Source organism: Triturus cristatus, chromosome 6, assembly GCF_964204655.1.
Source record: "Triturus cristatus chromosome 6, aTriCri1.1, whole genome shotgun sequence".
NCBI classification, from domain to species: domain Eukaryota; kingdom Metazoa; phylum Chordata; class Amphibia; order Caudata; family Salamandridae; genus Triturus; species Triturus cristatus.
Window position 1 is genome coordinate 1,377,692,329 of NC_140589.1, and position 144,179 is coordinate 1,377,836,507.

Below are 144,179 nucleotides of genomic sequence, written 5' to 3' on the forward strand. Positions count from 1 at the left end.
CAAAAAGGGTTATTTGAACAGGACACACTGCAGATTTTCCACTGCAGCAGTCAGGCTACAATGATAGGACCGAAGCCATGTTTTCTTTTGTAACGCTAGTGGTTGGCACAATAGAGCTGCAGTGCACAGCTGACTGTTAACTTTTAATGCATTGGGTGTATTGCCACAACACTTGCTGGGGCATTACGACAATCAGGGATTAGCCGATTTCTAAATGTTTTAGGGGTCAGCGCACATACACAGGGTACTGGACAGCAATGGCCAGGTGTGCAGTGTCTAAAAACCAGTAATAAAATTGTGTCTAGCAAAAAAACGGGGGTGACCACAAAGGAAAACAGATTTTCTACAGTTGCCATGTTATGTTATGTTATGTTATGAAATGTGTATTTGTAAAGAGCACTGCCACCTGTAAGGTTATCCTGGTGCAGAGCAGGTGTGTGTGCCTAGCCATGCCTGTGGGAAGTCGGTTAATTGAAAAGCCAGATCATAAGCCTCCTGCGGATCTCAAGAAGAGAGGAGGAGGCTGTGATGTAGAGTGAGAGGTCGTTCTAAGCTTTTGAAGCAATGTAAGAGAAAGCCTGTCCTCTTGATCTGGCTCTGTGTATGCATCGGATGTGTGCAAGTATGTGATGCTATTTATCCCCACTTTGGGGGCTTGAGGAGTGGCAGAGAAGTCGACCAAGATTGTAGCTAGATTCCAGAGGGCTGGAATGATGCCTATGCTCCTTTTGCCTCTTGGTGTGGCTTGCATGAAATGCTGACACAATCCTAAAACAACACCATGTGTCACAGGAGCATAAATGAGAACTACCAGTTTTCAAAATACGGGATTTATTCATGGAACGGTTTCACACAACTAAGTATCTTCTTAAATGATGTATTAATGAAGGATGATGGAACTAATTTGGTGAACATTAACATAGTATTGCCCAATACTGTGGCCACCTCTACAACTTTTGTTAGCCCCAGAGATATTGGGGCAGTAGGGAACCAACGAGAAATCCAGGTTGATGCTATTGAATTATTGGGGCCTACATTCCCTAACAATCTTGGAGGGGCGAGTTCAGCACTTGATGTATTAGTAAATGTCGCACCAGGTACTTTAAGCTCTACTATTGACTGTCTGGGTAGGACAACTGATGAAACACAAGGCATATTGACTAACAACCTTCCTTGCCCTCCTGCAATTGATCCAGGATTGACTATCCTGTCCTGGAATCTTGCAGGTATAATCAATAAGCTACATTCTGGCGTATGGTGCAGCTTTGTTGACCAATTTGATATAATTTTATTCCAAGAATCATGGTCTCTGGTCCCAGTCTTTCGTACTGGATTTCTCAATTTCCATATACCTGCTACTAAAAAAGCAAAAGGCCGACCATCGGGTGGCTTAATAATATGGATACGTCAATCATTATGTTGTAAAATCACCCAACCCAACCTTCCATCCAAAGATATTTTGTCTTTAAACCTCATTTGGCCCAACGACCAGGGTATGGCTATTTTTAACACCTATGCTCGAGGGATGGTTGGAGGAACTTTGTCTGATGTGACAACTATTTTGGATTACCAGCTTGCAGCGCTCCCTCCTGAAATGATAAAAATCGTAGGAGGAGATTTTAACACGACTTTTGAGCCTCTTGGCCCTGAGGAACAATTTCTTGCTGTCGAAGAGGACAATAGGTGGGGTATTCCCCAGCTGGATCTTCCCCCAGTCAAGAGATGGTCCGCTGCTGCCATCCAACTTAAAGCTCTTTGTCTAGAAAGAGGGCTTAGAGCTGCCAATGGGCGCACTAAGTCAGATCGCCTGGGCGTAAACACGTTTGACAATGGCAGGTTTGCTAGTCGTATTGATTATTTCCTGGTGGATGTTAGAGCTTGGAACAGACTGAATGATATGTCCATAATCCCACGGGATGAAAGTGACCATAATCCCCTGTGTTTGGAATTACAATTGTCAAATACCCCTAGAGAATCCAAAACTGAGGGGGGGGAAATTACCCTGGACATTGTCGTATCGAACAACATGCGACATGTTAAATGGGGTAGATTTATAGAGAAGTTGGGAAACTTAGAGGACCTAAAGAAAGCGACTATTTGTGAGGTGGCCGATTTAAGTTCCAAATCAACTAATACCAATTTCCATCTAACTATGCTTGAGGCTCATAACATCTTTTTCTCAAAACTCCAAGGGTTCTTTATGAAGCCCTCTAGTATTGGAAAAGCTATTAGGGGATGTCCACCAGAGGAGGGATGGTTCAACAAAACCTGCAAAATAGCTCGTCAGAATTTGAGTGTTGCTCTGAGATCAAGAGATGCGGAAGATGTGAGATTAGCCAGGAAGCTATATAGACAAGCCCAGCTAGTAGTTAAGAAAGACTGGGATGAGAAACAGTGGCAGGATTTGAAACACGCATGCTTGGCCAAAGACCAAAAACGATTTTGGGCTACAGTAAAGTGGGATAGAGGTGGGTCTGCACCTTCCCCTCAAAATAATGTGGCAAAAAACCAATGGGTAGACTTCTTCAAACCACAGTACGCTTCTGCCTCATCCGTAGGAGAGCATCCACTTCCCCCTACCATCTATTTCCAAACGCAGGTGTTTTCAATCAAAGAAGTCAACTTAGCTTTGGATAGTATAACAGTGGGCCGAGCACCGGGAATGGATGGGATACCCGCGGATGTGTTTTTAACAGACAAACTATCTTGGTGCCAATATTTTCAATGGCTAGCCAACTCAGTAGCCATGGGTGCACCCATTCCTTCTTCATGGAAAGGGGCGGAAATAATTCCGGTCTTTAAAAAAGGGGACAAATCACTCCCAAGCAACTATAGACCTATTAGTCTCATAGATTCAGCACAAAAACTAATAGGTCGACTAGTGCAAAATAAGCTACAATCTTGGGTTGAAGACAATAATATTTTATCACCATATCAAGCTGGGTTTAGACCTTGCACCAGCTCTATCGACCAAGTCTTTTACTTCTTAGCTCTTTACTGGAGGAATGTGAAGCTGTCCAAAGGGACCCTTTACGCGGTCTTTATAGATTTGAGATCAGCTTTCGACCTGGTGCCTCGTTCTAAACTTTGGAGGGTCCTCGCCCAAGCAGGTATGGCCCCGGAACTGCTAACCTTACTCGTCCGCTTACATCAGAACAATTATGCACAAATTAGATGGGGAAGCCAGGGTGAGGTGACTGACCCATTTCCTGTCGAACGTGGTGTTCGACAGGGTTGCGTCTTGGCGCCCACGTTGTTTTCCTTGTACATCAATGGGATAGTTGATCACCTTAGACATTCCCCCACGGATGCCCCTATACTGGCAGGATCCAGAGTGCCTGTTCTCATGTTCGCGGACGACACGCTGTTGGTTTCGCGAACTCCAAGTGGATTACAGAAAGCGCTAAATATATTTGCTGACTTCTTCCAAGAACGGGGCCTTGAGATAAACACCTCCAAAACTAAATTTATGTGTTTAAACCAGCGACAAAATTTTAGAGGAGTGATTAAATTTAATGGTATTCCGCTGGAGCAGGTTGAGGCTTTCACTTATCTAGGAATATCCCTTCAGAATAACATGAAATGGTCAAACCATATTGACATGACTGTCTTAAAGTTTCATCAGCTAGCAGGTGCAATCATCTCTAAGCATAAATCCTCTTTGACTAAACCAATTAGACCCGCCCTGGAAATTTACAACATGAAAGTCATTAGTGCGTCCCTGTATGGCTCGGAACTATGGGGCTTCGCCAACCTGAATTGCTTAAAGTTGGCTGAAAACAAGTTCCTACGTAGCCTAACAGGTGTTCCCCAAAGCACTCCAATGATTCCGTTAAAATATGATCTAGGAAGGAAAAAAGTTGAGGACCTGGCGCGATTACGTCCACTTTTGTATTGGCGGCGGATCTTGGCAACGCCAGAACTTGCACACTACGCTATTGCCCTGAAAGATATAATTAGGGCTGACCGCTTTCACTCCATCTTATGGCTCAAAGAAATTAAGAATTTGCTTATAAAACTGGAGCTAGGGCACCTATGGAATGATCCAAACGGCTGAAATCTTCCATCAAAGCCAATCCTCAAGAAATTGTACTGGGATATGACCTTGACATCTGCCTCGCGTGCTGGCCAAGACTCCAACTTGACTGGTCGTTTTTTTTATATTAAATCCTTACCATCTTGTGAGGCTTTTTGGGACATTATAGAGAGGCCCATGGATAGGAAACTGTATTTCCAGTTCAGAATTGGGTCTCTCCCTGTAAAAGCTTTTACCCATAAATGGTCATCTTCCCAGGATGACAAATGTCATCATTGTTTAGACTTGATTGAGGATATTGGTCACTTATTGTTTGTGTGTCCGTTGTATACTGCTCCTCGCCTTAGGTGGTCAAAGCCAGTATGTCTAAATCTGGGTACACATAGCTACAAGGAAGCCCTAAGAATTCTAGAATCTGATTGCACCCCCTGCTTGGCTATTGCTGTTGCAAAATTTCTGGGGTGGGCATGGATATTACGTCTTCGTGCCCTGAAATCCCTCGGAACTGATCAATGAATGTTTTGCCACCAAGAAATGTCTAATTAACTTTTTATTTAGTATTTAATCTTTTTTAAATTCTTATCTTTTGATGTCGTTCTTATCTGATGTTATTCGCCAGCATTACGATTTAATGTATTTTTATATTATATTTTAGCTTAGTATTTATGAAATTGTCAGGATGTATTTGCTTTTATGACATGCTGTCGAATAAAGCTTTTGAAACTTGAACTTGTAACTAGTTTTGTTGGGCCTTGTCACTGTGGGAACAATGTAACATGAATTCCCATAGTTAATACCATTACATACCTTACACCCTACATTGTGGGTTGCAAGGCCTTCTTAGGGATGACCTAATAATATTAAAAAAAGGAGTTTTTTCCCTGCCAAAAAGGGTTATTTGAACAGGACACACTGCAGATTTTCCACTGCAGCAGTCAGGCTACAATGATAGGACCGAAGCCATGTTTTCTTTTGTAACGCTAGTGGTTGGCACAATAGAGCTGCAGTGCACAGCTGACTGTTAACTTTTAATGCATTGGGTGTATTGCCACAACACTTGCTGGGGCCTTATAAATAAAAGAAATTACGACAATCAGGGATTAGCCGATTTCTAAATGTTTTAGGGGTCAGCGCACATACACAGGGTACTGGACAGCAATGGCCAGGTGTGCAGTGTCTAAAAACCAGTAATAAAATTGTGTCTAGCAAAAAAACGGGGGTGACCACAAAGGAAAACAGATTTTCTACAGTTGCCATGTTATGTTATGTTATGTTATGAAATGTGTATTTGTAAAGAGCACTGCCACCTGTAAGGTTATCCTGGTGCAGAGCAGGTGTGTGTGCCTAGCCATGCCTGTGGGAAGTCGGTTAATTGAAAAGCCAGATCATAAGCCTCCTGCGGATCTCAAGAAGAGAGGAGGAGGCTGTGATGTAGAGTGAGAGGTCGTTCTAAGCTTTTGAAGCAATGTAAGAGAAAGCCTGTCCTCTTGATCTGGCTCTGTGTATGCATCGGATGTGTGCAAGTATGTGATGCTATTTATCCCCACTTTGGGGGCTTGAGGAGTGGCAGAGAAGTCGACCAAGATTGTAGCTAGATTCCAGAGGGCTGGAATGATGCCTATGCTCCTTTTGCCTCTTGGTGTGGCTTGCATGAAATGCTGACACAATCCTAAAACAACACCATGTGTCACAGGAGCATAAATGAGAACTACCAGTTTTCAAAATACGGGATTTATTCATGGAACGGTTTCACACAACTAAGTATCTTCTTAAATGATGTATTAATGAAGGATGGTGATTTAGGTACAACGGCGGGAAGCTAGTTCACTCTGGTGGGACTACATGTCCCAGAGTGTTGAGGGGCAAGGAAGTGGCCTCTGTCATCGCCGCACCTGTGAGTACTTTGAGAGGTGCCATAAAGCGAGCTTCGGTTACCCGCAGCACAGGTTGCTTGTTTATTCTGGTGGGACTACTTGTCCCAGAGTGCTGAGGGGCAAGGAAGAGCCCCTGTTATCACCACACCTGTGAGGACTTTGAGAGTTGCCATAAAGCAAGCTGCAGTTACCTGCATCGTGGGGAACCGGCGGAACACACCTGGGCTATGCCCGGGCCAAGGGCGGCCTGTCCGCGCCCGTCAGTGCCCAGATGAGGTAGGGCTGGGCCACCCCTCTTAGTGCTGACTTTTCTGAACAAGAATCTGCTTGCAGCATGTAACCATCACTTTCCTCCAACCATGGGTAAGAGAAAAGCAAGTTCTCTGGCAGCTCCTGTTACTCATCGGTTATTTCTGTGCGTTCACGGACGGCGTTATCGAGTGGCTACCCCCTGGATCTTTACGCTTATGGCCTCCTGGAGCCTCTAATTCGAATCCAGATACCAGCCTCCACCCGGTAGGTCGCGATTCACAGAACCCTCAATTTATACAATGAGCATCAAAACTGATTTCTACCTATAAGCCAAACGACGCCACCCAGTGAATGGATGCAGCGCTTGGAACATCACCTGTGCTTATTTTAATCTACGAACTGTCGCAAGCAATAGAGTTATCTGTCTCACCACCAGTCTGTAGGCAAACACATTGGACCCATTATTTCGGATTTAACCATCTATGCGGACTCATCCATCTTGGCTGGTGTTCAATCTTTATTAGGCCCCATGGACTCCTGAAACGAATGTGCTTTACGCCCTGAAGAAGGTGATACACCGGATAGGGGGTGATAACACCGAAACGAGCGTCGGCGTGTCTCTCTCTTCTTGTCGCTTAGATCTGTTAAACAAATTTGTGCTAATTTAGCCCATGTTCTCAAATCAGTTTCACTAAGATATATTACTTTTGCCCTGATATTCAATCCACCAAATAGTGGACCGGATATGACTAATTAGATTGCCGTTCAAAGAGATATTAGCTCTGTCATTGTACATGTTTTTGGGATGATTTTTTTGACCCAGACAGAACTATTGGTGATGAATGTTTAGTGTGGATTCACGGTTTGAATGGGTTTTTGAATGTTTGATTGTATGAATGTGGTATGTTAGGTTGTCCATGGAAAGTGTTACTATTTTGGGCCAATGTTGGTATATATTTTATTATGTAACAAGAATTGACTTTGGTATTGAGCTGCTGTTTCTGAATGTCAATAAGACAAGAATAAAATGTCGTAATAATTGATTCATTCATTCTTTAGTTGTAAATACATGCTCTAGCCTGAGTGATTTATTGATGTAACGACTTAATAGCGTTCATATAACTCAGATAGGTAGAGTAGCTTGTTAGACTTTTTGATATTTTGACTTTCCCCTATTGCTCTACCTCCATCGCTCCAGGGGTTCCCCTCTTACTTAGTGGTTAGCTTCTGTTACTGACCATTGGGGGCTCTGGTCAATTACCAATTATCTCACCACTGCCATGTCAGTCATTAACTAGAATAAAGGTTGGGGAAAACTAGGAGCTCACTGTTACTTATTAGCAATGCTGAGTCTATCCATAAAGCTGCTGATGTAGACAGAAGCATTCGATCTGTGGAAGAGGGTGCATGTGTACAAGAGACAGGCACAAGTAACGCCTGTGTGTATACGGGGGGTCTTGGTCTCGTGACCACGTCTTGCAAACAGCCTACCTCTATAGGAGAATCTTCTGTAACTGATGCTGTAGCAGCCCTACCCAATAAAAGAAAGCAAAGTAATTCACGCCTAGCCCCTGAATCTAAGTCCAAGTACAGTGAGCTAAAAAGTTCCACCATGGAGGCAGCTGTGAGCAAGGGTGGAACTGCCATGAAAGAATGTTCTCTACCCCTACCTAAGCCTCTGGACAAAGGATATATAGCCAATATTTTAGGGCTTTTAGAAGGAGTTCTCGACAAACTATTGACCCCTGTTTTATTTGTGGTTCAGAGCATTGATAATTCCCTGAAAGAACTGCTCAAACAGGCTCGAAATAGCTCACTTCTTCCATCTGAGACTATTACTCATCAATATCTTCGCCATCAGGAGGCGGCCACTCATCCTCCAATCTGTCCTGTAAGTTCCAAAGTGTCTGGGGCAGATAATAGTGGACCCCCCCCAGGCCATATGACTCATAATGGTACTGACAACACTGAAAGGTGCCACAACATAAGGAAAGTCACTGCTGTCTCAGCCCATGAGGAGCAGGACAGCAGAAGCAAGAACTTTCTGTCGTTACACTTGCCCCCGGCCTGCACTCCATACGTTGTGGTACTATAGAACACTCCGCCTCTGTGACCCACAGAATCTGAAATGGATGACCAGCTGAAGTATAAAGTGATACACTGGTTTAGTTCCACTCTGGTGTGTGGTATCAGCAACATCCTTTCAAATGAAATGATAGGAGTTCGAAGGGCATAGTGGGTTGGCAAAAATCCAAAGAAAGACACAGGTGAACGAATTCTCTAATGTCCAAAGGCTCTCACAAGGACTTGCACCAGTTCCCTTTGGCTTTTCCTACAGGCCCAGCACTGAAAACTATACTAGATCTGGTTGGCACCAAGAAATTAGTAGTAATTTCCATATTCAAACTTCAAACCTTTACAGTGTTCTTGAATAGGTTGATTGAATGCTCAATCCCAAGAGTGTTACCATTTCTAACGAGGCATCTGCTGGTAGCATTGACTTAGGCCACCCCACAACTATTGTCTCCGTGCCGGCTAACTTCGCTGAGTTCCTTGAGGACACTGACATGTATCCTGGTTGCCACTATCACTCCCCTCAACTTCAATTGAGGGTGCAAATTATGGACACTATTATTCCACCAAATGCAACCAATAGTGACAATGGGTTTGGCCTTGCTTCTCCTTATAAAGTTGCTATGCCTAGCCCGTCTAATCCCCCTCACAATGGCCTGGCTCTATAGATGGCAGCAGATTTTAGCATACTTTACTGGAACATTGCTTGTTTGCCAACAGATTATTTGCTTACAGGAAACGTGGTCCCAGGTTAATGTGAATATTACTGGTTTGTATCCAGTGTTTACCCCTGCAGTCATGTCCGCTATCAGGTCATCACAGTGGAGGCCTTTTAACGCTACTAAAGACTACAGCTGGAGTTAAAATAGTTAAAACTCATGCTGACTCTGACTTTTTTCAGATTATCTGTTTGTAATTGATAGGGGCTGCCTTAGTGGTGTTTATTAATTTTTAACATAATAACTTCTTCAGCCAAAATGTATTAATTATTGAATCACTCTCTCGTGCTTTGGAAATGCTGCTACCTGAAAAACGATGTAATTATTGTGTGGGGTGGGGATTTTAATCTAAGAATATGCCCTGTTGCTGATTAACTTGTATGTGGGGAGGGAGGGACTATATGTTTGCAACTTCTCTCACTTCATTCACAATCCCTGCGGCAATAAACTAAATAGGCTACTGAAGATCTATGACCTGATTCTCAGTGTGGACTTGGCAGTCATAGACGTCTATAAGCAGCCCATATTGATAGGTAGAGGAAAAGGGTCCATGATAGACTTTATAACATTATCCAACTCCTGGGCCAGGAGGATCTGCAAATTCCAGATTTTGCAAACCCTATCAGTGACCATCATCCGTTTGCTTTAAGCATTATCTGAGGATTGACTGTAACGGCACACAAAGTGGTTGGTAAGATTGAGTATACTATAAATGGGGGAGCACGACGGAAATGGCAGGATGTGGAAAACTTAGACTCTGATCCTGAGAAGGTATTGGGGGCTTTTGACACAATCTGCAAGAAAATATCCGCACAGTTAACAGTATTAAAACGCACAAATGCTCCCAAACCCCATAAATGGTTCAATAAATATGCTCACAAGCACATAGAAATCTTATAAACACAGTAAAAAACCATCTGAGGGATCATGTAGGAATCAGCACATGCAGAAAGCACTACAAAGAGGCAACCAAGATGAGAAAAGAGGAGATTTGAACAGAGGACTGAAAACAATTTATCGCTGCAAGCAAAAAGAATGAGGCATCACAATTTTGGAGGGTAGTAAACGCACCCTTCTTTTCAAACTGCTCCTCTACTCCTACTGGTGTAAACATTCCTGAACACTTATTGGTTAGTTACTTTACTAGCCTTTACAATTTAAAAGAATCAATCTACAGGGAGAGTAACAGCATAGGTGGCATAGCCAACTTGGAGACTTTCGAACAGCTAGGGATCACTGTTAAGGATGTTACATCAGCCGTCAGCATGTGCTCGGACAGGAAGACACTGTAGATCTCTTGCAGGACAATTTTACATTCTAGACCCCCTCTTGGCAAGTGTAATTTGCTGCGCATGTGCCCATGGCCCCCCAATATCATGGTCCAGGACGACAATTGTGCCAATTTTTAAGACGGGGATAGGAGTGAGCCCCCCATTGCTATCGGCCTATATCTCTAATCGATTCGACAGCCAAGGCACTGGATAGAATACTATTGGACCAGCTTGAAGTATGAATTTAGACAGGGTATTGGGCCAGTTGATCAATGTTTAAATCATCATTTAATAACATGCATATATGTGCTTGCAAAGGAAGGATGCCTCTACTTGGCGTTTATGGAACTGAGTGCAGCATTTGGTGACGTTATAAGATTAAATTGTGGAATATGCTAGTAAGTAAGTGTGTCACGTATTGTGCACCTTCTTGCCCAGCTACACACTGATTTTGACGGCTGCATTAGATGTGGGCCAGGTGGGGAGTGTACCTCCTATATTAAGATCAGAAAAGGGGTTAGACAGGGATGGGAATTAGCAACATTTCTTTTCAGCATTTATGATCAATGATGATCACTTGGTGGGGGCTGCAGCCGATCCACCTAGGGCAGTAAATTACTCGATACCTGTCCTTATGTATACAGATGACTGCGTTCTTATGTCTAAAACGTGCCCGGGACTCCAAAAACTCCTATACACTTTTGTAAATTTTATGTCTGGCCTAGGCCTAACAGCAAACACATCTAAATCATATGCCATGGTCTGTGGTCTGTAGATGCCCCCAGAGTAGGTTGACCAGTTTTCAAGTTAGCTGGAACACACTTAAGTGTGTGACCTCCTTTACCTATTCGGGTATTCCGTTCGACAATAAGATAGCATGGGGGAAATTGAGCAGTGTGAGAGTAACCCAGTAAGAACAAGCCATAGCCTCCCTGTTTAAATTTGCTGCTAGGTTAGGGTCTATGCCCCTTAAAGCTGCCATTAGAATATATAAAGCTAGACCAGTGCTGACTGTCACCTATGGCACAGGGGTGTAGGGTTTTATTGATCATTCCCAAATGCACACTCCATCCCAGCCATTTCAGTCCATGAAGAACTAGTTCTCCAATATCTGTTGGATATATTGAGGTTGGCACCCACCTTGGTATGGCTGTCAGTATGGGGCACGCCAAAAGCAGTCATGACTCAAGCTATAATTACTGACTGTTTTAAATTGGACAGGGCTAACAAAATTAACTGGCTAACACATATTAGAGAAGATCCTCACGTAATCGGCAGTAGGGATTTGAATGACAATCCATCAGCAATCAATCATACCCACATATCCATGGTAAAAAAAAAGAACTACTAAAATTGATAGTAGGAAAGATATGGGAGGCTGAAATTAAGAAAAAGTCTGTTGAGTTATATTTTTCACTAATTGCAACCCCAGCCATTGAGCTATACTTGCTCAAATGTCCACGCAACCAAAGGTTCTACCTTATTAGATTTAGGCTGGGATTGGTTAATTTTTTAGTATCATATCCTTCAAACGTATATAACAGTACCGATTTTCTTCCTTGTCCATGTAACTCAATGGCACTCCAGTCACAACTCCATTTGTTCATTTTCTGTGACCTATATAAAGAACAACAAGCCCATATATTGATACCTTTGCTGAGAAGTTTAAATATACAGAAATGTAAAGAGGCATTAGAGCATTTACGGTTGCTGCAGACTGACATTTTGTGTTATACTATGTACAGATTCCTTGTCTCTGTAGTTAAATGCAGGAGAATTGTCGAGAAGTGAATGTACCTATATGTATAAATATCTAGTATATTTTCCTAGCTAAGCCCAAATCTATGCTTTTGAACAAGAGGAAATGGACTGCACTGCCTGATTTAACACACTTATATGTTTTATACATTTTTTCAGATTTTATCTGTTTGTTGTGTTTTTATCTTAAGGTAATTACTTTTATCTTTGTTTTATTATTTAATGTCTGTACTTTTATGTATGCTTTTATGATTTGATATGAACCGAATAAAGCGTCACTGAACTGAATTGAGGTCACTCAGCTCTATTAAAGTAAAGACAATAACATGCAGTTACTTTAAAATATGGATTAGGGTGTGCTATTAAGACCTGGAAAACGTCCTTATCATATACATACACTGAACACTGACGTCAAACATTTACATGGCCATGGCTTATGCCCAAAACCTCTCCAACCACACATTTCCCCTTTCAATTTCCAAACACTCTTCCAACATTACAACGACATTACAGTAACACTAGTCCTGAAAATGGCAAGAGAAAGCAGTGTCTGTAACCTACCTTAGGAAAACTGTCCAATGTCTTACCTGAACTAATAATTCATTATTATAAATCAGAATTTTGGATTTATGCATTATCTATGCTTACAATGTCATTGGAAACTACGTTTCTAACCCTGTTGACTTTACGCAAGGAGTCCACTAAGGCTCCAGTAGGGCTTTGCCTCTCTAATCTCTATATTGATCCATCTTAACTCTGGAAAACAGAGCTGTGGCCATTTCAGAAATAATCATGCAGGATTGGATTATTGTAAAAGCCTTTACCTCAATATAAAAACGGCCCTTTTACACTGTTTACAATAAAGCCAAAACCAAGCCTGACCAGAGGTAGGAGCTCTTGGGTTCAACTCCATCCCCTCTAGTTGTAAGGCACTTAACTGTTTTCAATTTCAACAGTACTCTTTAAAGACCTTTGCATACTTCTCTGTGCTTTTATGGCACGAACATATCATAACATATATTTTATTTCACTTATCTGCTGAATTTTAATATGGCTGACTTAGTCTTCCATCCTTCCGAGGTCAGAAAATGTACCGCCATAGATTGGTTATTAGTAACCTATTTTATTTACGGTATTTAAATTGAGAATTGAGAGTTGAGAATTGGCATAATTGGGGTAAGAAGATCTATATATAAAAGTAGTTACATAAGGTATAACAGCACTTTGGCCAAAAATGCCCAATTTCAAGTGAGACGGCTGTAGATGATAAAATGTTTTACCCATAATCTGACTTTGATGATTTAGCATAGGCTGTAGTCTTATCTAGAGTTCACAATGGGTAATCTTTGTCTAGATTTCTCACAGCAATTAGATCTGTTGGACATATCATTCTACCATTCTTCTTACCAGTCAATTGCTTCTTCTTGAAGCAAAGATTGTCTACAAATTAGCATGTATAGTACACAATGCCTTATACTCTAACACTCCTAGATCTCATGGGTTTAAATATCTGATTTCAGGCAGAGTACATTCATTGAGAAACTCTGAAAGTGTTATCCTGGATTTGCCATCCTTCAAAAAGTAACATATTATAACTCATTCATTTTAGGGAAATGCTACATTAATGTAGAAATGTTAGCCTCTAGCTATCTAGATTAATCCCTCCAGCTTGGTTTTAAAAAAAGACCTGAGTAATATTTGCGTTCAAAGAAGTTTCTTCTTCTAGGAATGTTCATGTTTTTTGCTGAACCCCAAAGTTCATGGTCTGACAGACTGATTTGTTTCTTACCACTTGTAAAAGCTGTTCATACAGTTATTCTCATTGTACAATTAGCTTTTTTCTGTTTCTTTCTCTGCATTGTGTGTCTTTTAATGATCAGATATGTTTTAACTTCTGTTCTTACTATAGCTGTATGAATTTCCACTTGATGTCAAACAATACAGCTCTAATTGCAAACTGGGTCTGGCTCACACTATATAACACTCTAAATGTTGTTTTATGGTGTTTGCCCTGATGTAATTTTTTACTTTTCATGCACTGTTTTGATTATTTAGGACATGAATAAATACATTTGAGATATTTGAACCACAAATAAATGTATCAGCATTGCTTCACCCCTAAAAAACTCTGAATCCCACACCATTCGTGTATCCAATGCTCTCCTCTCTGTTGAAGAAACCTAAAACAGAATGCACTGACTCATCCAAATATCATTTCGTCTCCAACCTGTTGTACTCTAAAAAATGGTGGAAAGAAATGTCATCAACATTCACCAACATAAAGAATCCAATCATTTTCTACCTGATCATCAGTCAGCATTGGGACCTGTTTGTTATACAGGATTGGCTCAAAAAGTAAAATATAATTGCCCTCTAGATGACAGTTTCTTTAAAATAAGGATTTCTTTAGATCTGTTTCCAGAATTTGATGTGTTTTAGCTTGATAAATTATTATACAGCGGGATACATTTTGTATGGACTCCTGTCAATGCCATAAACTGGATCTGATAATTCCTCTGCCAGAAGAGCAAGAGGATAAGAAGATGATGAACATTTTCTCACTGAAACACAAAAAGAGGGCCAGAGCAGGTTTATAGATCAAAGGGGTGCATGAATAAAGTTGTTCACGTACCCTGTAGAAAGATTTACTTGCCTCACTTTTTTGTCAAACGCTCTGCTTACCTCACTACCACCAGCTCATTAAAGGGTATTTATTATACCCCTGAAAACTTCCACTGTGCTCTTCTCTCTCAGTGAGTGGGCTGTAGCCTGCACCCTGACTAGGGATCACAGTGTGAGGAAGTAACAGTTGAGGAGGCATGCCACTTATAGTGGGTTAGGGAAATCCTGCTTTAAAGGAATACTCCATTTCAGCTAGGCTTATGTGTTTCTTGTCTTACTTTTTCAGACCCAGTGGTTCATTTGTGTTTTATAGAACATTTTCTTACCACAGAAAAGATCACAAGAGTGCTTTCATGGATTTTAATTTTCCCATTAATGTTCAAATTCTATCTCCGTCCCCTTATCAAATTGTTTGACTGCAATTACAGATGTACTCAAATGGTTAACAGATGTTGTTGTACCTCGTTTATCCCTGAGTGCCTGAGCCAAAAATACCTTTGGATGAACTAGAGTTACCAATGAGACTGGTGCCAAAATTTAAATCTTGGTGTTAATTAGTGACATCAGTCACACTTTGAGCTTCAACTTGATTCAATCCCCAGGAACCACATCATCTTTGAAACCAAAAGTAATTAATGTGAGATTTGTGTTTGACTCAGAGCACTCTCTGAAATGACAAAGATAGCGATCAACAACACAAATGGTTTTGCATGGATAGTGAGCTGGTTATAATTATGGTACTGATTGTTCATTGGTATTCATAAAACTTGTTATGAAATCTCTTGTTTGCTTTAATTTCATTTATGAGGTTTTCTTTTTATGGCACCCATTTTTGTTGAGTGCTTCTGTTTAAATAAAACCCCTCTTTTTTATAAACCCTAGATTGTTCCTACCGTTATCTTGCACACTTCTTCCTCCATCACCAACTCAGTCTCTCCCATCTAGCCACCCTTGTTACTTTCAGCCATACCCATTGAGCTCTCCTGTCTTTCCATGATATTTCTCTCGAACCTCTCGTCCTCTGATGACTTGCTCCAAACCTTCATGCAATCCTTGTAATATAAATATCTAATAGAGAATATCATAATTAGAGTTCCGTACTGCTGTTGTAGGAATATTTTATATTTTTGTCCCATCTTTCGTTGTATTGGTTAATTTGGCAATTTAAATTCATGTAAAATCAGGTTTTTTTTTTCTGGATTCACTATTTTCATTCATTCACGCTAACTCTATCTTCTATTTTTTGAAGAAAGGCTTCCAAATTACTTTATTTAATGTGGCAATTCCTCCTGAATTTTGGCCATGCCTCCCATCACTTGCAAGGATCAAAACATTAAGTCTACTCAAGTGACACAATGATACATTTAGGATCTGAGTCAAGACCTACAATTTAATTTTGTTGCACCTTTTTATCAATATAGCTTACCATCACACAACTGTGTTACCTATTCTCATCGAGCACCAGGCTACCCATTCTTATGATCACCTACTGGCTACAACATGCAATTTGTTGATTCCATTTGATGTCTTCCTTATCTATACCTTTATACACATTACTCTTGATACTATTTGAAAAGATTACTTTGATAACTTTGTGTCAATTGAATGATTCAGTGGAACCATTGTTATTTCTGTATCACCCACATACACACACACAAGTCCTGGTAGCACACTGGTCCTCAAGGAGATGGTGGTCATATGGTTTTGCCATGGTTTACCAATACTGTGAGGACTGGTCTGATTCTTACAGTGTGGGTTAAGCATGCACTCACACACATATATATATATATTTATATATATATACATTAAGTAGTACTTTCCACTGTCTAGTTATATTTCAGTCACAATTTCTTTAGAAAAAGTATATTTTCATTTGCAGATAATTTTTGATGCAATGGGTGGATTTACACTAATCTCGGCAAAATATTAACTCAGTCAGTAAGGTTTTGCCATGGCATGTTTTGTGAAGCTCTGTCTATGGGGAAAAAGTAAAAGGGGGCAAAAAATGTCTATAATTTCCCATTTTAGCTCCTATATCAGAATTGGAATGAACTTTACTCAGAAATCATGCTTTTTTATTTGGTGCAAATCTGTTCAGTCGTTTTAGATATATTCACATTTTAAAAGGTGCTGGGTGGGATTTAAAGGGTTAACACTTTTATATATCTCTGCTGTTTAACTTACAAGTCAATTCTGCAAATCACATTTTTGATTTTTTTACTCAATGTGATTGATTGAATTAGGGCAACATTTTTTTCCGACCATGTTGAAAATTGTGGGTCAACTCTGACTTTAGAGTTTTGTGCTGTGAAAAAACTAAAATCCACAGCCGTAGGCGGCCAACCCCAAAGGTGACTGAGCCTATGGCACTGGTGAGTGGGTACTTAGACGCATGGAAAATATAAGGCAATCCTTAGAAAAAAACACAGTTTTTGGTGCAACACTCTTGAGTCAGAGCTGACTCGCAAGCTCACCAGTGGCCATTTTAAGTGCTGCATTTGAACACCATTTTGTCACTTCTATATTTTGAGTTGTTACTGACTCATGACTTTCATGCAGTATAAAAAAGTACAAACAATGCCAAACACTACAATGAGTGTCTGTCTTTGCTTGTAATGCAGGAGGTAATGTGCAGGATTTGATCACAGGCCTGACCCTGTGCCTATTCACTGATGCGCAGCGCCCTTGCTAGTTACATGCAAGGTCTGACTACAGGAACCCAATCTCTACTGGGAAAGACTGAAGGCCATACACAGAGGAGGATGGGCAGCCATGGCAGGTTGGATGCAGGACCTGGCCACTGACCAGGTCCATGCCCATGCTCAACTCACACTACACACAGCCAGAGGCGTACGCAGCTAGGGTTGAGAATTATGCAAATCATATTAAACAAATCAATGCAATTCATCGAAAAACACAGTTAAAAAAGTGAGTTATGGCTCTTGCTCATACATGTCAAACCACTGAATTTCACCAGTTATGGTTAGCAACACGCATCATAACTCATGCCACCCGCTATTGCACCATGTTGATATCTTTTGTTTGTTTCTGTACTTTTGCCAAATTGGTGTGGAGAGCATAGCAGGCGATGCACGTTCTGACATGTGTTGTGTGTGTTGCCAGCAATAAGTGGCGCATTTCAGTGGTTATAACTGTGATTTTTGGGCGATGAACTGAAATATGTTAATGTTTCCTGTCGATAAATTGTTTACAACACATTACACTACATTCCATAACAATAAATGCTCTTAATGGAGAATCATATTTGCTGTTATAATATGTATACAACAATTACATTACTACAATTGTTGTTCTGCTCAGTTTATTGAATACCTGCGCATTTGATATTGTCAGTGTAATTAAACCACATGAGCAATCGTTAAACAAATTATGTGAATGTGTGATAAGTGGATACACAGTGGGTTTTGTTCCTAATCAAACAATAACATGTTTTTCCCTTTCCCATAGTCAAAACTCTCATTTAGAAATCACTGACATGTGAACGACACTGCCAGCGACCATTGTATTCTGTAGGATCCTATTCATGTGAAACAACTGCTACAAATGATGATTTGTTGTCTTCAGAACAGCATAATCTGTTTTGTGACGCAATAAGGTCATAAGACTTCCAGCAATAGTTAACATTTTATCTGAAGTCTGACATCCACTGTCTCTAAAAGGGAGTTGTTTACAAATATGGTTTTGACAAGAGATTTGGTTCAGCTAGAGCTTCTGGTTAAATCTGTCTTGATAAATAGCATCACTATACACACCGCATTGAATGAACTACTGTGAGAAAAAGCCCACGCACAAATATAAGACAGCGTACAATACTAGTCTTTCTAGAAATCATTGCATCTAAAAATTGTTTCAGGAGCAGGGGCTACATTAAGGGATAACTGTTGTCTAAAGATTTATCTCCACATAGTTTTTTAGGTCTCGCCTAACCCAGCGCATACGCTGGTCTGGCGAGACATTTAGTAGGTGGGTTTTGAAAGTGCTACCGACATTTTTGTGCTGGCTACAAGCTTCAGTGCACGATGGCGTGCACGTGCACAGCTGCTCCCTGCATTCCCCCCTCCCTTCTCGCCCAGCCATCTGCCTTTCCTGCGCCAGCCTTCAGCACCATACCCCTCCCCCCGCTGCTGCGCGCGCATCCCTAGCGTGCTTTAGCGCTCCATCGCTATCACTTTCGCTTTCAGAGTGATCGCGATCACTTTCGCTTTTACGGCCGCGCGGTGTTACTTTTACTGCCGCGCGGCCAATGCTTGTTTGTTATGTTGACCTTATGTATGGTTAACATCATTAAATGAATATCTATTCTTGCTTCAGGCACTTACTAGATGTATGGCAAAACAGCAATGCACAATAGGTTTCATTACAATGTAAGCTAGTGGAGTCCGCGTGTTGTGCACTTTCTTAAGGAAAGAACAAACTGCTGGTGCTCCGTTGCTTGCTCTTCCCTCCCCAAGGCATTGCCTTTCAGTAACATTTAAGTTGTAGCTTGTTTCGGGCAATTGCTCTAAAACTTTTTTTTTCTTCTCCATTTGTAACATTGTTAAATGAATTGGGAGTCTGTGTGTCTACTCTTGTATGCCAACGGTTGGAATCTAACCTCTAATGCCCAGTGTATTTGCCTTTGTAGGGAATAAAGGTGACACGGTTATTCAGAACACTACGTTTTCACATTTTGGGTGACGTGATGAATCGGCTTTTTTTCAGATTTGTCTTTTTATGAAGTCACTTATTTTAGGCAAAAATGCATTTGTGAGACATGTCTTGGCTTATATTTGTACTGTGAATATTTTGCCATTTTTATAGTACTGTAGCTCTAACGACAGCAGAGAACCTTCTATCGAGTTGCATAAATTCGATCATAGACATAAATCTAGTTTGTCTTTAGAATGACATCCCCAGTGATGGATATTTGTTTCTGTTTTCAGTGAGTACCTTCATTAGTTTCCACCGTTCTTTTTAGTTGGTACTTACCCTGTTTCTTTGTTCTTTATTGGGCATTCCTTTCCCATGGGTTCCAAATCAGTGCGAGATTACAAAAATATAATTTGCGGCTGAAGCGCTTAATTATCCCTTTTGAGATGATTATATTTAAATCTGTTATTCTTACTGTTATTCTGTGTTTTATGACTTGGAGAAGTAAAATATTAACTGTGAAGCAGTAAGCCTCTCACTGAGGATATGATTCAATTAAAAGTTTAAACAGATTGAAGTCATTTTGTTTAACCGTATAATTGAAAAGGCCTCGGTGATATTAACAAATATATAGCAATTGTGTGAAACTGTATTCAGTAGGTTGAACTTTATTGTAAAGCAGACTTAATTTATTTTATATCTACAATTGCCTGTTTGGTTGGTTATTTAAGCTGCCAACAAAGAAATGGGAGTACATTACAAACATAACATTTGAATAATTTACCAATATCCTTTCTGAATGTATTCAGGATCCTGCAGAAATAAATCCACATTCCTACTTGACTGTTTTTATATCCTGTTTGCTTATAATTTTTACAAAGCGCTCCATATGTTGCATTCCTGTTGCTTCAGAGTTGTTCAATTCACAAATCTATTGTGTTTTGGTAAGAGTTGAATCCGACCTCCCACCAGATCCTAGCGTGCCATTTGATGGCTTCTTAAGAGAAGCATTGGCATAGCAAATAGTTCTCGCCTTTGGGGCCTTATAAGTGTTTAGCCATGCAACAGTTAATGTTGTTGCACCAAGGATATTGTGCTTATAAGGTCTCAAAAGCGAGACCTATTGGCTATGCCAATGCTTGTTTTTGTGGAGTTCTATATAACGCGAACTACACCCGAAGGTATCAGAGCGTTTACATAAGCACCAGTTATGTTACAGACAGGCACATTCATTTATGTTAGGCAGGGGGAGATTAAGTGATTTGCTAAGAATCACAGAATGTTGCGCGTCCCTGCGGAGACTCGAACTCGGTTCCCCCGCTCTAACCGTTAGACCACATTCTCTACCCTTACCTCTACTGCCCTATTTATTTGTTTAGAATGGTGTATCGTATTGTGTTACCGATAATTTTACTGCTTCTCTTAATTCCCTTAGCTGATGGCAAAGTATGGCCTTTTAGGCATCCTGATTAAAAACGTCAATGAGGAATGAAAAAAACATATAACTGCTTTAGTTTAGGCCTGGGCCAAATTTTATTTACTGCAGAGTAATCGGAGTAATTTCAGAGTATTTGTGCTACTCTTCTGATGTAAAATTGCAGAAAATTGCACGAATATGCCCACTTGTATAATTCAGAGTAATTAGGAGCAAAAACGCCTACCGCAAGAGCACAGAAACAGTGAGTAAGCGTCTGATGGCTGTTGCTGTTCGAGTAGATTTTTTCAATAAATATTAAAAATAGTTTTTGAATGACTTTTGCAGAAATTTCCAGTTAAAACTTACAAATTACAGTTTATAATTTGTTCTTTGTCATTTTCTAGTCTTCAGTTACAGCCCTGTCAGTGAAAACACCTTCTCAGGGATAATCACTGGGGGAACATGCCAACTTTACTTGGCACATGTTCCACTGCTAAATATCATACACCCAACCTTTTAGGCAACAAGGTGTACTTAGGGGGGACTCATTTACTTTAAGAGCAGGGTTTCATGTCTGTCAAAAAGGGCTATTTTTGAAGGATTGACAGAAGGCTTTTAGGCTGCAACAGTCAGGTTACACATTGCAGGCCTGAAGCCATGTTTTACAGGCTCACTCTGGATGGCTCAAAAAGTCTTGCACTCCACAGATGGTTTTTAATGCCCAGGCGCTAGGTGCATTTTCTACACCATAGGCAAGGGACTTGTAGGCAAGTAAAATATGTCAATCAGCAAAAGCGAATTTAACCATGTTTAAACAAGAAGCTTATGCCCTTTATGCCTGGTTACCAGGGTAACAAAATGCACAGAGTTGTGGCAATAAATACTTTCCTGAAAAAGGCAAAAAAATCAGGGGTGACCATGCGGATAAGGCAGATTTGATACAGTATATTATGCATAAAAGGCGACATTCTTCTACAAATGACAGCGAGTGTCAAAACAAATTAAGTAATTTCATAGACAAGATGTCTGACATGAACGTGACTCAGATTGTATGTTTTTGTTTTTTAATAGCAGGAGTCAACACATTCTTGTCCATAAGTAAGTAGGTGGGCGTACAGACTATGGTGATAACATGCAGTCATTTAAAGACACTTGGAAGTTTCTTTCCTTTACTTAATTAACTTACTTAATTAACTAAGATTTCCAATTTGCTTCTAACACTTATAGGCGCATGCTTCTTTTTTTTGCTTTTTTTCCCCAAGGCCAAAACTAATATTTTGATCTGTTCTTCCTTTTTTTTTTAAACGTTTGGTATTTACTTGCATAAACACGAATTTTTTTATCTGTTAATTTTTGCTGAACATTTTGAATTTCTTTTTTTCACACAGAGATGTCTGGGTGACTACGTACCTCCCCTGACTGGCACCTTAGTTACTGAAAGCAGGAAGGGGACAGCTTGGTTAAACCCATGCTCCAAGACTTGTTTGGCGCTTTTGAAGCGTGTCGCCTCTTCCTCTCCTGGGCCCGCCTTTCACACAGAGGTGTCTGAGAAATGTAGTCACACCCCAGACTGGCGCCAGAGGTAGTAAAGGCAAGCAAGATACTGCTCTGTTAAACCCCATTTTGAATTGACTTGGACACCAAATAATTTGTTTTAATGCCTTTATTCTCAGTAAAGAACCATGGGCCAGTGCCCTCAGAGAATTGTGGTTCATGGTTGGGATTGACTAGCTGCGTCCTGTTCCTGTGGTTTGTTGGTGAATGGGGTCCTTTTTCTCCCCACCCACATGCTTACCTTATTTCTGTAGTGTCCTGCTGGACACCTAATGAAGCAGCCTCTCCCCTGAGGCTGTATTAATCCCACCAGCCAGGTGACTCTATTAATAAAGGGGCCTCACGCACGGGCTCATATATATAACTATACCAGTGGTATCTGTGTCATCATTTGTTTCAGTATGTGGGCTTAGGGCCCACTACATTACATTGGTGAAGAGGACAGTTGCCCACATTTTGGCTTGACACAGTACCTATGACCCACTTCTGCTCCTGTGGCTGAGGGTGAGCTCTGCGGCATCCCACTGGGGGTAGACCGCTACTGCAACTGGTGCCACCATGAGACACTGCGCAGTTATTTGCCCCTGTGAGATAGTGACTTGGCAGGCCTGGATGGAGGCCCTGCAAGGTTTGAAAGTGTGCGCCGCAGCTGAAGGAGGTGCCCGGCGTGAGTGAGACCTAGCAGAGCTGCTGACAGCAGCCTTCTCACAGGCAGGAGATTTTGGGAGGTTGCGGGGTACTGCAGCGACCGCAGGGTCTCTTCAGTACACGAAGTGCCGGGGCACTACCAGCCACTGCTGTATGAGGAAGCCCTGTGGAGTAGTTAACCAGAAAAATACTAGCCACCTTGCCAGGCTGAAGAGCCAGCATAAGCGACTCCCGCCTCCCTTGTAGCTACTGGAGCCGGCCACCAAGCCAATCACGGGCAAGAGGAGTTCTGCACTCTCCTTGGTGACAATCTGCCACCACTACAGGAGAGGAGAAGACTATTTTGGCTTCCTGCGGCAACCCCACACCACCACTGTTCCCTGGAACACACTGACATGGCAGCCTGTGGAGATACAGGGCACCGGTACTCCCAGAGAGAGACAGAAAGAGAGGGGCCCGCTGTGCCCACACAACTCACCTAGTGCATGCAGTTGCAGTTGCAGGTTCAGCTCCCCACCCCCCACACTGCAATGGAGAAAAGTTGAAATGGGTGCGGAGAGCACAGCTCTCTGCCTGGTGGGGGCACACAGTGATTGAAGACACAGGTGAGAGGCTGTACCAGGTCTGCTGCACACCACGCGGCCCCTGGTTAACACCTGTTAGTCCTGCAGGGAGATGAAAAGACTGTTTCCCTCTCTCTGCAACAGCATTCAGTTACTACCATGTAAGGGAAGGCAGAGCACCACATCCAAAGAGAGCCACACTGTGGGCACTGCCCAGCCAGAGAAGTGACTCACCAAAAAGAGAGAGAGAGAGTAAGAGGGTAAGCACCCTGAGCCCTGCTGACCAGTCCAGGAGCTCCCCCAAGGAACTGACCAAAGCTCACACCCCAAGAGATACTACACCAGTGTCTCATTGCTTGCCAAAGAAACACATAAAAGGAGGACAGGTGGACAGCTCCTGCGGTACTATAAAAAAGGGAAGAAGGCACAAGGTATTTGCCCCAGTAACCAGCCCATCCCTAGTGACAATGTTAGCCAAAAAGAGGAATAGAGGAAACCAGGATGAGGCAAGCATTCCACAGAGCAAATGAGAGACATGAGATATATTGCCAAGGGAAGACACCAACAGGTCGGCGAAAGTCAGCCAGGACATATAGGTGAACCAGAGAAGCCAAGTCTACAATACCACCCCACTCAAGAACAGACTGCAGCATCTGGTCACAGAAACATCTGCCTTACCCCCCGGAAAATAAGCCCTGTATCACACTGCCGCCAGAGCACCTCCACAGAGCTCAAAAACAGTGTTTGGATGCATGGCATCGATGCTGGCCAGTGGGATGCCGCAGTACCAGACAACCCTGCCACCAGCCTGCCTGAAAGCTGTTTATCCCTAAAGTGAGAAGTTGATTGAAGGAGAGCACAGTGACCCTGTCTCCGATCATAAAGAAGAGCAGAGACACCCAGATCATGAGGTACAACCAAGCAAATGCCCACCTACCAAGCTTAACAGTACAGCCTCAAGATGTGAGCACTGCACAGTTAAGAGCAAGTGAGGTAGAACCACAGCTCTCTACTGCCCATGGAGTGGGAGCTCCAAAAAGATTACAGAAAAGGGAATATGGGACATGTGGCCAGAAGCCACACAGCCCTAGAGAATACGAGGAGAATTGGATCAACAACCACCCTGATCATCACCAAACTGGAGCCCAAACTCAGAGGCTGGTGGCTGGTCTACTGAGACAGTTGATTACCGAGAGGCCTGTTGGCCAGTCCAGAAAAAGGTAAATACCACTGCACCTAGAAGGAGAAGAGACTCGAGCAATGAGAAGTCTCGACAGCATAATTGGAAAGAAGGAAAAAGAAGTGTGACCTGCTGGTTCACACTGGGAAACCGGATGACCGACTAAGCCCAGAAGGAGGTAATATCGCTAGTACCCAGGCCTACAAGGTGAGCTCAAGAGGACTCGAGACACTGACGAAGGCCATCTATCCACACTAGCAAGCCACCAAGGTGAAACAATGACGACCTGGGGACGGCACAGCGGGAGAACAAAGAGTAAGCCACAAGCAAGCACAAACTGAGCCTCTGCCCCACGCTTTCTGGCGTAGATGTCCAGACACAGTAACCGACAGCTCAGCAACCCAGAGCATACAGACTGAAGGATACAGATGCCTCCATAAAGAAAGAATGTAAGCACTCCAAGTTGTTGACGGCCCAAGAAGGAATGACTGCAACCATCAAAGCAAGTCCACACCATCGATAGTAGAGGTTCACCATATAGCTGGCAACTCTATCATGCCAGTCCCTGTCTACTAGCTCCCATAAAAAGGATGATAAAATGCAGCTATGATCCTCTCTATAGGATTACAAAGATACATCATTCTGCTACTGCCATCCTAATTGCACCTAATAATACCAAAAAGGTATTTGACATTATGCGGGAGGGATCAACCCTGATTGTCTGAAAAGGGACATTTCACCATCCCAAGATCTCTGTGATAGCCTTTTTCTGTTCTTTGAGGAAAAGATTGATAAGATTCCAGATGACATCAGGGACACCTTCCAGTTTAGATGTCCAACTGCAGCCACGGTACTCCAAAAGAAATACCATAACTAGGGAGCCCCTCTCTCACCCCTTTTACATTCCACCCACGATAACTATGAGGCACGACAACTCAAAGCATAATCTATATTATTTTGAACTCATCTCCGATTACTGCTTCCTCTCTTTAGCCAGATCTACCTCTTCTGGCTCTCCTCTAGAACTTCTGCCACATATGATCTGGAAATGCTTGGCAGAAGAGTCCTTCCTGCTGCTATGGCAGATTTGCAGTCAGTTGCTGGACTCTGGTATGGTGCTACAAAAATGGAAAAAAGCCATTGTCTCTCCCATCTTTAAAAAATCCTCCTTGGACCCGTTAGTCTTCAGTAATTTTAGATCAATATCATTACTGCCTTTACCCATAAAACTTCTGAAATGCTATGTCAGCAAAAAACTCTCCTGTCATCTTGATCAACACAAGCTACTAGAACAGGAGTAGTTTGGTTTCAGAATGGACTTGGGACTGAGTCTGCCCTACTTACTGCCATGGAAGAACTCTGGATGCTAGTTGATCGCAGCCAGTCTGTAATCCAGATTTTCTTTTTTTTTTTTTTTTTTTTTATTTAAAAAAAATTTATACCAGATATAACAATACAGCACAGCATAAGGTTCAACAATTAATAATCAGAGAAAATATACAATTCAATTATTATAAACAATATATAGCTTCAATAAAGCCATTATCACAATTTCCTTTTGATAATATAGTCCAAGCAATCAAATCATAACAGGCCAACATATTTATACCACTTGATCTTTCCATCTCCGTATTGGATCCCAGATTCTCAGACCCAGTTGCTTCCCCCTTCGGCCTTTTCGTTCATAAATCCCTTTTTCTAAGTTATAGGCAAACAAAAGATTGGCCAGCCATTGATTCCTAGTGGGAGCAGCTTTGTCAAGCCAGGCTCTTGCTATTACCAACCGAAATACTGCCATAGCAACAAAGACAAACTCTTGACTAGTAGCCTCACCCTCTGTTATTATTCCCAAAAGAACCACCGTGGGTGTAATTTTAATTTGAATACCTACTTGTCTTACCAGAAATCCCTCTACTTCCCTAATCAGTGTAGCAAGTTGAGGACAAGTAGCAAAAATGTGGATTAAATCCGCCTGTGAGTGATTACACCGTGGGCAGGCTGTCCCTAGGGTGCCGCCCCATTGTGCAATTCTGGCTGGTGTATAATACAAACAATAAATAGTTTTATAATGCTGTGATTGTAATGGTGCCGAACATAAAACCGTATGACCCAGGGCCAGTGATTCCTGAAACCAAGCAGCTTCAATGCCCAACTTCGTAGCCCACTTAATACCATATTTAACAAGATCATCTTTCTTAGCAGTGAGAAGGCATGCATAGAAGCTACGTATAATACAGTCTCCCCCCTTCTCAATCATATCCAGTATTTCATTATTTTTAAACCCTATAAACCCTCCTCGCTTGGTATTCAAAAAACTTCTGACCTGTAGATATTTGAAAAAGCTCCTACTGTCTATTTGAAATTTGGTTACTAAATCCGCAAATTGCACAATTCCCTCCAGCCCAACTATATCCCCTATCCTTCTGATCCCCTTGTGTTCCCAAGATGCAAAGATCGAATCTCCGAATATATCTCCTGGCCAGGATTTATTCTTAAACAAACGAGTATATCTGTTATATCTGCCCATCCCAGATCTTTTCAAAAAAGCTATCCAGATATTAACAGCAGCAATGACTGTCTTGAACCTTGTTCTTTTAAAGTATGCGAAATCCGTACAATTTAAAAAACAGTTCTCCGCCTCCGCCCCCAAAACTATAGAATAAACCTCAGTTGACATTTTGGAGATTCTAGGATGCTCCCCGCCGCCAATTAATCCCTGCATATATTGCAGTGCAGTAGCTAGATAGTATAGCCTAAAGTCGGGGGCACCCCACCCACCTCTAGCCCTTGGAAGAGTCATAAATCTGTACGCTCTCCTAGTTTTTCCATGGGCCCAAATAAATCTATTTAATACCAGTTCCAAAGCCTGAAACCATTTTGCACCAAAAAACAGGGGTATTGCACGAAATAGGTATAAAAATTTGGGCAGTACAATCATTTTGATAACATTTGTGCATCCTAATAAAGAAAGATGCATATTATTCATTCTACCTAGGTCTAGTTTTACTCTCGCCATTAAAGGAGTTATATTCTGCTCAACTACCTTCTCCAGATCTGCCGATACTTCTATACCTAGATAAGCTGCCGAGCTAATTACCCTGTTATCATTACATATGACATATGAGTTTTTTACTATCTGTGTTTTTGTTTTATTGAGGCTATACCCTGACACCTGACCAAAATCCCGGGCTTCTGATTCTACTGCACTCATAGCAAGAGTAGGGTTAGTTGTAATAATTGCGACGTCATCCGCGTATGCCTGTGCCTTAATATGCAAATTATTAACTGTTACCGGTGGAATATTAACATTGGCATCAAGTCTGCGCAGAAGGGGATCCATATACAACGCAAATAAGAGGGGGGAAGATGGGCACCCTTGTCTAGTCCCCCTTTCTATTTGCACTATAGCTGAGTAGCCGCTGTTAACTCTAATTCTGGCCGAGGGTTTATTATATAAGGTCTGGATGGCTCTAATGTATTTCTCGCCAAACCCAAACCACCTCAAGACAGACCATAAGAACTCCCAAGAGACCCTATCAAATGCTTTTTCGGCGTCCAAAAGCAGCACTGCCATAGGGTCTCCTGGGATCTCCACGGCGTCAAAGAGCGTAAGTACCTGCCTAATATGCTGAGTCGTACCCTTTCCCGGAATGAAGCCATGCTGTATAGGGCTAACGAGGGACTCAATTATGGTTGCCAATCTCTTTGCCAACACTTTAGAATAGATTTTAACGTCTGAATTCATTAGAGTAATAGGTCTATATGATGAAGCTGCCGAAGGGTTTTTGCCTTTTTTCAACAACTTTTTTTTAACAATAATATCGGCTCCTCCCCATGAATTAGGAATAGAGGCCCCTTTCTGCGCCTGAAGCATAGTAAATAGAAGTATATCGCCTAATATGTCCTTAAATACTCTATAAAATTCGACTGGGATCATATCCGGGCCCGTGGCTTTACCAGGAGGAAGATCATTGAGTGCACCCACCATTTCTTCCAAATTGGTTGGTCCTTCTAGCTGCTCCCTATCTTCCTCAGATAGAAGCGTTGGCTGAATATTATCAAGATAATTTGAAATCTGGCCCGAATCTAAATCCTTATCTAATCTGTATAGATCTACGTAAAACTGCCTAAACACTTCTCTTACCCCATCAGGGTCCGTAATCGTATTACACTGAGCATCTGTAATCTTTTTAATCTCAGCCGCTGAAGCTTTTTGTCTAGAGCGAATAGCCAAGAGGTGCCCCACTCTTTCGCTCATCTCGTAAGCGTCCTCTCTCTTTATTAAATATCTAGCAGCTGCCTTGCTAGCAATACTCTCACTGACCCTCGCCTTTAAACTGATTATTTTTAAACTCTGCTGCTCGACAGACCTTTGAGCCTGTATTGCTAAATGTAATTCTTCTTCCGCTTTGGTTATTTCCATTATTAATTCATTATACCTTGCCCTCTCCTTTTTCTGTTTGTGCAATGAGTAGCTCAACGTCTCTCCCCGTATGCCCGCCTTAAAGGTGTCCCATTCAATCCCAGAGTCTACCGTCCCCCTATTAAATTCCCAGAAATTCTTAATCCAAGATTTCATATGAAGAATGTAGGCTTCCTCCCTTAGAAGAGTCCTTTCGAAAGTCCAAGCGGAGAACTTCCCCCGCTGACAACCCATTTTAATAATTAGGATTAGGGGGTTATGGTCGGATACGATCCGAGGATGCTTCTCTATTTGTGACCTGTTAAGCAATGAGTTAGATATAAAAAAATAATCTAATCTAACCAAAACCCTATGAGGAGCAGAAAAAAAAGTACTGCCGTCTATAAAGGGATAAGCAGCGGCCCACAGGTCAATCAATGAGTTGTGCTCTAAAAGATCCTCTAATGCCCTATAAGATTTTTTCTTTCTGCCAGTGTATCCCGTAGCCCCAACCTGAGAGTGAATATTAAAATCCCCACAGCAAATGATCGGTTCAGGCCACAGAGCCAATTCTGTATCCAAGAACTGGAGCATTTCAGGATCATCTTCAGTGGAACCATAAACTGAAGCCAACGTGAACTTCTCCCCTCTGAATATAATTTCCAATAACACCCACCTACCCCACTGATCTTCTTTTTTTCTAACTAATATCGTGTCCCTAATTCTGCCCAGAACCGCTACTCCCCTAGTTTTAGTCCCCTGTTTAGTATTAGCCAGTAGAGAGAACCCCAGTTGTTCAAGCAGAAATCCCCTAGCCCCCTCTATATGCGTCTCCTGGAGACACACTAGGTCCAAGTTCATTGCTTTCAATAAAGACGATACTCGTAATCTTTTTTGAGCATCATTGAGGCCACATATGTTAATTGAAGCTATTTTACACGTCATTAGCGTACTCCATAAGTTACTTTTATCAATTCAACTAACAAGATAGATACACCAAAGATATAACAACCTATACTGTGCTCAATAAATCCAAAAATGCTGTATTTTACATGTCCCCCCCCTCCCGAGCCCCTGCCCCCGCCCTCCATCCTGTGCCCCCCCTCTCCCCCCTCCCCCCCTTACAGGCAAATAGGTCAACCATGACCTATGTGTGATCGCTTAGGTGTGCAGTTGTCGCCTCCTCCTCCCAATATGGCAATCCTGACTTCCCAATCCATTTTTCTCCCCTCCTTTAGTGATCCCCCCTGTCTTTGTACCCCAGCACCTCAACCATATACTCTTTTGCTTTTATTTCCGAAAAAAACATTTTGATCTGGCCTTTGGTGATTATTTTTAATTTAGCTGGATACAGCAGGAAAGCTTCTGAGCCTAAGGCTTGTATTGGTGTTATCAATTGCCTCAGCCTCCATCTTCTTTCTACGGTGACATGACAAAAATCAGGCCTTGCGAAAAAAGTAATCCCATTAAAGGTACGCTTAGAATCCGGTTTAGCTCTGTCCAATATCTGTTGTCTTAGTAGGAAGTTACCCACAAATAACAGAATGGCTCTAGGTCTCGTGTCCTGTAGCGAGTTACGCCTGGGAGCCAAGGGAAATCGATGGGCTCTCTGGATTTCTGTCTCCCATTGCCATGCAGAGAGCTCTGGAAATGCCCCCTTAAGCAGATTGACAACAAACATCCTTACATCTTGGCCTTCAATCCCCTCTTCAACCCCCAGAAGTCTTATATTATTACGGCGCTGCCTATTTTCATAGTCCTCCAGCTTCCACTGCATGTCTTCGGATACCTTACTTTGCTCTTCCTTCATTTTCCGTAAACTGCTTAACTCGTCTTCAAGCCTCCCCGTTCTTTCTTCCACCTGCGTAATTCTCTCAGAGGCCTCCTCATACAACTTATTCATTTTCCTTAGTGAATTATGAATTTTGTTCAGCCCTTGCCTCGATCTCCGAGCTTCGGCCCTTGCCTCAATCTGCATACTTTTGAGGGTACTGAGTAGTAGATCCATTGAGGTTTCTTGAGTTTTAGATTGAGGTAATTCGTCCCCTCCAGAGGGAGAAGTCATATTATTAACCTCCTGGTATGGCTGTGAGGTAGCTGAGTAGTCCCATGATAGTCTCTTCGTAGGGTTAGGTGGGCTTTCTAGGGAGTTCGGCTTCCTACGAGATCTACGTTTCTTTAGAGTACATTTTTGAGGGGCAGAACTAGCTTCTGAGGCAGAAGACTCATCAAAGCTGTCGTCGCTATGAGTTAAGGGCTCTGAATCCTCATTAAGCGAAAAAAAATAGTCAGGTGAAGCACACCCACCGGCTGGCTCCGAAATCAGCGAGAATGCTGAAGTATTCTCTTCCAGGGAGTTCTCAGATTCAGTGCCTGCCTCCTGTCTATTAACTTGTTTAGCCCCCGACTCACCGTGACTTTTTCCGCGAGCCTCATCCTTCTCTGGAGGCTGCTTCCCTTTAGGATTATCCTCCGCCACTAGCGCTTCTGAGCCCGGGTTGAAAGTTTCCGAGCATTGAGGCTGCCTCCCTTTAGGATTATCCCCCGCCACTAGCGCTTCTGAGCCCGAGTTGAAAGTTTCCCAGCATTGAGGCTCTGCCGGCTCGTCCCCGACTAGGCTGCACACAGCCAAAGGCGCCTGTTCCAATGCCGGCGCTTGGTCTAGTCGCCTAGCAACCCCCGTTTCGCGGGGATTCTGCGCCTCAGCACTGCTCGCTTTGGCTTTGGCTTGCTTACCGGCGTTCCCTCTTTCCAGGCGGCCTGTACTCTTCACCGGAAAGCTCTCGGATACAGTTGCATTCCTCTTCCACCTGCATTATCGGATCGCAGATTTCTTGACTCTCGTGGATCGAACTGGTCAGTCGTCCCATTGGGATTCTCTTGGAGCCCGCCAGCGCCTTGGGCCCCACCAGCTTTCTTCCCAGTAGATTTCATTGAGGTAAGTGCGTTGCTGGGTCGTGAAGATGCAGTCTTTGGCTCCTGTTTATCCCGGTTAGGCAGTTCTTTCAAATTAGTATCTTTAGTGTCTTTAACATCTTTAGCTACCTCACTCCCTTTAGTGATGCGTGGAGGCATATTATACCGCCCCAAGGCAAAAGCTGCCGCTTTCGAAGATCCCGCCCAAAAAAATCGAATTATCCTCCGCGGAAGATCGGCAAACATTGTATAGAAAGCCCAAGTGGGATCAGTTCCTACTAGGCAATGCTCAGTTTTCATCCCGTAGTCTGAGAGGAATCACCACATCTTCTGCTGTTATCAGGAGGAGGAGTGGGGTGCGACCGCTCACTGCATACCACCAGCGGCCATCTTGCTCCTCCCTGTAATCCAGATTTTCTTGATTTATCTGCCACTTTCGACAATGTAAACCATAGCATCCTTTTAAACAGACTTGCCCTGGCTGGAGTAAGAGGAACAGCATGAAATGGATGTGTTCTTATGTATCTGAACACAGCAAGGTTGTTGCTCTTCTTCCTTTTAGTAAATCATGGAGTTCCCCAAGAGTCTGCCCTCAGTCCTATCTTGTTCAACCTCTAGATGGGACCACTTGTGACCCTCATTAAATCACACAACCTTAGACTAGTTAATTACGCAGATGACACTAAGCTGATCCTGTCACTAGACAGAGACCATCAGGCAGCAGCTAACGTCTTCCATAATTGTGTAAAGGAGATTGCCTTGTGGGTGAGCTCCAATGCCCTTAAGTTCAATGGTGACAAAGCAGAGTTCCTATGTTGTTCTGCAAATAAAGCCTCACTGAATCTCACCACAAACTTCTGGATCTTCCAGTAAAGAATGAGCCTAGCTACTCTGTCTCGGTCTGCAATTTGGGAGTCATTTTTGATAATAAACTACACCTTGAAGATCATACTACTAAAGAAGCCAAGACATGTCTCTGACTTTTTCAAGACCTGCAGAAACTGTTTCCCATGTTGCCGCCCTATGCCAAAACTTTGATCAACTGAAGCATGATCCTGAGCAGGCTTGATTATTGCAACTTTCTTCTTCTAGGCGACTCAGATTTTTTAATAAATGGATTGTATAGAATGCAAGCTGCTGCGGCTAAACTGGCTTTGTACCGGACTGGAAGGTTGTCTGCATCGACGCCATCAAGGAGCTATACTGATTACCAGTCAAGCAGAGTATAGCTGTTAAATCCCTATGCATTGTCTTCAAGGCTGTCCACGGATTTGGCCAAATCCCTCTGCAGAACTGTTTTCAAAGGTACTTTCCAAAGAGATGTCTGTGCTCTTCATCGGCCAATCTAGTCTGCGTTACGAAATGTATTAAAACGATACCAGGAGGGCAGACTTTGCAGTGAGAGCAGCTGAACTACAGAATCAGCTTTTTGCGTCCCTTGGACTCTCAGGATACGTGCTGCTTTTCTGAAAAGCCCTGAAAACGTGGCTCTTTCATCAATCCAGGATGTAGTAGGGCCCTAGAGGCAGCAGTTTGCAGCATGTCCCAACGGTCTTCAGTAACTCAAACAACACTACCAAAGGAAGTGTTGCGACGGACTCCAGCAATGCTTCTGATGCACACTGTTTTGCATTGTTGACATCAACCACACATCACCCTGTGCAGAGTGGACCAACTCAATATTATGGACATCATTCCAACTGGTATGCTGCCAGAAGGTCCTGGACCTTTCTGAATCAGTGTTCGTATCGTGCCTGACTTCAGGTTAAACTATGAATTAGTACATAAATGTCCAGGTCCATCCTGTGCCCCCCCTCTCCCCCTCCCCCCCTTACAGGCAAATAGGTCAACCATGGCCTATGTGTGATCGCTTAGGTGTGCAGTTGTCGCCTCCTCCTCCCAATATGGCAATCCTGACTTCCCAATCCATTTTTCTCCCCTCCTTTAGTGATCCCCCCTGTCTTTGCACCCCAGCACCTCAACCATATACTCTTTTGCTTTTATTTCCGAAAAAAACATTTTGATCTGGCCTTTGGTGATTATTTTTAATTTAGCTGGATACAGCAGGAAAGCTTCTGAGCCTAAGGCTTGTATTGGTGTTATCAATTGCCTCAGCCTCCATCTTCTTTCTACGGTGACATGACAAAAATCAGGCCTTGCGAAAAAAGTAATCCCATTAAAGGTACGCTTAGAATCCGGTTTAGCTCTGTACAATATCTGTTGTCTTAGTAGGAAGTTACCCACAAATAACAGAATGGCTCTAGGTCTCGTGTCCTGTAGCGAGTTACGCCTGGGAGCCAAAGGAAATCGATGGGCTCTCTGGATTTCTGTCTCCCATTGCCATGCAGAGAGCTCTGGAAATGCCCCCTTAAGCAGATTGACAACAAACATCCTTACATCTTGGCCTTCAATCCCCTCTTCAACCCCCAGAAGTCTTATATTATTACGGCGCTGCCTATTTTCATAGTCCTCCAGCTTCCACTGCATGTCTTCGGATACCTTACTTTGCTCTTCCTTCATTTTCCGTAAACTGCTTAACTCGTCTTCAAGCCTCCCCGTTCTTTCTTCCACCTGCGTAATTCTCTCAGAGGCCTCCTCATACAACTTATTCATTTTCCCTAGTGAATTATGAATTTTGTTCAGCCCTTGCCTCGATCTCCGAGCTTCGGCCCTTGCCTCAATCTGCATACTTTTGAGGGTACTGAGTAGTAGATCCATTGAGGTTTCTTGAGTTTTAGATTGAGGTAATTCGTCCCCTCCAGAGGGAGAAGTCATATTATTAACCTCCTGGTATAGCTGTGAGGTAGCTGAGTAGTCCCATGATAGTCTCTTCGTAGGGTTAGGTGGGCTTTCTAGGGAGTTCGGCTTCCTACGAGATCTACGTTTCTTTAGAGTACATTTTTGAGGGGCAGAACTAGCTTCTGAGGCAGAAGACTCATCAAAGCTGTCGTCGCTATGAGTTAAGGGCTCTGAATCCTCATTAAGCGAAAAAAAATAGTCAGGTGAAGCACACCCACCGGCTGGCTCCGAAATCAGCGAGAATGCTGAAGTATTCTCTTCCAGGGAGTTCTCAGATTCAGTGCCTGCCTCCTGTCTATTAACTTGTTTAGCCCCCGACTCACCGTGACTTTTTCCGCGAGCCTCATCCTTCTCTGGAGGCTGCTTCCCTTTAGGATTATCCTCCGCCACTAGCGCTTCTGAGCCCGGGTTGAAAGTTTCCGAGGATTGAGGCTGCCTCCCTTTAGGATTATCCCCCGCCACTAGCGCTTCTGAGCCCGAGTTGAAAGTTTCCGAGCATTGAGGCTCTGCCGGCTCGTCCCCGACTAGGCTGCACACAGCCGAAGGCGCCTGTTCCAATGCCGGCGCTTGGTCTAGTCGCCTAGCAACCCCCGTTTCGCGGGGATTCTGCGCCTCAGCACTGCTCGCTTTGGCTTTGGCTTGCTTACCGGCGTTCCCTCTTTCCAGGCGGCCTGTACTCTTCACCGGAAAGCTCTCGGATACAGTTGCATTCCTCTTCCACCTGCATTATCGGATCGCAGATTTCTTGACTCTCGTGGATCGAACTGGTCAGTCGTCCCATTGGGATTCTCTTGGAGCCCGCCAGCGCCTTGGGCCCCACCAGCTTTCTTCCCAGTAGATTTCTTTGAGGTAAGTGCGTTGCTGGGTCGTGAAGATGCAGTCTTTGGCTCCTGTTTATCCCGGTTAGGCAGTTCTTTCAAATTAGTATCTTTAGTGTCTTTAACATCTTTAGCTACCTCACTCCCTTTAGTGATGCGTGGAGGCATATTATACCGCCCCAAGGCAAAAGCTGCCGCTTTCGAAGATCCCGCCAAAAAAAATCGAATTATCCTCCGCGGAAGATCGGCAAACCTTGTATAGAAAGCCCAAGTGGGATCAGTTCCTACTAGGCAATGCTCAGTTTTCATCCCGTAGTCTGAGAGGAATCACCACATCTTCTGCTGTTATCAGGAGGAGGAGTGGGGTGCGACCGCTCACTGCATACCACCAGCGGCCATCTTGCCCCTCCCTGTAATCCAGATTTTCTTGATTTATCTGCCACTTTCGACAATGTAAACCATAGCATCCTTTTAAACAGACTTGCCCTGGCTGGAGTAAGAGGAACAGCATGAAATGGATGTGTTCTTATGTATCTGAACACAGCAAGGTTGTTGCTCTTTTTCCTTTTAGTAAATCATGGAGTTCCCCAAGAGTCTGCCCTCAGTCCTATCTTGTTCAACCTCTAGATGGGACCACTTGTGACCCTCATTAAATCACACAACCTTAGACTAGTTAATTACGCAGATGACACTAAGCTGATCCTGTCACTAGACAGAGACCATCAGGCAGCAGCTAACGTCTTCCATAATTGTGTGAAGGAGATTGCCTTGTGGGTGAGCTCCAATGCCCTTAAGTTCAATGGTGACAAAGCAGAGTTCCTATGTTGTTCTGCAAATAAAGCCTCACTGAATCTCACCACAAACTTCTGGATCTTCCAGTAAAGAATGAGCCTACCTACTCTGTCTCGGCCTGCAATTTGGGAGTCATTTTTGATAATAAACTACACCTTGAAGATCATACTACTAAAGAAGCCAAGACATGTCTCTGACTTTTTCAAGACCTGCAGAAACTGTTTCCCATGTTGCCGCCCTATGCCAAAACTTTGATCAACTGAAGCATGATCCTGAGCAGGCTTGATTATTGCAACTTTCTTCTTCTAGGCGACTCAGAGTTTTTTAATAAATGGATTGTATAGAATGCAAGCTGCTGCGGCTAAACTGGCTTTGTACCGGACTGGAAGGTTGTCTGCATCGACGCCATCAAGGAGCTATACTGATTACCAGTCAAGCAGAGTATAGCTGTTAAATCCCTATGCATTGTCTTCAAGGCTGTCCACGGATTTGGCCAAATCCCTCTGCAGAACTGTTTTCAAAGGTACTTTCCAAAGAGATGTCTGTGCTCTTCATCGGCCAATCTAGTCTGCGTTACGAAATGTATTAAAACGATACCAGGAGGGCAGACTTTGCAGTGAGAGCAGCTGAACTACAGAATCAGCTTTTTGCGTCCCTTGGACTCTCAGGATACGTGCTGCTTTTCTGAAAAGCCCTGAAAACGTGGCTCTTTCATCAATCCAGGATGTAGTAGGGCCCTAGAGGCAGCAGTTTGCAGCATGTCCCAACGGTCTTCAGTAACTCAAACAACACTACCAAAGGAAGTGTTGCGACAGACTCCAGCAATGCTTCTGATGCACACTGTTTTGCATTGTTGACATCAACCACACATCACCCTGTGCAGAGTGGACCAACTCAATATTATGGACATCATTCCAACTGGTATGCTGCCAGAAGGTCCTGGACCTTTCTGAATCAGTGTTCGTATCGTGCCTGACTTCAGGTTAAACTATGAATTAGTGCATAAATGTCCAGGTGCAGCCAGTGCCATCCTCTCATGCATTACTCTAGAGACTGATGGACTATGTGATGTTCAGTTTGTTTTTTGTTTCCACAAGTTGGACTAGTTGGACTTTTCATTTGGACTTTGAAAGGAATGTAGTGTTTTGCTGGACATATAATGAAGCAGCCCCTCCCCTGAGGATGCTCTAAGACCCACCATGCACCCTCCCATCATAGGTGTCATCAGTCAGGAGACCCTGTTAATAAAAGTGCCCAGGAGCACAGGCTTGTGGTGTTATTTGACTTTATCAGTGGTGTCCCTGTCATCTTTTGCTACAATATGTGGGCATAGGGCCCACTGATACAATCTATTTCTAAAAGATGGGTCATTAGAATACCTTAAGTCAGGCGGGTGTAAATAAATAACACAGTGAGTGCCTTTATGCCTTTGACAGACAGAAACACAGTAAAATTTGATTAACATTATCACAAAAAGCAGCACTTTTGATTTCAGTGCTACACTACTGGCAAGACTGAATGCTTCGACCTTCTAAAGCAAATATCACTTCATTTCTAACTGAGGCTTGAACTGTTTGCAGTGTAATGAATTCACAATCATCATTCATTTCCTCTGACAGATACGATCATCTAAAAGCCAACAGCAAACACAAACATGTTCCATTTTCATTATTTGCACCATTTACGTCTTTTACAATGCCTATAAAATGCTCATTGATGGAAAAGAAATAAAAAGATAACCACTAGTCCTCTTTTTACCATCAACACTGCATAATATAAGACACAAGTGAAAACAGGCTGCAAAGAAATATGAATTTGTGGTTGCTGGAAGGAGTATTACAGGAGTATCTTTTACGTACTGTTACGTGCCTTTGGAAATCAGTTCCAAATCTTCTAACTCCATATTAGTAAAAGAGAGCACAGTCATTGATATGTGTACTAGTTACATATTAAACTTCTGAGATTATTTTTATTTTATTCCCATTTTAGATATTGCAGGGCTACTTTACAAAGGAATGTAAGAGTATGTAAAAGAACACAACAGGAGTACAACTTCACAGACGCAAACATTCCTCTGTGATCAGACCCGATATGCCCATGTCAATGTCTGCAAATGTCAATGTTTGAATTTATCTTATAGGGAATGCAAATGTTATTCTAAACAATAAAGCTCTATCTTATGCTGGATAAAAAAAAACCTAGACCGAACATTCCTGGAGTTTTACTGTCACAGAACTCTTTTTATGGTGATAAGATATTAAAATATCTTGCCGTTTTCCCTAGTGTCACCTCTTAATCAATATAGGAATAATGTTCACTGTCAAGCTGAGCCAGGCTGATGAATGAGGGAGGGGCACCAGATGCCAGCCCCTTTAATTAGCATTTGTAGCCTAAAGAATCTAGCACATTATGGCAAAGAGAGGAAGAACTGTTTAGATGGTACTAACAAAATCCCTTCCATATGTGCAATTTCCTACAAGTTGCTAGATTCTAGAGTATCTGCTTTCAGGTGCAAGATTGGAAGTTGGGGGTAGTTTGTTATGAATTTCCTGAAGATAGCCCTGATAGAGTACTTCTTGTACAGGGATATAACATTTCCTCCTATGACATGGGATCTTCATTAATATTCGCAAATACTGGTAAGAAAGCTATGAAAGTATTTTTTTTATTTCTGCGAAGCCTCTAAGCAGTGTCCATAACACTTCATTAAAAACATCTCAGTTGTTAGAGGATGACCAAATGGGATGTGGCAAAACAGTGGAGGGCATTTACAGATTAAACCTCTGGAACACAGAAGAGCTCGACAACTTTCAAAGAATTATCATCTATGGGGAATACATGTTTAATGCAGATGAACAACATAAATGCCATTTGTACTATGAATGAACATATCTTCACCTTTTGGTAAGAGTTAATGAAGGCCATACAATGAACGTTATCAATAGTCTCTGCCTTTCACAAAACATTAGACATTACCACAAAATCTAGTTCCCCTGACTTTAGGTTTGACTTTCTCATATTCTGCTGTCAGAGCATCCAGTATTCCCCCCGTCTTTCCTGTCTGCATCAGCGCCTCAATATGTTTATTCAAAAAGGTGGAGGAATCAAAGTGCCGCCGTAAACTGAGAAGTCATTTGAGAAGTTGGAGCAGATCACAAACTGTCCTGCAAGGGCACTTCTGGGCAAGAAGACCACTTGCAAAATAATACTAAATATTTTTCTTATTGTTGGACTTGGTCCTTTCTGCAGAGTCATCCCTAAACTTTTGCCTTCACCTTCCTGTTTTCTGAACCTGTTTTGTTGGTTTTTAGGTCTCTGCGCACTTGACCAATGCTAACAGGTGCTAAAGTTTGTGCACTCTCTCTTTTAAACATGATGACATTGGCCTACACCCAATTGGCACATCCAATTTACTTTTAAGTCCCTAATAAAGTGGTACTACATGTACTCAGGGCATGTTAATTAAATGCTAGTAGTCGGCCTGCACCAATGATTGTGCCACCCATTTAAGTAGCCCTTTAAACATGTCTCAGGCCTGCTATTGCAGCTTGTTCATGAAATTATAAACTGCCATTTCAACCTGGCAAACTAAAACATTTTCCATGCCCAATCCTTCCTTTTAATACACATAAGTCACCCCGTCAGTAGGCCCTAAATAGCCCATAGGGCAGGGATGTACAACGTGGGACATGTACTTTTAACTTTTACATGTCCTGGTAGTGAAAAACTCCTAAATTCATTTTTCACTACTGCAAGGCCTGCTTCTCATTTAGGATAACATTGGGTTAACCTTTTAAATTAATAAGTGATCACTTTCAATTGGGCGCAGGTAGGAATATCAAGTTTGGTGTCTAAAGAAATATAATTTAAAAGCCTCTCTAATGGTAAAGTTGGATTTTATGTCACAGTTTTGAAAATGCCACTTTTCAGAAAGTTGGTATTTTCTAGTCCCAGCCATTTGGTGCCTACAGACTGTATCCTGTGTCACATGACTAGGTGTATCTGGTTGTTGGTCTTTTTTATTGCCCCCAGACAGTGATACAAAGGAGAATAGATATTGGCAGGGTTGGCCATCCCAGTCTTGATGAAGGGGAGGAGCTGTTACCTATCACTCTTGTACATAATAAAGGCTCTGTCTAAGCACACTCACAAAGGGTTTGGCACTAGTCTTTTGTGACCCCAGACTAGCTGGGGCCAGGTCAGGGAGTCAGGAAATTCACCTCTGGGGTGGAAACCTCCAGAACCTTCTCCTACTTCAAAGTGTTCAAATAATGGAGCCTCGGATCCAACACTTCAGTACAACTCTGGACCTGTGGAAGACTCAGAAGAACCACTGTCCTGCTCTAAAAGACGGAATACTGCCCTGCTGCCTGAGTGAAAAGGACTGGACCTGCATCTTGAACTCAGGATCAGCAGAGTGACTGCAATAGCTAGTTGACTGCCTCAATCAATCAATCAATCATGGAACTTATATCGCGCACTACTCACCCGTAAGGGTCTCAAGGCGCTTGGGGAAGGGGGTCTGCTACTGCTCGAACAGCCAGGTCTTGAGCTGTTTCCTGAAGGCCAGGTGGTCCTGGGTCATCCGCAGGTGGACGGGTAGGGAGTTCCAAGTCTTAGCTGCCAGGTAGGAGAATGACCTTCCTCCAGCGGTGGCTCTCTGGATGCGAGGGACGACGGCGAGGGCGAGGTTAGCGGAACGTAGCCGGCGGGTGGGCGTGTAGAAGGTGAGGCGGCTGTTGAGGTACCCTGGGCCTAGGTCGTGGAGGGACTTGTGTGCGTGGGTGAGGAGTCTGAACGTGATCCTCTTGTTGACCAGGAGCCAGTGCAGGTCTCTCAGGTGGCACGAGATGTGGCTGCGTCGGGGGACGTCCAGGATGAGTCGGGCGGAGGCGTTCTGAATTCGCTGAAGTCTTTTCTGAAGCTTGGCCGTAGTACCGGCGTAGAGGGTGTTTCCGTAGTCTAGTCTGCTGGTGACGAGAGCGTGGGTGACCGTCTTCCTGGTCTCGGTTGGGATCCATCGGAAGATCTTTCGGAGCATGCGGAGGTTGTGGAAGCAGGCTGAGGAGACGGCGTTGACTTGTCTGGTCATCGATAGGGAGGAGTCCAGTATGACGCCCAAGTTGCGTGCGTGGTCCGTCGGTTCAGGTGCGGTGCCTAGTGCCGGGGGCCACCAGGAGTCGTCCCATGCGGAGGGTGATGGTCCCAGGATGAGGACTTCTGTCTTGTCCGTGTTCAGTTTCAGGCGGCTGATGTTCATCCATTCAGCGACGTCTGTCATCCCTTCGTGCAGGCTGGCTTTGGCGGTGTCGGGGTCTCTGGTGAGGGAGAGAATTAGCTGGGTGTCATCGGCGTAGGAAATGATGTTGAGGTTGTGTTTGCGTGCGATGGCAGCGAGGGGTTTCATGTAGATGTTGAAGAGAGTGGGGCTGAGCGACGATCCTTGCGGGACGCCGCAGATGACTTCGGTGGCCTCGGAGCGGAACGGAGGGAGGCGTACTCTCTGTGTTCTGCCTGAGAGGTATGAGATGATCCATTCCAGAGCCTTCCCTTGGATGCCGGTGTCGTTGAGGCGTTGGACTAGTGTGCGGTGGCAGACAGTGTCAAATGCTGCGGAGAGGTCTAGGAGGATGAGTGCCGCTGTTTCGCCGTTGTCGAGCAGGGCTCGGATGTCGTCGGTGGCTGCGATGAGGGCGGTCTCGGTGCTGTGGTTGGCTCTGAATCCGGACTGTGATGGGTCGAGGGATCCGTTCGTCTCGAGGAAGGCGGCCAGTTGCTTGTTGACGACCTTCTCGATGACTTTGGCGGGGAAAGGAAGGAGCGAGATGGGGCGGAAGTTCTTGAGGTCGGTCGGGTCCGCTGTTGGTTTCTTCAGCAGAGCGCTGAGTTCGGCGTGCTTCCAGCTCTCCGGGAAAGTTGCTGTGTTGAAGGAGGTGTTGATGATGTCTCGGAGGTGGGGTGCGATGGTAGAGGCTGCCTTGTTGAAAACATGATGGGGGCACGGGTCGGTCGGAGATCCGGAGTGGATGGTGTTCATCATGCGTGACGTGTCTTCGGGGGTCACCTCGGTCCATGTCTGGAGGGTGGCGGCGGGGTGCGAAGGTACGGCCGATGGGTGCGGGGGTGAAATGTCGAAGCTGTTGTGGATGTTGGCGATCTTGCGGTGGAAGTACGAGGCGAGGGAGTCGCAGAGGTCCTGTGAGGGAGTGATGTCGTTGTTGCCGGTGCTGGGGTTGGAGAACTCCTTGACGATGTTGAAGAGCTCCTTGCTGTCGTGGGCGTTCTTGTCCAGTCGTTCCCGCAGAGATTTCTTCTTGGTGGTGCGGATGAGCTGGTGATGTCTGCGAGTGGCGAGTTTCAGTGCTGTTCTGTTGTCGGCGGTCTTGTTGAGGAGCCAGGCCTTCTCGAGGGTGCGGCAGGCCTTCTTGGAGTCCTTAAGTTCGTCGGTGAACCAGGGGGCCTTCTTGCTTCTGGGCCTGGTGAGGGGGTTCTTCAGTGGCGCGAGGTCGTCGGCACAGGAGGTCAGCCACTGCGTGAGGTCGAGGGCAGCTGTGTTAGGGTCCGTGGTCCTGACAGGTGGGCTCTGGCTGAGGGAGGTGGCGAGCTGGTCGGCGGTGATCTTGCTCCAGTTTCTGTGGGGAGCCTGCTTCGGGTGATGGTGGACCGTGTTCTTTCTGAAGCTGAAATGGACGCAGCTGTGGTCGGTCCAGTGAAGTCCGGTGGAGTGGCTGAAGGTGACGTGCTTGCTGGACGAGAAGAGTGGGTCGAGCGTGTGGCCGGCGAAGTGGGTGGGGGTGTTGACCAGTTGCTGAAGTCCGAGGTTGGCGAGGTTATCCAGCAGGGCGGTGGTGTTGCGGTCATTGTTGTTCTCCAGGTGGAAGTTGAGGTCCCCGAGGAGGATGTAGTCGGCGGAGGGGAGGGCGTGAGGGCTGATGAAGTCGGCGATGTCTTCGCAGAACTGTGCGCGTGGTCCCGGGGGTCTGTAGATGAGGGTCAGAGACTCAGGATTGCAAAAAGCTCCAGCCCCCTTAAACCGAGCACCAGGATTCTGACTGCTGTGAGTCTTGCCCCCTAAGTGTTGCCACCCCAGTCCTACACCCTTGGAAATGGGACTGAAATTGCCATGCCTGTCCATTTGTGAGCCTGTAAGCAGAACTGACGGACCACAACGCATCTTCTCGCAGCTGCATCGGAACAGCCACAGTGCAACACATCCCTGATGCCAGGCCTCACATCACAACCCAGCTGTCTCCTCGGATCTGCCACTGCATTACGTATCCTCGATGCAGGTCTTCGCATCACAAGTTCCTTGTTGATGACATCCTCGATGACGATGCAGGAATCCACATCGCCGCCCTGCAGCTTCCTCGAACTGCCACTGCGAGACACATCTTCAACTCGGATTCTCACAACTGTCCGCAAACAAGGATTTGAGGTACTTTGTTCAGCGGGCCACTCTTGGTACCTTTATCCAACCTGCACTCCATCGCAATTGGCATGAACTTATGACGTTGTCCCAGTCTGGATTGACCAGATAACCACGGTTGGCGCTTTGTGCTTCTAGGCACTATTTCTACTTAAAATGTTGAAATTGCATGTCTCTCGTTCTACTGATTGGAGTTTTGACATTTTGAGTTCAAATAATTTAATTTATTACTGTTTGAAGTGCTGCATAAATACTTTACACAATGCCTCTAAGTATAGCCTGACTACTGAGGGTTAGGCACATGTTAATTTGGGGTTTGTTTGTGGTTTCACCATGACAGAAATTGTGATTGCTGCTTGAGTAGGGGTTCACCCCCCTCCCACAAGTAACTCAATTTCCAAAACGTATGGTGCTATATTGACCAGCTCTTGGACGCAAACTTTCTGAGAAACATTTTAGGAGACAGGACAGCTTGCAGTTCCCAGCGAAACATGATAGTCTGTCTTTTATGTGCTAGCACTGAAGAAAGACTATCATTTACTATCTACATGCACCATATATTACAGAAATGAGTTGCTCTCATAGGTCTTTTGTGTCATCCACCACAGGCATTAAGTAATTAAACAAAATGCTACACTGCTTGGTGGGGGCCTACTCTCTACTACAGCTCTTGGAAAAACACAAACAGCATATTACCCTGCAGGTCCAGTCCTCTATAAGACTTTAAAGATGAACGGATTTCAGCAGTCACATGCACAAGGCAACACTTTACCGCAGTAATTTGTATCAAAATAAAACACTGAATTGCTCAGGGAGATCTCTCTTCCATTTCATGGTTTAAACATAGAAAAAGGCTGATTTGTTGCAAACAAAACCAAACCACTTAAGCATGTGCGCAATAAAGAATTTGAAGCAAATATCATTCCAAGACTATTTGCAGTAGTGGAAATGTGAAGCAAATGCCAGAAAAGATGTCAAATGTGAACATAAAAATGTTAAAATCCTAAACAAATGGATCACACCTATTAGCAAATGGTAAATTGACCTTTGTGCTTTCAATAGTGACAGCACAAAAGTATGCAGCATAGTAATAGCTCTTTACAGCATTGGACTACTTCTTGTCACAGTGGTGAATATGCCTGTACATATTTATACCAATTCTCATAACTAATTGAACTTAACATAATAGAACTCAATGCCTGTTGCAAACATTGCACAGTCAACCAGAGGCAAATTATTGAATTTGTTTCTTTTTTCTAGAGTCAATGGAATCTTAATGCCCGAACTACTTAAAATTTCAGTGAGCTTCCAACCAGCACTGTGACTCAAATTTAGTTCACACAATGGATCCACTGGGATTTCCCTTATTAAAGGCAACAATGAAAGATGCTAATGCCTCTTTCTCATGGAGAAGCAATCTCTGTAGCAGAATTACCGAGCTGCAATGAGTAAACTACAGATTTTACATTGAACTGCCTGAAGCTGTCATTGTGTTCTGCGAAATCGGCCACAGAAACTATTTTCCCTTCCATTTTAAATGTACTCCAGTAAGTCTCTTACAATGATATACATATTTTTATTGTTAACTAACATTTTCGAAAGTATTTATTGTAGAAATACACATGTAATGCTTTGAAGCTTTGAATATATATCCCATAATGTGCTCTGAAACAAATCACATTTATCAACTGGATTAGTGTATGGCCTTGTATTTTAGTGAGATATTTTACACATTTATACATATTTGGGGCATGCAAACCTTATTGTCTAAACACATGAATACAAAGAAGTGCCTTTTATATGAAAGCTAACTATGATCATGTTAACTAAACAACTTGTGCAACAAATCTAAAGGAGGTGCTTCACCACCAGAAATTGGTGGGTAGAAGGGGATTAAAGTGATTGGTTGATGTAGCAGGTCACTGGAGGTCCTATAATGTGTAGCTACAGGAGTGAAATTATTTTTTGCACCCTAACAACCTTATATATGGTTGAGTTTGCATAGGAAAGTATCTGATTTCTTTAGATTATCCGAAATATAGTTGAGAATCCAAAAGATTAATTTTTTCATCACATACTAGTCCAATTATGAAGACAATTCTGCCAGTGTATTGACTTCATGTTTAGCACTTTTCCCAGAAATCAGGGGATTTTCCATTATGATCCAACTCTCAAGGAGGCTCTAAATTTACAGAATTCAACAAAATGCTTGCTTTTCAGCAGACATCAATTAAATCATCACCACTAGAGAGTTAAATGATATTTTAATAGATACTTATTTAATGTTAAATATTATAGAAACCAATGTGATGGAGCAATACATAAAAACGGTCCAGGGTGTGGAAGGCTTAGTGAAAAGAACTGTACATTTTTAGACAGCTTTACCAAACTAGATAGGTACCAGAAATTTGTATGAAGTTTGGTTGATAGTGGTGGTTTGTGCTAGTGATAGGGGGTGGCTTAATCTGACTCAATTCCAGAGCAGGATTTGGGAAACTATATTAATAGTACTAAGAAATCTAACCAGACCCTGCATTGAAATCAATGGTTGGGTGGATAAAAGAAAACTAGCCAAATATATAAAAGACTGCACAATCTGGTTATAACGTAGCATACGATTTTTTTGATATGACACTAATGGTTATTTTGGAGCAGGTTGCGGCTGCTTATATATATGGAAGTATGCTGGTGCAGAGGAATTCCCATAGCTGACATAAGAAGGATAAATTCAGTACCTAGAAAACAGTTTGCGGTGGGACCTCAGAGTCAGGCCATTAAAAAGTTTCTTTAAAATTATGTTATGCTTGTGGAGTCTCAAAATACCTGGTAATAGTGCAGACTGACTTTAAGAGAGAAATGTCTTGATTTGCTAGAGCACCTCAATGGGATTCTTTCAGGGTTAGCTGATCAGTAGGAAGGCTCATGAAAGCATGAATGGCTTAGAATAGTAATAGGTAAACAAAAGGAGAGAGCGAGGATTATGTCGGGGTACGTCCCTATCCCCAGAGGTAAAGTATAAACAACCAAAGGTGGACTGACCCACTGGCAAAAGCGACTCATTCGTGTTTTGATTTAAATGAGTGCCAGAAAAGCATTAGGTTTAGTAAAAGACCCCTCACCCACCAGCCTAGTTGGTGGCATGCTTCATCATTGGGGTCCCAACTGGGTAGCCGAATTCCACCCAGTTGTGTTAGAACACCTGATTACAGCGCAGCTGGTTTTGTGTAAATGTGAAGAAAGTGGTGCAGATTAAAGTTATCTCTGGGAATCTTTACTAAATATAATTTATTCTTAGCGGCCCAGGATAAGGTTAAAACTAGAAAGCGGGACACCTCGGGAGAAAAATGCTCCTTGTTGTCACAATGGTAGGTCTACATGTTTCAGCCCCATAAAACGTGGGGAGCTTTCGTCAGGACCAGGTGAGTGAAGTGGGGGTGTGGCAAAAATAAGCCACGTGTATCATTAATTGTAACACACACGCTAAAGTGTGTTGTGTAGTGAGTGATGTCTGTATACTTACGGAGACAAAACACAGATAACATAAAGTGCAACATAAAATGCAATCTTCATTACAGTATTCGTGTGCCACTGTGAGTGTCTTAAGTAAGTGGGCACAGGAGTGAGTCGATCAATGGTCGTAACCAAGCGGTTACCAGTAATGCATGCTGTTCAGGTATGCTGTGCTCTCTAATCATGCATCAATCATACTGGTTGTGGTGTACTTATAGAATGCTAGTACATTATTAAAACAACAAAAGTAAAGGGCTAGTGGGGCCCTGTGAAGTGCCATATGTGCCTTTAGCCTTATTGTTATAAGTTCAGGGCAATGGTGCCGATGTGGGCGCAGACTCATACTTATTGTTGGTCATGCGAAACCATGGCAGATCAGTGATTTTAAATTTGAATGCATCGAAAACACAGGATAAAACACAACATAATTACACTAGCTATGTGTTACTAGTAGCTGTTAGCAGGACCCGGGAGGGACGCCCATCTGTAGTCAAACACTGGGGGCGAGAGTGAGAATAAACGTTAGCAGATATTGACTCAGAGAGTCAAGTATACAGGCGAGGGGCTCGCCATGTGTATATACGTGAGCATGCATTTGCTGATATAAAAATAGAAAGTTCTTACTTTGTCAAGACGGGGCACCCACTGGGTCCTGATAAGAGCTACTAGTAACACGTAGCTAGTGTAATTATGTTGTTTTTTATCCTGTGTTTTCTATGCATTCAAGTTTTTAATCACTGATCTGCCATGGTTTTCGCATGACCAATAATAATTATGAGTCTGCGCTCACATCGGCACCATTGCCTTAAACTCATAACAATAAGGCTAAAGGCCCATATGGCACTCCATAGGGCCCCACTAGCCCTTTACTTTTGATGTTTTAATAATGTACTAACGTGCTATAAGTACGCCACAACCAGTATGATTGATGCATGATAAGAGAGCACAGCATAACTGAACAGCATCCATTACTGGTAACCGCTTGGTTGCGACCATTGATCGACTCATTCTTGTGCCCACTTACTTGAGACAATCACAGTGGCACACGAATAATGTAATGAAGATTGCATTTTATGTTGCACTTTATGTTATCTGTGTTTTGTCTCCTTGTCTTTCTCTCCCTACATGTTTTTTAACAGTGGGTCCGTAAGTATATAGACACCACTCACCACACAACACAGCTTAGCATGTGTGTGTTGCAATTAATGATACAAGTGGCTTATTTTTGCCACACCCCCACTTCACTAACCTGGTCCTGACTAAAGCCCCCCACGTTTTATGGGGCTGAAAAATGTAGACCTACCATTGTGACAACAAGGAGCATTTTTCTCCAAGGTTGCCCGCTTTCTAGTTTTAACCTTATCCTTGGCTGCTAAGAATAAAGTATATTTAGTAAGGATTTCCAGAGATAAGTTTAATCTGCACCAATTCCATCACATTTGCACAAAACCAGCTCCGCTGTAATTAGGTGTTGTAGCACAACTGGGTGGCATTCGGCTACCCAGTTGGGACCCCAATGATGAAGCATGCCGCCACCTAGGTTGGTGGGTGAAGGGTCTTATACTAAACCTAATGGCTTTCTGGCACTCATTTAAATCAAAACACGAGTGAGTCGCTTTTGCGAGTGGGTCCGTCCACCTTTGTTTGTTTATATTTTAGAATAGTAATGGCCATCGTTGTCTGGGGAACCAACAACACTTTAATGGCAGCTGTAAGATTATGCCTTCCTTATCTGATGCTTGAGTGAGAAGTGGAAAGTGTTGGCTGCTTTAGAGCCCAGGAGCACACAAGGTGCCTGATGAATTACCATAAGTAACCTACTGTAGGACATGGTCCTTCTCAGGGTATTATATCTAAAACGTTTAGCTTTTTTTCCTCCTGGTTTTTGCTGATTCTCTTTTCATGGCCCTAGGACTCTGGGTGCTTTCCCAGTGTAATGCAGCGTGAAAGCACGTGTTCCTTTCCTACACATTCTAGGAAGTGGTGTTTACTTAATTGGTGTAGGAGTTGTACCTGTGAGTGCCCTGTAAAAAGGTACACCACATACCCAGGGCCAGTACTGCACTCGCTAATAGTGGGATGCAGCACTGATTGTGCCACCCACGAGAATGGCCTTTCATACATATATCAAGCCTGCCACTGCAGGCCTGTGGGTGCGCAGTTGTGCTTATGCTCAGGCTGGCATTATTAACTCATTAGCTAATCCTATGTGGGCCTTCCACTTTCACTCGAGCGCCCCTAGGTTAAGGCCTTAGGGGCGGAGCAAGTGGTAGGTGAAAGGCAGGGCAGGTACACAGTGGTGTTCCATGCCAAGGTTAGTGAAAAAAAACCATGTGGGTTTTCCCTACCTAGGAGGGCGGCTCTTTCCATGGGACAACACAGGGGTTTTGCTGATTATATATATATATATATTTTTTTTTTTTCATTCTTTTTTTTTTTTTTTTTTTAAACCGTTTATTACAAAATTCAAAAAATATACAAAGATGGGCCTACAACCTTCAGGCTGGCCGCTAGCAAGCAAGAGGAGCATGTGATACAAACAATAGCGCGCATGCCGCGGCAAAGGGAAATGCACAGGAGTTAGAAGCGGTGGTAGCCACACCATCCGGGCCCACATAACGGTTTCATTTTAATATAAATAACAACAAAAGAACAAATCCACAAGGCAACCCACAATCGGAAACAGCAGCATGTGCTCCCCTAGCGGGGGGGACCCTACCAATCCATAGGAGTAGCAAGGGGGGGAAAAAGGTCAAGACTGGGATTAGGTGGACTCAGTGTCCGGGACCGGGGAGATAAACTGGCTAAGGGGATGGGGCCGGTGACGGATTGGGCAATAACGGCGGGGTACAGATTCCCCCGCGGTAGGTGTTCCAGGGGCCCCATACGTTCACCCATGTCCCAGGCTTACCTCTCGCAACATACACCACCTTTTCCCGAAACATGCACCAATCCATGTTATCCTTCCATGCCGAGACAGTCGGCGACCTCTGGGAACCCCACAGTTGAGCAATGTCGCGTTTGGCCACCATATATCCCAGAGTCACCCACCGCGTCTGCGGCACCGAGTAGTCGGTTGGCTCCCACACATTCAACAGGCATCTCCTCGCTTCGGGCAGCAGCGACACACGTGTAACCACCCGCAGGACCTCATGCACACCACGCCAGAATCGCTCCACCTCCGGGCATTCCCACAAAATATGGAGAAAGGTCCCCAAAGAACCACACCCACGCTTACACAACCCGTCCACAGCATATCCCATACGCAGTAGCCTTGGCCCCGTAACATAGACCCTATGGAGTATCTTGAGCTGGACGAAGCGAAGGCGGGCCGGTATGGCCACCTCTTTCGGGGAGGCCACCGCCGATACCCAGTCCTCGTCATCCAGCTCCAATCCATCGGCCACCCATGCCTCACGAAGGTTAGTCAGCAGTCCCGAGCGGTCATTGATAAGTTTGTTATAGATTAATGAAATCGTGCTGTCCGGTACATGTCCATCTAGCACTCTATCCTCCAGAGGGGAATACTCCGGGATGGAGGCAACGTCCGGGAATACGGAGCATAGCGCATGACGGATCTGCATATACCGAAAGTACTCCCTGTCCTGCAACTGGAATTCTGTCCGTAGCATCTCGAACGTTTTGAATCCCCCCCTCGTCCAGAGATCACCCACCCTGCTGATGCCTATCATGTCCCACTTTTCAAAGCCCTTCGAGGTCCACAGGGAGCCCAACTGCTCAGATGCGTATAGTGGCGACGCCCGGGTCAAACGACCTTTCCACCCCATCGCCACATTAGCCGCGTGCCACACTCGTACCATGACACGCGTGGGGCCCGTCAGACGTGCGTCAAGCGAGCTGGAGTAAAGCGCTCGGTTATAATCACCACCCGGCAGTAACATCTTATCCATTTCAAAGGCCGGGTTTAGAGCGGGCCCGTACAGGCCGTGATTAATCGCAGCCAGCTGGGAGGCCCAATAATACCGTTTGATATCCGGGAGGGCGATCCCCCCGTCATACCACGGGAGCGTCAGCTTCGCCAGGGCGATACGCGGTCTACCTTCCCAGAACAGTCGGCGCTGCAAACTCTCCACCTCGCGAAAGTAGCGCGCCGGGACGACGTCCATTGTGTTCTGCAGAGCGTACAGGAAATGCGGCAGCGACATCATCTTAAACAATGCCGCCCGGCCGAGCGGCAAGAGCGGCAAGCGCCTCCAACGCGCAACATCCTCCTTCAGGCGCTGGAGGGGGGGAAGCAAGTTCTGACTATATCGGGCCTCCGCGTCCAGGGTAATGAAGACACCCAGGTACCGGAATCCCCGCGGGGCGATCTGGATAGGACAGCCCCGCGGAAGGATAGGGTCCTCCCCAGAGAGAACATAGACGCACGATTTAGCCCAGTTGATGACAAGGCCGGAGTTAAGACCAAATGAATGCAATACATCAACCAGCACTATCAGTGATTTATGTGGGGAAGCCAGGTACAGGAGAATATCGTCAGCGTATAGAGATACTCGGTCCTCATACTCGGGGGTCCAGCGGAGACCACGAATAGAAGGTTCCCACCGCAGCCACTCCGCCAGGGGCTCCAAGGCGAGCGCGAAAAGGAGCGGCGATAACGGGCAGCCCTGCCGCGTGCCCCTGCCCAGCTCGAACGAAGCCGACACTCTACCGTTCACCACGACCTGCGCCAGCGGGCCAGAGTACAACAATTTTACCCAACTGATGAATCCTGGGCCAAACCCAAACTTCGCGAGCGTCGCCCAAATATAAGGCCATTCAAGCGTGTCAAACGCCATAGTGGCGTCCAAGGACGCCAAAATGGCCGGCTCTCGTATGAACGGGACACGTGCGAGCACCCCATGCAAACGCCGCAGGTTAAGCGCTGTATTGCGATGAGGGATGAAGCCGGACTGATCCTGGTGAATCAAGTCACACACTACGCCGACCAGCCGATTGGCCAACACCTTGGCGAGGATTTTGGGCTCTGCATTCAATAACAAAATAGGCCGATAGGATGTGACCCGGTCCCGTGGCCTCCCCTCCTTATGGATAACCACGATAGTAGCTAGACGCTGGTCTAGCGGGAGGGAACCCGCCGAGTGGGCCGTGAGGAACATAGCACGGAGATGCAGTGCCAGCGTATCCGGTCGCAGTTTATACAACTCGATGGGAAGACCATTAGGGCCCATGGCCTTGCCGGAAGCGACCGAACGTATGGCGAGGGCAATTTCTTCGGAAGTTGGAGCAGCGTCCAACGACACTCTGTCCTCCTCCGAAAGGGAAGGCAGCGCGATATCCCTGAGCAGGGCGTGGGAATCCTCTTCAGAGCGGGAGAACACCGGGGAATACACCCCACGGAAATAGTCTGCAAAGCAGGAGACAATTTCTTCTGGTTCAGTGACACACACACCATTCTGTTTCTCAATCGACGGGACAACTCGACTCGCTCTCTCCTTTTTGTCCAGCCATGCAATCAATTTACCAGCCTTATCACCCACATCATACAGTCTCCCCTGTTGCTCTCTACTGAGGCCCCTGGCCGCCTCCGTGACGAGGGCCTTATAAGCCGCTTGCTTGAGTCGGAGAACATGTAATTTGTCATCCGTCACCCCACATTCTAGATCACCCTCCAACTCGGTTATCTCAGCTTCAACATGAGTCACCTCCTCCCGCTCGCGCCTCCGGGAATGGGAAATAAGGGACAAGGCCTCTCCCATGAGTACCGTCTTGAACGCCTCCCACAATGAGATCGCCGATGACACAGACCCCACATTCTCGTCAAAGTAGCGCTTAAGGGATTTAACCAGCTCTGCGCGAATGGTGGGGTCACGCAGGTACCAGGGATTAATCGGGACCACCCTACCCTCTCCCCTCGGAAGAATATCAAAGTGCAACAAGAGTGGGGAGTGGTCCGAAATACCCCGTGCCAAATGGCGCACCTCCCCTATCCTCCCAACGTGCGCCGCCGGAACCAGGACATAATCTAGCCGTGAGAGACTACCATGAGCCCCTGAATGGAAGGTGTACTGCAGCTGCGTGGGATGTTTCAAGCGCCAACAATCCACCAGCCCCAAGGTATCCAAGAGGCCAGACAACCATGCCTGGGCACGGGGGAGATCCCTAGGGGGGGTGACGATCCACAGTTCCGGAAACCACAGCATTAAAATCCCCCCCACCACTAGAATCCCCTCCGGAAGGCCAAGGAGGAGGCGCCCCAGATCCGCAAAGGTGGTCGTCTGCAGCCCCGGCGGGACATAAACAGACACGAAAACGACCACTCTGCCCTCCATTCTACCCACCAAAACCGTGTAGCATCCCCTGTCGTCATGGTGCACCTCATCAATCTCCAACGGGAGCGAGTTCTTAACCATAATGCCCACACCCCTTGAACCAGACGTGAAGCCCGAATGGGCCACAAGGCGGTAGCCCCGTCGATTCATGGCACAAAAGGAGTTGCCAATGAGGTGTGTCTCCTGCAGAAAAACTATATCGGGCGAAATTCGCTTCAAGAACTGCAGGACCACACCTCGTTTTATCCTGTCCCCCAATCCATTAACATTCCAGGACAAAAGACTCAGTCCCCTACCCCCCATCATAAACAGAAGCCATCACTCATCCCCCAGAGAGCACTTTAGAAATGATACAACGATGCTTTTGCCTTGTGGTAGAAACGAACAACACCCCACCCCAACCCACCCACCCCAACAAAACTCCCCCCTCCCTGCACCCCTGCATGAGCCCAGACAGCCCCTCCAACTTGCAGTGTGCCTGTCGCCCCTATATAGTGAAACTAGCTAGACCCCCTAGAGGAGGAAAGAGTACCCCTTCTAGACCCCACACAACCTCCAAGGGAGGGGAAAGAACAAAGACGGAAGCTTGGTCGAAAGTGGCATCATAGTCATCCAGAGTGAGGCCCAATATCAACCCCTCAGTCCCGATCCAGTGGGCCGTCTCCTCCCGCCGCCCCCCCCACCATCTCGAGCACTACCCCCAGACAGAGTGTCCAGCCAGTCCCCGGCCGCTTCGGGACGATCAAAAAAGTGCGTGCGACCATCCACCTCTACCCGCAGCTTGGCCGGGAAGAGCATGGCGTATTTTAAGTTCATGTCCCGGAGCCGGCACTTAACACCCAGGAAACTCAGTCTCTGTTTCTGGACCGCTTGAGTGAAATCGGGATAAAAGTTCACCTCCATATTTTCCAGCTTAATCGGCCCTTGCAGTCTGGAGGCTTGCAAGATCGCGTCCCTGTCCCGAAAGTTAAAAATCCGGGCAATGAGAGGCCGCGGAGGGGCTCCGACCTTCGGCCTTCCCCCGGGAACTCTGTGGGTCCTCTCCACGGCAAAGAATTTACTCAGTCCCCGAGGCTGGAGATGGGTAGCGATCAGGTCCTCTACAAAAAGATCCGCCGCCGCTTCCTCCCGTCCCTCGGGTACTCCGATGATGCGGATGTTATTCCTCCGGGCCCGACTCTCGGAATCTTCCAGGCGCCGATCCATAAGCGCACTCGCCTGACGAAGTCGGTGCACCTCCGTTTGGAGGGCCGCCACCTCAGTCGTGAGGCCCGACGCGGTGTGGGCCAAAGAATCGACCCGGTCGTTGGTCTTGGAGAGATCAGCCCTCACCAGGTTGACATCAACTAGGACCGCGTCGATTTTATGGGCTAAGGTGTCAAACCGCTGGCCCACCGAGGCCTTCATCTCAGCAATGGCGTCTTGACGTCTTGCAGAGTCAACTCTGTGGGCAAATCCGGGGCATCCGGGGGACACTCAGAGGACTTGTGCGGTCCACCGGGAGATCCTTTCGGGAGGGTGTAGCGGTCCATGATGTTGGCCTGATGTGCGGCGCCACGCCGGGTCGACTTGGCCTTCAACCGATCGCCATCTTGTTTCGTGGCCATCGTCGCGGGTCTCACACCCTCACCAGCCACGCAGTAAAAGGCTAGCAATCAAGGCCACGGGCTCCGGGGGGTCACCCCAGGACGGCAGAGCGGGCCACAGCAGGCAGGCATGCTGGGTCACCCAGCGAGGCCACCCCAACACAAAGAGCGCCGCGATCCCACTTGCAAAGACGGCATGGGGGCGCGAAAGTGAAAGTGAAAGTGCGGGGTACGCGACTCGCCAGGCCCAGCCCGCTGTTGTTGTTCACTTTGCCACCGGGTCGCCCCCAAGCGCGAGTCCGGGGTCAGGAGCGAAGGAGGCCGCAAACTTCAATCGGTGCTCACTCCGGCACCCGAGGTCCGATTCGAAAACGGGAAGCGGGTACCACCTCGGCTCAGGCTCACCGACACAGTCCCCTCAACCGATGCAGGATGAAGACAGGCTAAACGTAGGAGGTCGCGGAGGTCCTCGGGAGCCTCGCACCTACGCGGCCATCTTGGTTGCGCGCTAGGCTCCTCCCCCCCGCTGATTATATTTTTAATGGGCTTAAAGCTATGGGCACATTCCCATTGTAAATGCAGGGTGAAAGCGTATGCACCATTCCTACCCATATTAAGGAACTGCTGCTTACCAGATGTTTTTAAAAATGCCCCAACCCTGCCATTGCAGGCTTGTGTGTGCGCATTTGCGCTGATGATGTTTTTAAAAAGGTCTCAAGCCTGCCATTGCAGGCCTGTGTGTGCGCATGTGCACTTGTGCACAGGTTGGCCTTTCTAAACCACTGAACACTCCCAAGGGGACCTTTCACTACCACTATAGCACACCTGAAGTAAGTCTTGAAGGGTGAAGCAAGTGGTAGGTGAAAGGCATGGCAGGTACACATGTGTTCCCTGCCCAGGTATTGAAGAATACCCATGTGCATTTTCTCTGCCTATGAGGGTTGCTTTTCCAATAGGTTAACATGGGGGTATGGTTGAAATTATTTCAAGCTGCAATAGTAGCTTGCAGTGGAGCAGCCTCATAATTTTTCCTATCATTGGATTCACAATGTCAAACCCTCTGCTCTGATAAAGATAGATTTGTCATTAATAGCTTAGAAATGTTACTTTTATAAAGTGCAAAAAGAACAATTGATGGACGGAATGCTGAACAATGTCAAACATGTACCCCCTGTACAGAGATCTGGGCCTAAATTCATTGTTTTTTTGCTCTCCATGCCATTCCAGATTAGACTCAGCCATATGCAAATCAGTCTTGACCATGCTCCTCATGGGAACAGTCTAGCCGAACTGACAGGCCAGGTCCTCCCTGGACCAGAAACAAGCATCCTGGGACCTGTTTCGGTGTATCACCCCTCATCAGCCAGGCTAGCTCGACTCCAGTGGCATGGAGAGCACGGTCCCCACGTCTGAACACACCCGAACCACTTAGGGTGACAAATGCAAAAAGAACAATTAATGGACGCAATGCTGAATATTGTCAAACATTCACCCCAAGTACAGAGATCTGGGCCCAAATCCAAGATCTATCTTCCTGCCAAATTTGGTGGAATTCTATTCAGCTGTTTTGACTGTAGCCCTTTTAAAAAAAAAGTCTATGCAAATCAGACTTGACCCTGCTCCTCATGGGAACAGTCCAGCCCAAACTTCCAAGACAGGTCCTCCCTGGACCGGAAACAAGCATCATGGGACTGGTTTCAAGGTATCACCCCTCATCAGCCAGGCTAGCTTGAATCCAGTGTCGCAGTGAGCACGGGACCCACGTCAGGGCATACCCTTCCCATTTAGGGTAACAAAAGCAAAAAGAACTGATGATGGAAAGAATGCAGAACAAGGCAAACATTCGCCCCCAGTCAACATATCTGAGTTTAATACATCGTTTTTTTGCTCCTCAAGCCATTTCAGTTTACACCCATCCATATAACAGGCCTGTTCTAAATCCCCATTAATCAAAAAAAGCTGACAGGGACTGTTGTCTTAAACAGGTGAGAGTGGGCAGCTTCTCAACTGCCTCCTCATAATGGAAGAAGGACTTTGTAGTCTCTGTGTTCCTGCATGTGCTGCCACATTGAGTGTGGAACTGATAGGTAAAGGACGGCAGTAGTAGGTGTCATGTGAATGGTGTATGGCAATGCTTATTTTCTACTGAGCATAAGAATGGATGAGTTTGGAATTTCACCTTCGCTCCATCTCATTAAAATCAGGGTAGTAAAAGGGGGGTAGAAAGACAGCCAAAGAGATAAGCAGAAAGACGGGCAAAAATGGCGGAAGTGGGTTACGCACACATGCAGGCAGATGGATGAATAGCATAATAGTCATAGTTATTAGTATTGGTATTTGACATCTGCATAGCCTAATTCTACCATTACTATGGTATCGAAGTGTTACCGACACAGGTTTGAGTGGGTATTTGGGTTACATGGTTAATTGCGTAATGGATGATGAATCTATGCCGGGCTTTAAGTGGGATGAAAACACTGAAGGGTCTCTTAAAGGGGTGTGGTCTAAAAACATGTAAGCGTAAAATCTGTGCTAGTATTTTGATACATCTGTCATTGCATCCAGGTATATAATGCAAGAAACATTAGACCTACAACGGGCCAGTGCTATTGGCTTTGTCAATGCTTGTTAGTTGCATAAGATAAATAAGCAACAACTATGGCTTCATTGTAAAGCATAGTGAAAGTGCTTCAGTTCTGGAACGGGGAGACTATGAAAGAACTATATCGAGTCTCTTTGAAGTTACATCAAAGGCAGTGGAGGGTGGCACTGCTGCAGAGTTGAGGTTTATTTTGTTCATCCTGAGGTTGAGGGCAAAGATGGAGAGCTGGACAGGGAGCCGTCTCAGCACCTGCCTGGTGCTAAGCACCGGCAGGACCCGGGCCACTTAAAATCCTGAATCTATGTTAGGTGAATGTGTCAGCATGAAAGCATTGAATGGTTGATGGTTTAAGTCGGAATGCTATTTCAATATGATTACGACACTTCTCTCTTGATATGCATGTCCACTGATTGCCAAATGCGTCATGCACATGGGTAACCAGATTTTTTAATACTGTAGCTCACAGGGAAAAAAAAACATTAGATGTCACTTGAAGATTACTATTTCAGACTACAATCACCCACTGCATGTTCCATGATAAGGATGAGATTTCCTTTCTTCGAGCCTGTATACATCGCCTTCTTTCAAAATCTGTAGGCTGCAACTGGGCCTCGTGACGACCCATATAAATCAAGGCAACGACAAAAAATGAGCGAAGTACTCAAGAATAAGAAAAAAGCTTAGCTTGCAGGAATTTTAGTGCTTGTTTTCAAAGATCCACTAATTAGGATTCCCTTCAGAGATAATGAAAATAACAAAATGTCAACTCGTGAAAAAGCAGATACAAACAGATTTCATGTGGCACACTATTTTGGTTCGGTTATATATAGAATTTAACAGTGTGTCAATGTATACTCTGGTCTATCACATTCCAGGACATGTTATATATATATGTTGGAGACAGGAACGCCAAGGTATTTTGTGACATGGAGTGCTCTAAAAATACCACCTTTGCCGAAGATCCCATTGGTGAAGCAATAACTTTTCACAGTAAATGTGGCGTTTCACGCATCACTGCAAGGAAAGCAGATTGTTAACGGATCATTGATTGCAGCGATACAATTCCACTGGGGCCATTCCTTCGAGAGCACAGTTTGGTATTTGACTGCGACCACGAGAAGCAGCAGGAAAACGCAGTAAACATGCTGCCTGCCCTAAATTTGCACCTTAATGAGGAGGGTTAATTTAAATATTGACAGTTGGGAAAAAATCAAATGAACTAGCAGTAAGCTTCTACTCCGAACCAGAGGGCTCCGTTTTTCAAAGACCTCATTATGGATGATTCGGGGACTCTGGTATAAAGATGCAATATTCCAGCACTTGAAATTATAGCTAGCACGGGTATGGGCAGGGCTTAATTTGTACACGAATGAGGGACAGCGCTCAAAGCTCTGCTCAAAAGCCAGCGCCCGGTTCTATTGAATGCCGTCATGTCCAAAGCCTTAGTCAGGCGTCTTCTTTAATCCACCACCCTGCCTTTTTAGGTCTCGCCTGAACCAGCGCATGCGCTGGTCTGGCGAGACATTTTGTGAGGGCTCCAAAAAGTGCTACCATGGCCAGCCTAGAGCTACTGTGCATGTGCTTGACGCGATTACTTTCACTTTCGCGGCCGCTTGGCATAGCCAATAGGTCTCGCTTTTGGGACCTTATAAGTATTTAGTTATGCAACTTTTGCATGGCTAAACACTTATAAGGTCCCAAAGGCGAGACCTATTGGCTATGCCAATGCTTGTTATCTCTCTTTTGCAGGTTCTTGCTTTCTCCCTTTGTCACTCCTTTACTGTCTTTCTCTTCCTCCGTCTTCCCCCTGTGTCTTTTTTTTTCTCTCGTCTTCTTGGTCAATGTCTGGAGTTAAAATAAGAGTCAGTCCCCACAAATGAGTGCCAGTGGGTCCCACCAGCAACTAAAGGCTCAGATTAGGCACCGGGCATCAAGAATTGGAAGGTGGGGGACTGTGTGTTCTTCTGAGCTGCACATTGACCAAACCCTGGAAAATTTGGAATTGCTGCAGGAATCAGAGGCTCATCATCCAACTGCCATTGGCATTCCCTTTTCCACCCATTATATACACAGACAAATGGACAACTGGCAAAATATTCTGGTGAGGGAAAAGTCAGAAGCACAGTTTTACTACATTATTTGTAATTCCAGATGGAGTTAGTAGCTGGAGTAACCGGCATATCAGTGATTGTAAGTCCCATGACTTTTTTTGAGTAGGTGTGACTTACACTTCACTTATTTTGGACTTAATCCAGAATTTTCTTGACTAGATGACTCTTTCATTTGTCAGCACTTCAGTGCTAACCGCAACGTTAAGGACGTGTGGGATGGGATTAGGACCCAATTAGTTATTTCCAATTACTTTTCTTCATTAACTCCACTTCTGGGAAATTAAGACTTTTCTCCTTGCATTGGCAGGGAAGTGCAGCTTTCAAACAATAGGAGGTTAATAGACATAATAAATTGGGTGACACTTTAAAAGTGGACAATAAAACAGTTCAAACAGGTAAAACACGATTTTTTGAGAGGGGAATATGAAAGGTTTCAATATCTTTAGGCTACGACATAGGGTGGTCAGTCTTTCAGAGAGGCAGCATCTAGATAATTCTCAGCTTTTGGGGCATCGATACAAACTGAAAAGGATGTTAGTCATCTGAAATCATGGATATGTATGGTACTATCTGGCACAACACTTCCACAAAGAGGCATTTTCCAAAAAGCATGGGAGAGGGAACTTCAGATCGACTTGAATGATGCAGATTTGGAGGAAATATTGCAAAATGCCACAACGGGTGCCACTAGTGTTGGTGGGGTAGAATCAGGTCCGAGGGTGTTTTTGCAGTGCCATTATACAACTGCCTTGCTGCCCTCCTTTAAATGTAATCACCTGGCCACTTGTTGGAGCTGCCATGGCAAGAGGAGGACACAGACCACATTATAAGGGGTCATGAAAAAGTTAGGACTTCTTGGAGTAAGATATTAAAAGATATCCTCCGGATGACATGTTGATTGGTATGCCACTTCTGTAGTGGCATTCCTTTAGGTTGGAAGTGAGCGTCGGGCAGTGGAAGGGGAATTATGTCAGCGTTTTTACAGACCTAACAGCCAGGCAGACAATCTTGAGTAAATGAGGTACAATATCTTCCCCGTCTTTGGTATACTTTTATCACAAACTTCGGTATATTCTGGGCATGGAAAAAAGGGCTTGACCTTAGAGGTTGGGGCTCAGATTTACGAAGACCTTGCATTTCCATTGCGTCACACAAGGTGGTGCAAGGTAATGCAAGGGCTTCAGTGAGATTTACTAAGCAACACAAAGCCACCTTGTGTGGCTCTGCATGGCTTAGAAAATCCAGAGTAATGCAAGGCAGCACAAGTCAATGCTCGCATTACTGTGCATTGGGAAGGCTTTCCATGGGTGGAGCGTGGATTTTCCCACACAAAGCCACCCTTGGAGTTTGGCTCATTCCCAGATTTCCTAAGAAAAGTAAACCTGAGAATGCATCTAAATGATATGGCTTCCAAACGGTGCAACAAGGAGAAAAGTTTATTTCTCATTGCTAATGCCTCTGAGGATTATTTTGTGCAGGAAGGTGTCCATTCCTGCACAAAAACAATACTACCTGGAACGCAGGCACCCTTGCACCGTAGTGCAAGTGTGCCTGCATTCACTCTAGAGAGCACTCATCGCGCCAGCACAGGGAGAGCGCAGGAATGCATCATATCTTAGTAGATAGTTGTCTTGCTGCATTGCGTTGCATGACGCTATTGTAAATCTAGGCACTGGAGCATAGTTTTCTCATTTTACATGGCGGACTATTGGATTTCTTCACATAAGATGTACGGTACCCAAAATGACCCAAAGAATTTAGAACAATGCCAACACCTCTATAGCATGGCCGTTCGTAGGTCAGAAAGATTGTGTTGATTTTTATTTGCGATTGTAGATCCTCGAGAGGTGGAATGCTTAGACATATCGAACTATTGTTTTAGTCCGACATCTCAAGAGGTCATAAAATGTGGTTCTGATGTGTGGGTGAACAGGGTTGTGTCGTTTGTTGCATTCTATTAAAACTATCAATAAAATATTTATTGAATCATAACAAATATTCAACGAAGGAAAACATATTTTATTACAATAAAGTTTAGCCTAGTTCACTATTTTGTTATGACATTTATTATGATATTTATTCTATTCTTTGTTTGCAATTTATAATAAATGTTCCCGTTTGAAATATTAAGTGGCTATTCCTTTTTTTAATAAAGCCAGGATAAAAGAAAAAAATGGGTTTTCAATTTGATGACATCAGAGCTATAAATAAAACTGCATTTTGAAAATTGTGTTTTTGATTTTCATAAGTTTAGAGTGAACACTCCACTTCAAATTATTACGGACAATTTCTCTAGTCCTGAATGTTTCACCTACAATTCATTGATTTCAGATGTGTTAGTCTAATTAGTTCAACGTAAACACGATTACAACACCCATAGCTCAGAATGCATTAGTCTATCACACCAAAGTCTTGGACTGCAATTCATGTCCATAATGACCTGGAGGGAGGCAGTCGCTCAGGAAGGGGAAACATCCACTACCACGTGGGCAGTGCATCGCAATGCCTTTACATCGCTGGTATTACAACACAAGTTATTACAACGACTTGCACTGGATGGCGCTCTAACCTAAGGAATAGCATGATTTACTATTCCAACACCTTCCCTACTGTACGTAGACTGGTGTTGGAATAGTAAATCATACTATTCCTAAGTCCAGCGCCCTCCAGCGCAAGTCGTTGTAATGACTTGCGTTGTAAAAACTGCGATGTAACGTACCGCGATCATTTTGATCGTGTTGTAACGTCACATATTCCTCAGGAACAAGTACTGGACCCATAGACAGCAGAGAGATTCATTTCATTATTCTGAATTGAAAATATTCAATGTACACTTCTTCTTCCTCAAAATGCACAGTGATTGCACTAAGAATCTAGGGGCATATTTACTAAGATTTCACGATACACAGTGCAGCAAGGGAAGTTGCTGCACTGTGTTGTGTGTAAGGAAGAGAGCTGAAATGTGTTATAATTACAAAAATATGGCACAGTTCTGCCCTTGCCTACCGCTGGCACACTAGTAGCTGCCTAGCGCGAATTTAGGCACCCTTACGTCGTGGCACAAGGGTGCCTGCATTACGGTCAGGATTATTTTTGTTTAGGAAGGGATACCTTCCTGCACAAAAACAATCGTTACAGGCATATTCCTCTTTCGATGTTTGCTGCAGAGTGCAGCACACATCGAAAGAGGAACTAAAGAGGACAAGTGAAGATATTTCTCCTCACGAAGCCTCTCTCAGGAAGGTGCACCATTTTGGCACAATCCCAGATTTACTGACTTTAGTAAATCTGGATTTGCACTAAAATCCATGGGTAGATGCACAGGAATGCTCATGCTCCAACCATGAAACACCTACCCAACACAAAGTAACGCAAGCCAGCGCCATGTGCTGCAGTGCGCTACTTTTTTAAAACTATGCAACGCATAGGCACGCACATCAGTCTTTGCATGACTTATTAAATCAGGAATTACATTTTGCTTCAGGGCTGCATCTCAAAAGTGAGATTATACCCAGAAGTGCAATGGTTTCTGGGTTACCCAGTTTGATTCGAATAATACAATGTTCAAACGCAAGCAGGGTTGAAAAAATCAGACATCTACTTCTTTAGGTATTCTTGTATTGTTGGAGTAGATTTCTGACTCTATGAGGATTCCTAGAGGGTGCCACGAGTACTCCTGTAATTGTATACCAGACCTAAGCTTCTTGGAGTTTCTCCTAAAAAGGCACATTTTTCTCATGCAGAAATGTGCATTTGCAAGCGCATATTTAAAATTTTAGTTCTCCATGACAAAACCCTTTCAGTGAATCCCCTGAAAAATGTTGTGGGTATTTCTTTTCGATTCCCTCTATAGTCGCCAGTCAGTTTTTTAACATTAGTCATCACACATGTGATTTCAGGGTGGGAAAAAACCCCTCTAAAATACCCTTGTTAATATACCCAAACATAAAGATGTGTTAGTGCTCAATGCTTTTTGTAAAGCCAGCCCTCTTATGCTAGTATTAGACCCTCTAGGCATACATTTAGGGCTATGGAATATCAGCCATAAAAGCAGATTTTAAAAACTTTTTTAGAACAATTTCCAATTATATAACTTTGGTAAACCAGAATGTGAAGTTTATGGGGTAGTTTGAACGCGGAGCCCTGTTGAATACCTGAGACCTGCTGCCTGGTTGGGGGTCATTACTGGTGCTCTCCCTACCTTTGTGCAACCCTGCAGTCCCTCTCCTGGGACGAAACGCTGACATCGCCGCCATCGCCGCAACACCATCTTCGCGGCCTGGAAAGCGGAGTAAACTACAGCTCCCAGCGGCCCGAGCGACCCGTGACGCTACCTACACGCCCGGAGGCGCTCAAAAGGTCGCTGGTCTTTCGGGGGAGCGGGTAGTTTGAACGCGGAGCCCTGTCGAATACCTGAGACCTGCTTCCTGGTTGGGGGTCATTACTGGTGCTCTCCCTACCTTTGTGCAACCCTGCAGTCCCTTTCCTGGGACGAAACGCTGACATCGCCGCCATCGCCGCAACACTATCTTCGCGGCCTGGAAAGCGGAGTAAACTACAGCTCCCAGCGGCCCGAGCGACCCGTCACGCTACCTACGTTCCCGGAGGCGCTCAAAAGGACGCTGGTCTTCCCGCGTCGCGGGACGCGCGCGGGCGCCGCCAGGAGAAGCCCGGGACAAGGGCGGGACCGTCTGTGGCCGTCCGGGGCCGCAGGAGGCCGGGCTGGGCCGCATCTCTTAGTCGTGGACATCGGGTCAGTTTGGACTAATCTTCATTGGTCATTGACATTTTTTATGTAGCATTCAGCCATAAGCTGTGCATAGAGTGTGTACTCTTTTAATATATACTGTTTAGTTTTTAGCTATTTGTTGTATAGGGTTCCCTCCTGTAATATATTAGCTGTTAGGTTGCATTTGAACTATGGGGAAACACTCTAAACCTTCAGCGAGTCGCCCTATGACTAGACAACTAGCCAATTCCAATCCGCCGATCCCTAGTCTTACAGCGATAGATAAAATGCTGCAGAAAACAATTGGGGTGGTTGCTACAGCCATTGAAAACACGGAAAGACGGTTGTCCATCACCCCGGCATTTACTATGGCCCCCCCTTTTGATGGATTGGCTGATTCGTCTTCATATCAGGTGGATATGGAAGCTATGTCATCTATGTTGCCCTCCTTTACCCATTTACCTTGTGCACAGGCGTTACTAGACGAGTCTGAGCAAGTGGAAGTTGGCCCATTATCATCTTCTTTTGTTTCTATAGTGGCCCCCAAGAAGCAGGTAAAGCCAAGGAAAAAAAAAAAGAAATCTAGAAAAAGGAGTTTACTTCCTGCCCCCCCTGCAGCTGGCCCTGTCCCTTCAGTCTTGGCCCAACACCCTCTCATTTCCAACCCACCGACCTGGGCTTCTAATTTACTAATAGACCTACAGTCACATATAGATCATTCCCTAAACCTCCTTTTAAAAACCCTGTCATCTAAAATCGACAGGCTGGTATCTTTAATCAATACCAAAGGTACTGGGAAGAAGCAGTTAAATCACGATCTACTGCACAATTCTGGTAGTACGGAGGGTGTTGGTACCCAAGCTATGATTAACAATCCTACCCTACAAGGTCAGTCTAATTTACCCTTGCACCCTACTCTTTCTGCTCTAGCCCAGCCACCCCCGGTGCTGCTAACTGCCCCTTCTTTCCCTGCTGGTCTCCCTATGCCACCGACCTTTCCTCGAGTTTCTATTGTTTCATCATCAGGGGATCAGCCCCATAGCAGTAAGGACTTAGTTCTACGGAGCCCTGGTGGGGGTAGGCTTCTCTCTTCTGTGGGTGGGAACAAAGCCCTACGGAGCCCGGCCGATTCCCTTCCTCTTGTACAGCTACCCCCCGAGGCAGCACCCTACGTGATTGTGCTCACTGGAGTTCCTCCATTAACAAATGCCAAGGGGGAATCTTACCATGAACTAAAAAATAAAGTCATCCACTGGTTGTCTAAAAATAGACCTTTGAATGGAGTTGGGAGAGGGGAGATTCTCTTTGTTCGCAGGGTTAGCTGGCTAGGGACTCGACCAAAGGATATTGGTGGGGATTGTGTCCTGATCAATTTTAGGGACCCCAGAGTAGTCGGACATATATTGGATCTGGGCGGGAAGTTTAAACCAGGTTCTATTGACACTATTTTTACTCCCTCCCCAATGTTCTGAACCCGGTGGAACTACCCTACTTCCATCAAGCCTCTCATAACTCCTACTATAATATTCCGGTCGAAAACCGCTTTGATGTGCTCAGCTCCGTGGATTGACCATCACCCCTGAGGCTTATCAAGGGAAGGCACATGCATACGGGGGGGAGCTTGGGTAGGGTTGACCATGGTGCGGAGATGGGTCTCCCCCTGGCCGTACTTGGTACGGGGAGAGGACTCGGGCCCACCCCTTCTTTGCCTTTGAACTCCAGCTCCATGGAAGGGCACACCGAGCTGGGCCCCCTTGAGCATTTCGCTTCCCACTGCTCCCCCACCTCTCTACCCCTGGTGGTAAGTCCTCCCCGCACATTCACTCGAAGACCTTTAGTTGGGTCTTGGAATGTGGCTGGATTGGAGTCCAAACTCTCTGACCCTGAGTGGGAAGAGTTAATGGACAATTACGATATTTGCATATTCCAAGAAACATGGTTACGGCACATCCCACGGAGGGAGGGCTACTCATCTTTTTCGGTCCCTGCGGTCCAAGGGGCCAGGGGAAGACCATCGGGGGGGTTAGTTGTTTGGGTTGCAACCCATTTAGGTTGCTCTGTAAAGCCCATAGATTCAAAGTCCTCCGACATTTTGTGTCTGATACTTACTTTCCCTGCTAGTTATTCGCTGGTAGTACTAAATGTCTACCTGCGCCCCTACCCGGTACAGTTGGGCCTGTCGATTTTGGGCGCCCTAGATGATGTATTACATTCCCTTCCACCTGCGTCTCATAAATTAATAGGCGCCGATTTTAACTGTCATTTTGAACCCCTCCTGGGGATCCCCTCCCCTACTTGCGATGAGGACGAAAATTATAAAATCCCAGATCCTATTATCTATCCTGCCAAACGTCTCCTCCCACTAGCCCTTGAGATTAACAAGCTTGCCATTGCACATTCCTTGAGGGCTTGCAATGGTAGACTTTGTCCGGACGTGCCGGGGTCTTTCACTTTTAATAGACCCGGGAGTTGTTCGACCATCGACTACTTCCTGGTGAACGTGGAATTTTGGGGCTATTTAGCAGCCTTCTCTGTTATTCCGCGGGTCGATAGTGATCACAACCTACTGTCACTGGAATTGGTAAACAATATTGGTGGCAGTGGAGTCCTTCAGCGCCTAATACCATTAAGTAGCGAGAACTTGGTGCTAGCTGCAGGAGGTAGACGGATTAGGTGGGCAAGGGTTGTGACCGACGAACTAAAGCTTGCAGCATTATATAGCAGTGTTACTCGCTCCTTGGAGGCAGTTTCCTACCTTCTGAGCCCCAATGGGGACATCTCGCAGAACCGTCTCCTAGATTTCCAGAACATCCATAAGGAACTCCTCGGCAGCCTGGCTGGCTTCTTCTACAGTTCTACAGCCTCAAGGCCAAGGCCTTTAAGGCCTGAGCACTGGTTTAATGGCTCTTGTAGGCTGGCCAAGACTGCCCCGATTAAAGAGGTAAAAAAGGGCACACAGTCTAGTATCCAGGCTGCGAGGGCCTTTTATAAAAATCTGATTAAGGAGGTTAAATCCGAGTGGGAGGATCAAAGGTGGCAAAATATGATGCAAGCATTAGCAGACCGTGACTCGAGGGCTTTTTGGAACATTGTTCGAACTGGTACGGTAGCCTGCAGCCCCGCTATTATTCCTAATCTCAGCGAGGAGGTCTGGCTTGCCCACTTTAAACCCCTTTTTTCTGTCAGTAAACCCAGGGGAGGATCCGATCCGGGTACCCCGCCTAATGATACTGTAACGAACCAGTTGGGCCAGGAAGAATTAGCGAGCCGATCCTTCTCCCTCCCAGAAATAGAATTGACCCTCAACACCCTATCAGTAGGGAAAGCCCCGGGGCTCGACAGGATCCCCGGTGACCTGTACAGAAGCGATTCAAAAATTTGGGCCCCTTATATTTGTGTATACTTTAACGCCATTCTGCAGGGCCTTAGAATTCCGGATACCTGGTTGGGAGCAGAAATTATACCCATTTATAAAAAATCTTCCCCTTTGGATCCAGCCAATTACCGCCCCATAAGTCTGATTGATGTCCTACAGAAGCTGTTTGCCCGAGTCCTTTTAACCAGACTGCAGACCTGGATGGAGGATCACCAAATTCTAACCTCCCTCCAGGCGGGGTTTCGTGCAAAGGTTTCTACCATTGACCAATTGTTTAGATTACAGTTGATCTATTGGAAGTCAGTCAGCATGGGTGCAGGCAATCTTTATCTGATCTTTGTGGACCTTCGGTCCGCATTTGACATGGTTCAAAGGGAAAAATTATGGGTTCTTTTATTAGAGATGGGTGTTCCCCCCTACCTTTGCCATTTATTCAAACGTCTCCACGCAGGCACTTATGCATGGGTGAGATATGGGAGATGCGGGGAAATTTCAGGGCCATTTCTGGTTGAAAAGGGTGTGAGGCAGGGCTGCGTCCTGGCCCCCACTCTTTTCTCCCTTTTTATCAATGGGTTGATTGAGCATCTCTTGTGCACCGCTAATCTGGATTCCCCTATCCTGGCGGGGCGTAAGGTACCGGCCCTAATGTTCACGGATGACACGCTCCTGTTGTCTAAATCTTACATGGGCATCCAGCGTACATTAGAGGCCTTTTGCTCTTTCTGCAAAAAAAGGGACTTGGAACTGAATCTATCTAAAACAAAATTTATGGTTTTCGGCTCTAATTCATTCAACTGTCCCCACCCTAAGATGGGAGATGTTGAGCTGGATAGGGTCTCCACTTTTGATTATTTGGGGGTGACCCTCAATGACAAAATGAAATGGGGGTCCCATTTGGCGAAGGCAAATATGAAGCTAGCTCAATCAGTGGGGGGTATCCTGAAGGTGTTTAATAACACCTCTTTTAAACCTCTGGGCCCCCCCATGGAAATCTACAAATCCCAAGCTAGAGGGGGTGCGCTTTATGGCGCCGAACTCTGGGGATATCGCATTCCCGCTTCCCTATCCTCAATTGAGAATTCTTTTATTAGGAGACTGCTGAAACTACCTGTAAGTACCCCCTTAATTCCCTTGAGATGGGATTTAGGCTTAGTTCCCATAGAAGAGATTGCCCTGAATTGCCCTCTCCAGTTCTGGAGACGACTCTGGTCAACGCCCGAGCTGGCAAGCTATAGGTATGATCTTGGCGATATACTGTCAAGGGGAAAATTGGATAAAATTCCTTGGTTAACCTATGTAAAGAACCTCTGTTACTCCATAGGGATGGGGAACCTATGGTCCGCTCCGGAAGAGACAAGCTGTGCACTTTCTAAGAAATCATTGCGGGAGGTTTTGCAATCGTATCGGAAGGAAATGCTACTGCACTCCTCTCTGGGTAGGCTTACCGACACCTTCCTGGATATTAAGATTAGCCCCCAGTTCGAAGTTTTTTTGGATGCCATCCAACCACCACTGGCAAAGAAACTTTACATCCAGTTCAGACACGGCTCGTTACCGCTGAGGGATTTTACTCATAGATGGTCTAATGTTTCGGACCCCTTAAGCACGTGTCCTGTATGTACTGATATTTGTGAAACAGAGCTGCATGTTGTTCTTTTCTGCCCCTTATATAACAAGGCAAGGAAAAAGTGGATCATTCAACTCTGCAAGTCTAGGGGTCTTAGGGACTACCAGGAGGTGTTTAGAATTTTGAAGTACGATACTACCCCATTGATAGTGTTTGCAATGGCCAAATATCTCCTTTCTATGTGGTTCACCAGGTCCAAAAATATGATTTCTGCCACACAAATCCCTTGATCCTAGTATTGTCATCATTGCTACCATAGAAGTCTGTGGTGTAGTGAGTACATTTTGGGCCTTGGATATAGTTTCAATAATATGTTTTTTTGTGGAATAATTTTGTTCTTATTCGTTTGTGTAATTCTTTTATTACAAAAATGTTAATGCTTCGAAGGATTATACTCTATGCAATGTCTATTTAATCATGTTTTATTGTATATAATTATTTATGTCTTTTTATGGTATTCCACCGAAATAAAAGCTTTGACTGACTGACTGATAATTGTATGTTCTTATGGACGTAAGTAACATTTAAATTCACAGAATGATTTGTGATTCATGCACACACTTCCCACACTCTTTTCTTTGCATACATGTGCCCTGTTTGCCATGAACATAACTTCTGCTCTTCTTTCCAAACTCAATGCTAAACCAGCTTTTCCAGGTTCAAATACCGCAAAACTACGACTCCACTTTCCTGCTTGGAAAAGGCCAAATATGATTCAACTGATAGGCTGGAATCGCTGGAGTAATTATTTTCCTGCTAAAATAGAAGTTACATAGTGCCTAGCTCAGCATTTGGCAGAGCAGAAGCTTCATCATATATCAGCACTGCTCCATTCCAACAAATTTGTGGTCACAGCGCTATATTGTATATACTCTGGCAGAGCCTTTGATTACTCGTGCAATGTAAATCTCAAACTTGATGGCCCATTCACCATTGGATCACTGGGTCACAGAGTTACACACAGCACCCCTATTGAGCTCGGGGACATTCATTGGTTTTATCAGCCTGTGTCTGCTCTATGATGCATGGCAGACAAAGGCAGGAAAAATGCAGAAGAACCGGATATGCAGAAAATAATCTCTTTGCACATTGGGACACCTTTGTTTTTGTTTGGAGAATATAAACTCCTACTATGAGAGCTTATTTTCTCTGAAGAAAAAAAGCTTTGCATCACATGTGCTTTAAACATGGCTCCCACTCTGCAAACCTGTACCCCTATAAGGAGATCCGCCACAGCTGTGACTCCCTTCATTGCACAAAGATCCCTGCCAGCTAAGACAGTGCATAAGGGACCAGCTCAGGGAGTGCAATCCTTCAACGGAAATTTGGATGCCCCATCTCAACAAACATATATACACATCTTAGCAATATGTATGGGTGCCTATGTTAATGAAATAAATGTAATTTCATTAAAAAAAAAAATCTTTCAAAGACCTGTTATGGAGAAACTAATTGCAAAGTTAAAACATATTTTGCTTTTGTTATGAGAAGGTCCCCTGCACGGCTCTGAGCAGTTTGCACGCCTGCCGCATATTCATCATAACAAATTGGAGTTTTTCACCCATATCGCAGCACACACAACTATCATGCATGTGCACTGGAGGTTATGTGACACAGTTTGCGGCCCAGAGCGGGGTTCGTGGTCTAGAATAGTACATTAGAAGATCCTTCTTTATGGAGCGTGACTACTGTCAGATCACCGTGCCATAGAGGCTGACGGTGTTTGAAGTTACATTGTAGTTAATGGCACAGCAAGTATTTGTACCTGTCCGTAAAGGGGGACGTCACCTACTGGCCTCTTACATGTTTTTCAAATTAGTCTGCCAGTCTCCTGCAATTTGGTCCTTTGCCCATTCATGTGAGGTGTTAATCTCACATGAGTGCATAGTTTGCATCTCTAGAGATTGTATTCCATAGCCACACATAGCCATTTTTAAAAATTTGCTGCTAGGGGCACACAACATGGAGGGTTGTAAGGAGAGCTCAGACAGCAGATGGGAATTGTAGGGCGTACCCAGGATATTCTAGGGATCCTTTATAATTGGTCACACTGATAGTGTTAAAGAGAGGAGACAAAAGGCCCCTGGAAACAAAGGCGTTCCTTCTGGTCTTTCCTGGCCTTTTGTTAATTAAAAGGGCTAACCCCACGAGTTAACAAGCAGTTATGTGGAACAGTTTCCCTTACCCTTGTCCTGTTATTTTGGGGTTCTGCTGCCTTTAGACTCACACCTTATGACAAAGGTCCAGAATCCAACATTTTCCCTACTGTTGGTCAGGTTGGAGTGGAAGTAGTGAATTTGGCCCCTCCAAGTCAAAATGTTATTACTTAAAAAAAATATATATTTTAACATCATTTGTTATGTTTTAATAAAAAAGAAATTGTTAAAAGTAAATGTTTTTGTTATTTATTTTTTGTAGGAGTATTTTAATTTGTTTTTTATTTTTATTTTATTAGTGTATAATTTAAAAACATGTAAGGTACACTGTAATTACAAATAATGTTTTTGTTTTTTTATTATTTATGTTTAATGTTATGTATAGTTTTTGCAATTATTTTAAAGTATATATTTTATAGTTGTAAGTTACACATTTTTATATATTTTTTATATTACAGATATCTTTTTTTAAAGTTAATGTATGTTTTCCACAACATTTTTGGCAATACTTTTGTCGCTGATATTTTTATTGGTGATATTTCGTCATACAACCTTCTTTGAAGAATAAGCAGAAGGGCAGAAGTGCCCTGAACCAATGTCAGAATTGAACTATTTGAACACACAACTCCTGCCTGCCTGCCAACTTAGTAGAAAGATGTGGAACAGACATCCAACAAGTGTAGCAAGATTTCCCTTCAAGGATCTGGGATCTCTGAGACTGAAAAGTTTTCTATGCTTCAGGGTTTGAGTATTCTTTATTTTTGATTTTTTTTAATATTTTATTGAGCATAGCAACGAGAACAGAGCAATCACATGTGAACTACTATAACAGGAATAGTTTATGAGGTAACATTTGGATAAGATCAAATTAATTTCTTATATATTAATAAAAGCAGAGAATCCATCTTGGATGAAGCAATCATATTTAGCTGCTGATATATTTTAAGAGCTAAAGTGAAAACGTGCCGAAATAACACTGTACTAAAGTGCGTGTGCTAAAGTGCTATAATAATAATTAACCAGAGAACCCCTCCAAACTGTTATGTAGATACCGCAAATTTCACCAATCTTAACAATTGTCTAAAGCATACCTTCTGTTTCAGTATAATACTCCTAGTCAATCTAATATTCCAAATTATTTAAGAACCTCCAATTTAAATTAAGCTTCTTGGAAGCGCCCACTTGCATCGCGTGAGCTTCCTCGAAAGCCCTCATCCATTTCATTTTATTGAACCATTTGTCATATGTGGGAACTTCCCTCGACCTCCAATTCTAAAGAATTAAAGAGCGGGCTACTAAGGAGGCGAGGCGATAGAAAGAAAGATCTCTTCAGCCTTCCTCAAATTAGTCCTATCTTTACTAATTCCGAACAGGGCCACCTAGGCCTCTGGCAATATCCTTTTCTTGATTGCCCTGTTTAAAGCAGAAAAAATCTTCCCCCAGAATGGCCCTATTCTAGGACATGTAAATAAAATATGGGGCCAGGCCCCTTCACTCTTGCCTGGCAACAAAAGCATCTGTTTTCGACTTCCGGATATTTTTTATTTAGTGCTTTTGGTGTAAAGTAAGCCAGCCACCGCAATAGGAAGGCCATTCTTTTAAAATTGGCTGCTCTCAGAGCCTTACTCCCTCGCAAACATATGACTTTCCATTCTTGATTGGAGAAGGTACATTGCGTTTCCCGAGTCACCCTTTCAAGATGGCTCTCCACCAATAGGGGTTGACCCTGGTTACACAACACGCGATACCAAATTCCCCACTCCTCTTAACTTATCTCCAAAAACTGCTGTCACCAGTTTGGTCGGTGCTCCAAAGGAGAAATTCTGTCGATTCAAGAAATGAACAATCTGCAAAACTAAAAAAAAAACTGGGTGACTCTGATCTCTAGTCCTCAGCAGCACCTCTTGCCAAGTGATTACCCTATCTTGAATTAACTCTTCTAACCCACAAACCCTCCAATTTCTTAAGTGACAAGATTTGATTTGAAGGTCGAGGTTTTTGCATTCCTTCAATTTTAAATAGTGAAACCCTGAGGAGCCCGTTCTCTTAAAAAAGAGTTGAAGTCTGAGGGAGTTATCCTTCAACGTCTTATATCTCGTCTTTTCGGTAGTTTGGAGGTTTTTAAAAATATCGGAATATGAGATCCGGCTTCCTGCACCATTTTATCCAAAAATAAATGATCTTTTAACCCATTAAAAGCCTATAAACTAGCTGATAAATCTAAGAAGGCTGCATCATAGTATGTACGTACATGCGGTAAGGCCAGTCCACCCTGTTCAATGGTTAATTGTAATGATTGGAGTATTCATCGCCAACTCCTTTTGTCAAGTTGGAGACCAGAGAACTCAGGCCTCGACTCACAAAGAGTTTCAGCATTTGTGTCGGAGTCTCCTCACGGCGCATTGCACAGAGTGCACTGTGTGGAGACTCTGCCATGTGTGGAAACTCTTTGAGAATTGGACCCTCTGTGACTTTGCCTAAGAAAGGAGAGGACTGGCCAGCTCCTCAGGGGAGGCACTGGACGTGTTCTTACATGAGTAGGATGCTACTTGCAAGATGGGGGCGGTGATTGAGCTGAGAAGGATGAGGCAAAGACATTCATTGCCATATTAGGGAAGGACCTGCACTGCTCTGTGAGGGTGAGGCTACGGGATCTCAAAGGAATGCAACAGTAAGAGTAAAAACATTTACTCCCCTGGACAGAGGATAAGGAGGAACTCATGTTCTTCAAGTTCCACTTCAGAGCTAACGCACCAGGAAGCCATTTGACAATAAAGAAGATCAGACTACAGTTAATGGTTCATGCCAAGAGGAATCAAGAGAACCAAAGGAGAAACATAGTGACTGAGATACTTTCATCCTGATGTGAGTACTCTCCCAGACCACGAGTAGTGGACACCTGGCTTGTCAGAGTGGCGGGTTTTTGTCTAGGCCCAAGGAAGAATCCAAGCCGTGAGATCTATCGAGCCACGAGCAGTGTGACTCCACCATGGCCTCTTCGACTGGTGCTGCTTCATCTTACCTCATGCTGGTGCTGTAAGCATTGACCACTCAACAGACAGTAGGATGGGGTGAAGTCACTTCTCTTCATGCTCCATGGACCATGAAGGATTCACAAAATCAAGCTCTGTGGCCTTGAAATGGTCAAAGGTGAAACTTTGTTAGCAAATAAGGCACTTTTCAAACCTGGGGGAGCTATGTAAGTGTATTTAAAATGTAAATTTACATTCACAAAACGGTGTACTCAAATTTAAATTACACAGATACACTGTGATTTTACATTTTAGCAAATCCCCTCTGAAAGACCAGGAGTTGGCATTCTAGGGCCTGTGTGCCTTGAAAAATTCGCAAAGAAGCAAAATCTGTAAAATGTTTATTATTTACAAAGTTAGGTAAAGTGTATTTCCACTCAGAATATGGTTGGAAATATACTTCTGTCAATGGTAGGAGTACATCCATGTACGGGGAAGTATTGTAAAGGCAGTAGGAGCTTCTCCAATGGAGAAGACATTTTGCTCGAGGTGAAAATAAGGAAATCACACAGAGAAGCAACCAGAGATCTTTTTTGTGAGCTATGTTGTCTGCAGCTCAAGTTGTAACTTATCCTTCATTATGAGTGGTACTGAAAATGGACTGGAATTTTCCCACCCCGGAGTTACTGATAGTGGGGGTATTGGCACATCTGTGGGTTGGGAAAATCCAGCCCATTATGAGTGGGACCCTGAGGCTCCACTAAGAAATAAGGAATCTGTAATTCCGGGTCCAATTATCCCAGAAATTCCTCATTTTCTGTACTGTCATGTGAAGATTTCAGCTGTTTTCAGCAGCAGAAATGACCAAGAGAACGTAAAAAAGGTATAATTCCGATGGGACCTGTAACTGCTGCAAAATCTTTATTGTGAATAAGCGACGACTGGATTGGGGTTTCAGAGAGCTGTATCCTGGATCCAAGCATTCATCTCCCCATCCACAACCACAAACCGCACAGCCATCCTTCTTTGTATTCGTCCATATACACACCCATGCATCAATCAATCAACTACAATACAATCATACATGTATGGTGTGTTGTGCCTCTTCGTGTGTTTGTCCCTTTTTGATTGATTTCAAGTGCACATGGTTACGTGTACCTGTGTGTAGTTTGAGTGTGCTTATGTAGGCTTGTGTGTGCATGGGTGCTTGCATGTTCATATGTGCCAATGTGTATGTTTGTCTGTGTGCCAGTATGAGGGGTGATGGTGGTCTATGTGTATATGAATGCCTGTAGGTTTTTCTGTGTGTGTGTATGTGTACGTTTGTGTAGAGGATGTCTCCGCGTGTGTGAGCATTACAAAGGAGCTGAAAGTAATGCCTTTTTTTTTATTCTGTGTAATTGTTGAGTTGTCAATGAAGGGGCCGGGATGTGCTCCAGGATATGTTGTTATGTTGTGCTAATGAGCTGGCCAGGAATGCTCCACATGCACAATGGAATGCTGGCGTATGGCCTTCTCTTCACAAAGGGATTATTTCTATTCATGCCAAACTACTTTAAATCATCGAGTTAATTGTCGTTTAGATCATCTGGAAAGGTTCACATTTGGGCTCCATCAATTGGCGCATACATCCCACAGTTCGTCCAGGGTTCAAACCTCACATAACGTACTTATACCTTGAATTACAATTGTTTAATTTTCATAATTTATTGTGGTAGGAATGTTCCATTCAAGGGCTCCCGTTGTATAATGTCTTACTCCCGACTTATATTTTAGTTCAACAACGCATTTCAGCTTAGGAAGCCAAGGACTGCACTGAGTTAATTTGCTACCTTATCTCTTGGTGAATAGTATGAGACCCCGACTCTCAGGAGAGAGTGGAACAATCCTGAATGTATGGCAGTCCGGGTTCCTTTGAAGACGGTTAAAACAGTAGCTATGTTCATGTCCCTCTCATAGCAATCACTGCCCTGGTAGGCAGTCATGCTGCAAAAAACACTGCCCTCAAGGAGGCACGGGAAATGCTGTTCATCACAGCGTGAGCGCGAGCCAGGGGCGTAACACAGAGCTCCCGCGGCCCCCGTGGTGCGGGGGGCTCAATCTCAAGGGGGCCCCCCCTAGCACAGCACTCTGGCTGCATAGCTCCTGATGGAGCCCAGAGAGGGCCCCTCCACATGCCTTGCAGGGAGGCCCCCTCGAGTTTCCTTACACCAGTGGTGCGAGCGATCAGTCTGGTGATGTCATGCGCTCATGAACTCTCGCGTGTTTCTGTGTACCAGTTAACAGTGATCAGCTCAGGAGTGCCTCAACAACAGTTTTTTATTGCTTTGATCACGTGTTTAAAATGACATGACGTTTTCTCGGTTCGCCCAAATGGTAGAAGTCCCTAAATGAATTAAAAAGATGATACCGGTTAATAAGGTATTGCATTGGCCTAGCTGTAACTAATGGGCAGGTTCTATTCTCTCTACATTTCTGAGACATCGACCAAGGGGCGTGTCATTGCTCGTGCTTTTAAGTCTAGGTCTGAAGCAGGCCTCATGTGATAAAACCAAATCATAAATAAAACATTTATACATCTATACATATCAACATTGGGCCAGCATTAGACAATCATTAATCTGTTCAACTGTCATTCACATTTTGCATCTAAACACCAAATCATGAAATAGTGGATCAGCCGCTTTCAAATAAAACTTTTACATTATTTGTATTTATTTATATTTTTAGGCATTTTAAATATTTTAGTTTAATTTAACATTATTTCCTTTGGGGTTATATTTTAAGTCCCTACATCCATTATTTTTCATTGGAGAGTGTTGCAGTACCAGTGGTCGGCCATGTGTGGTGCTGGACTTACTACAAGAGTGTAAGTTACCAAAAAAGCATAGGTTACACCAAAGTTGCAGTTTGTGAGTACCACAAAAGCAGTAAACGGACTCAAAAGTGTAAGTAACCTTTGTGGCTTTGGCCCTGAGTGGAGGCATTTCCCTTAATTGAATTTGCAAGTCTGCCTAAAACGAAATGCATGAATAGTTCAATTCACAATGCAAATTGTACCTGTGGAATAGCTGAAAAGTTTTCAGATATACTCTTTTATAATGCATATGCATCCCATAAGCTGGCTAATTGAATTTCTCCCCCCTACAATTTCGGATATGTGCAGACAATACCAAAATATAGCTCTGTATTGGAAATGTGCCAAAACGCTACAGAACATAATTGTATAAATGCACTACATCTACCTATAGATATTAGTGATTAAAGTTTAAAATAGAAGTTTTGTTTGTCGTAGGGAAGAAAAAAAACTTAGTCTTTCTCTTAGCCGTGGTCCCTGGGCCTAGAACACCGTCCATTCCCATTGAAGAAACTCATGAAAACTGTGTGTTGTATTTGACTCTGAGGTCATATTTCCTCATAATATAATTCCTTAGGAAAAAACAAACCTCTAACTGAACATGCTCATAAATGTATTCCTGTCTACTCAATCCGACCACTGTCTACTTAATCCGACAAGTGATTAGAGCTGCACAGATCTTGTCATGGCATTCTTGTATGCCCTTAATAATGTACATACAAGCTAAATAGGCAAAGATAAAACCGCAAAGAGGTAGACTATAATTCAATTTGCTCAAAGCAGAAAATGTTTTGAGTTGGAAACCAGGCTGTCTTCAGACATTCTTCCTTGGGTAGTCCGCTAACAAAAAGAATAGATTTGCATCACTACAAACTATCAGGCTAAGTTCAGCCATAACATACATGAAGGCATATTCCTCGCTGTACATTGTCTTTGTTTCCTGAATGGACCCTACTGACAATTTGATCTTTCATACATCACAAAATATTTAAAAACTACTCAGAATCCTGCAACCCATATTATGATCTTTCAATTACTCAAGCGTTTGGCTCTATCGCCATAGGAACCTGGCTACAACCGACAATCAACTATTGCCTCCATGGAAGTCAACACACCCAATCCAAGATACCAGTGGAATACCGATGTCAAAGAAGCAGTTCATACTAGTGTGCTTTAAACCCTTCTTTTCAGAATAGTGATCCGAGAAGTCCCTGAGAAATCAGCGCATACTGCACCTTAATTATCTCAGCTGGGGGATGTGAGGGGGGTTTGCGGCTGGTGTCCTTGGGCAACCATACTAGAGACCTCCAAACTGGGTAGCAAGCACTTCTTTCAGCACTTGACTTTCAGTGTGGTGGTGCATAACCGTCCAAGGCTGCCTCAAAGAGGTATTGTGGGCTACAAGAGCCCAACTTTGCAACAGATTAAAATTACTCAATAAATCATTGCTTAATCAGTGTTATTTCTTTTAATCGAAACAACTTCATTAACATACACACATAACTAAATACTATGTTAACAATTAGAAATATTAACAAAATGGTAGGTGGCAAATAGTGGAACCCCCTCCTAAAATGGCTTGCTGACAACGTGTGCTACAAAACATGCACCCTAGAAAAAAGTTCACTGTGGGCAACTAGCCCATGAAACTCAGACTAGACCCGGAGCGCCCGATGCACCTTGAATCATTAATGTGCTATGAGATGCTAATCACTAAAACCACAATTTAGCTACATATGTTCATAGCAAACCATGCAAAAATATTCAGTGTTTAAAAGTCAAGACTAGTGGCTATTCCAGTGCTATTCCCAAAACTAAAATCATGCCTAGAGCCTATGTCAATTTGGAATGGCAAGGCGACCCCTAAAAGAGATTGCTTGAAAGGTCAGGGAGAAGGGGGAATAAACAACAAAAATACAAAGACTCAATCCCTCTAGACCTATTTTTCTTTGATTTTGCCTCTACTGATCGCAGTTATAGGGCATAAAAGATATTCTTCTCCACACAAAATTATTGGCTATTATTTCATATTTTATTATGTTTTTTTTCCTTTTTAAAAAAATATATTTCACATTTTAGATAACATTTTATTTATTTTTACAACATTCTACATGTACATTACTATAACTGTTATCATTGTGTAGATAGTAATACAATACACATGCTGCATCTAATCTCAGCACTTTTATGTCAACAACAGAAAAAATGCGGTAAAGTCAATAAAAACAACCCCCCACATACACTCACACCTCTCTCATATCTAAAAGCATATCCCTTACACACTATACACTATCACTCCACACCCCAGAACAACACTGCATGCACAGATGGAAATAACGGGGTGATGAATTCAACCATCGATTGCTGTGCTGATGACTGGGGTGTCAGAGAGTGTGACACCCCAGTCTATGTAACTCACAAGACACTAAATCTCCCCCTTTGTTGGATAAACAAATTAAAAAGATTACAGACATATATGCAAATACATTACAACTACTCAATAAGTCATCATGGAGCTCTGACCAAACACCTAGATCATGTCCTCTGAAGCTCGGAAGAGAGAAAAGAGTGTCCATGGCTGGCACAGGTGATGTAGTGACAGATGCAGTCAAGGGGCTCTCTACAGTCTCAATCGAACCAGTCTCATCTCTGACATCAGGTACTGATGAATGATGAGGCAGATGCCTGAAGTGCATAATAAACTTTCCAGTACGGTGAGCAGTCACCAAGTGTCCTTTACTAGTCACAACTTTGAATGGTTCAGCACCAAAGGGAGCATAAGATTTGCATCTTCTCTGTTGTTGCACCAATAATCGATCACCATTATTAAAAGTAGTGTTCTTGGCACATTGACTTGGCACATACCTTCTTAGTTTGTTTATGGCACAAGTCTCTTTGACAAAGTTCACCATCTGTAGTAGATCTTCTCTTGGTCCATTGTGATAACTTGGTCATCATGGCTCTCCCGAACATCAGGGTGGCAGGAATTTCACCTGTCGTTGAATGAGGAGTTGACCACTCAGCTTGAAGAGCAACGTGGAGAGCAGCCTTCAGATGAAGCTTCTCCAATGTAGCACTCTGGACGGTCTTTTTAAGTGTGCTCATAAAGCGTTTGACAGTGCCATTTGCTTGTGGCCAAAGAGGTGGGCTTTTCTGATGCATCACACTGAGGTGATTAAGCAAGTCTTTGAATTCTTGACTGTTGAATGGTGGACATTGTCAGACTTAGAATTTAAGGAGCACCCCATATTGCAAAAATCCCATCTAAACTCTTGATCACTCTTTCTTGAGTGGTCGATGAGAGATCTTATATGAAAGAAAAAAAAGAGTATTCATCAAAAACCACCATTAGGTGATGTCCATTGTCAAGAGGGCCAAAGAATTCAACAGTGAATGTTTCCCATACATGTTTTGGTAAATCGGACATACTCAAGGCATGTTGAGTGGCTTTGGGAGACAAACAATTGCACAAATGACAGGCCTTCAACTCTCTTTCAAGTCTTTCATCAAGAAAAGGAAACCAAACTTGATCTCGGAGAGCTCATTTAGGGGCAACAAGTCCAAGATGTCCTTCATAGGTCACTTCAATTACTTGTTGTAGCAGACTCTCGGGTATGACAATTATTAAACCTTATAAGACAATACCTTCTTGGGAAACTGATAGTTTATCTTTCACATTTTTTAACTTTTGATATTCGTTGTCACATGTGAAAGGTTGAGTGTGCTGTTTCCAGGACAGATGTGCAATAATGTCTTTTAGCATCAACACATCACTATCTTTGTTTGTTGCAGCAATGATTTGCTCTAATGAAATAGCAGCAGGTGTATTGGACTTGACAATGAAGTTAATGTAGGCTTCAGCCGCTTTAGAAGGGGTACCAAGGCAGTGTACTGGCACTCGTGAAAAGTAGTCAGCAGGATTTTGATCTTACCCTGGTCGGTGTACGATAGTGTAGTCATATTCCTGCAATTACAAACCCCAACGTTCAATTCTAGGAGACATCTTGGCTTTTGAGTTTGACAAAGATGGTAAGCAATGCTTGATGATTTGTTACAAGAGTGAAAGGTTTTCCATACAGGAATGTGTGGAAATGTTCACAAGTCCATACCACTGCTAAGCTTTCTTGCTCTGGTTGGGAATAGGGGTTTTCGGTTTGTGTCAAACTTCTGCTTGCAAAATATGCCTTTGAGCATTTGGGTGCTTATTGTGTTGGGCAAGTATCACGCCCAACCCGACTGGGCTTGCGTCAACAACTATCTCTGTATGGTGCTTTGGATCAAAGTAGGTCATTTCAGTGCCATTCTCAGTTGCATGCTTGATTTTCTTAAAGCTTTGTTCACATTCATGTGAACTTACTGTGGCAAAATCATGTGTGTATTTGGAACAGTAGCTGGCCATGCCAAGGAATGAATGTAACATGATCACATCTTGTGGGGGATTGGTGGCTGACAAATCTTGTACTAGAGCTGGACCCAGCGTTGTGTCCCCATCAGAAAATATATAGCCAAAGAATTTGGGTTTTATTTTGTGGCACTCACATTTCTCAGCATTTAAAGTTAAACCTGCATCAGCAAGTAATTTACACACTTGTGGTAACTAATTCTGAGGTAACTAATTCTCTCTCATACAGGCACTCACACACTGAGGCACTCTCTCATACAGCCACTCACTGCCCCATACAGCCACTCACGCAGCCACTAACTCACCCATACAGTCACTAATACACCCACTTACACACTCATACAGCCACTTGTACACCCCCTCACACACTGATACAGAGAGACACACAGCCACTCAGATAATATATATTGGAAATAGTATGACTGATTACTAGTACAGAAGCATTAGTAATTTAACATATGCAGTGGCTTAGTATATGTCTTTAAGTCTCACTGTGTCATGAGTGATATAATATGTGAGGTCATAAGTAGTGCACTGCAGTGGCGTAAGTTATAGTTAGTTCAGATAACTATAACTGGTGAATTTCTATGGTTTTGTACGAGTGAAATCTGAGCCTAACAATAACGCGTTTGTAAACTTTGTTTTTCTCAGTGAATTTCTAAGACTTTTTTTAAATTCTATTTCCTAACTATAATGTTCCTGTCACCTTTGGTTTTTAAGTGAATTTTTATGGGTTTGTACCCAGTAGTCGTTTTTGCAGAGTGGTGATGTGGAGTTAGGAATTGTAAATCAATATCTACCTCTGTGAACTTTTGTCTCCTGATATTGTGGTCATGAAATTGTGACCCTTCATACTCTGTTTTTGATACTCTCTAGTACAATCCTACCACAGGCTTAAATGTTAATAATACCAGTGGCACATGCCATGATGAGAAGCAAAATGTATTCCTAAGTAGTTCTGACTTATGGTGCTGTGAAACATCTCTTGTAAAAATATAGATGTTGTTTGTTTGCCACAACCTCAACTCTACATAGAAATTGTCTTACAAAAATGTTAATGTATATTTAATCCCAAAATCCAACCAAATTCTAGTTGACGACATAGCTAGCTGACTATTCTCACTCCCAGCCTAGCAGCTTTGGGGGCAAGTGTAAATAAATACCCATTTCTGAAAACCTGAATGACCAAATATATTTGATGTAAAATGTTAATTGAAATATAGTTTTGTTGAAATAACAGAAAACAACCCTCCAAGAAAAGCTACAAAAAATGTTTTTACAACAGAAATGTGATTCTACAAGAAAATGAAAGTGAAGCCATAGTGGTTCCTAATTAGGAAACATATGTTTAATATCATAGCTGACAAGACAGGTAAGAAGACAAACATAATGGGAAGCAGATTAGGATAAGAATTTATAGACAGACTGTTGTTAGGAAAGTGCCTCCAACAATAAAGTGGAAAAAGGGGGGCTAAAGGGGGGTGAGGAAAATCATTTTTAAAATGGGTAAAGGAGCATGGTTGGAGGTGTTCCCAGAAAATACAGAGTGGAAGGAAGAGAAGGAGAAGGAAGGAGGCAGAAAGAACTGGGAAGGTGAGAAATTCAGTCATCCAGTGACAGGATATGTAAAGAGAAAGGGTTGAAATGAAAACATGATCTTTGTAGAGAACCCATTTTAAGACAAATTTCATCGTACCTTAAAAAAGAATGGAAACGGCAATTTGAAAAACGATAGTCCATAAACTGATTTCTACCAAATGGTAAATGAACGGTAAATACTATTCATTTAAAATGTTGATTAACAAGCTTAGGGGAAATGGTTTCTCAGAATTAGACGTCTATTAATTAGTTGATCTATGAAATCACGTGCAAACAGAGAATATGTCCCCCTACTAGGAGTCAAGCAGGTCACATTACGAAAATGTATATTTGCAGCCGTTCACAAAATGACCTGCTTTACCAATATTAATTAGACAGGTTTCAATTTGCAACCCCCTGTGAATGGTTATGAATGCAGGAATGGTGGCATTTGCTTTCCCAAAAGACATTTTAATTTAAAAGCAGTCCATGTCTAATAAAGGGACAGTTCTTTTAAATGTTTCCCATTGGGTAACAATTTGGTGGGAGCATGCAGTTTTCCGCTGGACCACTGCCCACTCCCCCAATGCTGCGCAACATGATTCATAAAGAGAAAGCAGGCCCCTGGAGACAGTTTTCCCAGTGCAAATCAGTTTCCACTAACTTTGGGGTCTCTGTAGCTATTCATTGGTTTCAGAATGCAAGTGTAGTCGCACACCATTGATACATACCATTGCGAATCACAGAAAGGAGCAGACCTCCCTTCCATGTCCCCTCCTTACTGTAATTCGTGATGATCTGCAAAACCAATTTTGTGAGTTGTAAAATCTTTTCGGACTCTCAAAAGGGGCACATGGACCAACTTAATTATGGGGATGCAAACCATGTTATTTCTGCGACTCAAAAAATGCAAAACCTCAAAATGGTTCAGTTCATATGGTCCTTACTGATCTTTATTGTCGAATCTATACTTTTGTAAGAAATGTTTGCGTACTTTGAGCTTTCAGCTGCTGCTGTGATGCATTAATTTGTTATATCATGCAAAACAAATAGAAATTGGCTTTTCAGGGGCCAGTTGTTTAAGCAAGAAATATGATATTGTGTTAAATTCATACCAGATCTACCCATAAGTCACTGATTGGTTCAGGAACTTAGAGTTGAATTGCAGCTCAATATTCATGTCCATTGCAAGAGAGCATAATTGACTTGGCCTTTTAGTAACTGTTAGAAATTGGGTTTCTGGTTGTCAGAGGTATGCACCTTGTCCAAGCAGGAACCACAATCCTAGTCAGGATTAGCCAGATACACAACCTAAATTAACCTGTGCTCACGCCTGGCAGCTTGGCACAGAGCAGGCAGGCTTAACGTAAGAGGCAATGTGTAAAGTATTTGTGCTACATTTTAAACAGTAAAACAGTGAAAGCACCACACAAAAAGATATCCCACCTAGTTTGAAAAATAGAGTTTAATTAATTGAACAAAACAAGACCAAAACAACTAAAATTCAATAAGTAGAACTGGAGTTATGAATATTTAAAGAATATCTTGAAATGTAGTGCTTTAAACATGTAGCATCAACACGGGCTCTCTGGTTGTGCTAGACGAGGTCAAATCTAAAAGTTCAGGTCAACCACGATGGAGTGTGGGTCAGAACAGGGGCCAGCCTTGGGCCACTACAGAAGTACCTTTGCTCCATGTTGCATCGAGGACAAGATGCGAGGAGCAAAGGAGGAGATGCGTCAGTGTCGATCCTGGAAATTAAGCGATGCGTCGGTACCGAACCATGCAAATCGAAAATTTGTCTTTGTCAAGCCCCTGTGATGTAGGAAATGCGTCATCGTCGAGCCGTGAATCTGGCGATGTGATGTCCTTCTTCCTGGCAGCAGTGGCGATGCCGTGGCATTGAAGGAGATAAGCTGGTTCTGAACCTTTCAACAATGTCAATGCGTGGGTTTTTGCAGTTGCAGCATTCTAAACCCACTTCCAAGGGCCAAGGACCTGATTGCACCACTTGGCAGGGCACCACTCTCATTTGGAAGAGTCCATATGCTGGTGATGAGTGGAACTGAAGTACTTGTTTTCCCTGAGACTTCCACAGAAGGCAAGCAGACAAGCTCATGGAGCAACTCTGGGTTCAAGTGGCGGAGAGATGCAGGTCCAGTCCTTCTTACTCCCAGACAAGAGGTCAGCAGGTCAGCAGTGCAGAGTCCAGCAGAGTGACAGTCCTTTCTTCCTGGCAGAGTAGCCACAGGTTCAGAAGTGTACTGAGTTGGAGGTGTCAGAGGTCTAGTGCGTATACCCAGGTGTGCCTTTTAAGTAGGTGAGACTTCAAAGAGAGGCCTTTGAAGTGCACAGAGCCCCTGCCCTTCCTGCCCTTGCTTGGGACTCACTACAGGCGGTTAAGCACTCCTTTGTTTGAGGACAGGGCACAGCCTTTTCATGAGTAAGTGTTAGCTCTTCCCTCCCATCCTGCTATGGATGGCCCATCAGGATGCTCCCTTTGTTTATGGTTGTCTGGAGGGAATGCACAAATTCCAGCTGTCACCCACCCTAGAAGTGCATTCAGAGACAGGCAGAATGCATAAAATTGGTAAAGTAAGATAATGCCAACTTTATAAAATGGCTTGAGGACACGGAAACCACCCACGTTGTAGTCTGCTCTGGCAGATAAATTACACACATCCAAAACCTGGATAAACGAAGACAAATCATTGATTAATGGAAATATCACACATGAACAGAAAAAGTAAGGAGCTCTGCTCCGATAAGCTTAATCATTGAGCCATATTCATTACCAAAAGGCAATTGAAGACACAACTGCGCAATGATAAATACAAAATATTGTCACCCAGTTCATGGTTCTGAGGAGAACCCATAACAGTCGGGTTTGAAACTCATCGACACTTTCAATATTAGGGAGTTGGCAAAAAAACTATGGGACAAAGGGAACCTGATGAAAATAGAAAATCCCTGTTTTAAAGCCCCCTTAAAGGCAATGTTTCCAACCCTCAGTTTGTTTGTGAAGGAGTACAGAGAAAAGTAATAAAAATGTACTCCTTGAACATTAGCACTGAAAACTGGGACAACATAAAAATTGTCATTACTCATATAAAGTTTTAATCTAAAAAGAATCATTTGTATGTATATTGTTATGGTTTGGTTATTGTTAATACAAGCATGTTCATTGTTGTGGTGGCTTTGCGAAAAAGCAATCTGAGTTTCACAACTGGTTTTGCGTTCCAAAGTCTATGGCATGTTGATTTTGAATGTAATTGTTATACATTTTTTTTCAATGTAAGAGAATAAAAAAGTGGCCAGGCTAATTAGGTATTGTGCCCACTACACTGAATAAAATGTGTTGCCAATTAATGTCAGTAAAGGTCAATTTCTTTTTTGTAACTTTCTAAACCAGGCATTTTTGGAATTATACTTTAAAATCTAACCCCACCATAAGTTAGGATTTTAAATTGTGACTCCAGAGAAACCAAACTTGGGAGTCCAGTAGCTGTGTTAGTGATGCTGCTTTGGGAGCAGGGGCAGAGTGGATTTCCTCCCAATTTGTGTTGATTTGTGGCACAGCGCATGTGTCTAGTGGGGCCGCTGGCACTGTGAACGACCTACTTGGAATTTTAAATGAATTTGAAGTGATAACATAAGTCATAATGGAAAGTGACTGATGCGTCGGGTATTAATAAACCAGTGGCACTCCTGGGTTAGCAGGATTACTCATTTGATTCCATGACTCTAGAGGACCTGACCAGTTTGTGAATCTTTCCATTTGCATTTCACTGCAATGCATTTGTAAAATTCAAAAGGAAAGTAGACAGAGTTTTTTGTTTGAAAATAAAATATTACAGCAAAATTAGTTTTTATTCTGTGGGCTAGATGTATTTAATGTAAGTAATATCCGCATCTGAAATGGCAATATCACTTTCAAAGTTGACTTCAAATACATTTATGTTGTGAAGTAAAGGTGTTAGGGCCCCCACGTCCCGGTTCCCACTTATTAGCCTTAGTCTACTGTGCATTTAATGGTCTCTGGTGTGTGTGTGTGTGTGTGTGTGTGTGTGTGTATGTGTGTGTGTGTGTGTGTGCACACGTGTGCGTGTGTGTTGGTGTGTGTGTGTGTTTCTTATTACCTGGGATAGGCCCTCAATGCGGTAAATTCACAGCATACATAAATAGAATGATACTACCAATGTATTAGTACAGACAACAATAGCGTCAGGAACTATTTTATGTTCCAGAACCACAGTAGCACAAATTTCAATAAAAAGATTTGGGTTTGAAGTGACAAGACAGAGTACAGTAAGACAGTCGTTATTGCAAATGTTTTTTTTAATCCAGTTGTGGTATTCTATTCAGGAAGCCTTTAGCCAGATTCAAAGTTTGCGGGCATGTTGGTTTGCATTCAACACGTTTCAACAGGTGTGCACGTGCAGGCCTAGGCCTTCTTCAAGGCTGGGGTTCGTGGTGACATTAGAAGTTAACAGTTGTGGATGCATTATTGTTGGGGTGGCATTAGTGGACACATTGGCGTGGATTGCAGTGGTAGACTGCTGCAAGGCACAATTCAATGTGTCGTGCTTGGACCAGGGCTGGCAGAAGAAGCTGGTGGCCAATCTTATGGTTTGGTTAAGAGACTGTGGTTAGCGGTTGGGCAGGTTAAGATCGAGATGGGTACCGGTGGTTGGGATGAGCTACCCTACCTGGCACACAATGTGAGGCGGCCGTTTCGTAGTCTCAGACTCGGAGTGAGTTTGAGACGGACAATGGTAGGACACCTGGCAGTTTTTAAGATAGAGCACGTGATCTGCAGGAAACCGGCTGGCTTTTGCAGTTCATTCTTTAATTTCAGCAGTGATGTCTTTATTCTATCTGTTGGCTGCATTTAATGACAGAACGTGCAGACTGTTGTCGAGTGAGAGAGCTCTCTGTAAATGTGCCATGGAGAAGTTGGGAAGATGCTCACAGAACATAAACTTTTTAAAAGTGATGGTGCTATTTCAGTTGCACTAAGACCGGTAGTCTCTGTGTGTGTGTGTAAGTAGCTTTTGTCTTTTTGCGTGTTGTGCAGAGGTTCCATCTACTGTGCGCCAGCTACCACAGCTGTGGCATCAGTCACCGTGTAGTATATGTTTGTGCCTGTTTAACGTTGTATTGTCTGTTTTGTGTATGCTTGTTTAAACAAGCATTTGCAATGCAATAGGTCTCGCATTACTAAAAGTTTGAGTTATTGGTGTTGCATTATTATTTGCAAAGCCAATAGCTCAAACTTTCAGTAATGCGAGACCTATTGCATTGCAAATGCTTGTTAATTTATAAAAAGGTCTTGTCCACTCTTAAGCGGTTGACGCTGGCCCCGGGGAACATTTCTGACATGCCTGAAATAAGTCACATGAATTCTTTACCTTGTAAATTAAACACTGATTTGTTACCGCAAAAAGTTTTACAATTTAGCTGAGCATTTTTTTCATAAGCACGTGCGGTGCGCACTCCGTGAGGGATTTCCTAAATATCATGAAGTTTCCAGTTGAAAATGCAATTTTCTGTTGCATATGTTCCTTGCAAGGTCACGTCTGCTGTGCTATTTGCAACTGTAACTACCTGTCACTCATTAAGAGTGCCCACTGTGCAACAAACCATTCACAAATTCCACTGGACCCAGCGCTAAGCTATGATGGATAAACGTGCCATTAAAAAGTGTGTACCTGAGCGCAATGATAAATGAGTTTGCCATTAAGCAACATAAGGTTAAACTGCACGCCACACAGGCTGATTTTGACGTGATTCCCCTAATTATTCTTGCATAACATTAAACAGTACTTCACGGAACACCGCATGCGTCTACAACATATGTTTCGTAATATTGTATCTCACAATAATTGTAGTAAATGCTCTTTACGAAAACAACATTTTTCACGAATGATTTAAGATGTAATTTTCTTATTAGATTGTAACCTTCAAATTAAACCAAAAACTAAGTCAATATAGAAAGAGACATTCATTCACTTCTAGAAATATTGCCTATTCTGTTAAAAAAATGAAATAGTCACATACTATATTGTGAATTTGGTACCCAACCTGTTCTATACTTGCTCAAATGCCGACATCTTGGATCAGGTCAATTCCTTGTTCTTTAAGTCCGAAAAAACTGCGCTCTAAAGCAGTATATAGGGTTCATCGATTCAGAGATGTGGAAAACAAATGTGGCAATTGATGTAGATTAAAAGATAACATTTTGAGTTATCTGTACAAATAAAGGCAATGGCGATGACTTACAGATTGGACTGGTCTGGTGATCTGGAGTGATACAGTTTATTGAAATAACCATCTACATACTATAATATGATCTAAAACCATGCCATGAGCAAGGATGTTGCCTCCATGAGTAGAGATTTTGATACAGCTCAGCCCAAAATTCAATTGACACATGAACAGTGAAAGATGTCACGGCTGCATAGAACCCTTCCATCTCAATCAGACATGGAACATTGGCATCACACACACCAAAAATTAAGTGCCAAAGGACTCGTCAGCAGAACACTGTAGCTTGCACCACCCATTACCCCTCTCAGCACCTCCAGTGACAGAACCAACACAACTACTGACTATCACACCCCACAAGTGTGCCAATTCAGACTATTCCAGGCCCCCCAAAGGTCCAAAAATGGCTTTCGAGGCAGGTATTAGTAATTTTTTATGTATATTAAATGAATAACCCACTGTAATGTTGATCTGTAATTCAGACAAACAGCGCCACCATGTGGCAGATTGCCATAAGTGCCCGGTGCTGATAATTAAGTGCCGGAGCTGAGCACCTGAAACCACCGGCTGCAATTAGGCACTTACTCAACAGGGAAAGAGCAACACAGGATATAACAAACTTCCCTTTCCACTCTGAGGATCCATGTGAGGACACAGGACATACTACAGAACAAACTACTGGTGCAGATCGGGGTGCACAAATTCTCCCTACTTCCACGGATAGAGTAATTTCACAGATACACGCACATGCACTCATCATACACTTGGGCCCATTTTACTAACATACGCTCAAATACTCTATCAGCACTGAACCTGTGGGAAGAAAAACTCCTAAACACCCTACATCTACACTGAGGTCGATAAGACCTAATTGTAACTGTCTTGAGTCATGATCTAAACAATCTATACAACAATAATTAAAATAGAGTACTCAATAATTGACAAGTAACAACCACCAACACTGTATTTAAAATTATGATACTTTATCTAAAATTAGTCAAAGGAAATCAATCAGAGTAAATCATTATTCTCATAATTACCTATTCTAGCTAAATGTCAGAATGGGTCAGGACAGGTCTCTCAGTAGAAGTCTCCCAAGTCGCCGTCCTCACAGCATCGATCCTCACCAACGCAGGTTTGGGAAGAAGTGGCCTTAGACCCTCTCTAGGCTAACAACATTTATAACGAAAATTACAAAATAAAGAAACATAAAATGTTTAAAACGTCCGCTGAACCGCTGAGCAGAGCGAGAAGGAAAGGATGTAGCATCGCTACATTTGGAAAATCTCCGCTCAGAAAAATCACAAAAATAAAAAATCGGAAGAAGGAAACCCTAGGTTTACAAATGTTTCTTTCGTATTCATATTTCCTCGGAACCAACGTTACAATCACAAAGTTCATTGTGGCTCCTTTGTCTTCCAAGGTTACTTGGATGTTCGAGACCAGACATAAGGGATCTTCCCTTGCTTGAGAGTGATCATGTGCTGTTTGTGGATGGATCATGTCTGAGGAATGATGAGGGTGTGCTGAGTGCAGCATATGCAGTGTGCAAGGTTTCAGAGGTTATGGAAGCATCACCATTGAAAGGAGTGAAATCTGCACAAGTTGCTGAATTGGTGGCATTGTCAAAAGCTTGCAAAATTGGAGAGAATCTGAGAGTGACTGTGATAACTGATAGTCAGTATGGATTTGGAGTTGTGCATGATTTTGGCCAGCTTTGGCTGCAGAGAGGTTTCTTGACGTCGAGTGGGACTCCAATAAAGAATGCTGAAGTGATTGGAAAATTACTTGAGGCGATACAGCTGCCTAAAGAGTTAGCAGTTGTGAAATGTGCTGCTCATGGACAAGGAGATGATTTTGTGACAGTTGGCAACAGGTTTGCTAACGACATTGCACAATATTGCGCGAAAAATAATCAGTCGATTAATAGGGAACGAGAAAGTGAAATGTCTTTTTGTTCTGTGATGTTTACTAATGTCCTAGAGACGTGGGATGAAGTGAAACAGTTGCAGGATGAGGCAGGAAAGGAAGAAAAGAAAGACTGGATCAAGGCAGGTTGTGCCCCAAGAGAAACAGACCATGTTTGGGTCTATAGAGATGGCAGACCAGTCATGCCTAACTCTATACTGTCGACAATGGCAAGGATGTATCATGGCCAGGGACATTTGGGAAGGAATGCTATGATCAGGTCTTTTAAGCAGACTTGGTACAATGCAAAGTTTAGGACAATTGCAGAGAGCATCTGTCAAAGATGTTTGATTTGCCAGCAATTTAACACTGGGAAAAAGACAGTGGTGAGTCTGGGAACGATAGGCAGAGAAGGTGGTCCTTTCACGAGAATGCAGATTGATTTCATTGAAATGCCCCAAGTGAACAGACTGAGGTATGTTCTAGTGGTAGTCTGTTTGTTCTCAAGATGGGTGGAGGCCTATCCGACTAGGAGAAATGATGGAGTAACAGTGGCAAAGTTACTGTTAAGAGAGTTGATTCCTAGGTACGGGTTTCCAGTAACGATTGAGTCTGATAGAGGTGGACACTTCTATAATGAACTCATGAGTTTGATTTGTGAAGCATTGAGCATACAGCAGAAGCTACATTGTGCATACAGGCCAGAGGCTTCTGGCGTAGTGGAGCAGATGAATGGCACGATCAAGAACAGGATTGGTAAGATGTGTTTAGCCACTGGAATGAAATGGCCTGATGTCTTGCCTCTAGTGCTAATGACTATTAGATCTACTCCAGATAGAACTACTGGTTTAAGTCCACATGAGATTTTGATGGGACGTGCAATGCGTCATGCATTTGTACCTGTCAATAAGTTGATGGCAATAACTGATGACATGATTTTGGATTACTGTAAAGGCCTGGCTGACGCAGTTCATTCTGTGTTTCACCAGGTTGGAGAAGAAGCTACCACACTTGAGAAGAAGCAAGCTCATGATCTGAGTCCAGGGGACTGGGTGAGAATCAAAGTACACAGAAGAAGAAATTGCTTGGTTCCAAGGTGGGGAAGGCCGAGACAAGTTATTCTGACTACGACAACTGCAGTGAAGCGTGCTGGTGTGAAAAACTGGGTACATGCGAGTCATACTCTGAGAGTTCCAAACCCAAAGGATGGGACTGGTAAGGAGTATTTTGAAGAGTCAGATTCCAGTGATGATGAAGACACAGAACCAGTGAGGAAAAATCAAAGTTCAGAGAGAGAACCATTGAGAGTCTCAGAGAGGAGATCAGATTCTGTAAGAAGCAGTGGAGGGAAAAGAAGAGAAAAGAGCAGTTCCACAGAAACTACTCCTGAATCAGAAGAGGAGGAGATTGAAGAACCACTTGAGATTATACCTGAAGAAGCAGGGTCAGAAGAAGATAGAGAGGGACAGATTGCGGAAGACCCCCGAGGAGGTGTAGGAAACATTCTTGACAAGCTAGGTGAAGGGACAAGTAGGCAGCAAGAAGATTGCGTGTCGGAGACCCGAGGAGGGACAGAAGTAGGGAAGTCTCAAACAGTGGTGAAAAAGACTGTGGAGCGAAAGAAAACTGCGGAAGAACAAGAGGCATTTGAAACAGAATCGGATGAAAGTGAGAATGAGAAATCAGAGGGTCGAGTTCTGAGAAAGAGAACTTGGATTGGAGAAAGAAATAATACAGAAACAAGACCAAAAAAGGTTATAAGAGGAGATCTTTGGCCTAACATCAGAATAAAGAGGCTGAGATACAGACTGATAAGAGCAAATACCTCGAAAGCTGAACAAGTGAATGAGGTGTCGAGTCAGAATCCAGCAAGAGGCGAAAAGCGAAAAGAGTCAAAAGAACCAGAGGAGATCAAAAGGATAAGAAAACCTAACCAGAAGTATAGGTCGCCGGGATGGACGTACGTGGCACTGTCTGAAGGTGAAGAGGCAGAAAGTCAAGGAAATCCAGAGGAGACCGTACGAGAAGTGGTTGAGGAAGATACAGGTGAAATCCTGAAAGTAATCTTGACTGACATTGGAGAAAAGTCGGATACTGAGGATATTGTTGGAGATCTAATACAATTTGATGTTGAAGAAAATGAAGTAAAGAGTGATGAGTATCCAAATTGAGTGAACAGAAGAAATCACTTGGAGAAAGTGAAAAGAAGAAAAACTGAAAATTAGTTGTTTGAAGTAACCCAGAGTTCTAGAAACTCAAGTAGTGGAGTACTAGAGGCTAAGTCAAAAGACACGGTCAAAGTAGTAAAATGGCTAACATAGAGAATAACCAAACTAGATGTGCCTTCTTAAGAAGATGGTGTAAAATGTGCTGCTGCTGTACTGGATTATTAATGCTACTATGGGGTGTTTTAGCTTTATTAGTTACTTTTAGAGTTACAATAGGTACATTTGAGATGCATACAGAGAATGTGACCAATGCAGAGAAGAGTTCACAAAAAGTAGTTCCAACTAGAATTAGTAATACTTACATACATAAAGATAGGTCAATTAATGATTTTTCTAGTAATGTTTTTTCAAAGTTATTGTACGAATATGTGAAGACAATGGAAGTTAGGGATTGCTACGTTTGTATGCAATTACCTGCATCCGTTTCAGAGGGTGTTACTTATCACCATCAGAAAACTCTGCTCCAGCACTACAACCTGACAATACTCAAAAGCCTTCAAGCTGACACTATACAACACTACATGCCAAACACGGGAAACAGCCTTTACAACTCAACCGTTACCATGCATTACCTTTACCTTTTACCCATTACAATGCATATGCCTTTACTACAAATGACTTTACTACTCGAAATGTTACCACACGGATGCCTTTAACACACATGCCTTTACATAGAAAATGTAAGTATTTCACAGGTAAGTGTATTTTTTTATACATATTAAATATTATATATATCTATTTATACACATACATATATGTATATCTATATATATAGATATACACATATACAAATACATAAACATATATTCACTAAAATACCAAAAGTTACAGGGACGTTATAGTAAGGTTCAGATTTTACATGCAGAAAACCATAGAAATTCAGTGTTATAGTTAGAGTTATTTCAAGTAACTATAATTCGTGCCCTAAGGGAACTATAATTCGTACTCTCACCAAGTACAGTTTTCTCATCAATAATTTTACTGCAAATGTTACAGTGATATTATCAATGATGTCATAGAAGCCGTCATGAGTGATGTAATATCTCAGATAATTAGCCGTGCATGGCAAGGGCATGAATTATAGTTACCTAAGGTCAGAGTATTTCACTCTTGTGCTCTGTATTATTATTTTTTTGAGTTTTATATAGCGCTAGCTAGACCCAACGGTATCAAAGCACTTTTCATGTTAGGTGATAATGTTTACAAGAGGTACATGATGGGATTCATAAGAGTCAGAGTTGACTTCTGTCTTTAAAGCACCAGAAAATATGACAAGACAAACAGAGAACACATCTCCAGTCATTGCCTGGACCCACCCGACCCACCAGAAATGTGTATGCACTCGCCAGTGTAGTGAGTTACAACGTCTGAAATCATGGGATATCTACACCAACAGAAGCAGGAAAACAACTTCTCGGTCTAACAAGATACAATTTGGTCCGTAATGTAGTAAATGCTCTTTACGAAAACAACATTTTTCACGAATGATTTAAGATGTAATTTTCTTATTAGATTGTAACCTTCAAATTAAACCAAAAACTAAGTCAATTTAGAAAGAGACATTCATTCACTTCTAGAAATATTGCCTATTCTGTTTAAAAAAATTAAATAGTCACATACTATATTGTGAATTTGGTACCCAACCTGTTCTATACTTGCTCAAATGCCGACATCTTGGATTAGGTCAATTCCTTGTTCTTCAAGTCCGAAAAAACTGCGCTCTAAAGCAGTATATAGGGTTCATCGATTCAGAGATGAGGAAAACAAATGTGGCAATTGATGTAGATTAAAAGATAACATTTTGAGTTATCTGTACAAATAAAGGCAATGGCGATGACTTACAGATTGGACTGGTCTGGTGATCTGGAGTGATACAGTTTATTGAAATAACCATCTACATACTATAATATGATCTAAAACCATGCCATGAGCAAGGATGTTGCCTCCATGAGTAGAGATTTTGATACAGCTCAGCCCAAAATTCAATTGACACATGAACAGTGAAAGATGTCAGGGCTGCATAGAACCCTTCCATCTCAATCAGACATGGAACATTGGCATCACACACACCAAAAATTAAGTGCCAAAGGTCTCGTCAGCAAAACACTGTAGCTTGCACCACCCATTACCCCTCTCAGCACCTCCAGTGACAGAACCAACACAACTACTGACTATCACACCCCACAAGGGTGCCAATTCAGACTATTCCAGGCCCCTCAAAGGTCCAACAATGGCTTTCGAGGCAGGTATTGATATTTTTTAATGTATATTAAATGAATAACCCACTGTAATGTTGATCTGTAATTCAGACAAACAGCGCCACCATGTGGCAGATTGCCATAAGTGCCCGGTGTTGACAATTAAGTGCCGGAGCTGAGCACCTGAAACCACCGGCTGCAATTAGGCACTTACTCAACAGGGAAAGAGCAACACAGGATATAACAAACTTCCCTTTCCACTCTGAGGATCCATGTGAGGACACAGGACATACTAAAGAACAAACTACAACCTGACAATACTCAAAAGCCTTCAAGCTGACACTATACAACACTACATGCCAAACACGGGAAACAGCCTTTACAACTCAACCGTTACCATGCATTACCTTTAACTTTTACCCATTACAATGCATATGCCTTTACTACAAATGACTTTACTACTCGAAATGTTACCACACGGACACACATGCCTTTACATAGAAAATGTAAGTATTTCACAGGTAAGTGTATTTTTTTATACATATTAAATATTATATATATCTATTTATACACATACATATATGTATATCTATATATATAGATATACATATATACAAATACATAAACATATATTCACTAAAATACCAAAAGTTACAGGGACGTTATAGTAAGGTTCAGATTTTACATGCAGAAAACCATAGAAATTCAGTGTTATAGTTAGAGTTATTTCAAGTAACTATAATTCGTGCCCTAAGGGAACTATAATTCGTACTCTCACCAAGTACAGTTTTCTCATCAATAATTTTACTGCAAATGTTACAGTGATATTATCAATGATGTCATAGAAGCCGTCATGAGTGATGTAATATCTCAGATAATTAGCTGTGCATGGCAAGGGCATGAATTATAGTTACCTAAGGTCAGAGTATTTCACTCTTGTGCTCTGTATTATTATTTTGTTGAGTTTTATATAGTGCTAGCTAGACCCAACGGTATCAAAGCACTTTTCATGTTAGGTGATAATGTTTACAAGAGGTACATGATGGGATTCATAAGAGTCAGAGTTGACCTCTGTCTTTAAAGCACCAGAAAATATGACATGACAAACAGAGAACACATCTCCAGTCATTGCCTGGACCCACCCGACCCACCAGAAATGTGTATGCACTCGCCAGTGTAGTGAGTTACAACGTCTGAAATCATGGGATATCTACACCAACAGAAGCAGGAAAACAACTTCTCGGTCTAACAAGATACAATTTGGTCCGTAATGTCATAGATATGCAATTGTATAAAATAACAGGTTACAAAATCAACCTTAATATTTACAGAAGCTTTGATGCAGCATTATTATGATGTTAACATTCTCAGGCCAGCATGCCTTGTTAAGGGTGCATTATAATGGACCAAGTAGACACTTTATTTGAAAATAAAGTCAATGTATTTGACAGTGGATTCCATATGTACTTGGTGGTGCTTAAACAAAACAGGATCACATGTTGCAGAATCAACATAGGGGTTGGGATTCTTGCTTGGAATACTTTCTCAAGCATCATGTCAAGACATTGCCACAGAAAATCACCTCAAAAATGTCATAAAGTGCAACTTGTAACTGAGAAACCACATTTGGCTCCTAATGTGTCACCCTCCCTAATTCAACAGGATAAAGCACACCGGATATTACTTTCAACGTTCTGCTGTCCAGTCCTAGAGTGAGAGCTAGGAAAGCTGTAGTTTCCAAAATGTGTTAGCCTAGATTATAAAAAATGAGCAGCCCTACCAGTAACGTGGCAAAGATGCCACGGGCCCTGGTGCAAAAGGGGGACACTGCCCTTTAGAGTGCTTTTAGGGAATATACAGCAATTATCACGGTTGAATGGGCCCCCAGAGCTCTGGTGCCCGGTGCACTGCACCTGCTACACCAGGTGTAGCTATGCCTCTGAACACTACACAGATTGCAGGACAATTACCATTATATCCTCATATTGCAGGACAAATACCACGCGTTTGTGATATTTCTCGGTTTTTTTAGAATCTACTCCAAATTGAGTGTAAACAAGGTAAGCATATTTTTCATGCAATATTGAAACTGAAAAAAACAACTCCTGAGCAAATATTTCCAGACGAACTGTCTAATTTTCCTTTCTTAAATCTTTTGAAAAAAAGGGCCTTTTAGACAAAATCCTCCAGCAGAAATAAAGAAGAAAGGTATGTTCTCCATTGCTAATGCTTAAATGCTTGTGGGTTTTTACACAATTGAAGCGTTGATAGCTATTCACTTTTTGTAGATAGCCATTAGGCTAGCCTGTAAAAGCATGCATGATGGATAAAAAAGAATTAGGTTTTATTTAGTAAGTCCTTTTTACATTAAACAATTGATAAATGTCTAATGTGTTTTGAATCAGAAGTATTTCAGACATAAAAACTGTGCTCACATTGCAGTATACTTTTCCAGCAATTTGCCTTTTTTACTCAATAGATTTGCTGTTTAGTGTATGTGCTTTGTAAGACTGAAACGTGAAGTAAACCACTCTGCTTTTGTGCAGATTGCATTATGCTACCATGGCCAGGGGAGCTGAGGATAAATCACGGGGCATATTTACAAGGGCTATATCTCCGCTTTTTTGGCTTCTTTTTTATCTCCGCTTTTTTAAAAGCGGAGATAAAAATATCGCCCTATTTACAAGAGGGTGCTAACATGCATTAGCGCATGTTAGCACCCTTTTTTCCGACACCTCCCTTTTGCATCTCTAATGAGATGCAACAGTGGGCGTCACTGGGCAGTACAACCTTGTAAATATCGCTGATGTTTACAAGGTGGCCCACGCATTTTAACATACGTTAGTTTTGGATGAAAACCGCTGTTTTCGCCCAAAACTAATGTCTGCTAAAATCATGACTAACCCATACCTAACATGGGGGGGTGGATTCTTGTGTTACGACCACAGCACATTGCCGTTTTGCAGGGAACATCTCTGGAAAACCAGCGATGTTCCCTGAAAAACGGCGATTACCCTGCTATCGCTGGAATTTATATCGCCATTGCGCTATGCGTTGTAAATACAGCGCCAGCATGGCGATAAATTCCAGCGATAGACGGCGATAAATATTAAAGCGCTAAGCGCGCTTTGTGATATTTATCACCGCCTGTTATAAATATGCCCCCGCTTTCGTAATTCTCGTCTAAGCTATTGAGCCAACCAATTATTAGTTTGTTAAATGATTCAGGGAATTTCATGCACCCGAGAGCTATCAAATTACAACATTTAATTATATAGAAATAGAACTTTTGGGGCTAATTCATTAAATTTATGCACACCTAAGTTCCCGAAAAGGTACCGAAAAAACCCTATCTGGGACAATATTCCCAGATCTTCACTGATGGAATTATGTTCTCCTGGTTTTGCAGCCCAAAGAGGGAGTTAAATACCACAAAAAGCCACCCATGGTAAGGGGATTTTTTTAGAGGTGGGCAGATGCAGGAGATCTCTAAAAAAGTTAAGGATGTCATGTCTGCTATATTACAAGTGCATTGAAATTAGTGACACTCTAAACACAGATGTTGGGTCAATTGGCCTATTTTTGGGGTGGTCCCACTCTGCTAATCTGTGAATTAGGCCCTAGCAGGAACATTTATCATATTTTGTCATAACGCAGCACTGTACCCCATAGGAAGATTTAGCAAGAGTTTCAACTGGCGGTAATTCACACAAAGTGATGCAACGTTGTCCAAGCTCTTGCTGGGGTATTTACTTACCAGATCGAAAGGTACTTTATATTGGAAAGTGCCCTTTTTCAGCACAAATAGGGTTTTCCACGGCTTTGCTTCACTTTGTGTCAAGGGGGGAGTGTACCTGGGTATGCCTCCAGTACAAAACCTATGCTATTCTTCACACATACGTAGATCTGTGCTGTGGCGCAAACGTTGAGTGTGTTGATACGCAGTATGTTTGTACACCATCACCTAGGATGAGAAAAGCCATAGGGCATTTTTAAAAATTTGTCTCTGCACTGCTCTTTTCCCATTGCATAAAGCAGTTCAGCAACTTTGTTATGTTATGTAAATTTGTTGAGGGCAGCTAATCACCCGTGAGGGTATGCAGGCAAAGTTGATAGCTGCACTGCATGTACCAAAAAATAATACATCTGCCCCTAACTTTATAAGTTTTTAGTTTCGGAGTTTATAAAAGCAGGGTTGTAATTTTAGTGTGCTACTGGGAAAGGGCAGAGGGGTTACCATTAGAAGGTAAGGAAAGCCACAAAGTTGTCACGCTAGCTTTATTCACGTGCCTCTTCAATGTGCTTTCCACCCCACATATACATAAATATTTGATTGTTTTTCTACTAATGTACACTAAGGGTGCCCTTCGGCTGAAAAAGGTCAGCTAACACCGCCATAATTCATAAAAGCCTTAGCGCAGGTATTTCCTGCTAACCAATTAAAATAGAGCTGAATGTGCTGAAGCAGGTGCTCGTTAAATTCACTCCTTAACTCTGTTTACCGAAAAGACAAACTACTCGAGTAAGCCTAACCGGAATCTACAACTTGAGGAGAATTTCTAAATCTCCTGAAAGTCTGCTCAAACCACAGGATTAAATTGAAGGGGAGAAGAATTCTGATAATCCTCTCTCCTAATTATCTTTGTGCAATCTAACAATATTTGGCTGTGCTCTGTTGTCTCTAAAGTGAGCAGCAAGCAGCCTCACGAATGTACTGCCCCGAGATCTATACGCATACTTACTCCACACGTGGCCCCAGTCAGAGCTGACTTTATTCTATTCCAGGTTTGTGGCACTGTTTATTATTTATGCACATTAGAGGGAGCCTTTGTACTAGAAACTCTAGTATTTTTCATTGTGATTATTTCCCTGATTAAATCACTGACAAAATGGAACATGGAAATAAAGCATGTGCCTGTTGGTCAGGTAATTCACTTCATCTCACTGGAAATATAGACACCTAGAATTCGAATTACACACCTTCACGATAACCTTGTCAACACATTCCAGTAGATCCCTTGAAGGCAATCCTTTAGTGGTTTCAAATGCCATTCCTACCCCATCGGATGTTTTTAATGAGTTTCTAATTTTACTTTGTAGAGAAGAAAAATACATGACCTACATTTGAAGGGAACACGCGTTATGCCACAAATAGCACAGTCTTGTCTCAGCACTTCAAGGAATCTATTTATCAACCATGCATTTTCACACTGACACTTGGAATGTGATATATGGAAATTCCTCCATTACCTTCCAGGCTCTGGAACCCAGTAACATTCTTTTATTCCTGATGTTTACCTGGCGAATTCAATGTGGGGTCAAAGGTTAAGAAGTCTGACGTCTGTGTGTAGACACTTAGCAAATTCCACATTTTGCATTTTGTTGGGGTAGCGATCATACCATTATTGCGTCTTCATTTTATGTAATGCCACAGATCTGCACATCCCATATGTGGATTGGCAGAGTACCTTCGTTCTCTCAGTTTGTCAAACAAAATCCAAATCTCCAGAGAAAGCGAAACTCTGCATAAATGTGTAATTTCTGCTAGTAAAACACAATATCTGTTGGGCAGACCTTACTCTCTATGTGTGAATTAACATTAAGAATTCTCAATTTAAATACTAACAAGCATTGTCAAAGCCAATAAGTCTAACATTGGCTCCTAGCCTTTTGGTTTTGCAAATGCGTATTTTGGTTTGTCAAGGTTTTGGTTAAACTTTATTTGTGGAGGAGCTACCGGGCCATGTCAATATTAAAAAAATTATATTGTCTAAACAATTTTTTTTGCCTCAACTCATGACATGTTCTATGACATAATTTATGAGATCCCTACTGACATCTCAAATTGCATCACTGATGACATCACTGACCAAATCACTGATGACATCATCCAATTAGTGTGTTAGTTTGTTTTATAGTTTACATAGTGGTAGATTACTACCATATTAATTTTCTACCTACTTTTGTACAGCCTGTGTCCAGTTAATTGTTATAAACCACATTTGCTCCTGCACGACCGGTGCTTAGAGATATTGAACATGTTATAAGTCTTTGTATTGAAGAGTAACTCTGTATGCAGGTGACAGTTGACAACTTGTGTTCATTTTGTTCCACACAAGTTTTTTGGTACTGTAGAAAACGTTTACAGCAGGGAAAAGATTCTAGGTACTACCTACTAAATATTGTAAGCAGCCTTGAGTTATTAGACAAAATCGTCTCAGCATGACAATTTCTACTTAAAATAGAAGACTGTGTGCACCAGGTGCTAGCCTATGTACATGTGTTTTTTGTCTTCAGAAGATGGGCTATCTGTAAAGTTTTCACCACAGTATGAAGGATGCAGGTAGTATGATCTTTAGCACCTTCAGACCATGGTCAATTTAAGTGAATAGTCGCTCTTTAGACAAGTTTTGCATAGAGTGTACACTGTTCTTATTCGATACTGTTTAATGATGCTCTGTGTTGTATTTCTTATGAGAGTTTCACTGTTTTCAAACAGTGTGGTACAGAGTAAGCTCGCCCCATAGAATAAACAATGTTAACAATACCCATCCACCTGCCCCTCCAGCCTTAGTAGGCCCTGGGGAACCCATATCCCAGGGCCTTTTTTTAATTAAAGGGGGAGGAGGCCCAAATGCCCCCCTCCCTGAGCCTTTTTAGGCCCTGGGAACCCCATCCCCAAGGAAGTTATTTTATTTAGGAAATGGGGAAGTGGGTCACGTGGCTCCCCTCCCCAAACCTTCTTAGGCCCTCCTCAGAGCCACTACTTAAAGTAAAGGAGAGAGGGGCAGCGCAGCCACCTCATCAAGCCTTCTTAGTTGCTGGAGACCTCATCCCAAGGCCCCTTTTTTAAATTAAAGGGGAAGGGTGCCGTGTGGCTCTCCTCCTGGATCTTTGTTAGGTCCTGGGTAATCTATCCTGCTGGACCGTTTATTTGAATAAAAAGAGGAGGGAGTCAACATGGTCCCCCTCTCCGAGCTTTCTTAGACACCATCTCCATGGGCCTGTTTCTAATGAAAGAAGTGGGGGTTGCATGGCCCCCTTTCGCCAAGTCTTGTTAGAGCCCATCCCAAGAGCCTTTTTTTAAAAAACGTAAAAAATAAAAATAAAGGGGGCGTGGCCTTGTGGCTCCCCTCCCCTAGCCTTGATAGGCCCTGGGGACCCCATCCCCCTGTGCTGTTTATTTAAAGGGGGCTACGTGGCCCCCCTCCATGAGCCTTGTGAAGGCCATGGGGCCCCATCTCCCAGGGTCACTACTAAAATTATTACATTTTACTATTTTTAAACCTCATGCGTACCCAACCGTCTGACATACAATTCTTTTTTAACCTTAATTTCTCAAAAACTACTGAACAAATTCACACCAAATCACAAAAAGCACAATGGCGGTAAAAACTAAGATCCTGCTGGCTATCATCACTCTAGATGCAACCAAAGCCTTCGCTAGGGTGAATTGGCAATTTCTCTATTTTATGTGGAGCCGTCATAGCTGGGTAATAGATTTTGTAGGGCTATACAGGGATATATAGGGCCCCTTTAGCAAAGATTTTGGTGAATGGTAATTTGACCCTCAGCTTTAAGATTACTAGGGGCACAAGACAGGGTTGTCCCCTTTCACTGCTTTTGTTAAATTTATATATAGAACCATTTGCAGGGAAAATTAGGATGGAGCATCAAATTATCCCCTTTGTGAGTGGTGTTTGGCGAAAAAAATTGTCCCTTTATGTAGAGGACCTCATGGTTTATACACAAAACCTAGCGTCAGCAGTACTGAGCCTTGAACGGTTAATAACAGAATTTGGGGTGGTTGCAGGCTACGAGGCAAACCCAAATAAAACTGAGGAAATGATTTGGAATGCGGAAGAGAATTACACACCGATAATAGATGAGATAAATTATTTGGGAATAAAAGTAACCCACTCATTAGATAAACTGGTGGAATCAAATTTTAAGAAAGCTATAGTTGAAACTAATAGGCTGTTACCGCGTGGTCTCATCTTCCATTAACAATTTTCTGGAGAGCCAACTTAGTTAAAATGTTAATACTCCCCAAAATCACTTTTCTTTTCAACATGATACCTTTGTATTAAAAAACACTTATGGTTTAGCCAGCTCCATAGAAAGATAGACTCCTTCATGTGGGCTGTGAAGGGGAGAAAAATTGCAAGAAGAAAGCTCCAGAAAAAATATGACAGGGGGTATCATGCTCTCAGATTTTCAACTATATGCTTGGGTTTTTCAGTTAAAAACTGTTAAATTCCTTCCGTCAGATAAAGCTGGAGAAGGGAGAACGAAGTTATGGGAGGCGCTACTTGATGAGGTGGGAACAGGCCGGCAGGGTTTTATGTTCAAATTTGGGCACCAGAAATGTTTCAAGAAAATAAAATTAATAGTGTTGTTGGCAGTTGCTCACCTATGGGCACAGATTCAACATGCAACAAAGCTCCCTTATTATAGTACGTATGCCCCACTATGGGACTCTCCAGGGTCACCAGAGTTCCTGAAGGATAGCTTGTCACTGAGTCTCAGAGATGTCTGAATCGTGGGGTGGGGTCAGCTGTGCTCGTGGGTCCAGTTCCAACAATTGACAGAGTTTTCAGTGTCCAAGTTTAAGTTCATACAAATACAGAGTTGGGCCCAGTCTGAGAAGAAAGTTCAAGGGGGGACCAATGAACTGGAAGAACATCTAATTACTAGAGGTTCTTCCGGAGGGCTGAGAACATTATTGTCCCAAACATTGTGCAATAGACAAACCCACTGGAGGGTATGATTTTGGGCTGAATGAACTACAATCCCCAGCGTGCATCACTAATGACTATTCACTACGAAGGCACACCGGAAGCCATTCAATTTGATAAAAGCATACAGAGGGGTGTGGAAAGCTGAAATTGACTGCCTGCCGACACGGCTTCTGACGAAAGGCACAAACGCTTCGAAATGCGTAAGGCCAGGGACCAGATACGGGGAAGGGAAGCCGCATGCCTTTCTGAAATAAAGGTTAGCAACCTACCTGCTGTGGCGTGTGGTCTCTAATCTGGGAAAACTTGTGAAAAGAAAAAAAATATATGTATATATATATATATATATATACACATATTAGCTGAAAAAAACAAAGGTTACAGGGACGTTATACGTAGAAAATGGAATAAAAAACTTAGAAATTCACTGGAAAAAAACAATGGTTACAGGGACTTTATACTTAGGCTCAGATTTCACTCGTACAAAACCAGTGAAATTTGGGAGTTATAGTTAGCTGAACTAACTAAAACTTGGGCCGCCGCAATGCACTGCTTATAACATCACATATTACATCAGGAGTTATAGTTAGCTGAACTAACTAAAACTTGGGCTGCCGCAATGCACTGCTTATAATCTCACATATTACATCACTCATAACATGGTCAGTGTCGTCAATGATGACATCACTGATGACATCTAAACTGACATCACTGTAGACATCACTGATTACATCATCACGTGAGTGTAAGTGTTTTCATGTGTTTATGGGTATTAAACATGTATTCTAACCTACTAAAAAAGTTAAATTGGTATACTAGGTGCACTACTACTGAGTGATACTACTTCAAACACATATTATGTGAGTGACTGTGTGACTGTATGTATCCTTGTGTGTATGGGTGTGTAAGTGGCAGTATGGGTGTATAAGTGGTTGCGTGAGTAGCTGTGTGGGTGAGTGACATGTTGTGTGAGTGGCAGTATTGGTGAGTGAGTTTGTCAGTGGCTGTATGAGTGGCAGTATTATTGTCTCTATGAGTGAGTGACTGGGTGTGTAAGTGGCTGTGTGGGTGAGTAAGAATCCATCAGAAACCAAGGGGACTTCATCCCCCAACCAGTGGTGCACCAGGAGGCGCTTTTGCACAGTGATGCAGACAGGGGTGAGCCCTCTGGCGACTTGCTGTTCGCATTTTTTTTGTTTGTTAGTGAAGAGGGGCTGCCTTGCCCCAGCCCCTGGGCCTATTTTGGCCCCGGAGACACCATACCCCGGGCGCAGGCCTTTTTGAATGGGGGAGAGAGGCCACACGGCCCCTGTCCCGGGCTGGTTTCTGCCCCGGGGACTCCATCCCCAATGGCCCAGCCATTATTTATATATTTAAAAATGGGGTAGGGGTCCACACGGTCCCCTCCTGGGACGATTTCAGCCCCGGGTACCCCATGTCCTGGGGCCTGGTCATTCAGTTGGGGACCGCAGGGGAGACAGCATTGCTTTGAAACTCAGAAAGCTGCTAAACATGCAGCTGCCTGGATCTCAAATCAATTTGTCTGTTTCCTTGCTTGTGTGACAATGGGCAGGGAAACCGACAGATGCTCCATTTTAAGCAAGCAAGAGCATTTGTGAGCTCTAGCTTGCTGAAAGCAGATACTTTGCTGTGGCTTGTTGGGAAGCTCCTACCAAGCCACAGTAAACTGCAAAGTCCTAGGTTTGGGCGCCCCAGGACATTGCAGGAGCCGGCCCTGGAGGATGGTGCTCTCCAGGTCCATGTAAGGCCCCTCTCAAATTTTTACTTTAGCCCCGGGGAGGTGGTGGTCCCCAGGGCTCTTCAATATTTCGTTATATTTTCCCTGGGGAAGTGATGGTCCCCGGGGTTGCGGGGGGTCCACGCGACCACCTGGGAGTTCCCAGGGAAGTGGGTGAGGCAGTGAGGGCCTGCTGCATGTTTATTATTGGTTGCCCCAGGGAGGCAGCTGTTCCCGGGGCGCGAGAGGTGTGGCATGAGCACCCCACTACATTATTATAAAAATTGCCCCCAGAATTTGGACCACCCAGAGGCTTCATCAAAAAAGCGTGCGGGAGACAGCGCATCTGTTTTTTTTTTTAAATGTTGCCACGGGCCCACCCGTGAGTTCACAGCAAAATTCAATTAAAAAAATGCTTTTAACCCCTGGCCGACGTCCTGTGACACAAACCTCAAAATATCTGGCGGGTCAGTGTAATCCTACCCTGCCCCCTTTTCTTTTCTTTTTACATTTTTTTGTGACTCGGCTTCAAGCCAAGTCCCAAGATGGCTCCGGACACTTCTGTAGTGAGGTTATGTATTCACTGCATATATTGCTAAGTTAGCATAAGTTAGTATAAGCTTGACTGCCATCTTGCCGCTTTTTGCACACGTTTCTACATGAATGTGTTTTCACAAATCTCCTGCTTGTGCTCGTTCACATGAGAACCGTCTACCTTTCACTTTTTGCTGTACTCTGAGGCTCTGTCTGAACAGCGTGTTCAAGGTCGAAAAACAATGTGCTCCGTTAATCTGCGTTGGTCAGTCCCACGCAGTACTGCCACAGGTGCACTACTGAAAATCGGGTGCTTTTAATATTGCGTGTAGGCATGTTAAGACACTTGAAGAAATTCCTTCTGAGGAGAAGAGCTGTGTTTGTCCGGAGATTTAAACCCTTGCATCTAAACCTGGAGGTATGGGGTCCCCCTGACAAAGCCCAGAGGCCTTCTATAATTATTATAAACTAGTTTCTAGCACGGGGAGGGTGGCAAGGCACATTAGGCCTTTTTTCCACTAGCTTTATAAAATAATATCCCGTTCATATTTTATGGAATTGTAACAATGCTCACTATATTGAGTTTATGCATTTTGCTGCTAGTATTGGCTCGTGTACTGCATTATAGAACACGTTAGTTAAAATAAACATTTTAAACTATACTGTGGCTCTGATTACTTATGTTGTGGCTAAGTATGAGTGAGTTGGTGAAAGAGTGTTCTTGCTCCCGCGATTACTGAGAGAGTCTGAGTTACATGTTCTAGGATGTGGAAATATCAAATATTCTTTATTCGGCTGTATACCAGTCATAAAAGAGAACATCTTAAAAATACATTTCATACGGTAAAGTACAAGTAAGTCAATAACAATGAGATTTACGAATAGCCCATTGACAGTCTCTTCTAGCGAACTAGTCACTGATGAGTTTAAAAAAAAAAAAACTTAGCAGCAATTTAGTCTGATCACAACCGGGCACATGGATTAACATCTATGTACAAAGACCATATGTGTGATGAATAAGATTCCCAAAAATTGAAAAGTTTCATCATAAAAAATATACTATACACTGCAGATGAAATAAATCAATAACCCGCCGGGCATAATATATATACATCATCTTGTAAACACAGTGTCCGTGTTAATGAAATGTGCATGGAGCGGCTATCGATACCGTAGGTGCTTCCTAACAGGAGCCCTCTAACCATTAGATTAAATAAGGGATGACTTGATTCTCCTCATGCGTATCAGCCAAGCACTACCAAGAAATTTTGCTACCCCACACACCATGACTAAGGAGGACGTATCGGTACAAAGGACCCGCAAGACCATTTTGTGACATCTTAGGCCCATTTCCTTACATAGAGGTTTTAACCATATCCTCCTAGCTACCCTATAGGCGGGGCAGGCAAAAAAGAGGTGCGCCACGGACTCTATAGGGGCTGCACAACCCGGGCAAGCCTTGGAAGTGCCACTTTGGATGTTCCACCCGGAGGTGAAATCATTCACTGGAAGAATCCCATGTTCTAGGATGTCTAATCATTGGTAGCTTTGCTGTAGTACGGAGAATGAATGAGACACTATAGCTAGTCGGATTGGGGTTTCGGCAACTAAGGTGGGCTGTTGGTACACCACTATACACCGAGGTCCTGGCTTCTTGCGCGTATTTCTGTGTCCCTGCAACATGGCGCAACCAACGTTTGGTCTGCCTCTTATCTGCGAGACACTTGAGTAGTACTCGCTTGTTTCCCGAAACAGATGTGACGGTGTTACCTCCTGTATTGATGTTTTTATAGGTTTTTTCAAGCTTGATGTTATTAAAAGGTGTTTTCTTTTCGTACTCACCCTCTATTGCGCTGCCATGCATTAGGTTGTTCTACTTCTTTGTCTTCATGGCTGAAGTAGATATACCGGCGCAAAGTCGCGCAGCACTCCGCCGGCTTTCAACACCATGAGGGGTGCCTGACATGGGTGTCGACCTTATCTTTGTGGTGGAAGCTGATCGGACACAACACTTTGAAGTGTTTTATTCGTGGATCACTTTTCCGGAGGTAGATCGGGACGATAATTTGTTCCATACAAATCTTGAAGTTCCACTCACAGCATGGCAACACCATATTTGGTTTAATTGGGCCCTCCTGCACCCAGTAACTCCGTTCCCTTTGGGCCCTTTATCTATCGATGGGGCCACTTGGCCGGTTTTGGCTGGGTACACCCCACACCCACGTTATCTGACAGTTCGAGTGGATAAACTCCGCTTGATGCACACCTCTTTGACACGGTTGCATAGAGCTGTTGTACGATATGTTATGCGCAACGTCCAGGTGGGACCGCCTGGGGTTGCTGCACAACCAGCTGGACCTGGCGGATTGACTATCAGTCCCGTTATGGTAATTTGGTAATGGGCAAGTGTCTTCAAAATAAGGATGATTTACCTTATTAGCTTGCTGAAAGATTTGACCAGCTGGAGGTAGTATTTCCAAATACCTCTCCTTTGGAGAAACACAGGATTTTGACAATTAGTTTGCAGAAAGATTTGATACCCAAAATAACCGATTGTAACAATTGGGGAAAGGTGTTCTCGGCAGTGTATGCTAAATGTTTCGCCACTCCCTCAATGACTGTACTCCACTCCGTGATTAAGCGTGTTCAGGATGAGCATGGCCCAGAGGCAGCTGTTGAATTGGGGATGAGATTGGTCACGGTGTTCGACGTAGTTGCTGATCTAATCCTTGCTAATGTTAAGGGAGATGCACTAAACTTTCAAGTGGCTAAAGATTATTGCCCAGGCCTATAAGACCATTGGACGCAATAGTTTGGGTGTTAAGCCTTTTGCTAATATATCAGCTCAACCGCAAACACAACTGAAATCTCAGTCTGTGAAAGAAAAGCGTCCCATCTTTAATAAAAAGAATTGGAGGACTAAAAAACAGGGAAAGCAACAACAGAAACATGGGTAGCGTGCCACGTCACCGAACACCGAGTCTTCTGAGCGCACTTATGATTTGCGCGACCACGCGAGAATTAGGTCTCCTGACCGGTTTCAGGTTCCTCATCAGCATTCTCCTCGTTCTTTACAGGAAACATCAGGCTCACAAGCCGGTGGCGGAGAATGCCAGAAGCGCAGCAGAGGTCGAGGTGCCCCACAAGGACGTGAGCAGCCTCATCAGACTGACGGAAAGGGAAAACAAGATGATTTTCCGCATCAGCGCCCAGAGTTTCAGAAAAACAGCGAGATATGCCACAGACGGTGAGAACCCGCCTCCTGAATTTAACATGGGCAGTAACTCTGCTAGACAGCGCAGCGGAAGTTACAATAGTGCGGCAAGCACTGCGTCCGTTTCTGGAGGTGACAGCAACTGACACTTTTATTACAGTTGAAACAGCTGACACTCGAGTGGCTCCCCCGGCAGACTATATGACATAGTTTTTTTAATTGAAGGTGACGTATAGCGTGTCATTAAAGGGATTTTTTGGGAAAATCTAACCTCTTCTTACGACATTTTATTAGCAGAGACAGTTTGCCCCCCACCTTTTTTTCTTGCAGCTCCGAAAGGGGAGGAGGTGATACTTCCGAGTTTTTCGAAAAACGTCTCCAAGGAGCATGCAGAGGCTTTTGCAGAGGAGTGGGCTTTGGGCTTGCACCAGCTCTGTACCGTACCCATGTGGGCTGGGATAAGGATTCTCCACCCCATGAGATACCATTGCGTCAATGCCACAGCCTCAACCCCAATATCCCCTCCAGCGGGAAGCAAAGGGTCCCATTTCTGAAATTCTAACACAGTTAGAGTATCAAGGAGTGATTGAGACGTGTGTCACCCATGAAAAACCCTCTTTTTACCGTTACCAAACCCGATGGGTCATCCTGCATAGTTTTGGATTACCAGTATTTGAACTCTCATTGTCGCACTTTTACGGTACAAAATACCCACAGTTCTGCTCTTGTAAACAGTCTTGTTCGTAAAAAATATAAAACAACACTTGACATTTCCAATGGCTTTTTCAGTAACAATCTGTCCCCGGCATGCAGCCAGTGGTAAACAAAAACAATTTAAGCGTTTAGCTATCAGCTATAAAAACAGTCCTGGTGTTTTCACCGCTTGTGTTGTCTCTTTGCTGGCCAGCATAGACCTGAATGCATACTTGTACGTTGATGATATTTATCTCACGTCGACGAATGATGGCCGCATCTGTGCCGAGTCGACTGCATCATTATTTTATGTGCGGACTACGGTTACCAATTTAACTTTGCCAAATCACACATTGCAGAGTACACAGTGCTGTTTTTGGGCTATGAGCTCAATAATGAAGGTAGAGGCTTAGCGCCCGTCACTTCCTGGAGAAATGTGCACGTTTGTGACCTCCAACAACCCTGAAAAAACTACAATCTTTGCTGGGATTTTTGAACTTCGGACGTACTTACATTCCTGAATATGCCCAGTGTATCAAGCCTCTTTATGCCTTGATACAACGAACATTTTCAAAAGCCTGCTGGCTTCCGGAACATTCAACTATCCTGCAATCCTTGCAGTCTGATCTTCTTAAATCTAAATACTTGTTAACACGTGATATCCACACAAACCTGGTGATAAGAATCATGCCAGGCACAGTGGGTTTCACTTACTTGACGGTTAATGAAGGTGACACAGTACCTATTGCTTACAAATCACATTATTACACTTCTGCCGAGAGGCAATTTTCCAGTGTTGAAAAAGTCTTGACAGCTGTGCAGATGGTGATTTTGAAGGAGCACGCACTGGCACATGGGAAATTCATTTTGGTAGTGAACCTTACCCTGCACTAGAAGCAGTGACAAAGGCAAGTGTACCAAACTCTAAGGCCTTGCATCCACGTTGGATACAGTGGGCCCATTCTTTGAAATCTCCAGATGTCAACTTTATATTTGACTCCTCGCTTCAGACACAGGAGTTCTTGCAGTATGAATTTGTTAATCCTCCTCCTCTGTCTATGCGCCCGCTTGAGGAGTACGATTGTGTCATTTACACTGACGGCTCGGCGTAACCGGCAACAGTTTCTAGGCATGCGTATTCAGTGGCCTGTGCAATTGTGACAGGTACCATGGTGAACGGTGAGTTCAAATCAAGTGTTGAGCATACACAGGCATTGGGAGACTGGACCGCCCAATTGGCCGAGTTGCGCGCTCTGGTGCTTGCACTAGAGTTTGCGGATCCTAATGTGACTACTCTAATTGTAAGTGATTCTTATTACTGTGTTCAGTCCTTCAATGACAATTTATTCTTTTGGTCTCAAAATGACTATCATGATTCCAAGGGCAGCGCAATTAAGCATATGATGCTTTGGGTTTGAGTGGCAGATCTGCCACTCACACATGTTATACATACTCTTGGCCACTAACGTGTGGGAGTCACGCGGTCGGCAATAGTTTGGCTGATGGAGCAGCCAAATCAGCAGTAGGAACGTGTCCAGTTGCAGCCGTTACAAGATCCATGACTCAGATTGATAATGACATCTTGGCAGCAATCGCTGCTACTGAGAAGGGTGGTAATTATTACCCTCAAGGGTTCCCTTCAAAGTACTCTTATCATTTAAGTCCCGACAAGGTTCCGCATGTAAGAATTATTGACGTTGGTGACAGGTTAATTCCCAACGCTGACCGGAGACTTTCTTTGATAACAGCCGCACACAAAGGCATGGCTTCGGCGCATGCTGGAGTTTCTGCGACGGTCTCTATTTTGCAGCAACGTTACTGGTGGCATGGTTTATATAAGCAAACCCGTAATTATGTACTTTTGTGTGATATTTGTCAGCAGTTTAAACCCTCTACTGTCACACGACCGCCACTGACACAACTGTGCATTTTTAATAAGCCTTTCGGCTGTGTATATCTTGATCACTGCGGTCCTTTTTCTTCAGGTACTGCTTATAAATACATCTTAGTTGCAATTGATTCGTGCACACGTTTCATGTGGGTTTGGACACAACGCAGTGCTGACGCTCTAAATGTCGTCAGGGATTTGCGTGTCTTTGTGGGAATTTTTGCATGTGGCACCTTCCAACCTGACCAGTGTCCAGCGTTCACCTCTAAGGCGTACAAGGATGCTATAAAGTCTTTAGGGGTGCAGGTGAAATTTTTGTCTCCATACAGGCCTGAGGGCAATTCGGTTGTGGAGCGAATGAACCGTGACTTAAAGCAATCCTTGACAGCTAGAGTCTTGGCAGGAACTGGCTAGCCCACTTGTATGGCATACAACGTACACTTAATAACCTCCCTAGAAGATCTCTGGGTGGGCGGACCCCATACGAAATGCTCTTTGGCATAAAAATGTTTGTTCTGGACCTTGACGGTCTAGACATGGCAGCGGCAGCTGCAACCTTTGACGTAGGTAATCATTCTATTATGTTACAGGACTTACAGGAAACCCGTGACAGTCTTGCAAAAGAACATTTACCCTCTGCCACTGATGCTGCACAACAGATTCTGGTAGATGGCTGGCTACCCAATGTTGGAGAACTGGTTTGAGAGAAGGTGGAAAACAAAAAAGAATTTGGCCCCTCTTATCATGCACCGGTTCCAGTGCTTGGCGTGAACAGTACTCGTACAGTAATTTTACCACCACTTCCTGGTCGCAAAGACAAAGATACATCTCCGTGGACAATGTCAAGTTACAACATCTGGCCGATTCTGAATAGTATTACAACTGCTACATATTATCCGGCACTTTCACGGATTCCGGTGAGTGGCGCGGCTGACAGCGCATAAAACGACACTGCCATTGAGATGGACTCTGTTACTCATTCCTTGCTAATACCTCCAACTTCCACCGGTACCGAAGAAACTGAATATGCTTATCTCACAAGCGAGGCGTTGCCTGGTTTGCAACCAACTACACTTAACCAGTCAAATTTTTTCTTTGACTTCACTTCCATTTCATCATTTGGCCCTACTAAATTCAGTATTTTTGTCTCCAGGTTAAAAAGACTTATTTGGTTCCTCCTTGGACATACATCTGGTTGTTGCTGATCCTAATTGTTTTGTTTATGTCCATTGGTTTCGTGACAGTCTTTTTCTTACTCATCCATGGTCATGACTTGCCAGAACGCTCTGCAGTTTGTGACTGGAACTTTGGCTCCACATTCGTCTTCTCACATCATGAAAGGAGACCAAACTTTTGTTAACATCTCTGCCTTTCCGGTCGTTGATGGCATTGTCTGGGATGCTGTGGATTACCAGATTCATGGTCCAACAGAGATTATTAATGTTCCAAATGTGCTTCGTGTTTCGATGGGTGATGTAGTGAAACAGAACATTCATTCAGATGATTTGGATGTGCAAACTGTGCAATCTTTATTTTCAGATTTGAAGTTTTATGCTGTCTTTGATGCTGAAGATTTGCATTTAAATACTGCAAATTATGCCGATTTATATTGTTACCAGCACTTTGGACACCACTACTTGCATGAGGCTAATACATTTAGAAATGTTGTGAATTACACACAATGGGAACATTGCCCAACTCCATTAGAAGGTAGCTCCAAAACCCTGTTAAAGAATTGTACATATCTTACGGATTTTGACAGGTCCAACCCGGAGTCCTTTTATTTTAAGTTGAATATTTCATCCACTACCAAGGTAATGTTAACCCACACAAAATTATTATATTCCAATGACTTTATTGATAAATTGTCCATTGGTGGCTATGGACATTTGGAAGGCCACCATTGATTTAAAATCTGTTTGGGGTTCTAGATCCTGGCAGGTTCGTGGCACTGACGCTTTACATCATGCGTGCCTCATCCCAACACAAATTATTCTATTTATCAAACTACCTGTTTTGGTTTAGCCACTACAAAACAGATGAATGTCCCTACCATTCCTAAAAAGGCTCTGTATCAGAACTGGAGCATGTATACTAATTATTCCATTGAAGAACTGCAAGCATTATTTCAGAATATAACATTTAATATGTCAAGTTTAGATCCGCTGGATGGTCAGTATGGCAGACGACTGCTGATGCCTGTCAACTACGTTTCCATAACATAGTCCCTGGTTCCAAACAGGATAGACTAGATCCACATTTTGTGGATACACATTCGGTTGCCACGTATTCTGTGGGGAAATTGTGCTAAAATTGGTTACAACACTCGTCCATATCATTCGTGAAACAACATTTGTCATTGCTATCCAATAACATTGATTTGGCCGACTTTATCAAGGACCCTGCTGGTCCAAGACCAAGAAGGTTTATTTATGCAGCCTATAATGAACTATGGAAACTTTCTCAAATTGAAGCTGCATCACGCTTAAGGGAGATAGATCAGGCGAATCTAGAAACGATACTGGCGGTTGTTGACAACATCATTAACACTCTGTCTTCCCGCATTTACACATTAGATAATATTGTTTCGTCTGTTGTTGATATTGTACAAGATGATGTATCTGTGTTGTATCATGGTCAGAATCAATTACGTTCAGTAATGCAATTTGCATGGACTTTACAAACACTGATAATGGGAAAAGTGCAATGGGATTATTTGAACGCAACAGCATTGTTTTTACCTTTTAATTTAACTGACAAACAACAGCTTATGTCCATGAAAGATGCAACGTACACACTTTTACATATTGAGAAGATTGACCCTTTACCCTTCTCCATGGCTGAGACTGACTCTGCTGTCTGGCTCATCCACGGGGTTATCTCATTACCATTTTCTCTATTTAAGTTTAGCTCCTGCATGAAGCATTACCCGATAGGTTGCTATGAACCCCTGGGCAATGCTTTCCTCCATGATGTGTGGTCCTTGCCTTTTACATTCAGATATTTGTGAGATGACAATGAAGTATACCTTACAGGGGAATCTTGTGACTCTATATTAGGTAATTCGCTTGTTTTCAAAAACATCCAGTTACACAGGGCTTGTATTGTTACCGCCCCAAATCTTGCATGCGTTTTAAAGGGTATTCCAGTACCGGCTATTAAGCCCGGAGCCCACTTTCACCCTGCTTTCTAATGGTAGCTATCTTCTTTTGAATAACGAAGACTATTGCGGTTTGCTTGCTGGCATACCGTACATTGTAACAGTTTCACAGCGTGTATTTTGCTGCTGTTAACCCTTCCCATAGCCATTGCACTGACCCTCACGGTGGTGGTGCTCTGTAGCTGGTGGAAGAAACTGGATATTCAATTCAAGAAAAAGGAGTGACGAAGACCCAAACAAAAACAGCACACTCCCATATGTGAGAAATTTTATTGGCAGAAATGGCAAGTAACACTCAACACATTTCAGCAAAGAAGACTTGGTCACCAGTGTTCTTCGATACCTACAAACAGTCTTATATTTACGTATTTGACAATACTTATATAAGTTTGATACAATAATATGAATCCAAAACTCACACCATATTTGCAGTCTGGTGCAGTGCCATTTACATGTATAATGAGGCAATATCTCAGCATACTATCATTAAGAGTGAATAGTTTCATTTCTAATATTGGTTATCATGATTCATATAGAATGCCATTTACACATACACCAAAATTAAAGAACAACTGGCAAAATTGATAGTTAAGTTGAATGTAACAAAATACATATAATGGCACTCCTTCATTCCATGATTAACAACAAATGGTATAAAAATATATACAGAAAAATATATCCAGCATCACTCCCAAGTGAGCAAATGGCAAAGCAGTGAATGATAAACTCCTAATAATCTATCAGGCCCAAGTGGACTAAATCATCCAGAAAAACAGATACAATCTTAACTTGACTGCAGCAAAAAAGTTGAGAAATGTCCAACATTCTACCCTCTCATTTTCTGCAAAACATAAGAAATACATCTTATAAAATTATTCTTCAAAAGTGGAAAACACACACACACATATATATATATATATATATATATATATATATATAAACATTACCAAAACTATACAGTTAAAAAAAACTATGCAGTTAAAAAACTGTGACCAAAGCCAAGATACTGCAGGTTCCAATACATGACCATAGTGCCTTATTGTAAAAATCTTAGCAGAAATGAACATTTATTTCCTCATCCTGATTGAGGCCTTTTGGAAATTCGTTCTCAAGTTTAATTAATCTCCTTAATCTAAGTTCTCTGTCACCTTCCCTTTTGCATTCCTTCATCCTCAGAATGACACAAAACGTAAGTTTGCTTAGGTCACTACTATGTAGCTCTTCGAAATGACATGCCACTTGGTACTCCTGATTTCTGCTCTACATTGCCCTTATGTGCTCAAATCCTCACTTTTTTGCTTAGCGAATGGTACATCCAATGTTTCTTAAACCACAAGGGCATATCAGCATATACACCACAGAGTCAGACTTGCATGTATGCAACTCATTAATGTATGTTGGCCTATTTGAATATGATAGTACATATTCGATCACAATGCTGCTAAATCTACTGGCTTTACAATTGCCATATTTGAAAAAACCTTTCAGGTCAGTCCCATGAGTTCTATCACTGCTGGTGACCACTGATTTAACCAGGTTGTCTGTTAATGAGTTATTTATTCTATATGTGATACTAGGAATGGATTCAAGCCACTTTTCCATGTGTTCATCTGACAGAAGAATATGCCAATTTCTTTCCATAATTCGCTGTATTTCATTTTATTGATCCCCAAATGTAGTGATGAATCTAAGTTTATCATCTACATGACCATGATCTTTGGTGGGAAATGCTAATTGGCTCTGGTCTTTCTAAACCTCTCATCCTCCAACACCCATGCAGGATATCCTCCAATCTGAAATGTCCCAATTAACTCAGATTGTTACTAGATAAAATACTCAACCGAGCCACAACTACGTTTGATACAAAGTCACTCTGTAGAAATAACTCCAGCCATATTTTTCTTTATTATAGATAGATGTCCCCAGCAAATTTAGCAGTGCAAACGGCAGCTCTCCATCCAGTACTGGTAATTTTTCATAGACCTACATTCCATCCCAGGTTCTACTCATGCATTCCATGTTCCAGATTACATCATCAACTCTACACACACCCTATAAGTGATACTCCATTTGAGTTTAGCAGGGTGGCTGCTGTGTCCATGGAGCACAACATTTCTTGCTGTTTCCTTCCAAAAAGGTTTGGTACTCAAGGTGTCATTTAAGATGCTGACCATCATATCAAGAAAATATCCATAACTGTCACTGATCTCACATGTAAACCTGAGAGTGGAGGATTTGTTATTCAAAATAAGAGCAAACTCTCTTGCCAAATTGCTGTCACCAACCCAAATGATAAAAAGATTATCAAAAATCGTATTCAAGTAACTACATGGGTATTATATTTTTCCATTTCTGGCTCCCAGACCACCTGCTTCCCCCACCAGCCCATCACAAAATTGGTGTAGTTGGGGCAACGCATGTGCCCATCGCCATACCCTGTCTCCGTAGATAAATATTTTCATCAAACTAGAAAAAATTATTCTGCAGACAAAAGGTAATCATAGTCAACAACATTTTAGTATGTGAGGTGTACGCCATAGACCTAGTACTAGAAAAGTGTTTGCACAATTGCATTACCAAAGTAGATCAACGAAAGTATAGAGAACACACACATCCATAGTGATTAATAAATATGATTATTTCCAAAGTATACCTTCTGTATGTGCATAAACAAACCCTGATTATCTTTTATGTGTGAGGGCAAAGCTTCAACAAAGTGACACACAGAAAGTCTACATATTTAGGTGTGTTTTCCAAGAAGTTACCCCTTGAGGAAATTGTAGATCTGCCAGGTGGGCTTTTTCTGTTCTTGTGGTCTTTGGGCAACAAGTACAAAAGAGGTATCTCCTTATAGGTGTAATCAATACGTGCAGATGTATAATGTTGTTCAGAACTAGCACTTCAGCAGTTTTTATCAGATAACTAGTAATAAGCCTCTTTCATGTACATTTCTCTGGATTACACTAATACATTGCCCCCTTTGTCAGATGGGTGTATCACTATACTGCTATCTCTCTTTAATGCACTCAGTGCTTGTAATTGTGACACACTCAAATTACACTTTGTTGCATGGAGTAATAACGAGCAGAAAGCAGCATGCATGTGAGGTGACTTATTCAGACGACAAGATTACACCAATACGGGCAGCCACTCACCGACACCTGTTCTCTGACACTCCAACTGCTGGATGCTGCCTTAACGTTCCAATCAACTGTCAAGTTCTGCAACACGGTGAGAGATGTCACAAGCCAGCAGAAGCGCGAGCCAGCTCTTCCCACATACACATCAAGATATAACACACTTCCTTTTGTATTACTTGCAATGTAATTTTTTATGGTCATTAATCACAGCATCTTGAAACACATCTATAGCATCAGTAGAGGATGGTGGAAAACAGTAGATTTCACTCTAAAGCCACTAGGGCTACACTTATTCATAATCTAGTCACAATTATTAATATTATTAACAATTTCGCGTCAACCCCAGATTCTTCAGACAATTCAATTAATGCTGTTAGATTATCTATGTCACCTACTGTAAGAGTGGTATATATTTGGCATATATTTCTCTATTACAGTGAAGGATAGGGACACTCTCCATCTTATTAGATTTATTTTGTTTCAACTCAAAGTACTTTCTCGATCTTAATTAGTGTACAAAATTATAAAGATCAATTCTTATTTCAGTATAATAATTACCCCTACTGAGATAAAAAGACAAACCAAAACCCAAGATGTTCAACTCATCTGTTGTTTAGGTTAATTACTGTCAGGTTGTTTGCCATTTTCTGTCCCTGTGGGCCCTAATGCAGAGTCCTGTAGTGTGTGAAAGAGTGAAATAAATATGTGAATGATAGATCAATAGCTGGAGAGGGCTGATTGAAACCATGTGTGTGGGAAACATCTGGAACTACGTGGCCAGAGCCACGAGTTCCGGAAGCCCGCAAGTGTATCCACGCTTGCCCCAACAACAAATTTATATGTGTGGTTAAGGCAAATGTGCTCTAGTGTTTGGAATGGATGAGGACTTGAAAGAGGAGCATCAGGAAGCGGACACGGACAGGTAAGTGGTTCTGGGGCCGGGTCTGGGGGTTCGTGGTAGTTTTAAGGGGTGGGGGTTTTGGGGTAGTTTTAATGGGTGGGGGGTTTGGGTAGTTTTCAGTGGTGGTGGGGGTTTGGGGTAGTTTTCAGGGGTGGTGGGGGTTTGGGGTCATTTTTAGGGGTGGGGGTTCTGGGTAGTTTTAAGGGGTTGTGGGGGTTTGGGTAGTTTTCAGTGGTGGTGAGGGTTTGGGGTAGTTTTCAGAGGTGGGGGTTCGGTAGTCTTCAGGGGTGCGGGAGTTCAAGGTACTTTTCAGGGGTGAGGGGTAGTTTTCAGGGGGGCCGGGGTAGTTTGTAGGGCTCAGGGGAGAGAGGGTAGTTTTTAGGGATATGGGGAGGGCGTGGTAGTATTAAGGAATGGAGACGGACGTTTTTAGGGCTTGCGGGGAGGGGCTGGTTTTCAGGAGGAAGAAGGTCGTTTTAGGACTCAGGGTGGGGGCAGGGGTCAGGGGTCAAGTCTTAACCATGGAAATGTGTTTAGCATATATGCTTTGACAATGCATAAATTGTTGTAAGGGCATGCGTGGTAAAGGCATATTCGTGGTTAAGACTTGTGTTATACAGACTGCGTGGAACCGACATGCAGGTAAATGCATGCGTGGTTCTATCACACAACCATATATAAATAATTTAGTAAATTCAAAAGGTCTTAGCTAATGCCATACTTAAAATAGCAAAATAACCCGTTAAACTGCATGCAATGCCTCTGATTTAAAGTTTTCTCCATTCCTGAATATTCTGAATGCAAAGCAAACAATGTGAATATACTTATGGAGTTTGCACCTAACACATATTTTCCCTCAGTTCACTTAACATCCTTAATTCAAGGGTCTCTTGTACTCTCACAATGTCTTGAATGTCAGGTCACGCTCCCTCCAAAACATCTCTCATCAATCTACTTTGGTGTACTGTGACCCTGAGAGCATAAACACACTAGACTGTGCGAAGAGTCTATTACTTGACTAAAGGCGTGTGGATCTTGGTTACTGCCCTGTACATAGTTTGCAGATTTTCAAACTTTTCCAACGTCTGTGTCCATGCTTAGTGTATGCATGGGTAGCAGAAATAGTTCCTCGAGAGCGTTGGTACAGATAATACATGTGCCTTTCTCTTGTGAATTAACATTAAAACAGTTTTTCTATGACTTTGAAATTAAATAGATGTTGGCAATCTTTTTTTACCCCAAGAAGTTTGTGAAGTTCAGAAGAGATCAACTTTGCAGCTTTGTCCACACTTGAACCAACTCATCACATTCACTCCTTCAACTTGCTGAGAGAGCAACCAGGGCAATCTAGGGCAAAGATGAAAGCATTTGATCAGTGAATGAGTGGCCTGACTTAGATGACTGCCCTGCCAGGGCTCACTGTGTAGAGTCTGCTGCTAAGAAAAACATGCAACTCAGTAAGCTGTCTACAGATTAACTGAGTACCCTATCAAATGCCAGTGGTGCTGCTAGGCTTTATTGATACCGGTCAGACTTCCTGACTCAAGCAGGGGTAGAGCAGGAACCAAGGACATTTCTGGTGCATTGCACCACACCAGCAAACCTAACTTGCTTTCTTAGGGGGCATTAAGGTGAGGCTTCTTTCACCCCCAAAGAAAATGCTTGAAATATTGGTTAATGGAAGCCCATCTAGTTCAAATGACTACCCATAACTTGCATTTGGGTGTGAAGTACCTGAATACCCTAATGGCTAGTCAGGCCATGGATTCAAGTCACAGATTCTCCTGTTCTGACCCTTCAATTTGCTTCCCAACACCAGCACACATATTCTCTCTCCACCTGGTCCAGAAGTACTGGCTGAACAACCTTCCCTAGGCACACGTAAAATGTTATAGGCACGGAGAGGGATCCTCTTTTTGTGATTAACAAACTCTCCATCTGCTGACTGATTTCTCTTAAAACGTGTGCATTCGTTTTTACTGTATCCTAGAAAAAAGCCATAATCAGTGTTCATGCGTCATCCAAACTTGAAAAGGTATCCCTGCCCCCTGCGTGGCAGTGTTGCAACATTGTTGCAGTTTTGGTATTTTTTTTTCTGCACATGATCCCACCCTATTAATGGCCGTTTTACCAAATTTAACTAAAGACAAAATATTGGATGCATCGAATTAAATGCCAGGATCTGGGCATCAGAGTCTCCATTTCTTTTTATTTCTACTGATATCACGTCATTCTTTTTAATCTCTTGGTATAAGTAAGTATGCAATTGTGTCAACCTGCGTCTCGCTAAAAAAGCAAGCCATTTTCTCATAATTACCTCTTGCATGCATACTTAAATACTCCTCGCAGACATTCATACCCAGGGGGTAACTTTAATTACCAAGATGTACTAATGACAAACACAATAAATGCCCCTGCAGAGGGGAGGTAGAATCTGGTGTCTCGAGTTCAGCAGCAGCCCCTCTATTAGACAGAGGAGCTTTGCCCCCCGCTGCCAGTGTCGCAAAGGTGAAAAATGAAATTACAATAAATTGAATTTATTACCATTTTATTTTTCCCTTTCTGCCCGGCCGTGTTTGGGGGCAGGGTCACTGCTGATGACTGGTAGCAGGAGAGTGGTGATCTCTCCCCCAGTTTACACTGCACATGTCACTTTGTCCAGGGCTGGACTGGGAACCACAACCGGCCCTGGCAAAGGGCTCGGACCCCCCACCCACCGCCCCTGGGGGTGCCGGCGAGCTCTTTGCCAGGGCCGGTTTTCGGCCGATTTTGTTACAGGGCCGATTTTGCAGCTATGCTGCAAAAACGGCCCTGTAACAAAAACTGCCCTGAGGGGCCCAAAACCGGCCCCCACCCGTGTGGCGCACCGGGGGATTGCCCGGTGCCCGCTACGGCCAGTCCGGTCCTGACTTTGTCCGGCCGTCTTACAATGGCCAGCCGAACAAGCACAGTGTAAACCTCTCCACCCGGCTGTTAAGACAGGTGGTTGGAGAGCAAGCATAGGCCCGCAGTGCCTCAGTGAGTGTGGAACCAGTCGACTCCAGGCACTCCTGGTGCTTCTGTTATACTGCCTGTGCAGCATGGGAGCAGTGTCGTGATTGGAAGAGGGGAGTTGGTTGAGGCCCTGGGAACCTGTGCTGGTGAGCCACTGACGACGAGATGGAGGAGCACCAAGGGCAAAGGCAGAAGGTAAGTGAATCTTTTACATTTTTTAAAAATGTATCTTAACTAACTGACAGACACTGTGGAAAACTCGCAATGACTTCAGTCTCAACTCCAGAGCTCTCAATCGTGGCCCATTGCAAACATTGGTTAAAACAGACCACGAATGAGATGAGTTATCTATATTCTTCCTCACCTCCAATAGGATTTTAGGCAGCCATAGATGAGCAATTTCCTTGCAAATATTACAATTGCAGAGGCTGTAGTGATATTGCACCCTCCTTCTAACACTTCTCTCTTTAATGAAATCAGTGAGATACTGTGCAACTAGTAAGTGCTGAGAAATGCACAATGGATAGCTGTACTCGAGCTCTGAGGAATAGAAATTCATATTGTGACAAATTCGCCTTTTTATCATGGTCACCCCACACTTTTCCTTTTACTGGACCCTATTGTTACTAGCATTAAGAGTCTGTGCCTCATGACACTCAATTAGTGCCCTAGCAAGTAGGCCCGACCCTAAAATTAGTATTGCTAAAAATGATTTCACCTAATTTGTCTAGTAAACTTTCCTGTAAGGCCATAATAGAAGGCACAGAACATGCATGAAAAGCAAGGGAGTTAAATGTCATATGTAAGCTGCTGTGTGTTTTTACACCACCCAAACATATGACAAAAATATATGGCTGCCAGGAGTGCCAGTGTGCTCCGGTGGGCTGCGGCTTAAAGGCACTGCTGTAACACACGGCAAGGAAAAGTAGATTTAGCATGTAGGAAAACCTATTTTTATATATTAATTGGTCACCCCCTAAACTGAATTTTTAAGCCCACAAGGCAGGGTGCTAAATATACAGAAAAATGGTTGACTCTCTATTTAAAAAATGTGTCTTAAAAGTGCCTAAAGGCCTAAAAAGCTATTTCACTGTGCAGGTCCAACTATATTTTTCATAGGACAGGCTTAGCTGTGATTAAAATATTTAATTTCATATCTCTGCCCGACAAAATGTGATCAAATCCTTAAGAGTTAGGTATTACTTATTTTTCAAATTCTAATTTAATAGGGAAATCAGATTGTTGATAACTTCAGTATAAAATGCAGTTTAGGTTATCCGAGTGAGAACAGGCCTAAAACTAGTACTGTCAATCATCACACCACCAAATATGAAATATGCCTCCTTAACTGGAAGAGTTAAAAACTAACTTCTAATAAGACAATGGTCTGCCTTTGAGCTTGGGACAGACCCAGTATTTCAGCTGATCACCACATTGCATGAATTAGCTATCAAGCAGTGGACAGAAACAATTGGCAGAAAAGGGCAAGCCTTAGCACTACCTCTTTTGACATGGAGATGCCAGAGGGAGGGGTTCTCCTGCTCTTTCAAAATACTCTTGTAAACCGCCAGGCTCCAGTCAAAGTGAGAGAGAACCTGTTTAAACACTGACAACTGAGAGGAAAGCTCATCTAATGTGGGGAATTATCAAGGAGCTAACTGGTGGCAGAAGGGCTGTGACATTTTGAAACAGGGGCTCCTGTCTAATTTTACAGTAAGGCAAACAGGAAGTGCCACACAAGGAGGGAAATGGAATGCGAAGAAATAGTTAGAATCATGTGGTAGAATTTTTCCAATCACTGGCTAGTACACATGATAAATCTAGCACCTCAGCCACCACATCTTCAGAACATTTCTGGGCCTAGCCATGAAAATAAAAAGCCCTGCTAGAAGAATGCAGACTCCTGACTCATGCTTGATGAAGAGTACTGCCTCAAGGAAGGTTGACTCCTCTAGGCGGTATTTCAACGAATGATGACAAGGAAAATGTAAATAAATAATAAATAATTGTTTTTTCCCCGTTATCATACATCGAAACGCCCCCCACCCTGCCCACTGCCCACTGCTTTTACATGCACGGGCCGCAGCTGTCCCTTAAGGTAGGCCCCGGTCAGCCCCAAAGGTAAGGGACAGTGTCTTTAAAAAGATGGACATGCACTTTTAAGTTTTACAACTCCTGGAAGTGAAAAACTCTTAAATTAATTTTTCACTACTGCAAGGCCTATATCTCCCTTAGGATAACATTGGAGTTTCTTTATTACATTGTATAAGTTTAATTTCCGACTAATTTCCAAATTGGAAGAGATAACACCTTCAAGTTTGGTGTCTCTAGCATTGTAATTTAAAATCCGAACTTATGGTGAAGTCAGATAATGCCACTTTTAGAAAGTTGCCATTTTTTCCCTTAACCATTTGGTGCTGGCAGCCTATATCTGATTACATGACTGGGTGTAGTTGGCAGTTGGGCTTTGTATATTTGTTCCAGACAGCAACATACAATGGGGAGCTTAGGTGTGATTGAATGGGCCGTCACTGGCAGGATGGGAGAAGGAAGCTGGGCACAGACTTTCATACACTTGATTAGGCTGTGTCCTGCCTCCACACAAAGGTACTGACGACCCTGCATTGTCACTTCAGCCAGCTTGGAGCCAGGGCAGGGAAGGAATGGAATACCATTCGCTTCAAAGACCCTGTCTAGGAGCTTCTCCCACCTACCAGAATCAGGGGACCAGTGTACAAAAGAAGGGCCTCAGACATAAACTCTTCAGTACACTTCTGGAACTGTTGATACCCTGCCAGAAAGAAGGACTGCTGTGCTGCTTTAGGGACTGCCATTCTGCTCGATTGCCACTCTGAAGATGCTGCTGCCCTTACAACTCCTGGACCAATCCTCAGAGAGTTTCTCACACCCAAGTGGTGCCCCTCAGGTCCTAGACCTGTGGTGTGGGTCGGAGGGCTCTTAAATCAAGCTTTTGAGCTCTTCGCGAATGGGCCTGTTTGCAGCGGAACTGCTCCCTCACACCAAAAATCAGTGCAAGCCACCATCAGCCCGTCTCTTCCCATAGAAAGCATCAATTGCCCCAGAGGACCTGCAATGCGAGGGTCCCGCCCGCCTGTCCGCCATGCCCAGCCCGCTCCTCGCGCCATGCCGACCACTGCCAGCAATGCTCTCCTTGCTTCCTGCGGCCCTCTCCAATATGGAATGGGACTCTTGGCACAAAACTTGGGCTGGAATACCTTCGGCTGGACTAATCAGGGACTTTATCCGACCAGTGCTCCATAGCAGTTGGCCTGAACTTTTGAATTTGACCCGGTCCAGAACAACTAGATAGCCGCAGTTGGTGCTTTATGCTTTTCGGCAATATATTGCAGTTTATTCTTTACAAATTCATAACTCCGGTTCTACTAATTTGACTTGTTGTTTTGGTCTTGTTTTATTTATTAAATGAAGCTTTATTTTTCTAACCTGCTGTGGAATCTTTTTGTGTGGAGTTTTCACCGTTTTACTATTTGAAGGGTTGCACAAATACTTTACACATTGTCTCTAAGTTAAGCGCTGACTGCTTTGTGCCAAGCTACCAGGGGGCTGAGCACAGGTTAGTTTGTGGTTTTCTAGTGTCTAATCTTGACTAGGATTGTGGTTGCTGCTTAAATGGGGCTCACACTCCACTCAATCAGTAACCCAATTTCTAACAGGGACCTGGTAACTTTTCCACCTCCAGAACACCAGAGCATGTTGCTGAGGTTTGCCCAGGATGGTTGGACTGTAGGCAGGCAAAACAACAAGGATTGTCCCACTTGGAGCTTTTTGCTGTGCTGAAAACTGGTTCAGAGGGACATCGCTTTAAGATATTCAGCCTCAAGGGGTCCTTCCTGGATAGGCCTTCAGCTGGAGGGTTTTGACTTCCCAAAAAACACTTAAGTCTGAAAATAAAGCTGTGCACCAAATTGAGGATGAAAATCTATCCAACAAGTACCCTCAGCAGCTACGAAATCTAATTTTGCCCTGCTTTGATCTCTTGGCGTAAAAACCAGCTACATCATCAGGATTGCAATGATGAAGTATCTAACTGAAAGGGACAGGAACATCTCAGAGAAAGCATGGGCTAATTAGCTTTTGACTCATTATGCTGCCAAACAATCTCACATGAGTGACATGGGGACCGATGTTCCTTCTCTAAGTATGCACCAAAAATTATCAGGTGCTACCACTTCGAAGCAGAAAGTTCCCGATGCATCAATTTACACTGTTACTCAACTACAAATACTGATACAAAAACATAAATTCAATGCAGTCTCTGGCCCAAGTGGTTTGCCCCAATCTCTTTTTAAAACAAACCCGGCCTTTTGGTTCAAGAAACTAATTTCTCTATTAAACTTTTCCCTATAAAATGAAGATATCAAAGTCTTGAAATGGGGTGGTCTTGCATCCATTATGCTGTGTGTGGTGGAAGTTGGGTGCCCCTGGTGGGTGGGTGGGTGTCTAGGGCCTGAGCCAAACCCCTGCCGTGCACGGCCAATGGCTGTGCTCAGCTGGGGGTGGGTGCCCAACCTCATGCCACACATGGTGATGGGCATCTTAATTTACTTTACAAAAAAACATCGAAGTTTACTGAAAAAACCCCAAAGATTAAAGTGATGTTACATTTAGTGTAAGAAATATGGTTATTGGATGAGGGGGGTGAAACCCTACTCAAGCAACAGCCACAATCTTTGTCACTAAAAGTCACACAATTAACTTGTGCTTAACCCTCTGGTAGCTTGCCACAATAGCGGTCAGGCAAAATTTTGAGGCAACGTATAAAGTATTTATGCAGCACTCAAACAGTAATAAAGTGAAAATACAAAACAGCAACAAAAAAAACACAAATTTAGAAAAATAGAGTAAAATGGATTAAATTATTTGACACCAAAATGACAATAATCCATTCAGTAGAACTGGAAATAAGCAAATGTTAAAGATTTAAGGTAAGTATAATACCTACAAACACAAAGACACAAAGATTCAATCGTGGTTATCTGGTCATGGGATACCAGGTGAAAGTCACAAGGTCTGGCCGACTGTGATGGAGTGTGGGCTGGATATAGGGAAAATGTTCTTCCTGCAGAAAACGTTACCACCTAAAGTCAAGCACGAAGAGTTCTGTTTGCAATGGAGCAGACCGCGAGGAGCAGGGAGAGCTTTGAGAATGGTTGTCACTGTAGCGTAAAGATCCTGTCAGGTGTCACAGAGAGCCTATGCTGGAGATTCACATTGGTGGTGCCAGGGGGCTGTCAGTGCTATAGCTCAAAATGCACATCTTGTGTTGCTGGTCGCTGTAGTGTGAATAGTTGGATTCACTAGAGATTTGCGTTGGTGGTCGGGATGGACGGCAAGGTATCGGACCAGGCAGGTTTTGATATTGGGAGCCCCCTTTGAAGTGAGAGAAGCTTCTGAAAATTTCCCCCTACAGAATGTTAATAATGCTCTGCCTCCCTGACTTGGTCCCAGTCTGCCTGGGGGCACAATAGGCTAGTGTGAAGTTCTTTCTGCGTGTTCTGTGGCAGTGCCTTTGAAAGGCAAGTGTGTAGATGACAGCTCCAGCCCCCCATCAAGTCGGGATGACCCATTCTGCCAACACCCAGGCCCCCTTCAGTGATACTGTCTGGGATGAACACACAAAGACTAACTGCCAACTACACTTAGTCAAGTGACACAGGAAACAGGCTGCAGGCACCAAATGGTTAGGTCAAGAAAATCCCAACCTTCTAAAAGTAAAAGGAACAAATGATAGATGGAATGCTGAACAATGCAAACATTCACCCCCAGTCACAAAGATCTGGGTTTAATCCCTCCTTCTTTTGCTCACCACTCCACTCCAGTTTGGACCCAGCCATAGGCAAATCAGTCTTGATCCTGCTCCTCTTGGGAACAGTCCAGCCTAATTGCCAAGCCAGTTCCTCCCTGAACCGGAAACAAGCATCCTGGGACCAGTTTCGGGGCATCACCCCTCATCAGCCAGGCCAGCTTGAATCCAGTGGCGCAGTGAACAATGGGACCCATGTCTGGGCATATCCTTCCCACTTAGGGCAACAAAAGCAAAAGGAACAAATGATGGACGGAATGCTGAACAATGCAAACATTCACCCCAATCACAAATATCTGGGTTTAATCCACTATTCTTTTGCACAACACGCCATCCCAGTTGGGACCCAGCCATATGTAAATCAGTCTTGACCGTGTTCCTCATGGGAACAGTCTACCCCGAACTGCCAAGCCAGGTCCTCCCTGGGCCAGTTATAGTTATCTCAAGTAACTATAACTTGTGCCCTAAAGTTACTACAACTCACGCCCTTACCATGCACTGCTAATTAGCTCACATATTACATTACTCATAATGTTCTATGAACCATTGATAACCTCACGGCAACATCTGAATTGACAGAATTGATGACAACACTGTGTCTGGTGGGGTGCAAGATTTAATTACTTTAGGGCATGAGTTATAGATACTTGAGTGTTGTCATCAATGTCATCAGTAAATATTACTTTACATTAAATAAAACTTAGAAATTCAATAAAAAAACAAAGGTCAAAGTGATGGTGCAGTTAGGTGTTATAGAAAGCAAACAAAATCACTGAAAAAACAAAGGTTAAAGTAATGTTGTAGTTAGGTGAATATGTCAGTGACAAAATTAACACTTTGAACTCAAAAACACACAGAAATTCCCCAGTTGTAATTAGCAGAGCAAACTATAGCATGCACCCCCCTCCACCAATGCACTGGATTAGTTCCACCCCAGTGGACCCTGGGTTTTGCCATATAAATGGAAGGTATCGGAACAATCAAGCTGCTAGTTTAGCTTTGAAAATGCCAGGCAGAGAATCAGTTATCGATTGTAACTGTGTATCTATTTATGAATTGGAAACCATACAGGATTTCAAAATAATACCCAGACTTGAAAGTGATCAGAACCCACAACACAATGCCTTAAGTCTCAGAACAGTGGAATATAAAGCAGGAAAGCTACCAGGCAAGGATGACCTATCATCAGAGAAGGGAAAAGACTAGTGTGGAAGGAGGGAGATATTCAGTTACAAGATAAGATCTGGGTTCATTCATTAATGATGAGCTTTTTGTCAAACGTTAATGCCCAATGCGAGGGAATGAAAAGTGATATCAACTATTTCACTGTTTTGACTCACCCAAAGCTTTGACTTCCAAGCAATCACATCAAGATCAACTAACAGCATGGTGCCACCCAAAAGTATAATGGAGCATGACATAGCTCAACTAAAGACGCGATATAGACGGGAAGTAATGCAGCTGTTGAAGGTCGAAGGGAAGGTAGACAGTAACCTGCCATACAAAAATGTAAATGTAAGTTAAGAACTGAAATTCACCATATTAAAAAACAGGACAAGATGGGCAGAGCTGCACAGTGCAATGGTTACCAAGTACAATAAAGAGTTTTAGGCCATAGTTGGCAGGGGCACTAAAAATGTTGAAGTGGGGTGTGATTACAATATAAAATATGACCAATGGAAAAAGCACCTATTGGTGCTTTATGGGATTCTTGTCACAGGCATGAAGGGCTCAGTAGACCAAGTAAACAGGACCCAACTTAAAATTAGTCATGTAGACACCGAGAAACTAATTAAAAATTGTAAATCCTCGCTGGCTCCAGATCATAATGGGCTCTCCATTGCCCTAATGAAGCTTAATCCAGAAAAATAGGGCTTGATTCTAACACCCTTGTTTAATTTTGCTATATACTCAGGCCTGGTTCTACCTTCATGGAAAGAAGCAATCTTGGATCCCATTTATAAACGAGGCCCAAACAATTTGCCAAGAAGCTATCACCTCATTGTCCTGCTGGATGAAGATTGGAAACTATTTGCTGAACACCTATTATCTCATCTACAAGTATGGGTTCTGCAGCATGCATAGAAAGAGGAAAATGCCATCAATCATTGTTTTTGTGCAGGAAGGTGTCCTTTCCTGCACAAAAACAATCATCCCTGCAACGCATGCACCATGGCAACATGATGCAAGGGTGTCTGTGTTGGTAAACGGCTGCTGTTTTTCGGCAGACACAGGGGAAAAGGACAGGAATGCGGCATATCTTGTAGATACGGTACATTCCTGCCCAACTAGATGCACGGAAAAAATAGTTAAAGCCAATGTTAAATGCAGAAGGCATAAGAACAATATCAGAGGCGGCATAATTTTGCTTCAAAGGTGTTACAGTAGAAGCGATGGGTAACCTTGTAAAATTCGTGAGGAAGGCCATCAGGCTATGGGAGAAAAATACTTAACTCTTATTCATTTTAATGAGTGTAGAATTTAGTGTATTTTTTTACTAAGATTCTGCGATGTGTTTTATGTAAAATAATTAATTGTATATAGTTTTATGTAATTTTTAAACAGTAAAGCATACTACAACTACTACTCCACACACTACTCTTTGCTTCCCCTGGCACCATCAAGAGCGGTTTCATGCCACCACTTTTTTACAAGCTTCACACTTCAAGAATCTCCCAGTCTCTGAAACAACTTTGCACGCTGCAGTTTGCAACTTTTGGTAAGATGTTGCGTGCTCCATTTTGTTCCTCTTGAATTTTTTTTGCCAGCTTTACACTTCAGGAACCTTATTCATTCATTCAGATAACTTCATTTGGTTATTTGTTTTAAACCATCAAAGTATACAAAAGAATCCAACATTTTTACAGTCTAAAACAAAGGAACCTCTTTATCGCTATAAAACCTTTGGGGCTTATTTACAAGCCCCATGCACCGGCGGTGCATTACACTTTGTGACGCACCGGCGGTGCATTTTCCTGCCCCATATTTACAAGGACACGAAAAGCCACCCTGCGTGGCTTTTCCTGTCCTTGTAAATACAGCCCCTTTGCAAGCAGCACTTTGCATGAAAAGGGTGTCCCTTCTTGCACATAAACAATCATTATAAAAATGAAGTTTTCTACTTTCTATGTGTGCTAATGCAGCACACATAGAAGCTGACAAACGCCATTTTGGATTGTTTATGTGCAGGAAGTGACACCTTCCTGTACATAAACAATCATTCTCGTGACACAGTCATTCTTGCATCATGGTGCAAGGGTGCCTGAATCGGCGCATGGCAGCCAATTGTGCGCCAGCGCAGGTGAAAGCACAGGGATGTGAGATATTATTTTAAATATGTTGCATCCCTGTGCTTTAAATGTACCGCAGGGTGGCGCAGACAAAGGGATTGTTGTGCCGCGGTGCGCACATTCTTGAAAATGACGCCCTTTGTACACTGCAATTTACAACTTACATAAGAGTGAAACATTTGTATTTTGATTAGTATAATATTCCCTTCCATTTGTATGCCTTTATGTAGCAGTTAAACACAACTGACTGATGTTAATTTACACACTGCATTCTAGAAGTGGCTTTGCTGGTACCTTAAGCAATCACTCTATATACATCTGCCAATGCTTGTGTCTGTGGAGCACAGACGACATTCATAAATGCATCTTGCGTAAAATGCGATTTCCTTATTCTACACTATGCCAAGAACTTGTGTTTTTCATGTCTTTTTGTGCGCTTACCTTTCATTGCATACTGGTTGTTTTCAGTATACCATGGAGGTGCTTGAAACCCAGATGGGTTGAGCTTTGTGGTGTGTTTCATGAACCTTTTTAGCGATTTTATTTGTTTTTTATTCATGCGGAACATTTCGAGACGTTCTGAAGCTATAGCCTCTTGTTGCATGCACTGTGGGGGCCTCAATATATAATGCATGTTGTCACTAAGTAGGGCCATTGGTTTTATGTATCTCCGCATTCTCATTGCTAGCTATAGTAGTGATGTTCCTTTATATATGCCTCAATGTTGTCCTTGAATTGTGTTTATTGTTTCTGGGTACACAGACTTTGGTAGGTTTTTTTTGGATGCCCTTGGGCTGTACTACACTATGCAAAGTCTTTTCAATAGCTGAACCTGGAGTTCTCCCATCTTATAGAGAGCACATGGTTTTGTATAGAAGCCATAACTTCAATCTTTTACGATTAATTTTGCATTTCATTTGTTTTAGCTTCCAACTGCTCAAAAGATATGAGTGAACATTTTTCTCCTTTGGTATTTTGAGCATTTGGGGGCATATTAACAAGGGCCAGCGATAATTATCGCTGGCCGTGCTTAGCAATAATTATATTATCGCAGGCTATCTCTGGTATTTATCGCGTGACTCCAGGGCGATAAAAATTCCAGAGATAGCGAGGTTATTGCTCTTTTGCAGGGAACATCGCTGGTTTTCCAGCGATGTTCCCTGCAAAAGGGCGATAACCTTGCTGATACGACCCAGAGGGTCGTATCAGCATAATCCACCCCCTATGTTAGGGATGGCTAAGTCAGGACTTTAGCAGACGTTAGGTTTTGGCGAAAACTGACGTTTTCGCCAAAATCTAATGTGTGCTCAAATCATGTGGGCTGCCTAGTAAATATCGCGATGTAAACATCAGCGATATTTGCAAGGTTGTCCCTCTTGGGTACGCCCAGTAATGCCCACTTTGCATCTAATTGGAGATGCAAAGTGAGGTGTTGGGAAAAAGGGTGCTAACATGCGATTATGCATGTTAGCACCCTCTTGTGAATAGGGCGCTGGTTTTATCTCCACCGGAAATAAAGCCCTTGTAAATATGCCCCTTGGTAGGTTGTAAAACGTTTGACCTCAATTAATTGGTGTAGTTTGCTGCCTGAATCTGAGACTCAGTAAACGTATCACAGACGGGTGCAAGGAAAACCTATCTTTCCATCCAAAAGGCATCTGCCGAGTGGTTGTGGAGATATAACGCAGAAACGTTCTTAACGTTTAAAAAAAAGTTATATGAACGGTGGACATATTTTTCAATAAATGCTTTATATCCTTGTCAGCTGTACAATTGAAACTGATCTCAACCCGGAAATCAAATCGCTCACCAGCCTACTTTCCTCCACAGTCCAGTTTTTCCCGGTCACATTAGTGGTGTAATCCACTAGTGACAGCCAATTTATAAACTCCGGGGACACTGGGTACCAAACACTAGGGACTTATAGGTAGGTTTACTGTGCCAATCAGGGATTTAGCCAGTTTGACATATTTTAGGTGTCAGAACCCATGCACTGGGGCCTGATTAGCAGAGTCCCAGAGTTAGCAGAGGCATAGAGACAAAAACAGCAGCATCATTCCGAAATAATGGGGATGATCATGCAAAAAGAGACATGTTCTTACAATAAGAATTCTGTAGTTTGTAGACAAGTGATGTAATCTGTTTCATTTACAAAATGGTTATTACCTCTTGGAAGTCAATCATTTATATATATATGGACGGCATTCGCACCGTCAGCCCCACACCGAAAACATTTCTTGTCTTGACTCAACTTCATGATATATAATCGATGGGGCATGGAGTAGAAATCATTGACACAATTAATATGATGGGCCTTGATTTGAGAGACATTAAGAATAGTCTGCACGTGAGAGTTACTGAGCATCATGTTGTCAACAGTCACCCCCATCCTGAGATATCTCCTCCATTTGTCTGCCCTTGGTTGAAATAGCTTGGTCCTCTGCTCAAGCTCAGCTAAAAGAATTATCTAGTAAGTCAAGCTGATGTTCCTCTTCTGAGGTCATCTCATTATGAAGTCTAAGAAACTATTTAGGGAACAACAAATGTCATCCTTTTTAATACTAGCTAGAAAATGTCAAATTTGTAAATATCTAAAGAAGCCCATATGCGGAAAGGAGAACCATTGCTGCTGAGTCTCGTAGGACAAAAGTACGCCCCCCTCAAACATTTTCCTCAAAGTAAAAGGTTTGGCACCCTCCCAAAACTCAAGAAAGCTATGGTGGTTAAATAACGGAATATTAGGGTTATAACCCGGATACTTATATTGATTAAAGAGAGTAATGTCTGGAAATACTTTTTTAACACAATCTCAGATTAAATAAAATGCGTTCAAGGTCTTTCACTTGGTTCTCTGGAAATATATAGTATTGATCACACCACTACGGGGACAATGGAATCCCGCAAAGGTAAATAACCGGAAAACATAAGACCCAAAATCCATGGCTAGATGGCAAGAACTGACCTAAGTCTTGCCAAAAAGGAGCCAGATAATAAGCCTGTAATGCCGGAAGGGAAACACCACCATTATCGCTGGGTAATTGGAGAAGTTGCATACTGCACCGGGGTTTCTTAAAATTCCAGATAAAATTCTGCCAACAAGCTTCGACTTTATTGAAAAACATCTTAAGGAGACAAAGAGGGATTCACCTAAAGAGATATAAATATTGGGGAAGAATTTTAATGTGGTTGCCCCACCTGATCAAACCCAAATGTAATTGATTCTACTTACTAAAGGCCTTGATTGATTGTTGAAAACTTTTAACATAGTTAAACTCAATCATTTCCTCCATTCATAAGGTCTGTTCTACCCCCAAGTATGTTGCAGAGTGTACCCATCTCTTGTCTTGAGCTGGAGCAGTGACATTTGAAAAAGGCTGCAGTTCATCAAGGTAAAGCTTATAGCCCGATACCGAACCAATTTCCCACGCAACCAACTCCACTGCCCAAAGAGCAGTGACCAGGGTAGGGATAAAAATAGCTACATCATCCGCATAAGATAAAACTTTCAGTTTGAGCTGATGTGTCTGCAGTGGGTAGATAGCCTCAGACAATTTGAGAGCTTGTACATGGTTTTGATAGCGCAAAATGTTGAGGTGAGAGGGGGCAGCCCTGCTGAGTGCCTCTATAGATTTCAATGGAGTCTGAGAGGATGCTAGCACAGAGAACCATGGCCTTCAGACCAACATACAATTGGCGAACCCGAGAATAAACCAAAAGCCTTAATCCCAAAGCCCCCATAGCTGCCAGAGAAAAGGCCAGGAAAGCCGATCGAAAGTGTCTGTCCTTAACATACTAACATGGCTAACATTTGCCGACGTTACCTCGAAAGGTGGTGATCGCCGTGTTGATGCGAGAGGTCATGTCGCGTTCGGGCATAAACCCATGCTGGTTCGAGTTGACCAAGCAAGAGATCACCATGGATATACTGTTTGCCAAAGTCCGGGTATAGATTTTAGAGTCAGCATTAATCAGACACATTGGGCTATAGAAGCGACAGTGCATAAGGTCCTTTCCTTTTTTAGAGAAGATAACAATATTAGTTTTCACCCAAGACCCTGGACACTGACCCTTGAAAGAATTAAAGAGATCACAGATGGCCTGTGCTAAAATATGTCAGGAAGCTGCAAGGAATTCTAAAGCAATTTGGCCTGAGCCAGACGCCGTTTAGAGGCTCTTCCAGTCTTGCCCACTGAGCTTCGCTCAGTTTATGATGAGAATATGCACTGATAAACTGATTAACAGCCTCTACAGAAGCAAAACAGTCCTCCTGATAACATTTTGATAAAACAGCCGAAATTCATCCCTGATAGACACTGGATCAGTAGCATGTTCGCCCTTGTCATTACTGATCTTATGAATGGCAATTGCTCTATCCTTAACCTCAAAGGAGAGTAGTCGACCCATCTCCTCATTATTTTTGAAGCACAGTATTTCCCTAACCTGAATCCTTTTAATCATCCTGTCACAAAGCTTGAAAAGCAGCAAGCAGCTCAGACAAAAATGTAGCCCTCTGCCCTTCATGGGCCATTAAACTCTGTATCTAGCTTTGTTCGATATAGCTGAGAGTAGGGTGCACTTCAGTCTCCTCAGCACTGGAGGCCTTCCACAGATATGCAGCAATCTTCAATGTGTTCCCCCAACAAAAGGCCTTAAGCGCATCTGCTATGAAGATCGTGGCAGCTGAACCACCGTTAGCCTCTAAGTACTACCTCATATACAAGTTCCTTAAGCATATATATTCATCTTCGAGCAGCAGTCTCCCCTCAAAGGTCCACCCTCATTTCCCTAAAGATTGGGAAGGCCTTCCACTCAGATAAATATAGATAAAGAGTTATGGTCAGACATCATTTTCGGATTAACTTGAATCTTCAAGAATGGCAGAAGAGAATAGTAACTAAGAACATATTGATCCGCAAGAAGGATTTATGGAGGCAGAATATAAAGTAAATCTGAATTCACTAAGGGGCACATGCATCAACCAAAATACCGGTCGCAAACGGGTGGATTTACTGAATGGGCCCGTTTGCGACCGGCATTTTGGCATTTAGGATGCATCAACCCAAATGCAAATTCGCAAAATAGGTAAACGCAAAATTTGCGATGACCTAAAATGCGAATACATTTAGGGAATCACAAATTGCGATTCTCTATTTGGGATGCAATAAGCCTTTCCTAAATGCGACTTCGAATTTAGGACACGCTAAGTACCATCAACTGCAAGTTGATGGTAAATTGCAAAAACTTGGAAAAATGCACAAAAGTGCATTTTTCAAAGTGCCATGTGGCGCACACACATGCCAATTTCGGGGGTGCATCAGGGTGGCCTTTTGGCCCCTTGCACCCTTGAAATTGCATGCGCAATTGCGAGTACCTATTTTGTACTCACAAATTGCGCATGCAATTCCCATTCGTTCCTATGGGCTTCGAGGCTCATAGGAAAGAATGGGAAGCCATTCCTCAATTGCGAATCGCAATTTGCTATTCGCAATTAAGGATTCTGTAGGAATCGCTAACATTTTAGCAATACCTACATGCATAGGCAATTGCGATTCCATAATTGTGATTTCTTAATAATCGCAGTAAAGGAATTGCAATTGCCTACCTTAATGCTTGTGCCCCTAAATCTATAGTGTCGTCAGATGTCAACAAGTGCGCAGGTGGCCATAAGTTGTTTCAAAGCGTGCTGAAAACGCTGCCTCTTCCCATAGGCCAAATTTGAGTTTGACTGCCGCCGGCATGTAAAGTCTATTTGAGGGCATAGTGTAACATTAAAATCCCCACAGATAGTCAGATGCTCAGGTCACAGATGGAGTTTGGTGAATAGATAATCAAAGAGTGACGTGTCATCCTCATTCGGACAATAAACTGAGCATATAGTATGGTGCATACCCTCCTTCTGGACTGTTGCTATGAGCCACTACCCATGTAAGTTAACTTTCTGTCTCAACACAACCCATTTGTCAGCCTGGAGAAGAAGGGCCAACACCCCTCTGGGCCGGGGTAAAGCAAGAAGTACCCGGAACTCTTTAACCCAGCTCATTTTGCAATGGAATTTGTTTCTTGGAAAGGTGCATGTCCTGAAGACATATGATTTATGGTCTCAAAGTAAGTAATTCTTCCCTGGCTATCTTGCGCTTATGAGGTGCCTTGACACTATTGATGTTCCATGAGAGAACGTGAAAATGCTGGCCAAATCCCCTAATATAGTTAGCTATTATCATAACATTTTGTAGTAATTAACTCCAGGTAGCCGTGATGAGTTTCAAGAGGATTTATTCAGGAAAGTTACAGGATACAAAGATGAGCAGTACAAGCCCCACCAGGAGCAGCCAGCATGCTGCTCAGCCCACTAAACTGTGACTTCTCTAACAGATTCCCAAAATTCTGAACAGCATCATCACAGCAACATTCCACTGGTGGTAAAATAGCATTGCATATACAAGAGCAGGATACAACACATGTCCTGACAGAGATTCTTCCTGCATGAGCACCAAAACCCTGTGACGTACCCTCCTTTAACCTTTCCCCGAAGATCAATTAGTTCAATTTTTTCTCTATGTTTAACCCAAACCCTTCCCCAACCTCAAACAAGGCAACAGCTGGCCCATCTGTGGTATAAGCAAAGTCCCTACCAACCCCAAAACCATCCCTCCCCTCCCATTTGAGGAGCCACACCCCCCATATCTAGGCCAAAAAAATGGGCCATCACTCACAACGAACCAACTAGTTTTTCGAGCTCACGGGTAGGCACAGAGCCCAACCCTCCCAAAGTGTACTAAACAATGAAATAAGAGGGAAACATTTCAGGACCTTTCAAGATAAAAATACCCAAAGTGAGAGTGTACCCCCCACTTGCGTTACTAGCGTGGAGGCAATATTATATTCAAGATTAGAAAATGCCATCCCCAAATGAAAACAGGAGATATTACACAGACCTCTGTAGATTGTAATAGATGTGACCAACAAGGAAAGTATGTAATTTCACAGGCTGCCACTTATGAAGCAGCTCAGAGACCTTAGCCCTATCATAACAAAAATACTGTTGTCCATCGTATTTTTTCCAGAGTGTATCTGGCTCCATGAGAGAAACTGTTGCCCCAATATTTTGTAAAAGAGAGATATGCTCCCATAGCTGCCACTGCCACACCACAGTTTGATGGCAGAACGCATGAAAAATTCAACTCCTCAGGCTCTGATCAGTGACCTAGGACGGGCCACCCAATAGATATTCTGCCTCAATATAAAGTTACTGGAGTAGATGGGGATGGTAAGGAGATGATGGGCATGCCAGCCCTTGTTGGACAGATGGAATGGAAACTGATGCACCCTTTGTATCAGGGTATGCATATCCCAATCACTTAGAGCAGGGAAGGATTCTCTAAAAAGACGGACAATGTATTCTTTGGGGTTGTCTCCTCATGACCTCTCTGGAATGCCCAGAACTCTAAGATCTGTTCTTCAGGTCTTCAACCTTGAACAAAGGCTAGCTACCTGGGAGTCATGCTGCAGAATAGAGACCCGTTTCACCATTTGATGCTTGGAGTGCAGTCTGAGACGCCTCAACCTCGTGAGACGAGTGTGAATGATGCCCATATTCCTTGACAGCTTTCTCAAAACCACCTTGATCTTCACATGAGCGGATTTCAGTGTGAGAGAATCCTTCCTGTACTCCTCCCTGTGCTGTAGAAGAAGATTGTACATAGCAGATAATGTGGGAACAGCATTATCTGTTGAAGCGACTACTTCAGTTCCAGCGCTGAGAGCTGAGTTGAATTGCAACTTGGGGGAAGTAGAAGTAACTGATGCAGGAGGAAGAGGATTTATAGGCGTAAGTTCACTACCATTAGGATCCCAGAGCAGACATTCCACAGCAATTGAGAATACAGGATCGAGGACCCCATGGTTAAAGACCGATATAACCAGATCCTCCAGTTGAGTAGCTGTCACATAACCAGTGGCAGTCATTGGCCTACTGCTTTTAGTGGAGCCTACACCGGAGGCTTCCTCAACTCTGTAAGACCCCTGGATCTTAAGGACCCCTACAGCGGCATGTAGCATGGCTTCCTGGTGTGGCACGGGGTCATTGATGTCCGACAGACTTCCAGAGTCAGAAAGAAAGTAAAATGTCTCAGGTATTCCCTGTGCAATTGTGCCAAGATGCAGGGCCAAATAGCCCAACGTGGCACTTTTCCCATGCAAAGAAATCTAAGGGGTATCCTCCCGCGATACCCCAAGCTCAGGTCGGTTGACCGATCAGTACTCCAGACAGGTTAGTCATGATCACCTGGGATGTCAGACCCATGGACAAGTAAAAGCTTATCAACCCCCTTGGCAAAAGGCTCAATCAGTGTAAGGTTGGAGATTGATGGCACAGGTTTACTGGCTAATAATGATCCTTCCACTGCATCCATTTCCAATGCTGCAGGAAGATCCGCAAAACAACCTTCACTAGATGCATTAGGGAGAAGCACTACCTTTCATGCATTATCCCTTGCAACAGTAGTGAGGGGTGAAAATGTAGCGATCGGTAGTCCTCTAGGAGAATGTTGGCACAGAACCTGAACTTACCCCAGAGGGGAGCAGTACTTCTCAAATCATCAGGTAAGTCTAGCTTGTCCCCCTTGGTCTTGTCATCTAGCTTTAACAAGCCAGATTCAGCGGTGGTGCGCCGAATGTAGGGCACGGCCAAACCAACCGAGGCACTGGGTTCGCAAACGGTTTCAGATTTCTTTTTCTTCATGGGCCAACAGAGCAAGCAGAGGGAGTCTGTCTGAATCCCCCCCCTTGCTTCCCCCTTTACCAGCATCCCGAGGCAAGTGCAACAGAAGTAAGAAAGAAAACCACTGTGGCCCAAAGATGAATTAAGTCAATGTAGTCTCCTTTAAGACACCAGCAGAGGGTCTATGAGAGGCTGCAACAATGTTACATTGATCAGTCCAAGGCTCACATTGGAAACAATGTAGCAAGCGGCAGCATTGAGGGTTGAGAATACTTTCTTTACTGCTGCAGGCAGGATAACCCTATCCACTGCTCCGAGGAGCAGTCCTCCAAGCGCAGCTGATGCTGGGCTTCCTTTTCCGGCAGAGAGCCAGTGATGCCAAGGCGAGGGGAATCATGGAAGGCTGTGAGCTCTCCCCTGCGGGCTGCCACCTGTGAGTGAATGTCTGACTCCCAAATCCAACCATGGGGTGCAACAGCACTTTGAGGACCTCTACGCCTCATCTGGGGGGCAAAGCCACACAAAGACGGAGTCCCGGAGCTCAGCACGACATCAGTTATAACTTGGGAGGACTAGTGCCTGCCCGTGACTAGCCGCATGCCTCCATCTTACCTAGTTTGAAATTTTCCTACCAATGCATTATATATTAAACTAGAAATGTGATTTTCACTTTTTTCACACAGAAGCCTTATGGCTCATTCTTAAACAAAGCATTTATGATCGCAAACAATTTTTAAATGGAGAACAAGCTTTTGGTGTCATTGGAGTGTTAGAGTTTTATCTGCTTGTATATTAAGTCATGATAATTTTATGTAATTCGAAAGTAATAGCACGCTTTTAAATATACATAAATATACAATGTATAAACACATATTTCCAATAATAATAAATGTATAACTAGTGTAATTAGAGACATGTTAAACTAAGTAAATTGAATACAAAATAAAGTCTAATACAGAAGAAAAGAATACAGAAAATTCAGTCATGTCAAGCAAGTGGTTGTAAGTTATTTCTGGAAACGTAGAAAACTTAGGTGAAATCCGTAGGCTCTTCCAGCAATATATCGAGTATGAATTGAGCATGCTTACTCCTGGAATACTTAGTATTAACTCATACTTATCCTAAGTGATTTATTGGACTTCTTATCGGCCTACGAACATAATACATTGGCTTAAGGGGATTATACCTGACTTTACAGAACTTTTAATCACGTACGTCGAAAAATCTTAGTGAGTTAGGCGATTAAATCTGATATTTGTGAGCCCCAGCAGAGTTTATCCTGCCTGTTATGATTCTAGGTTGATTCATTAAGCTCATTTTATGATTAACACTTGTTATTTACAACCCTGAGCAGAGGAAAAAGCAAAACGTTATAACTATTTGCTGTTTTTCTTGCAATTAATTGGTATTCACAGCAATAGTCTCTATTACTTTGCTTGTATCCAACACAAAGTTAAAATTATTCTCTCCTGTCCAAGGCCTTCAAAACTCATCTTCACGTGAAAAGTACAATTTGAGCAGCTGTGTACAACAAAAGCTGTGCATTGTAATGACCTCTGTGACATAGGTTGGTTACAAATGTAACACTCCTATCTGATTTCGATGTGCAGAATTGGTTTGACCTAAATGTGCCCCTCCTGCCTCCAGGTTATAAAGTGTTACATCTAATCAACAAATACGTGTGTTGCCACATGTTTGTCTGGCCATCTATTCACTTTACTTTAATCCAAAAAAGATTGCTACCTAATGAAATCAGAATCCCTTTTCGGAAAGAGACTGTGATAAGCAACCCTTCGCACGGAAAGAAGACTGATTTTGAATCACGGGTTTTTTAAACATAACTTCAAATATGAGGCCGAGCTCCAGCAAGAGAAATACCCTGATGCCCCACAAGGGGGCAGATTGCACAAAGACCCATGAAATATAAAATATTGCCCATTGACAAGGGCAGAGCAGCAAAATATTGCTTAGCTTGAGGTGACAAACAGCTTAGCTTCATCTTTTCCTCGTTCTACGCTGTAGGAGTTGTATGAAACCTGCAGGTTGAGAACCTATTTATACTCTTTAATGTAAGGATAAATATGCACAGAAAAAATGAACACATATCAAAGATTTTTCTTGGTTCCATATGTTTTTTATTCAATTTCTGCTTTCAAGATTTAGGGCCTCATTTATAAAGAATTGGCACATGGCAGAGCCGCAGGTCTTCCTGCTGTGCTGCCCTATGCCAATGGGGCAGGAATGCACCATATTTATGAAATACAATTCATTCCTGTCCTTTCCTCCTGCACTGGCACACAATTTGCTGCCAACGTAGGCACCCTTGCACTATGGTGAAAGGATGCCTTTGTTTCAGGCAGGATTGTTTCTGTGCAGGAAAGGGTGAGAGGTGTATTCCTCTTTCTCTGTGTGCTGCAGAATCCAGCTCACATGGAAAGAGGAACAAACAAAGCGAAATACAAATATTCCTCCTCATTATGGCTGCTCTGGGGAGGCGTAAGGTTTTGGCACAACCCCAGGTTTATGTGATTAAATAAATCTGGGGGAGCGTCAAAACCCATGGGTGCTGCATGGGAAAACCCACCACAATGCCCATGGAACGCCTCTTTGAAGCAGAGCAAGGCAAGGCAGTGACTTGCGCTGCTTTATCTTACTACATGTGTATGAGGCCATGCAAAGCTGTCATAAATAGGCACCTTATTAACAATGAGGCAGTACAACCATAGTACAGTGAAATTGCCGTCTATAGTGCAAAATGTATAAGCCCAAATTGGATGCTGGTGTCCATGTCCCCAGTTACAACATAGCATCACAGAAACATTTTGTGAAGAAAAAAAATAGAACTAAGACAGAGAAGGAAAGGAAAAAGAGAGAGTAGGGAAGTGAAAAGAAGAAAAAAACAAATTGAAAAGTCAAAGAGACTGAAGACATTCAGAGAAACCATATGTACACATCAGTTATTGAAATTGATGTGTAACTAATCCCGCAGGATGAATATCTACTTAGATTGTACAGATATTAATGTGGTATCCTACCAAGGTGTTTGAGTCGTATAAAGTGTGGTATTTGGCTGAGGAACAAATGAGAGACCCATAGTGATACAAAGGCCTCAAAGTGGGATAAGATGTCAACCCGGGACAGTGGGAAAAGGTTGG